Here is a 135070-nt window from a genome sequence, read left to right as displayed (position 1 = left end):
CTAATGTATTAGATTAATTATTTCTGTGTGGTTGAGCAGGACTATTATACTATAGTATCCTTTCTGTTCTTATAACTCCAGAAAAGCACTTGCCTGATCTATGGACTACAATAAAGATAGGGTTTACTGGGATAGTCAAATCTTGGCTAACTATGCCCAAATGCGAAAATAAGATTTGTTCCACAACATCCTATATGCAGAACATCTGTCTAGTATTTCTGTTGAATGAAGCACTAGCCAACAATAAACATAAAAATAGCAATAACAAAATGTAAATATGGAAAAGCATTCTTTATATTGGTCATGATGCTGAGTCTCTTATTCCCATGGGTAATTCTTAGAGCAATCAATGGATCATGTGATTAAGAATAACTCCTGTAATCAAGTTTTGCAGGATCATCCATTTAAGTACTCAGATGGCCCTCACCACTATATTGTCGACAGATAACACTTAAGAATTAATTTAAGCCACACAATAAGCATTTCATGTACCTCTTCCAGTTGTTTCCAGTATTTGGACTGTGTCTCTGCATGGCTCCTGACATTGTGACGCAAGCTGATTAGCCTTCTGTTTTAGTTGTGAAATCTTGATAGTGTTTGACGTCAACATATCTGTCAGTTGTCTAGAGATAAAAACATAAAAATTACACGTTATGCCAGTTTTTCTTAATGAGAACAATATATATTTCACTGAAATATGCCTTACATATCTAATGTACTAATCTAAAACGTGTTGCTTTATTTAATGCGACAGTGTAAATCATTTTGGGCTACAGTGTGGTATTTAGCCACAGTCCTACACTGTGGGGCAGTACAGAGCTGCCCAATCTCCATACAAGTATTTGGGCATTCTGCCTTATAGAGCTAACCATTTGCACTGGGAGGACAATAATTTGCTACAATCAGAGTCTGGCTGGTGCACAAGAAAGTGGAGCCAAGATTCTGCCTACTCCTCTTCTCTATCTGCCCCTTTTATTACAAGTTGCTTTTGAGTGGGAGCAACTTGGTAGCAGTTTTTGCACTCTTCTGAGAGCAAATACTACTGTTCTGAGTAGCCCATAAGAAGGCTGTACAAGGTGGGTAGTCTCCCTCTGCACTCTCATTTTCACTATGCTGTTGCATAAGGGCCAGCCACATTCCAGCCCTTTGTAAATACCTATTATGGCTTCCATATATATACATGTTTTCTAGAATTTTGGCTTTGATGCAATGTTTATTACATGTATCCAGATCTGAAACTGAATTTACGTGACCATTTCAGGTCTTATCCCTTCACCACCTCCCTGTTGTTTGAATGTCTTTTGCCTTGTCAATCCTCCAACAAACTGAGCACGCTGGCTCTAATCAAAGTGCTTACATGCATGCTCAGTTTTGAGCAGGCCCATTGCCTGATTCAGGAAAGCACTGAAGCACATGTTTCACTTGCATCCGATGAAGTGGGTATTCACCCACGAAAGCTCATGCTCCAATATATTTGTTACTCTATAAGATGCCACAGAACTCTTTGATGCTTAACTGGGGCATGCTTTACTTGGACCAGTATCTCTTTACCCAGTAAAGCCCATTCCTGCAGTCAGTGCATGGACAAAGCTCTACGGGATTTTTTCTTTTGTGAGATTTGCAGGTCTGGGTTCTGGAGGTAAAGTATATAGCACGGGTCGGCAACCTTTCAGAAGTGGAGTGCCAAGTCTTCATTTATTCACTCTAATTTAAGGTCTTGTGTGCCAGTAATACATTTCAATGTTTTTAGAAGGTCTCTTTCTATAAGTCTATAATATATAACTAAACTATTATTGTATGTAAAGCAAATAAGGTTTTAAAAATGTTTAAGAAGCTTCATTTAAAATTAAATTAAAATGCAGAGCCCTCCGGACTGGTGGCCAGCACCCAGGCAGTGTGAGTGCCACTGAAAATCAGCTCACGTGCTGCCTTCGGCACACATGCCATAGGTTGCCTAACCCGGTATATAGTAAAGTACAAGAAAGGACAATAGAAACCTGATTTCTATGAAGGTGTAGAGGACTTTTGAAACTTTCATAAAACTGGGCATTCATAAAATTATGGGAACTTGAAATAACATGAAAAAATAACAAGAGTCTGCATCCATGGCCCTACATATTATGAAAATTAACTATTGCATATTTCTGTTTTTAAAAGAGTGAATACATTTGAGAGCAATTCATTCTAATATTACATAGAGCATATTAATTTTAAAAAAATAAAAACCTAAATCTACTATGAAAATTAAAATCTTTCATCAGTGGGTGGTTAAATAAAAAATGCTCTCAGATCAGGTGATGCGAAGGTATTTAAGATAAAATATAGTTATATTAATTCTAAATGTCAAAAACTCAGAATTACTGTATTTTAACCAATTATGAGTGATTCCTGGCATAATGTTATCACAGAGTGACTTTGGCATTTAAAGTTAAATAGTACAATTACAATTTATAAATAATAATTCATTATTAAAATTTAGATAAGTTAAATATGTTTTCAAATATATAGAACAGTATAGACTTCAGATGGACACCTTTGAGTTTAATAGTTATTCTGGATACACTCCAATGAAACAGAGAGCAGAATTTGGTTCATGATGTGCGTTCAGCAAAACCAATAAAAAAGTTTCAACTGGCTAAACAAATCTTTGGTAAGATCCACGTTACAGTTTCATGTTACTAAAATTTCTGAAGTCTAAGAATAACTAATGGAAAAATTTTGAACAATTACTTAAACAAAAATACTGATTGAAGAAAAAAAAAAGAATGGCCAAACTTTGCCATGTTCTCACAGCCTGATCCTGTATTCCAGTGGGAGATGTGAGTATTCAAGAAATGCAGGATCAGATCCTAATTATGCAGTTATGAGTGAAAAGACACCAAAATGGTCTTTATATGCAGAAATGAAGTGCTGTGAAAAAACTTCAGTTGTAGCTGGTAAAATAAAATAAAGGAACAGATCTGCATAGTAAGACAATATCAAAAGTGAAAAATACCTACTGTATAGTATTTCATGTTCCGTAATACTGTTTCATATCTGATAATTTCATCAATTATTTTCCTGTTTTTTGAGTAAAACCGTCAATCACATCTGTAGAACAGGTACAATATATTAATGAAATTACATGTAAAGTAGAAGACTAAATTAATGTGTATTTTTCTCAGGTTTTGTAATAGTCTTTATGTTCTCACTTGGCAGAGTCTGTTTCTCTGGGGGGCTGAGGATTCGGATTTGGCGAATCACTGTTCTGTTACAATGGAAGAGTTAGTGATCTGCTGCAAGAGATTTTCAAGGACTTGCAGCTCCTTATCCACATCAGGGTGGTATTATTCAAGAAGTCTGCAATGCCGCATGTAGTTGGGCAATAGCTACCCTAAAGGGAAAAGAATAATTAAACATAATACAACTAATAAATAATAATATAATAATAATAATGGACCAGTCCAGGTTCTACAGCGAAGCAAAAGAGATGGTCACTCAGGGCAGGAAAATATTAAGGGCAGACCAACATTCAATTAGGATTTATGCAGTAACTGTGGACAGGTAGGACTTGGCATTTGCTACTGTGCTGTAGAGACAGTCCTGGTAATGCATATTGTTATTAAATATTAAAAATAATAATGTATGTTATTGATAATAGTATACTTTAGAATATACATGGTACTATAATGGAATTTACAGTACATATTAGAACAATGAATGCTGTTATTAAGAGTGAACCGTAAAGCATAATATTACATTTAATAACAGTAGATATTGAAAATAACAATGCATGTTAAAACAAATTAATAATGAATGATAATTATAAGTGGAACAATATTTTATTCGGCTCCTTAATTTAGAAGAAAGAAATTACACATCTACTTACAATCGTTCTCTAAGATGCAGCAGTGTTTCTCTGGTAGCAATATACTGAAAGGGGGAAAACACATTATTTTTTAATTAGTGTTCTCTTTATGGTATGTTGGGGGCATTGCAATTTTTACTAGTCCATTTGTACAGTTCACTTACTGCCATGCAAGCTGAAAAGAGTAAGGACAGGAGATGTGCAGTAGCCCAGCTGTGTAACTTTGGCACCATGATGTCTACACGAAAGGATGCTTCCAGCTAGTGTCTGAGAGATTCAGCTGTACGGGCTGCTGGAATCTGCCCTGACTCCCCTGCACTTCACCGCACCAGTTTAAGGGAGCTGGCTGAACCTGGGGGCGGGCACTGTGATGCAATGTGTAGGGGTGGGACAGTGGTGGAGGAACAACTTCTCAGTGCCTTTGTCCTGGATTCCCAGAATTTGCACTGAAGCTCCTGCTCCTCCCATTTTTAGTAGCAGTTTCCCACTCGCCCACACTATGTCCTTTGCAGCCAGGGCAGTGTTAGGATCTGGAGAAATCTAAGGGAGGCATGGAGCAATCGCTTCAGTAACACTGGAGTAATAAACTAACATATGATTCTGAACAATGTTGGAATGGTGCCTGAGATGAGCCTCAGCTGTTTAGTTCAAGGAGAAGCCCCAGTTACTCTCCAGGACAAAATGTAAGAGGCACAGGTTATTCAATAAGGACAGGCTGCTATTTTTCAAGCAGCCACAGATTCCATTCTGGGGAATTGTGTGTGTCAGCTGTAGACCAAAGTGTTTTCCTTTCAAGTCACCACTGGTTCAGAACCCATGCTTTGAAAAGCACATTGCTCCTGTAAGCAAGATTGCACACTCTTAGTGGCAAGGACTGTCTTGTATGTTACGTTTGTTACTGTCCCTTGCCCAATAGGGCTAGAGAAAGGACAGTCTTGTGGTTCAGCTATTGAACAAGGATCTAGGCTCCATTCCCAGCTCTGCTACAGATTTCAGGCTAGGTCCACAAAGCACTTAGGTGTTCCAATCCTCAGCACTGCAGGGCCTCCTTTTTAGGTTCCCTGCCCCCCTAGTGGAATTCAGAGCCCCAGACTAGGTATCCAGAATCCCTATACAGTGCATGGGGAAAGACTGGTGCTTACAGAAGGAATCCTCAAAAGACTGCAATTTAGCAGGGTGCCACCTAAGCTAACCAGTGGGCAATGCCAGTGGAAGGTAGTTAGTGCTCAACTCCGAGCCAAAGGGAATTGCCCATCTGTGCTTGGGATTCACAGGCTTGTGCCCTCTCCTGGAGTTAGGTCAGCCCTTTCTCATGAAAAACCACAGAAAGAATGAACCTCTTAATGGCCAATAGCTGACTGGTTCAGGCACTCACCTAGGAGACCTGTTTTCAATATTCATAGGAGTAAGGACATGACCTTGGTCTCCCACATCCCAGGTGAGTGCCCTAGCTCTTGGGTAGTCTGGGACACACACTCACACCAGGCAGCCCCAAAAATTCGCAGTCAGGTTGCCCTCAGCTGTCTTTTGTGAGAGGCCTGTTTGGGCCCCACAGATGAGATAGGCAGGGGAACGTCTAATTTAAGACTCTTGCCGGGGCTTAGGTGTGAGCTAACGCATGGAGTGGCTTGGGGGTGTTGGTGGTTTTGTACATGCCCAGCAGAAACTTAGATGCCCATGGGGTCTTTACTGGTGGAACTTCAGGCACCTACAGAGTTTAGGCACTTTCAGGTTGTGGTGGCATCTGAGCAGGGATTTTGAACTCTTGATGTTGCTTAAATGTTAGACCTAGGCACCTAACATGGCAGAGAGGTTCCTAAGTCCTTTGTTGATCTATCCCTTCCTGTATAACCAGCGGCAAGTGATTTTACTGCTCTGTGCCTCAGTTTTCTGTCTGTAAAATAGGGATAATAATATAGCTATCTCACATTCTTTGCTTATCTCTTCTATTAGGATTGTAAATCTTATGTTAGAAGGACTGTCTCTCACTATGTTTTTGTACAATGCTTAGCATTCTGGTGCCTCTAGGTGCAATTAGTAATTGATTAGTTGATGAGAGGCAATGTGGCCCATTCAGCTGGCACTTAGGAGTCCTGGGTTCTATATCTAGCTCTGCTACTGGCCTACTGTGTGACCTTGGGCAACTCACTTCACCTGTCTGCACCTCAGTAAAATGGGGATAATGACACTTACCTTCTTTGAGACATGCTTTGAGATCTATAGACAAATTGTGCTAGACAGTGACAAGAGTAAGGGAGGTGTTATTTATTCTGTGCAGAACTTTCAGGGTTCAGAAAAAATGTTGAGTCTAGACTGGTGATGATAACTACTAGCACCCTTTGGGGTAAAGGTATTATTTCCATAATATATAGCTTGAAAATGGTTTTGAGGGTAATGCAATAATTCTTAATGAAGTAATTATCCTCTGCTATCCTTACTAAGGAACCATCCACTGGTAAGAGTTTGACTTTCATAGATAATTGGCAAGTTGGGGTCTGCACATGATATTACAAGAACTAGCACAGAATATTTGGGAACCAAATGTATGGTGTGTTGCTTGTATTACACAACAGAGATATTATTAAGTCTATAGAGTTAAAGTGTATGGAGAGAATAACTGGCCCATCTGTATAATGATTGTCAGGTATCTGTTTCATTTTTAAATGTTGCCATTTTTTATTCCCAACTAGCACCTAGTTTACTTCTCAACAGGAGCTGCAGGTTTTACACCTCATGAAACATACATTCTTCCTGTGCTTCGCAACTGTTTATGTGTCAAGTATCAGAGGGGTAGCCGTGTTAGTCTGGATCTGTAAAAGCAGCAAAGAATCCTGTGGCACCTTATAGACTAACAGACGTGTTGAAGCATGAGCTTTCGTGGGTGAATACCCACTTCATCAGATGCATGTAGTGGAATTTTCCAGGGGCAGGTATATATATGCAAGCAAGAGATAACGAGGTTAGTTCAATCAGGGAGGATCCGTTTGCATTTGGAAAGGAAGATGATATCTGTCTGTATTTGTGCAAGTTTCTTCTTGAGGTTGATGGATTTCCACTCCATATGGCTAAATGCAGTGCCTTGCATGGTGTCAAGTATCAGAGGGGTAGCCATGTTAATCTGGATCTGTAAAAGCAGCAAAGAATCCTGTGGTTTATTTACTTGCACAAATACAGACAGATATCATCTTCCTTTCCAAATGCAAACGGAGGGACATCATACCAAATGGACTAAAGGTAAAAAATCCACTGCTATCTACATACCCTGCTATGTACATTGGCCACACTGGACAGTCTCTACAGAAAAGGATAAATGGACACAAATCAGATATTAGGAATGGCAATATACAAAAACCTGTAGGAGAACACTTCAACCTCCCTGGCCAAACTATAGCAGATCTTAAGGTGGCCATCCTGCAGCAAAAAAACTTCAGGACCAAACTTCAAAGAGAAACTGCTGAGCTTCAGTTCATCTGCGAATTTGACACCATCAGCTCAGGATTAAACAAAGACTGTGAGCGGCTTGCCAACTACAAAACCAGTTTCTCCTCCCTTGGTTTCCACACCTCAACTTCTAGAACAGGGCCTCATCCTCCCTGATTGAACCAACCTCGTTATCTCTAGCTTGCTTGCATATATATAGCTGCCCCTGGAAATTTCCACTACATGCATCTGATGAAGTGGGTATTCACCCATGAAAGCTCATGCTCCAAAACGTCTGTTGGTCTATAAGGTGCCACAGGATTTTTTGCAATTGTTTTTGTGGTCATGATCTGGCCGAATGGGAGTTTAGTGCCTAAATATGGTTGAGGATCTGGATCTAATCTATTGTATCTCCACTTCCTACACTCTCCTTCTGAGCTTTCACTTGGCATAAACCTGGAAATTATTTATTCCTGGCTTTCTGCTGGCTCCAAACCTGAAAATGAGATGTGTGCTTAGCATAAAGGATGTATGGTGTTTTATTACCTCCCTAAAGTGACACTTTCTTTGTGTTACTTATGCCCCAGCAGAGTTAATCGATTTATAAATTGAATGTTCTCTTAGAGAATGGATTATTCATGTTTTTTGGAGATCTATTTGTGCTCTACTATGTGTCCAATTTAACTTGCCTATATTGATTTTTGAGCAATTTTACCTTTCCTGTGGTTTATTTACTGATTTGCCAAGAAATGATGAATGATTAATGTAATGCAGGCAGAAGGAAGATTTCTTAAATTCAGTTTGTCTTTCCATGGAGTTTATTTTTTGAGCAGATAGCAAAGGTGAATCACTATTTAGTTAAAAGGGGATTGCTAATCTAGTTCAAAAGCTGAGTAGAATACTTATTAATCAGATAAGGTGATGGAATTTGGGTACATTTGTTATGCAAACACAGCTTTAATTCATTCGTGCGGCTTTTTTTGTGTGAGTGTTTTGTCAAAGGATCACTGGAAAACTATCCAACACTTTCCTGTTACTGATGACAAATCCTTACGTTCAGAAAAACAAAATAAAATCATGAAATGTGTCTGTGATTGTGAAATAGTTGCTTATATCTAGGACATTATTTTAATTTCTTTTGTGAAAAATTAAACTAGCTTCTACTTATCTATCTCTCTTAGATTTTTTACATAGCATTTATTGCTGTGGTATCTAATCATTGCTGCACTGATCACATTGCCTATTGTTGTAGCATCCTACCAAAACATGAAAGCAAATGCATTTAAGTGGGCACACAATGTGCAGAAGCAGTATTATTTTATAACAACATTTTGGGGTAGATTCTGATCTCACTGATACTCATGTAAATCCAGACTAAGTGCACTCAGATTAAATCAATGAAGTTATTTCAGAGTTACATTGCTGTAATGGATACCAGAATCTGGCCCTTTGATTGGCAAACCTTGCCTCTGACCCCACAACCACTCACCAACATATATGATTCCTGCTTGAAGCACAAATCATCTGTACTAGTAAGGGTGCATAATTCCCAAGTCAAAGATACTACATGAGAAAACTGGATACCTGTATGGATTGGAAATAGGGACAAGAAATAAAGATGATTTTAAAAATTAATTGACTGTCATTTTAAATACTGCATAATAGCAAAGCTGAGACAGTGTACTACAGACCTATTTATTTGAACTAAAAAAAAGTTTCCTGAGTCACTTCACCAATGTACACTTTCTGTTTCAATATGTAAATCAGGGGAAAGCAGTAAAAAGGAACATTTCCTTGCCAATTCAATAGTCCAGTCCCTGCCTGCTGCCACATGCTTCCTGAAATAAAATATGTGAAATATTTGTGAATCGGCAAATAATTGTTAGCATGGCTTCATGGGTGATATCAAATATTACTCTTTCTCACTAATAAGAAACTGTTCCCTCCCTTTATGTTAAAAATAGACATTGACTGCATGGCATGTGTGCCCTTCCATTCAAACTCAGATTCGAAATTTATGTCTGAAATAAAAATTTTAAAAGTGTGAAATTTCTTAGCTTAATGCCATTGGACAGCTTCTGTTTGGTCAATTTTTAAAGAGTTTAGAATATAGTTAGCTGCATATACCTGTTATAAAAATTACCAGTTACAGATATTTTCAAATATTTTAAGACTGTGTAATATACATACACACACACACACACACTGAAATCAAGGACCAGAGCATAAGGATTGTAACACCATCTGTGGAAGCAAATCTCAGTGCCATTAACAGGAATTCCATCATGAGCTAATCATAAATATATCACACTCTTCAAGATCCATGGGTTCTACGCATGTTTATCACATGTGGTATACCTCCTCCAGTACTGTAAGTGTCTCAATAACAACTATGTGGGCGAAGCCAGACAATCACCACTTAATTGAATGCGCTCTCGCAGAAAAGTTATAAAAGACAAAAACACCATATAACATGTGGGAACACTTCACAAAATGATCATGCCATATTTGACCTCAGTGCTCATTCTTAAAGAAACGTGAATAACACCTTCACAATACAACCCTGGGAGCTTAAAACTCATAACTTTGCTAGACACTTACAATCATGGTCTTAATAAAGACACTGGATTTATTGGTTTATTACAACAATCTATAACTCACTAAATCACCTATTTTTGTCCCATAACTGCAGAGGTGTTAACAGACCACACTTCACTTGAATGGTCCCTTACAACAGGGGGTCTTAACCTTTTTCTTTCTGAGCCCCCCGGAACATGCTATAAAAACTCCACAGCCCACCTGTGTCAAAATAACTGGTTTTCTGCATGTAAAAGTCAGGGCTGGCATTAGGGGGTAGCAAGCAGGGCAATTGCCTGGGGCCAGGGGCAGCTCTAGACATTTCACTGCCCCAAGCTGGGTGGCACGCCGCGGGATGCACTCTGCCAGTTGCCAGGAGGGTGGCAGGTGGCTCCGGTGGACCTCCCACAGGTGTGCCTGCAGAGGGTCTGCTGGTCCCGCGGCTTTGGTGGACCACTGGAGTCACGGGACCAGCGGACCCTCTGCAGGCGTGCCTGTGGGAGGTCCACCAGAGCAGCGGGACCAGTGGACCCTCCGCAAGCACGCCTGCGGGAGGTCCACTGGAGCCGCCTGCCGCCCTCTCGGAGACTGGCAGAGCATCCCCCGCGGCATGCCGCCCCAAGTACTCACTTGGCGTGCTGGGGCCTAGAGCCACCCCTGCCTGGGGCATCATGCCACAGGAGCCCCTGCAAAGCTGCATTGCTCAGGCTTCAGCTTCAGCCTTGGGTGGGGGAGCTCAGGGCCCAGGCTTCAATCCCATGCAGCAGGGCTTTGGCTTTCTGGCCTGGGCCTCACCAAGTCTAATTCTGGCCCTGCTTGGCGGTCCTCCAGCAGACCTTGGGCCCCTGGTTGAGAACCACTGCCTTAAAATATGTGTTAACTACTTATGGTAAACAATCTGTCCCAGTTTGTATTTAGTTGTGACACTGAGTATGTTTCCCAGACATGAAGAAAAGTTCCCTGTAAGCTTGAAAGCTTGTCTCTCTCACGGACAGATGTTGGTTCAATAAAAGATAGTGCCCTATACACCTTGTCCATCATGAACTAAGGACAGTACAGGCACGGGTTGTTTTAATTTTTGTTTGAGAAGAGCAAACAAATAGAAAGTGTAGGTGTATCTCTGCCCTAGGACAGCACAGCTTACTCAGCAACGCACTGCCAGCTTAGACAATTCTGTGTATGTGGATCCGCTTGTGGGCCGTGTTCCCGTATCCGTTCTCTGATAAATACATGTACAGTTTAAACAAGGCAGAGTCTGTCTCCAATCCATATATTTATTTCAGTGTCTATTTATATCTAAAAAAATGATAATCTTTTCATTTAGAGTGCTGCAGCAGTAACACTAAGCTGTTGCCTGTCTGAGATAGCTTCTGCATCTTCTCCCTGGGGGAAGAGGATGGAAGGATCCATGCAGCAGCTCCTATGACCCTGAGCCCCTTCTAGTCTCTGCTCTCATATTCAACCACTGCATATTGACACACAGAAAACCACCATGGGACTGAGCTCCATGATGTGCATGGGTGTGCCCCTGAGTGTTCACCCCCCCAAACATTGCCCCCCTTTGGCAGTGCAACCACATCAATTATGTTATCAAGGATGGAATCCTCTGCAGCCAGAAAGGTAGGAGCAGTTTGCTCCTAACTCAGTTTCACCTGTGCAATGCCCCCTGAAGTCAACTAAAGTCAATGAAGTTGCCCTGGTGTAAGTCAGGTCAGAATTTCTATTTCTGGACTCACTTGCTTTTTCCTGCATTCTACAGAACTACAGTTTCTCTGCAGAGTGTTTTGAACATTATACAGAGTTACATAACAGGCCCTTAGAGAGTACCTACACTTTTTTGAAAGAAGATTATAAAGATTTCTACATGTCCAGTCCTGTACTCCTTCAATGACCAATACTCCTTTTGACATTAAAAGTATTAAAAGTACAATTTTCAGAAGCAACTAATGATTTAGGAGCCTGAAAAATCAATGGGGCTTAAGCTCCTAAATTACTTAAGTGCTTTTGAAAATTTTATCTAAAGGCACAAAAGAACTTAGGAACAGGGTTTTAATAACATGATGATTTGAAGGAATTACCAATCTTTTGAAAAGTCTCCTCATATTCATTTTTAACCATCTACACATTTACATGATAAAAAACACTAGAGATTTTTTTTAAGTACCATTCAAATCCCAAGCAATTAAGAGAGGAGATAGCTTTAATAACAATAGAAATGTGATACAAGGCAACAAGAGTAATACAGTTTGTGCTTACAAAAGACTGTATGTTATTACTTTGCTCTGTTGTAGCTGGGGTTTGTCCGGGCCACAGAGCATGTGACAACATTAAATCTGAATATGCTAAAATTCCTAAATGCAACAGGATTTGCTGGGAACAACCTGATCATTAGCATTGAATTATGATGCTTTTGGGAGTTTGTGACACAATATTTTTCTATGAAATGCTGCATTGCAAATTTCAGCTTTTTACTGATTTAAAAAGAACAGTTTAGACGTTGGTTCATTTAGAAAAGGTTAATTTTTAGAGTACCTTCAAAAGAGAGATTACAATGTGTACTTTACCTTGAGTAGAAGAGTAGTGAACTCTATTTGTTAAACAAAAATATGCACTAATTTGTAATGATAAGATAAGAATCAATTCAAATATTTGCTGAATATTTTGTAATTAGTTGAAGTCTTGGTGTACAATAAACTGAACTAAATGTTGGTAGTTATTGATATAGTGCTTTCAGAAAGGAACAGACAGATAATAAAACAAATGGCAACGTAGCAAAATTTGTTACTGAATAAGAGAGTTTGGCTTGTGGAACATTGTGTTCCAACATTTTAGCAAGTGTGATTTTTAATTGCATGCTAAACAAAAAAAAACAGCAAAACACGTTGAAAAGATATTTTCTAATACTTTCTTCAGAAATAAGGAAAACTCACTATCCTATGCCTTTCAATATCAATACAGGCTCCTCTAGCTTATGCCTGGGGACCAGTCATAAACACAGCTGCTTCAGGATAATGGGAATGCCAAAGTAAGCTTTGTGCTACCTTTGCTCACTCTCTGACTTGCACTGTGTACTCCTCAGTTGTAGCTGAGGATCTGGCTAAGAATTTTGTCCTGAGCTTTACTATCCTCCATTGCAGCATTATCATCTCTGTAATTAGCTGTTGTCCTGATATAACCCAAGTATAATTTAAACTGATAGTAACATGCTCCTTTCTTGCTCTGTATTTTTTTCTGGTTAGAAACAAGAGTTATTGAGGATAAACAAGCTATCAGAAAGCTACTAAGCATTAATCTTTTTTGACAGTTTCCAGGAACAGCAGAGACCTGTATCATGAGGCTTAAGGGAACAATTACAACATTTATGAATAAGAAATTTGAAAATTAAAACTGAATTTTTTTTTGAGGAAGAGACAATTTAGCTTATAAAATTCTCATGACTTACCTCTTGAGGGTTCTTTTCTAGCAAATAAGGACAAAAGAGATTCTAATCTCTGTAGTGGCTACCCAATAGCTTCTAAATCCTGCAGCAGTTTCTCTGGAATTTATAAACTCTATAATATTCCTTGCGAGCTGCCCTTGTAGACTGTGGAAATGTTTCAGCAAATTGTATGACATAGCTTACAGTACCTGCAGGCAGGATCTGTGGGAAATGAAATATAGTAGAACCTCAGAGTTATGAACATATAGAGAATGGAGGTTGTTTGTAACTCTGAAATGTTCATAGCTGAATAAAATGTTATGGTTGTTCTTTTGAACGTTTACAACTGACAATTGATTTAATACAGCTTTGAAACTTTACTATGCAAAAGAAAAATGCTGCTTTTAACCATCTTAATTTAATTAAACAAGCTCAGAAACAGTTTCTTTACCCTTGTCAAATCTTTTTAAATTTTCCTTTTTTTTAGTAGTTTACCTTTAAGACAGTACTGTACTGTATTAGCTTTTTTTTTTTTTTCCGGTCTATGCAGCTGCCCGATTGTGTACTTCTAGTTCCAAATGAAGTGTGTGGTTGTCTAGTTAGTTGATAACTCTGGTGTTTGTAACTCTGAGGTTCTAACTGTTGCTAGTAATGAGCTTTTATTGTTTATCACTGACTTCAGTGTGGCTTTGGGATAATGTTGGGGTCTGTCTGTATGAAGCTCATTACAGAACTGGGTCTAAAACTCTAAAAAGAAAACAATAATTTGTGTGGGATAAGTGTTAGGGGGAACACATCTACAAAACAATTTTGAAGTTTTTGGGTCAACCTGTTTTTGAGTTATAGAGAGAGAATTTAGAATAATTTTCTCACACACACACACACACACACACTCACACACACACACACACACACACACACACACACACACACACATTTTCTTTTATGTTCCCTACCTTGAAACAATGACTTTTCCCTCAAAGTATTCTCTGACATAAGCATTAGGCTAGCAAAATTTCAGGCCAAAAGGCATTTTTTTCCCTCTCAAAATTTAGGGGAAAGGGGAGGAGGTTCAAAATCAGGCTCAGAACAGTAAGTGTTTTATAAACTGTCAGAGGCAGTGGTGATCGGCCCCTGCCAGAGAACAGGTTATCACCCTTTGTAGTGCTGACCCTCATGTGACTATGGCTTGGAAATAAAGATATTTCTATCTATATCTTACCAGCAACCCTAAGAATCTGACCATTACTACATAAACTTAACTATACAGTCTCGACTGGACTTCAGTAATAACCAGATAGTGCCATCTAATGTCCTGTATGTGCAATTTTACTTTTTCAAATCTGTATTAGGTGATTCACATTAAAAACACAAACTACAAAATTGAAACTTACAACACTGCAACATTTCCCAAACCCAGCATGAAAATGGCCTGTAAGTAGCTCATTTATACTTTCACTAAGGCATAAAGAAGTATGTTAATACTGTTGCAGTTGACAGTTAAGTGGTTCTTGTAGTTCAGTCCCAACTGCTACCCAACCAAGTCTTTCAGAGACACAGTAGGTACTTTCTGCAGGGTATGATTCATCAAAATGAGCTCTTTATGCAGGGCTACTATCTAGTGAATAGGCACTGAATTGGGAATCAGGACACCAGTATTTTATTTCTAGCCTTGCCACAGATATTGTGTGTGGCCTTAAGCAAGTCACTTCATCTCTCTATACCTCTGTTTCCCCTCCTGCTGTCTTCATTGGTGTATTTTGATTGTAAGCTCTCCAGGAAAGCATTTGTTATTATGAGTTTATACTCAGATACTACAGTAATGGGCAGCAGTATAAAACTCAAAGATAGATGGATCTAGCACAGTGGGACCCAGATCTTAGCTAAGGCTTTAGGTGTTATTGGAATACAAATATCTCATCAATAAATAAATAATAATAATACTAATAGTAAGGACTGGCTCTAGTTCCGCAGCTCTAAGCAAACTGGCAAACAACTGCACTTAATATCCCACATGCTCTGACTCTTTTGTTGCCCCTATCATCCAGGTATCCTATGTCACCACTTTTTCTGCCTGTAAAAAAGAGCCTGTCCTTTGTAAATGTATACACCATTTTTAACTCAAATTTAACTATTGTAAATCCAAAAAAAATTCAGCCCTCCACTTAAGTTAAATGAAGTTGATCAGTGGTTTCCAAACTTTAATAACCTGTGAACCCCTTTCACTAAAATGTCAAGCCTCACGCAACCCCCTCCTAAAAATGAATGTTTCCAGGGATTTTCTCCTTTACCTGAGTCTAAATTATAAAAGCAGTCATCTTGGAAATACCAAATTTGTTTTTATGACAATCTTATTACACACTATTTATTAATTATCATCATTACAGTATTTTTATTACATTATGAAAACAGCAAAACTCTTCCAAGATCTCATTTTCGTAGCTTGTGTCACTTTGAATAAGCCTGTTATAAGACAAGTCTCCTATGTTTCATCAAGGAATATCAGATGTGAAACAGCATGAAGGTATTTAAGAAGCCAACTCAAAGAGTTCCTCCTACACAAGCATTCAGGTCTTGAGGAGTCCAGGCAAACAACGCACATTACAACAAAGCTTAAACTTGTTCTTCATAATAATTTTAAAAACAAGACTAGCTGCCTATTTAATATTAAAAACAGCAAAAATATCCACCTCCCTTTCCATTTCTTATAAGGAGTCTTGAAGTTTAAATCTCCTCAGTGTGAGAGAGATGCTTGCTTTGATCTGCTTAGTTCTTGGAAGTCCAGGGCCTCCGTGCTGCTTGCCCTGTGCTGCCCAGGGTCCTTAGGGACAGCTCTGTCTGCCACTAGGGAATTTTTCCCAAGACCCTTCTGTAACATTTCGCAAACCCCAGTTTGAGAACCATTGAAGTAGATGAATGCATAGACTACTGTAAGGGATTAAGTGCTTGGTTTATCTTCAGCATATGCAGACTTATACGTGGCCCACCCAATCAGAAAAGATCTGTGGACAATTGCTGTCAAAATCTATGGCATGATAGTATTTGAAGGAAGTTACAAGAATAAGTGAGGCATCCCCTGTCTCTCTGCGATCCAAGTGAATCCCCTATACAGAACATCAAATTAAGTTAATTCATGTTTATGCTTAACTCTGCCAAGCAATACATACATTTGCTTGACAATATACCAGCTATATCACAAATTACAATTGGTGTTGACTGGAACAACTGACATTTATTGGCATGATGAAGCCACTTCTTTTTGTGACCAGATAATTATTTTGCAGTGTTAGGCCACGATCATGGATGTAATAGGCAGTGCAACACAGCCATCTACTGGCAATCCTAATAAAATTATTTTTTCTATTAACACCATCAGTTTGTGTAGGAAACAATAATAATCTTTCTTGATGTGAAATCCTGGGCTCACTGAGGTCAAGGGGAGTTTTGCCATTTATTTCATTGGAGCCAGGATTTCATCTTGGTACTTCCATAGTATACAAATATATATAGTTTTATACTAGTGACTGAGATTTCTTTGGATATTTCTCAACCACATACATGAATAAGGTTGCAGTGGAGGAACACTATTAGATCCTCAGCTGATTATGATTATTCTATGCATGATTATGATTATCCTCAGCTAATTATGATTTTTGTTGCTTTTCTCCAATTTCTCCAACTTGTCCACATCTTTCCTGAAATGAGGCACCAGAACTGGACACAATACTCCACCTGAGGCCTAATCACCGTGGTATCAAGTGACTCAGACAGGTCTAGCAGAATGAGTACTATTTACAAGTGCTGTTGATGGATATTGCCATAGCCTGAAACCTGACTGACAAGGATCCAGGACACTGGCAGTCAATACATGGCACTGGAGATTTTTTTGTTGTTGTTGTTGCTAGCTTCTCCATTAGCTTACATACAAAAGTGTGTGTGGGGAAGGGGGGGAAATCAATAAACGGTCAGTTTCAGACCTGATGTAAGCAGGAGCAAATCCACTAACTGAATTAGGCTTGTACCCAATTACATGAGGTGTGAATTTGGCCTGAAATGTTTTATGAAGTGAAGCCAGAGGTTTTTTTACTTAAATTGATATTTTTTAATGTTATTTACACTATAAGTTTTTCTTTTAAAAAAATTAAAACAATTTAAACAAAATTAAAAATCTGATTTAAATTAAAGAAGTTACTCCCCATTTAAATCATTTCATTGAAAATATGAAATATGTTTTGATAAGTTTATGTATCAGAAACATTTAAGGTTGCTTTGTTAAATAAAAATTAAATGTTATATGCTGTTCTGTGTGTTTAATTAAATTCCAGTTGCCATCCTAATGCAACTTTATACAAATATTGAGCAAAAAGTTTATTATCTAGTAAATAAGCAATAGACTATTCACCATTTTCTAACATACTAAACATATATAATTAAATAAGAATATGAAAATATTAAGCTATATAATTGCTTAAATAAATATATATAGTTATAGTGTATCTCCTAGGAAGCAAAAAGATGTACAAAAGGTAGGATAAAGGCTCTATTGCGTTGTAAACCAACATGTTTTTATAATTATATCAACCAATGAGAATGTACCTTTCTTAGAAAATAACTGACCTACAAATGGAAGCGCTGATAAAAATTGATGATTTAAATAGAGGCTTTCCACCTAGTGATTTAAATCAGTCCACCCTGAGTGCAGCCAACATTCTGAATCAATTAGGACAGAATGTGAGTTACATTAGCTCCTGGTTTAAAGAAACACTTTGAAATAGTTTAGGATCAAAATGTAAGTTTTAAGGATGGTCTTGTGGTTAATATGCTAGACTAAGGCCTTGGCTACACTACAGAGTTGCAGCGCTGGTGAGGGGGTTACAGCACTGCAACTTAGGATGTGTACACACTTGCACAGCACGGCCAGCGCTGCAACTCCCTGGTTGCAGCGCTGGCTGTACACCCGGTCGAGCCTCGGGTGTAGAGGATCCAGTGCTGGTCAGCAAGTGTAGACACCCACCAGCATTTTTATTGACCTCCGTGGCATAAGTAGGTATCCCAGCATACCTTAGAAGCCTCTCTGGTAATCATGCAAACTCCACTGTCCTGGGCTCACCTGACCCCTCCTTTAAATGCCCCGGGAATTTTAAAAATCCCCTTCCTGTTTGCTCAGCCAGGTGTGGAGTGCAATTACTCAATCAATCAATCAGCGACCATGCCTCCACGCACCAAACGAGCCCCAGCATGGACCAATGCAGAGCTGCAGGACGTCATAAGTGTTTGGGGAGAGGAGGCTGTGCAAGCACAGCTGCGCTCCAGAAGGAGAAATTATGATACCTATGGGCAGATATCGCAGTCCTTGATGAGAAGCGGCCATGAACGGGACGCGTTGCAGTGCAGGGTCAAAATAAAAGAGCTGAGGAGTGCTTACTGCAAAGCTCGTGAGGGAAATCGCTGCTCAGGAGCTGCCCCCACAACCTGCCATTTTTACCAGGAGCTGGATGCCATACTTGGGTGTGACCCCACTGCCAATCCGAGGACCACGATGGAGAGTTCAGAGCAGGGAGAAGTGGGGGAGAGTGTAGAGGAAGGCGACAGTGAGGCTACTGGCGTGGAGGGAGACACCCCGGAGTCCCAGTACACATGCAGCCAGGAGCTCTTCTCAAGCCAGGAGGAGGCTAGCCAGTCGCAGCAGCAGGAAGTTGATGGTGAGGAAGAAACTGAGGATCGTGCTCGGGGTAAGCAGATTTTTATGTTTTGGGAGAGGAAGGTTTGGGTTATGGCTGCCTGCATGCATGCCTAAACGTGGAATAGCCCATTGATTTGCTCTATCACGTCTCTGTAATATGCCTCGGTAATCTCTTGAAAAGTTGCAGCCAGAGCGTTTGCAATTTGCTTTCTCAAGTTGATCGGGAGAGCCACCGTGGTCCTTGTCCCGGTCAGGCTAACTCGTCCGATCCACTGTGCAGCAAGGGGTGGGGGGACCATGGCTGCACACAGGCAAGCTGCATAGGGGCCAGGGCGGTATCCACATTGCTGTAGAAGACCCTCCCTCTCTTCCCAGGTAACACGCAGCAGTGATATGTCTGGCAGTAGGAAACCCTGTTGAGAATTTAGGGATACTTGAGTGCAGGGCACCAGGTTCGCGTTTCCCCAGCCCATTGCGCTCCGGTGTTCCCCACCCCCCTCCCAGCACGTAGCTAGCCCCGCGGTGCGCTCCAGTGTTATGCACCCCCCTCCCAGCACGTAGCTATCCCCGCGGTGCGCTCCGGTGTTATGCACCCCCCTCCCAGCACGTAGCTATCCCCGCGGTGCGCTCCGGTGTTATGCACCCCCCTCCCAGCACGTAGCTATCCCCACGGTGTGCTCCGGTGTTATGCACCCCCCTCCCAGCACGTAGCTATCCCCACGGTGTGCTCCGGTGTTATGCACTCCCCTCCAAGCAGGCATCCAGCACCGCGGTGCATTCCCCCCCCCTCACCAGCAGGACGGCGTGAACGCGTACCAAAGCCCAACCCCCCCCCCCCAGCAGCTCGCCACCTTCCTGTTCACTACTGTCCCCTGTTCAGGACACCAGCTACCTCCTGTACCCATTGCAGATAAACCCCAGTGACCAATTCCCACTCCCAAGGGGAACTCGGGGGAAAACCACTCACCCATTGTTCGCCATGACTTTAGCTTCCCTGCCCTCTCTGTGTTATGTGAGGTATGTGAGAAGGATGCCACCAAAAGTCTAAAAAGTCCTTCACTGTGTGATAATAAACAATCTAGCCTCTGTGTATTACATGGTTCTCTCTCTCTTTTTTCTAGTGACCTTGACTAATGCAGCCGGATCACCGGCCTCACATAGATTGCAGAACTTGAGACAAAATCCCAGAAAATCAAAAGAGGAATTGATCAAATCAGTTATGAGTCACTACAACAGAGAAAGTAGGAAGACACAGGAATGGAGAGAGAAAATGTATGAATGGAGAAAGAGTGTACATGAATGGATGCAAACAGAAAGCAGGAGAAAGGAATTGTCCGCCAATAAAACCACAAAGCAGATGATAAGCCTCCTGGCTCGCCAAACTGAGTCTTTCGAGTCTCTCGTAGCCATGCAGACAAATATGTACCGTTGTAACCCACAGCCCTCCCAAAGCCCACTTTCTTGTTCCCCAGTATTTCCACAAAACAACTTTCTCCAGCAGCCAGTTTCTTATTACCCCCAGCTGCCCCCAACACCTGTACGATCACCTACCAGCCCTGATAACTATAATTCTTACCCTGTTCACTCCACCCCCATTACCCTGCAGCATAGTAATCCTGAAGTGCAGCAGACATTGAATAGTGATCAAAATAGGACATATTAAAACCTGTGAATGTACAGTCCACCACCCCAACCCCCTTGCCTTTTATGTACTGTATGTTGAATACAGGATTTTTTTTTCTTTTTCACTACGTTATATTATTGCTGGAAGTGGTAAATATTGTACCCCAAGGTACAGCAAAGCACATCAAATGCACCAAACATTACTGTTGGCTCTCAGCATCAAATTGCTCCCTTAAAGCATCCCTAATCCTTGAAGCCCTTTCCTGGGCCTCCCTATTAGCCCTGCTCTCTGGCTGAGCAAACTCAGCCTCTAGGTGTCGAACCTCGGGGGTCCATTCCTCACTGAATCTTTCACCCTTCCCTTCACAAATATTATGGAGGGTACAGCATGCGGATATAACAGCGGAGATGCTGCTTTCCCCCAAATCTAGCTTCCCATAAAGACACCTCCAGCGGGCTTTCAAATGGCCAAAAGCACACTCCACAGTCATTCTGCACCGGCTCAGCCTGTAGTTGAACCAGTCCTTGCTCCTGTCAAGCTTCCCTGTATACGGTTTCATGAGCCATGGCATTAAGGGGTAAACGGGGTCTCCAAGGATCACAGTGGGCATTTCGACGTCCCCTACTGTGATCTTGCGGTCTGGGAAAAAAGTCCCGGCCCTCAGCCTCCTGAACAGGGAACTGTTCCGAAAGATGCGTGCATCGTGCACCTTTCCAGGCCATCCTGAGTAAATGTCAGTGAAACGCCCACGGTGATCCACAAGCGCTTCCAGAACCACGGAGAAATACCCCTTGCGATTAATGTACTCTGATGCCAGGTGGGGTGGTGACAGAATAGGAATATGCATCCCATCTATTGCCCCTCCACAGTTAGGGAAACCCATTTCTGCAAAGCCATCCACAATGTCCTGCACGTTCCCAAGAGTCACAGTTCTTCTTAGCAGGGTGCGATTAATGGCTGTGCAAACTTGCATCAGCACCATTCCAACGGCAGACTTTCCCACTCCAAACTGGTTCGCCATCGATCGGAAGCAGTCTGGAGTTGCCAGCTTCCAGATTGCAATAGCCACCCGCTTCTCCACTGGCAGGGCAGCTCTCAATCTCGTGTCCCTGCACCGCAGGGTAGGGCGAGCTCAGCACACAGTGCCATGAAAGTGGCTTTTCTCATCCGAAAGTTCTGCAGCCACTGCTCATCATCCCAAGATTGCAGGACGATGTGATCCCACCACTGAGTGCTGGTTTCCCGAGCCCAAAGGCGCCATTCCACGGTGCTGAGCACGTCTGTTGCTGCCACAAGCAATTTAGTGTCTTCACCGTCAGGCGATTCAATATCATCGTCTGACTCCTCACTGTCACTGTCACTTTGCAGCTGAAGGAATAGCTCCACTGCCATGTGTGATGTGCTGGCAACATTCATCAGCAAGCTCAGGCTCCATTTATAACAAAAACCGCAGAAATCGCGCTGCAGAATCACAATGCCACCAAACTGCTCGGAATGTGTAGCAAAGCACCACAGGGCATTGGAACAGGAAGCGGAAAGACCCGCACACTTCCTTCCCCTTCCCACAAACCACAGCGCCAAAATGGGACGAGGTGCTCTGTGGGATAGCTGCCCACAATGCACCACTCCCAACAGCGCTGCAAGTGCTGTAAATGTGGCCACACTGCAGCGCTGGTTGCTGTAAGTGTGGCCACTCTGCAGCGCTGGCCCTACACAGCTGTACGAACACAGCTGTAACTACCAGCGCTGCGGACTTGGGAGCTCCAACTGCAATTATTGTCTTTGCCACAGGCTTCTTTTGTCACCTTGGGCAAATGATTTACTCTCGCTCTGCCTCAGTCCCCCATCTGTCAAACGGGGATAACGATCTACATCATCTCTGCTTTACAGAGTGTTGTTGCCTGGACAAATTGATTTTTGTTTCTTATGTGCTCAGATATTACAGTGATATTGGATAAAAATAAAATTTTAAAGGTAAACATTCCTTTGTAATATTAAAAACTTAGCTACACTACTGTGCATGCATAAAAATTAGAAAGTAAAGTTAACTGAAGAAAAGGGGACTCTGGCTAGTTCAATTTCATTCTTCAAGGTGTGAGAAATGTTTAGCTATGTCACCAAGAAAAGTTCCAGTGATCACCTTGTGGCATCAAATGTGTTCATGTGCAGGCTTTTTAGAGGAGGACTTGGGATCATATACATTAAAATATAGACATCACGCCTTCCACTGAAAGTAACAACTCGGAGCCAATCTCTGCCCTGGTGTTCTGCTTGCACCTTGCAATTCTTTTCTCAATCATTGTCTGGCTGCTGCTTTTTTAAATTGCAAACTTCTTGGGGCTGTAGCTGTACCTTTCTATTGCTGTACAGGGCCTAGCACAATTTGGTGGCTCAATAACTAGCCTGGTTTGTCTCTTTGCCCACAGGCTACCGAGGTAGCCTGCAGCAGGAGCCAGGGTTGGGTGTTTGTTTTTCGCACATGGGGGAAGAGGCCGGGTTGGTGACACTTTTCAGTGGAAGGAGGCAGGCAGGGCTAATTTGTCACTACTTCTCGCGGGGCCCTTAGTGCTGCCAGCCCAGGCAGGACTGGCTCCCCTGGGCCTTGGTGGTGGGGACTGGGAAGCACCGACCAGGCCCGATCCAGCCGCAGGGAGGCGGCAGGAGCCGGATCGGGCCCGGGGCTGAGTCAGCGGCAGCCCAGCCCTTCGCCTCCGCCTCCCGCCCCGGCCTGGCGCGCCCGGAGCCACCATGAGCTGCGCCGCCGCGCTCCTGGGACTGAGGGGCGCCGCTGCCCCCCGGCTTCTTCGAGCAACAAGCAGCCGCCGCCGCTGGAGCAACCTGGGCGGCGGCTCCTGCGAGCCCCAGGCGGGCACGGCCGTGCGGGTGGGCTGCGCTGCGGGCTTCTGGGGAGACACGGCGGCTTCAGGTACCGGGCTCGGGGAGATGCAGCAGCTCCCCCCCACCCCCCAGCGCGCACTGCACGGCCTCCCGCTGGGGCGGGGTGCTAAGCCCAGCAAAACAACCCGCTCGTCACCGGAAGCGGACGGGGCGGGCGGCGCGCGAAGAGAGAGCCGGAGTCGGAGTCTCGCCCCCCTCCGCTCGAGCCCGGGCACGGGCGCAAAGCTGAGGCAGTGCCGCGGGGATGGGGCTGACCCAGCCCCAGGAGAGGGGGGTTGTAGAGCCGTCCTCCGTCAGCGCCAAGCACCCCCAGCAAGGGCTACCTACGCTCGGAAAATTGTCCTCCCCCCTTGACTGGCATGAGCATCTCTAGTGGTGTTGGCAAAGCCAGCAGGGGGCGTCATTTCCCCCACCCCGCCCTATGTTGTAGGTGTAGTTCTAGAGATAGGTACGGTGTTTTGTGTTTGGGCTGTTTGGTTTTTTAAAACAGTTCCCCCTTCCTCTCCAATACATAAATAAAACAGTGATCCCAGCACAACACTAAGCATCAGCCCCCAAACAACAAAATATTTAGTGTCCAGTATTACAGACACCTATGTGAGTGATTTGCTCACACATTGACTTTAAGGGAATTGGTTAAGTGAGTAAAATACCTCGCATGCATGTTTGCAGGATTGGGCCCAAAATCTTAAAAGTGATATTTCTATCGTTAATATATTGTCTCATGCTTTGCAGTAATGTATGTTTTTCTGATTTTGTTTTTTGAAAATGAAGTGGCTTTTACTACAAAATACAACTTTCAACTAAGAGTTACTTAATATCTTTTTGATTAGTTCCTCAGCTTCTCTATGGAGGAAAACTGGATTTTCTGGTTTTTGATTATCTTTCTGAAATTACAATGTCTCTGTTGACAGCTGCAAAAGCCAAATCACCGGTAAGGAAAGAATGATTTTAAGTTTGAAATAATAATTCAAGCAATTTCACATGAGAAAGGAATCACAAGAATTGTATAACTGATGATTTGATTTCATTAACTAAGTTTTACAGTTTGAGCTATTTGAAATATTCAGATATCACAAAGTGATCAATGTTTCAAAAGTGCTTCAAATCTTTGCAGTTGCTGAGTGATGCAGAACGGTTGGCTGGAAAGCATCATCAAAGGAACATTAAGATTTTAAAATAAATCAGGCCCAGTCCAGCCAACGGTCCTGGGCCTACTTGCATGAATAAGAATCTGCAAGAGTAAGCTTAGTATTTACATAGGAGAATATTAATAGTCTTACAGTGCAAACATTTAGTCTTGATTATTTTAATTTGCAATGACAGATGGCAGATCTGATTTGATTGACTAACATAAAATCTTACTAATAAGAAATAGCAGCAATATAGCTCTATTAGAAAGACACTGTTAAATGCAATACAAACATATTGGAAGATCAGAGTGTTATTTACTCTTGGAGGAATTCTGCACCACTATGCATGCACAGAATTTATATCCCCTGCAGATTTCTTTGCTTCCCTGCAGGAAAATGACTTTCTGATGGGAAAGCAAAGGGAAGCCACAAGAGCGGTCATGTGACCCTCCCCAGCAGTATCTTTCAGATGCCCAGGGCAGCCAGCAGAGAGGTAGATCACTGTGGGACAGGAGGCAGGATTGGGGAAGATCTGGCTGGCGGCTCCTACCTTGTGCCAGGTTTAGCTGCTAGTCATGGCTAGCCTGCAGAGGATGGGACTTCCTCTTCCCCTGCACGACTTCTGAGACTGGGTCAGACCATCACCAGATTTCTACTCCAGCTACAGGAAGCTCTGCAAATTCCCACCCCCTTCCAGTACCCCTTGCTCCTCACCTGCAGGGGGAGAGATCCCTATATAGGAAGCGGCTCCCCCATCCACCCTTCCCCTGTGCATCCAGGCCCCCTCATACCCAGTCCCTCCTGCTGAGCCTCACCCCCACCTGCACTCAGAACCCTCCTGATGAGCTCCACTCCCCCGAACGTATATCAGACCACCAAGCCACCTGGATCCCCACCCCACCAAGCCTTACCCAGCTGCACCTGGATCCCCACCCCACTGAGCCTCATTCCCCCAGCATCTGGACTCCCCACTGAGCCCCCCTCCCAACTCGCCTCACTTAGCCCCAATCACCTTCACCTGGATCCCCCTGCAGAGTCCCATTACCATTGCAAATGAACCCCTCAACAAGCCCCTGTGCATCCAGATCCCCCCTGCACCCAGATCCCCCCCTGAGCTATCCATACCCGGATTGCCCCACACAGACCCCTCTGAACCCATGCCTGGATCCCCCCACACTAAGCCCCTCCACACTTGGATCCTGCATTGCTGAGCCTGCCTGCCCACAAATGGTTCACCTGGCATGGAGGGGCAGGGCCCTGGGGTGTTTCTGGGACAGGCCTGGGTTGGGTGCAGCCTCATCGCTGAGTCTGTGTCCTGGGGGGGTGGGGAGTTGCACAGTGATATCCCACTTCTGTGCAGCCAGTGGCATGTGCTCCCCAATGCCATGCTGGAGCCTCCACATTTATTTGTCAAATAAAATTTGCAGAATTTTGCAGAATTTTAAAATACTGTGCACATAATTTTTATTTTTTTGGTGCAGAGTGCCCTCAGGAGTAGTCATTGTAGTTTCCATTATTCATTCTTATTCTGTAAATTATAGTCATGTCTGAATATAAGATGCACTTTAATATAAACATAGCTTCATAGGTTTAATAAACATATTAATTTGAGATTCAAATATTTGATCTTGGCTGCTCCAGAGATCGCTGCATTTCAGTAGAGGAGGAAATTATCCCTCACCATTCATATATCAATTTTAGGGTGGAATCTTGAGTGGTACTAAACATCATTAGCCTTTATTATTTAAGCAGTTGGTCAGTCCCTCATAAGGTCAGGCCTAGTAAGGAGGGCTTTAAACTAGGTTCGACGGGGACAGGTGAGCCAAGCCCACAGGTAAATGGGGAACAAGACCTGGGAGATGGGTTGGAAACAGGAGGGAGCACGGGCTATAATGGCAGAGAGGAAGGAGGGTCAGGGCAAAGCTGGGAGGCAAGATCAAACCAGTATCTTAGATGCCTTTATACAAATGCAAGAAGTATGGGTAATAAGCAGGAAGAACTGGAAGTGCTAATAAATAAATACAACTATGACATTATTGGCATTACTGAAACTTGGTGGGATAATACACACGACTGGAATGTTGGTGTGGATGGGTATAGTTTGCTCAGGAAGGATAGACAGGGGAAAAAGGGAGGAGGTGTTGCCTTATATATTAAAAATGTACACACTTGGACTGAGGTGGAGATGGACATAGGAGACGGAAGGGTGGAGAGTCTCTGGGTTAGGCTAAAAGGGGTAAAAAACACAGGTGATGTCGTGCTGGGAGTCTACTACAGGCCACCTAATCAGGCGGAAGAGGTGGATGAGGCTTTTTTCAAACAACTAACAAAATCATCCAAAGCCCAAGATTTGGTGGTGATGGGGGACTTCAACTATCCAGATATATGTTGGGAAAATAACACCGCGGGGCACAGACTATCCAATAAGTTCCTGGACTGCATTGCAGACTTTTTATTTCAGAAAGTTGAAAAAGCTACTGGGGGGAAGCTGTTCTAGACTTGATTTTAACCAGTAGGGAGGAACTTGTTGAGAATTTGAAAGTAGAAGGAAGTTTGGGTGAAAGTGATCATGAAATCATAGAATTTGCAATTCTAAGGAAAGGTAGAAGGGAGTACAGCAGAATAGAGACAATGGATTTCAGGAAGGCGGATTTTGGTAAGCTCAGAGAGCTGATAGGCAAGGTCCCATGGGAATTAAGACTGAGGGGGAAAAACAACTGAGGAAAGTTGGCAGTTTTTCAAAGGGACGCTATTAAGGGCCCAAAAGCAAGTTATTCCGATGGTTAGGAAAGATAGAAAATGTGGCAAAAGACCACCTTGGCTTACCCTTGAGATCTTGCGTGACCTACAAAATAAAAAGGCGTCATATAAAAAATGGAAACTAGGTCAGATCACGAAGGATGAATATAGGCAAATAACACAGGAATGCAGAGGCAAGATTAGAAAAGCAAAGGCACAAAATGAACTCAAACTAGCTATGGGAATAAAGGGAAACAAGAAGACTTTTTATCAATACATTAGAAGCAAGAGGAAGACTAAGGACAGGGTAGGCCCACTGCTCAATGAGGAGGGGGTAACAGTAACGGGAGACTTGGAAATGGCAGAGATGCTTAATGACTTCTTTGTTTCGGTCTTCACTGAGAAGTCTGAAGGAATGTCTAGTATAGTGAATGCTTACGGGAAGAGGGTAGGTTTAGAAGAGAAAATAAGGAAAGAGCAAGTAAAAAATCACTTAGAAAAGTTAGATGCCTGCAAGTCACCAGGGCCTGATGAAATGCATCCTAGAATACTCAAGGAGTTAATAGAGGAGGTATCTGAGCCTCTAGCTATTATCTTTGGGAAATCATGGGAGACGGGGGAGATTCCAGAAGACTGGAAGGGGGCAAATATAGTGCCCATCTATAAAAAGGGAAATAAAAACAACCCAGGAAACTACAGACCAGTTAGTTTAACTTCTGTGCCAGGGAAGATAATGGAGCAGGTAATCAAAGAAATCATCTGCAAACACTTGGAAGGTGGTAAGGTGATAGGGAATAGCCAGCATGGATTTGTAAAGAACAAATCGTGTCAAACTAATCTGATAGCGTTCTTTGATAGGATAACGAGCCTTGTGGATAAGGGAGAAGCGGTGGATGTGATATACCTAGACTTTAGTAAGGCATTTGATACAGTCTCGCATGATATTCTTATAGATAAGCTAGGAAAGTACAATTTAGATGGGGCTACTATAAGGTGGGTGCATAACTGGCTGGATAACCGTACTCAGAGAGTAGTTGTTAATGGCTCCCAATTCTGCTGGAAAGGTATAACAAGTGGGGTTCCGCAGGGGTCTGTTTTGGGACCGGTTCTGTTCAATATCTTCATCAACGATTTAGATGTTGGCATAGAAAGTACGCATATTAAGTTTGCGGACGATACCAAACTGGGAGGGATTGCAACTGCTTTGGAGGACAGGGTCAAAATTCAAAATGATCTGGACAAGTTGGAGAAATGGTCTGAGGTAAACAGGATGAAGTTCAATAAAGATAAATGCAAAGTGCTCCACTTAGGAAGGAACAATCAGTTTCACACATACAGAATGGGAAGAGACTGTCTAGGAAGGAGTATGGCAGAAAGAGATCTGGGGGTCATAGTGGACCACAAGCTTAATATGAGTCAACAGTGTGATACTGTTGCAAAAAAAGCAAACATGATTCTGGGATGCATTAACAGGTGTGTTGTAAACAAGACACGAGAAGTCATTCTTCCGCTTTACTCTGCGCTGGTTAGGCCTCAACTGGAGTATTGTGTCCAGTTCTGGGCACCGCATTTCAAGAAAGATGTGGAGAAATTGGAGAGGGTCCAGAGAAGAGCAACAAGAATGATTAAAGGTCTTGAGAACATGACCTATGAAGGAAGGCTGAAGGAATTGGGTTTGTTTAGTTTGGAAAAGAGAAGACTGAGAGGGGACATGATAGCAGTTTTCAGGTATCTAAAAGGGTGTCATCAGGAGGAGGGAGAAAACTTGTTCACCTTAGCCTCCAATGATAGAACAAGAAGCAATGGGCTTAAACTGCAGCAAGGGAGATTTAGGTTGGACATTAGGAAAAAGTTCCTAACTGTCAGGGTAGTTAAACACTGGAATAGATTGCCTAGGGAAGTTGTGGAATCGCCATTGCTGGAGATATTTAAGAGTAGGTTAGATAGATGTCTATCAGGGATGGTCTAGACAGTATTTGGTCCTGCCATGAGGGCAGGGGACTGGACTCGATGACCTCTCGAGGTCCCTTCCAGTCCTAGAGTCTATGAGTCTATTAAATTCAAAAGGAGTTTTCCCATTATCTTCAGTGAGAGCTGGGTTGAGTCCTTAGGCCTTAATCCTGCAAAGATTTAGGCATATGAATAATTTTAGTCACATGAGTAGTCCCATTAGCTTGTGGATGAATTCAATTCAATGTTAAAAACAATAGGCCAAATATCTGCTAATGAAACTGGCAGAACTTCATTGCCTTTAAAGGAGTTCTGTCAGTTTACGCCAGCAGAGAGTTAGGCACATATGGCTTGAAATTTGAATGCATTGTCTCAATTCATATGGCTTCAATAAAACTTCTCCTGGAATGGAATAGTTGTGAAGTGTTTTGTTGTATGTTGTCAATATTTTGTATTTTACTTTATAAATGGAATTGATTGGATCATTTGTTCCCTGTAGGCTAATTAAAAATAGTGGTATTTGAAATATATAATTAGACACCTGTGAAAATATACTGATGTCCATTTGTGTTGTGTTTATTTTAACATATATATTGCTAAGTTAAGGATTTTTTTATTTTAAAGAAATGTTTTCCAGGTTTCCTTTAGAAAAGGAAATCCATCATTTTAAATTATAGAATTAAGAAAATGAGTATAGGCTGTTTTTCAATCTTTTCTGCAGTCTGAAAGCTGATAAAGAGAAGGAGTTGATTTACCCATGACAAAGATTTGGCAAGTACATTATATAACTTTTTATTATTTCAGGATTTGGGTTACACTCCTGATTTTGTGTTTACTGCAATGGGTCCCTATATTAAGGACATTCACAGGAAAGGTATGTTATAGAATAATATGGGTTGGATAACTTTAATAATTTATAGCTTGATCTTTGAAGTGCTCATCACTCATAACTACTATTGTCTTCAGTATTAGTTGGAGTGCTCAGAACCTCACAGTGTTCATATCTTCATTGTTTACTTTGTTACTTCAAAGCTGACTGTTTTTTTCTATGGTTTGAATGAAAACATTCAACAAAGGGAATTCTCATTTTCCCCATACCTAATACACTATATATTACGTCTGTATAAATTGAGCTATGTGTTTATTTTAAAAGGGAACCTGTATTTTTCTTGTCTCCTTTGAGATGTACTTTTATCCAGTTTCATGTTAACTGTTTAATGAGTGAGGTGGGAAATGGTTTTCCCATTCCAGAGAATTTTCAGAATTTGGAAAAAAAAAATCCAAAACGTTCCCTATCCTGAATTGGGGCAAGTATCTTGAAAACTTTAGTGAACAGAAAATCCGGGGAAAAAAATTGATTGGGTCAAATGAAATGTTTCACTTTTATAATTCTGAAACATTTTGTTTTGATTTCAACCTTTTTATTTTTTACTATAAATTACATTTCAAAATGAAAAGTCATTTCAAACTGAAAAACAACCTTTTCATTTAGAAAGTGTCAAAACAGGATGTTTAGACACTTTTAAACTTTTGTTTCAAAATTTTGTCTAAAACCAAAAATCTATCAAAACAAACCCTTTCCTGTGAATAGTTTCAGTTCTGATAGATCAGCATTTTCCAATGAAAGAACATGTCATTAAAAATTCCTGACCATCTCTATCTTTTTATATTAATAAAGAGACAAAGTGGGTGATGTAATATCTTTTACTGGACCAACTTCTGTTTGTGGAAGAGACATACTGATTTATACTAATAAAAGGTTTATACTAATAGTATTCAGCCAAAGCAATTTTCTTCACAACTCCTTAGAAGTCAGATTTGTGGGTAAAAGGTAGTACTAATGTCCCTAAAATCCTCTCACAAGTCAGATTATGCCTGCAATGTTAGAATAGCTGTGTGTTTCTGCCCAAGAGTCTTCAGTGAAGTAGTGAACAGTGTAGACTTTTAAATTATTATTAGGTTTCAGAGTTGCACCAATCACAACTCTGTTTATCTGTAGACTTGATAAGAAAGCACAACATTTGGTTTATTGTTCTGATTGATCATGTGCTTGACAACATTCAACAGTGCTTTCTGGGGCTCAGGGTGTTAAGCCTTTTTTGTAGTATAACTAGTGGTTTTAACACTGAACTTTTTGTTCTGTTGAGGTGTTCGTGTCATTAGTAATGCTGGTGGAATGAGTCCACTTGTGTGTGCTGCTGGTCTTCAAGAAGTGGCAAAGAGAGCTGACGTTGATTTGAAAATAGCTGTTGTTGCTGGAGATGATCTGATGGGCGAGGTATTTTATTGATGTTTTATGGCTCAGTAGAAGTGTGGGAAGTTTGATTAATTCTTTAATACAGCACAGAGATGACATTTAAAATATGTGTCATTGAGTGCTTCACTTTTGTTTAATTATTATACATTGCATCATTATTTGAGAAAATAACCTCTGTCCTTGGTCTGTTTTATATATGGCGTGCACAAAGTTAAATGTATATTACTCAAATCAGATTTAATTTAAACAAGCTAGATTGATTGCAGACGCAGCTGATTCCATAATCACTACTAGGGATCATGTTTTTTATTTGTTAAACTCAGAAGGCATGAGTTATCTGATCTGAGGGACTGCAAGAGTCTAAAGAGGCTCTGGTGTTTCAGTTCTTAGTGGTTTATTCACAAAACTGACATGTTTAGTATAGATGAATAGTAACTTGAGTGTACCTAGGAGCTAATGAATTCTCCTCTTTGAGCTGACATTGTAAGACTAGTTTTGGATTCTAATGTACTAATAGCAGGCCCTCTGTTATTCTACCTTGTCTTTTTGTCTGTGGTTCAACAAAATTCTAATCATGCTAGTGTTTCTAGTGGATCATGTTACAAAAGCAGATATTTATTTGTGGGGGCAAGATGAAAATGTTTAGTAATCAGACAGGACATTAGAATTTCTAGTATGTTTAACATTGAGAAAAATGTCCAGTTTTCCCTAGCTATTCATGAATGATGCTATATAAATTGTGTATTAGAAAAATAACTCATTTTAAAGGGAATGATTTGTGTGCTTCAGATCCATTTAAAATAAAAGTTAATAATAAAGTCCAAGGGTAAAACCTGGCCCTATTGTTGCCGGCAGATAACTGCCTGTGGCCAAGCAACAGCGGTGGGGTCCGTTGCCTGGTGTGCCGCGCCAATAAACACACCAGGGTGGAGAAGCAAACAGCCAAGTTTATTTGAGCTCAAATAAGGTGCAAGGGAGAAATAACAATCTCAAATCCTGCACCCCTAAAACAAGCAGTTTCTTCCTTTTATATCCCAGTTGTTTACTACAAAACTTTCTTGCTGACTAGCTGATTTCTCACTCCCCCCTCCTTTCCCATCCAGCTGCAGTATCTTTTCTCATTCAATCTTTTGTCTTCCCCCTTCCTCCCCCCCTCCGCTGCTGAGACATGTATACAGTATCTTAAAACGGCCTTGAGCGTGCTTTAGCCTAGCTTTAATGTATTACAGCAGAGAACTGGCTGTTACAACTGAAAACTAACTGCCAACACTACATTTTACAGCTCTTAACATATTAGGTTACACTAGGTTACACAAAGTGTTTAACATGGAGGAACATTGGTTCATTGAGGCCTACAGCAGGAGGGCTTCATTGACACTTGTGGTTTACCACCCTCCCGAGTTACCTAGATTTATGCCTAGTGACACCAACACTATGAAAATCAGTGGGAGTTCTGCCATTGACTTCAGGGGGCCCAGAATTTCACCCCAAATCTGCTCCAACTCCCCTTGTGTCGAGTCTGAGTAGTCACTTTGCTTTTGGCTGTGGAGAGACTGTAGAGTTGCTCAATTACTTTTGCCTGGAGGATACCTTTAATGGCAGATACCCTGACGTGCCTCAAACACTGTAGTACCTAGACTTGGCAGTCTGCAGAAGATGTAACCCCTCATGAATCAGGTCTGCAAGTCCTTGTCCACTTTGCACAGAAGCTCAGCTACTGTACATAAGGCTCTCTGAGTGCAGAGAAGGCAGGATTTAGCCCTAAGCTATTTTTTATTTCTAGTTGCCATATAGACTAAATAATAATGAATCTTTGATCTCTTAAACTGAACATTTCATAGTTTGCACAGACTCAAAGCTTCATGTCTGTTGACTGCTTCCAATACAGTAGAACCTCAGAGTTACGAACACCATAGTTATGAACTGACCAGTTAACCACACACCTAATTTGGAACTGGAAATACACAATCAGGCCGCAGCCGAGAGAGAGAAAAAAATAAAATAAAAGCAAATACAGGACAGTACTGTGTTAAATGTAAACTACTAAAAAGTAAAGGGAACGCAGCATTTTTCTTCTGCATAGTAAAGTTTCAAAACTGTATTAAGTCAGTGTTCAGTTGTAAAGTTCGGAAAGAACAACCATAACATTTTGTTCAGAGTTATAAACATTTCAGAGTTACGAACAGCCACCATTCCCAAGGTGTTCGTAACTCAGAGGTTCTACTGTAGCTTATAAAGTACAAGCTGGTTTCTTTAGTAGGTAACTTATTGTAATTAAATCTAAGGTAGTTCATGGTTGGTATGTTTGCCGTTTGGGTGCCTTAAGATGTTTGAAATCTAGGTAACATTGTGCTAAGAGGCTGCATTTTTCCTCTATATGCACACCACCTATGCAAAAACAAAGAGAAATAGAATAAAAAATGCTGTGTTTCATATAGTATTTTTTGTAGATGTGATTATTTTCCCTTTAACTCAGGAAGTCTAGCAGAAAACTGATAGATATTTCAGTATATTGTATGTTACACTTGATGGGAAAACTGCTATAACTTAAGACAGAGATGGCCACTTGTTCAAATGTACTTCAGGTGTCACAGATTGGCCTGCACCCTCTCAAACTATTAATACAGGGGCATGCCATCAGACACAGGGGCATGCCAGCAGACACTACAGTTCCTAGCATGCCATTAAATGCGAAGAAAGCTGGAATCTGCTCCATTGTTTACAAATTAGGTGCAACCCTTTGACTTCTGGGGTGAAATCCTCACCCTACTGAAGTCAGTGGGGATTTTGTCATTGATTCTAATGGAGCCAGGAATTCACCTTTGGTATGTTGCTGTTTTGATCATCCCAGGACCACAGTTTAGACATTCCTGATCTGCAGTCAGCATTTAGATTCTCTAATTTGTTAGTCCAGTAATCAAATGAGTGACACATAGTTATGTAGATGATAATTAGAGCTCTGTGCAGATTCAAAATTTATATCCGCATCCGATCCACAATTCACGAACATGGTCCTCAGATATAAAGCAGATATCTGCAGATTTTTAGGGCTCTAACGATAATAATATGTATTGTTGATACCAAACATTTTAAATTGATCGATGCAGTGTGATAAAACTTTAGTGTGTGTAAAGTTCCAATCTTACACTTAATAAAAAGAAATGTTGCAGAAGTGAAGATTTTTGTCAAATGCTAAGTTGCTAATCAATTAGAGTAGTCTCTATCTTTATTAGCTTTGGTAGTAAGAAATAGGGATGGACTGAAGAGAAAAGGTCAAAGATCAAGCCACTAAAATCCAGTTTATTAACTGGGTCAATGCAGAAGGCCTGCTGGCACCTGTAATGTTGACAGCTGTCTAGAATTAGAAGTTCGGTCCTCAGAAAGGTTTAGATAGGTAATCCAGATCCAAATATTTCATGTGATTCCAGAGAAGTTCTTCCACAATTAATGAACAGTCAGCTATCCACTGTGAGACTGAACTGATATTGTGCTACTGAAACCAGTGAGGTGAGGCCTGAGCCTTAACACTAGCTTCATTTTCTGACCTTGCAACTACTGCCATTACAGCAGATATTTCTGTGGAAAGGGTTTGATTATGTTCAATTTTAAATGTTTTAAGGGCATCTGAAGAAATTGTAACTTACAATGAGTTGATAAATTGTGTAGGTTTACTGTCTTCGAAGTTGAAGACTTTGTTTCCTCCGACTTCACGAATGCTCTGATGAAAAAAGATTAACTCAGCCTCTTATTGGACAGTGTTAGTTAAAGTGATTTACTTTTTGTTAGATATTTTAACATTACCATTTTGCCTAGAGCTACTAAAAGATGGATATTTACTGTTGTCTGATATTTAGTACTGTAAAATATTTATAGACCTGGATGTTTTAACAGAAAGACAGCCTAAAAGGAGATGGTATCACAGATACGGAGAATGGGAAGCCATTTCCAGAGAATATTCACAGCATGAACGCATATCTTGGGTGAGATAGTTTAAGAAGTTGCATGTTTTGTATGTTGTTTTAAAAATGTTGATGTCATAAACATTCTGTTGATTGCATCAAGATAGTTTGTTTTGGTTTGCAAGTAAAATAATAATAATGTAGTGAATTAATGGTGTTGGGCAGCCTGCAAAGTCAGATTTATTTACTTTCTGTCTCATAAATATTTAGCACTGAGATTTTCCTGTTGTAGCTCTTTGGCATCACTCACCATTCGTCCTCATCTTTTATTTCATGGCAAAAAAATTTAGTTCAGTTTAATTTTAAACAATTCCAACAATCCCTTGAGATCCACGTGCAGAGGCTGCTCTCCTTGCATGGAACAGGATAGTGGGACAGGGGGCAGTTGCTCTGAAGCCATCATCCCTAAACAAAAGCATTGGAATCTGTGAAAAAAGTAATGTAATCTTAGGTTGCATTAGCTTTTCTGTGGTACCTCTCCCTGCTGTGAAACTCCTGATGGAGCTGGGCTGTCCAGAAGTCTCTGCATAGGTGGTCCTGCCCTCCAGAACCTTTATGGATCTGCAGATTCTCGGAACCAAACTTCCTGTCTGTTCCATGGGGAGCATAACTGTTCTTTCCTCCTGGGGGAAAGGTTCAGATAAAACGTCAGAAGAAGAACTTTCAAGAGTTTTCTTCCATTTGTCCCACTTCTGCAGGCTTTTTTGTGGAAAGGAGTGAGCTGGCCCATCATTCCTATTCTATATCACTATTCACTATAGACTGTTCAGAATTTTTTAAAAGCTGTCCAGTTATAAGTATACACACATGCCTGGTTTACTTGAAGACAATGAATGTGTTGGCATATGATTCTAAAAGACTAAATGTCTTTAGTTCTCTTTTCTTTTTCAAAATACTACTCTTGTAACTCTTCTCTCTTTGATTTTTGGCAGTCTAAAGTCTTTTGTTTGCAGAGAACATAAGATATGTTTTAGCTCAACCATAAGTTATGGGCTTGATGCAGGGATCATCGGGAGAAATTGTGTGGCCTATTTTATGCAGGAGGTCAAACTAGATCGGGGTGGGCAAAATACAGCCTGCAGGCCGGATCCGGCCCATCTAAATTTTCTGTCCAGCCTGCCTTGACTAACATTTCTGTCCGGCCTCCTCTGCCCCCTCGCAATCTTCGAGTCCGGGCCACTAAAAGTCCCGTGGTGCAGCGGGGCGTGGTCCCAGAAGTGGCCGGCTGCTGCTGGCACGTCTCTGCATGCCCCTGGCAGGGCGGGAGGGAAAGGCAGCCCTGCGTGCTGCCCCTGCTCCCAGCACCATCCTCACAGCTCTCATTGGCTGGAAACTGACCAATGGGATCTGTGGGCGTGGTGCTTGCAGGCATGGGCAGCACATGGAGACCCGCTGCTCCTCCCCTACAAGGGGCACGCAAAGACGTGCCAGCAGCAGCCAGCCGCAGCCACTTCTGGGAGCAGCGTGGGGCTATGGCAGGCAGGCTACCTGCCTGAGCCCTGTTGCACCACCAGCCAGGAGCCACCTCTGGTAAGTGCCTCCCAGCTAGAGCCTGCACCTTGCACCCCCTCCTGTACCCCAAACCCCTGCCCCAGCCCGGAGCCCCCTCTTGCACCAAACTCCCTCCCAGAGCCCACACCCTTCACCCTCTCCTGCACCCCAACACTCCTTCATGCACTCAAACTCCCTCCCAGACCCCACATCCCCTCCATTAATATAGTAGCAATGTGCGGCCCATGGCAACTTATCAAAATGTGCCCCCCCGCTTGCAAAAATTATTGCTCACCCTTGGTCTAGATGATCATAATGGTCACTTCTGGCCTGAAAATATATGATTCTATGTAGCACAATCAGATAAGAATACAAACATATTGTAAGATTTTTGTTGTAAATTTACTGCTGATGAAAGCTGCCAGAGTTCTAGTCCTTAGTACGTATAGTGATCTCCTAACATACCAGGTACAACATAAGCAGTTCAGTATTCCCCACATAGCCCCACTATTTTGCTTTCACCCTGTTCCGTAGGGACAGCTTCTGTGGACAGGAATAGTATTCATCTCACTCATCCTCTTTGCTGTGACTTCCCAAAGGGCTGCCCAGTGTTATGGTAATTTTTAAAAATAGCCACTTGCCCACAGTGAAGTGCACAGGGAGTCCTCCCATTTCTTTCACATAGGCCACCAAAAGTCATTACGTGGGTTTTTTTTGTTTTTTTTTTTTAATGCCTAAACAAAAATAGCTAATTTGTTCAACTTCTCAAACATTTTCTTACTGCAAAAATCCACATTCCTGCTGTGTGAAAATGGAGTTTTTCTTTTGGTCCCTTTAAATAAATGGTTTCCACAGATTTGTATGCAGACTACATGACTGCACAGCTTACTGTCTAGGAAAATTTTCAAGTATTCAAGGAAAGATAGGTAAGTATTTAATGCAGCATACATATTTTTTCTAGATGGAACAAAAATGTTGAAAGAGAGCTCTCTTAGTTTCAGAGGGGTAGCTGTATTAGTCTGGATCTGTAAAAGCAGCAATGAGTCCTGTGGCACCTTAGAGACTAACAGATGTATTGGAGCATGAGCTTTCGTGGGTGAATACCCACTTCGTCGAATGCATCCGACAAAGTGGGTATATATCCAATGAAGTGGATAGTCACCCACGAAAGCTCATGCTCCAATACATCTGTTAGTCTATAAGGTGCCACAGGACTCTTTGCTGCTCTTAGTTTGTCAGTCAATATTTTCTTTTGAAATTTCTCTTGGCTTGTTTACTTATTGACCCTCAATATATAAAAAAAGCAAAAGTCACAATGAGCTATACACGAGGCAGTAGAACATAACATAACATCTAGCCCAGTATCCTGTCTTCTGACAGTGGCCAGTGCCAGATGCTTCAGAGGGAATGAGCATCACAAGGCAATTTATTGAGTGATCTATCCCGTCATCCAGTCCCAGATTCTGGCAGTCGGAGGTTTAGGGTGACCTAGTGCATGGAATTATCTGATCATCTTGGCTAATAGGCATTAATGGACCTTTCCTCCATGAACTTATCTAATTTTTTTTTAACCCAGTTATACTTTTGGCCTTCACAACATCCCCTGGTAATGAGTTCTTCAGGTGAGCTGTACATTGTGTGGAGAAGTACTTCTTTGTGTTTGTTTTAAACCTACTGTCTTTTAATTCAGTGATCACTATTTTTTGTGTTATATGAAAGGGTAAACAACATTTCCCTGTTCACTTTCTCAACACCATTCATGATTTTATGGATCTCTACCATATCCCCCTTTAGTCATCTCTTTTCTAAACTGAACAGTCCTAGCTTTTTAAATCTCTCCTCATACGGAAGCTGTTCCGTAACCTTAATCATTTTTCCCTTTTGTTGCCATTTGCAGTTTTCCCCTCTGTGAAATAATACTTGCCCTTCTCTGTAAAACACTTTGAAATCTAAAGATCAGAGTGCTAAATATTATTGTTGTTAATAAAAAAAATGGAACCTCCAGAAAACACATACCTCTTAGTGTGTGTGAAGACAACTTTGTCTGCATAATTTAGGTGGCTAGCTTTATTAGTTTGCCCTGTGTTTCTAATGAATGATCCTTTATATAATGAACATATTCAGATCCTTTATATAATGAACATAATGAACATATTCAGATATTTAGAATGGGTGTTTTTAAGTTAATATCATAAAGGATGTGTGTATGATGTAATATGATACCACTGGCATAAATTTAATTTTTAAAAGAAATTTTAAAAATAGTTATTTTAAAAGTGTGAATTAAATACTCAAAAAATGTTGTTTTTGTTATATTAGAGCAAGACCAATAAGCAGGGCTCTTGACCTTGGAGCTGATATTGTTGTGACTGGTAGATGTGTTGACAGTGGCATTGTATTAGGACCACTCATTCATTCTGTAAGTATAAATCAGTTTTTCATAACGAGGGCTTAATCCTCTTTTCATAGTATTGTGAATACATATGAGTGAACAGTTAGTAATCATTGTCAGGTACTTTTCTTTTTAATTTAGTATCTACATTTTAATAAAAATAATGAGGTCATGTAGCTTTTGGCCTTTTCTTTGTCGTTTGACATTCATATTAATTTGCCATAAGGCACATGACATCTTTTCAGTTTCATTTAATACATATGTTAAAATGGTCCCCTTAGGCCCCCCCTTAAGGCCTGGAAAGCATGGGGCTAGTCAACGCTGATTACTAAAAAGGCACACCTGAGTTGGATCAGGTCCCTATAAAGGGCGGCAGATGGTTGCAATGAAATTAGAAGCTCAGGTAATTGTAAAGTGACTTTAGGAAGTGAGAAAGGCTTCTCCTATAGGAAGGACCCTAATACCAGCAGAATGTAGTAGCCTGAGCCAGGAAGCTGAACTCCAGCCAGGTAAAGCCTGGTAGTGAATGTGAATTAGGACCCAGCTTTGTGAAGGAAGGTTTGGAACTCAACTCCCTACCTAAGTAGTGCAGGGGGGGAGATTGAATCAGCGTTGGGCCTTGGAGGGCCAAATTCCTACTGGGTGGGGGAAGAGAGAATTGGGACCCAGATCTGGAAAGAAGGGCTGGAGACACCGTACCTAAGGGTACGTCTACACTGCCCGCCAGATTGGCAGGTAGTGATCGATCTATCGGGGATCGATTTTATCGCGTCTGGTGTAGACACGGATAAATTGATCCCCGATTGCTCTGCCGTTGACTTTGGAACTCCACCATGGCGGAAGCGAAGTCAACGGAGGAGCGGCGGCCGTCGTTCCCACGCTGCGAGGATGCCAAGTAAGTGATTCTAAGTCGATCTAAGATACATCGATTTCAGCTGTGCTATTCTTGTAGCTGAAGTTGCGTCTCTTAGATCGATTTCTCCCCCCCCCCCAGTGTAGACGAGGCCTAAGAGGGGAGAGACAATGAATTGAGATTGGGGTCTGAAGGACCAGTGTGTGTTGAGAGGACTAAAGAAATTGTTCTCCCAGAAGAGGAGTGACTTGCTGAACTTCGGACTGAGTGAATTATTGAGGGGACCGGAAGAGAGGGAAATACAGGCAGGGTGCCAGAGAATGATCTCCGGCCATAGGGGGCATTCAAGAGGCATCTGGTCATGGCAAGCTCTCTTGTTCCATGTGGGATTTATTGTTCAAATAATGTTTTATCTGAAGTACAAAAAAATAGAGACACTGGGTGAAATCATGGCCCCATTAAAGTCAGTGTGAGTTTTGGTGTTGATTTCAATGAGGACAGGATTTCACCCTTAATCTTTTCTACTTTCAAATTATAATGCATAAGATTGTGAGATGGAAAATGGCCTTTGCCACAAGGTGGCGCAAGTGCTTTTTTGTTTTGTTTCTAAAATGCTGGTGAGCAGTTTTTTCTTCTTGTGCTGGTGTTTTCTAGGGTTAAACAATTTTTTTTTAAGTTGAATTTTAATGTGACGTTTCTCAGATTAATTTAGCTACAGAAATAACACAAGGCAGGATATATGGTGTTTTTTGAGCACTTGTATATACATAATACCTTTATGACCACATACCTTGGAATGTTGACATCTTTTTTTTTTCCTTTTTGATACATATTAAAATATTACTAGGTGTGTGTATGAATATAAGATTAATAAGTCATTTAAAAACCTTATACTTCTTTGACTGCATGCTTAGAATGTCTAACTAAACTTTTGCTTTTTTAGTTCAGATCATTAGTAGTAGTTCTATGCATAACTTACTTAAATATGTGAGATAAAAATTATTTAGTTTCTCTCATGAAAAGTTGCCATTACTAACCACAGAGTGGCCTTTATGTGGTTTTTCATATATGGCTTGTCTTCTCTGTTAAAATAAAAAAATGAGTAATGCTGAATATTTCATTACTTGTATTGTGTTAATTTTAATTTATTAATGCACTTTACAATTAAAACTAACAAAAATCCCTTCAGATTTTCAAGGAAGATTGGGCTGCTACCAATGCTTTATTACTCAGAGCATCCACTTAATTTTATTATCTCTTGAAGCCTGTGTGTGTGTGTACATAATGTATATGTATTTTTTTTTTAGTTTGGCTGGAACAGGGATGAGTTTGACTTACTAGCAGCTGGAAGGTAAATGATATAACTATTAAAAATGTTATAAAATTGTCTTGATTTTTAAAATAAAATTAAGTAAGCTATTAAAGAGCTTCAATGCACACAATACGTGGGTGGCCATTTTGTTGAATACACTTGTTTGGGTGCTACAGTTTATTAAATGAGCTCTTTAAAAAAGTAAACATTCTGTGAAACTTTGGAACCTAAATTTTAATAAAAGAATAAGAAAAATTAAAAATATGCTTTAGAAACTATATAGATGGTTTGTGTCCATTTTAAGAAAAGGAGTGAAACCTTATCTTATAGACAATAAGGTAACGGGGCTGGATGCAGGTATTACTGGGTAAAGTTCTATGGCCTGTGGTAGACAAGAGGTCAGACTAAACCAGGGGTCTCAAAGTCCCGACCTGTGGGTCATCTGCGGCCCGAGAACCTCCCTAATGTGGCCTGCCGGGCTCCAGAAATTTTGGGGCTGGGTCTCTTCCTTGGCCCCATCTGCTGCCTCCGGGCGCTCCCCCTCACCCCTGCGTCTCCCCACCCAACTCCCTCCCAGAGCCTTAGGCAGGTGGGGGGTGGAGTTTGGGGGGATGAGTTCTGGGTGGCATGAGTGACATTATTGGCCTGCTGGGAGGATTTGAGGACTGGCACTGACCGTAAGGTAGATTGAGTTTGAGTTTGAGACCCCTGGACTAGACAATCAGACTGGTCCCTCTTTTGGCTTTGAAATGTATGAAAGAGTGATATTCAGCTAATCCCAATGGACTCATCAACAGATCTGTTCAAAACTCAGAATGTCTGTTCTGCAGAAAATTCTGACACTTTGAAAAAGTTTTTAACCTAATTTGGTATGAAAACTTGAAATGTTAGAATTTCCCACAGAAGAGACATTCTGAAGAGCTTTTGTTTTGGAAAAATTGAAACATTTTTGGTTTGACTATTCCAAACAAAATAGGCCAGCCAGCTGCCCAACTCCTGGAAAGTCACCAGTGGATTCCCTGTCATGGAGCAGGGTCCCTAGATATCCTGGGAGCTCTGGTTTTAGCTGGGGGTTTCCAGGTCAGCCAGGCTCCCAGCTGTGCAGCAGGAAGCCTCAGAGCCCCAAGCTGGGCACTCCAAATCACTAGTCATTTTTTAAAATCTTGGCCTTGATATATAAAACTGCATCAAATAGCTATGAAGGAGGTGTCCAGCATGTTCCCTTCAGTCTTATTTAACCATGGTTATACTGTACTGCTATATTTGTGAATAAGTGTCAGCAGGACCGGCGCTAGGGGTTTTAGCGCCCTAGGTGCACGGCAATTTCGCCGCCCCACGCTCTGGTCCCGCGGCTCCGGTGGAGCTGCCGCAGTCGTGCCTGCGGGAGGTCCACCGGAGCCACGCGAGCAGCTGACCGTCCGCAGCCACGACTGCGGCAGCTCCAACAGAGCCGCGGGAACAGCCGACCATCCGCAGCCACGACTGCGGCAGCTCCACCAGAGCCGCTTGCCGCCCCCTCTGCCAAAACGCTGCCCACCAATAATCCTGGTGCCCTAGGCGATTGCCTAGGCCGCCTAAATGCAAGCGCCGGCCCTGAGTGTCAGCTTGTTTTTCAATATAGTTACTCATTGGAGTGTTCTTTGTTTTCCAGTCTTGCGGGCCATCTCATTGAATGTGGTGCTCAGTGTACAGGTGGAATATTCACAGACTGGCATACTATTCCAGACTGGTAGGGAACTGTAATACTGATATAAAAGTCTTTGTGTGTAGCCATTAGGCCCATTTTTTTACTCTGTGCTTTTTCCTGAGTATTTTGTCGTATTTCCTCTTTAAGATACACAACCTCCGTATTTCTATTATCTTTCCTGACTACATAGGGCCTGTCATACTCCAAATGGAGTCTTGTCATTAATTTTGATAAATGCAGCTGTGGGACATATATTTGCATGTTTGTTGTCCTTGGCATTGTTTTCTGTAAAATATATTTTTATTTTCTACTTTTTATAATGATCTGGTATTATTCTTGGTTCTTTACTGTCTGTTGTCTTCTCACTGTGTTCTTTGATAATGGCAATTGTATACTTCATAACTGCTATGTCAGTCCTTCAGTTGGATCACCCAGGCTGCTATGCTTTTTCTGTGTTTCTTAGTCTGGGTTTGATCCTGCAAGGTGCTAAACCCCTTCTGTGAATTACATAATGCCTCCAACTCCCATTCAGGAGAGAGCATTCAGTACCTCAGGAGTTAGCACCTCGCAGGGTCAGATACTCTTTTTTCAGACCTTTGTTCATTAATGGATAGTGTTCTCCTACACATAATAATCCTAATGATTGTACAGTTTAGCTTGAAAATCAAGTGAGAGTTAGTGTTTGTGGTAACAAAATGTTCTGTTCAGCTTACAACATTATAAAACTAATCGTACTTACTGGCATATCCCCTTGTATCCTGCAGTACCATGAAACTGCTTAAAAATCCTATGTAACTGGATTCCAAAAGAGCTTTGTTATCTAAAGTGAGCCAAAGAATATGCTGTTTCCTGTAAAAATGCTAGTAGATCTTTGTTTCTGGGAGTTTTTAATGCAAAATAACAGAGGTGCGTGATTTTAATAAAAAAGGAAAAGATGTTTCAAATATATAAAACTCCATGACATGTACATGTATACACATGTATATGTATATAGGTATAGTTAACTTACCTCGGTGTGTGTATGTATACACACACATTATGTATGAGTATATGTATCTGTGAATATTTATGTACCTATATATGGCTATCTAAAATCATGGTATTTCTATGACACTACTGCTGACTGTTGGTAGCATGGAATTAGTGCTTAATAGTAGACTGGGATCAGGTACCTGGGTGGCAGAGACTTGGATTTTGGATCAGGGGGCAGAGATGGGGATTGGCTGGGCAAGGAGCCTGGAACTGGAAATCTGTGAGGAGGGAATTGAGACAGATTTGATAAGCTTGGATGCAGGGGAAGAACTGGGACTGGGCAAAGACACGGGGATGAGAAGTGGAAGGAGGTGAGGGCAGTGAGGTTGAATGAGAAGCCTGGGGAGGGAGACTGGGAGGAGATGGGCATGCAGAATATGGGTGGGGGAGAGAGAGACAGATCAGCAAATGGTGGAGGGAACTGGGACTGGAGGGACTGACCAGGCTAGAACAGTGGGTGTGGGAGAGACTGGGATAAGGAGTCTGGAAGGGTTGAGGTTAGGATTTATTGGGCATGGACACTGGGACTGGGATCAGAAGCCTGAGTGGAGACTGTGGTTGACTAGGTGGGGAAAATGGGACTGGGACAAGGAGCCAGTGATGAGGTAGAGACAGGACTGAGACAGGGACAGGTTAGAGGGGAAAGGGTAGAGGGGAACACACTTGTGGGGAATACGAAGAAGTCTGTTCCCATCAGAGCAAACTCCCATCTAGAACCTGAAATGGAACCCAAGATTCCTGAATCTCAGCATTCCCCTGCTGCCAGCAAGTATCATCTGTGAAATCCACTGACAAAGTGTCTCATTCCTCCCTAGTGCTGACTAGAGGACAGCAACTTCTAGGGCTTTTTATTTTTGGTTTTAACCAATAAAATAGCCTTGAATAAAAAAGAAATTAGCATTTATTCAGTTAATATTGGAAAAACATTGGAAATGGTTACTTATATGGAAGGGCTTGTCCACACAGAGCCGTAATGCCAACTATGGGCATGTGATTTCTAAAGCCCACTGACCTGTTACGTATTTATTGGTTCATGTAGACCCTGCTGGTGCCAACTAAAGGTTCCCTAGTCTGCTTTAATGTAGTGCTGTGTGAAACAGTAATACATTAAAATTCTATAGGGAGCATTACAAAGAGAGTACTCATGCTTATATACACTACTGTAATGAATAATGTACATTACTCATTACAGCATATACAAAGAGAGAACTCTGAAAAACCCAGCCCCAGATTTTTGGATATCTACATGAAGCTCAAAAATTGATAAAAATAAACCCTGAAAATGAAATTAATAAACTGAAAAACAGAAGCCCTACAACTTACTGCTTTGATCAGTTATTGCTTTAGTTCAAGTGGCTGAGTTTGGTACTGTGGATGAACTATGTGGCTCTTAACATGATGCCACATAATGAATTTCTGTTTCCTTTTTTAAAAACTGAGGAAATTACATTGAAACCACTCTTAAAACATTAAAAGGACATTATTAAGGGTTGCAAAGTCAAGCAATCAAAAGTTAGGAAATGCCGGAATTAAGGTTTTCTGTGTAACCTTAATTCAACCCCTTTGTGCCTATGCATATGTGATACAGTCTTTTATTACATGATCACGTATTGTTTTCCCACAGGGCCCATTTTATTCAGTGTACAGATTGGATGATGCTCACTTAATGAGCAACTATTCAATATTTTGTTTTCTTTTCAATATGTGAACGCCTTATTTAATGACACTATTCAAACATGGCTCTGAAGACAGAATTATTAATTTCCTTTATAAGCTTTCCTCTGGTGCTCATCATTATAGTATCTGAGTGCTCTCCTGGGAAATGAATGGGCATTATCTCCATTATATCTTTGGTGAATTGAGGCATAGAGAGATTAAATTCAAAAGTTTCCACTAATTTTGGGTGTCCAATTTGATTTTTCAGAGTACTTTTCGTTATATAACACTTAGTATGTTCAAAGCACATTCAGTTGCAGCTATACAAGTGCTTAGCAGTTCTGCAAATCAGACCCCACGGTCTCAAGTCAGGACCTATAAAAAGAAGAACACACAATTAGTGACCACACGTGAAAAGTGAGATGTTTACAGGTGGACCCACATCTGGGAGTGAATCATCTCAGAAAATTGGTGCAAAGTAAATTAAAATCAACTGACACTATCAATGCAACCTTCTTAGATGGTGAAGGGTACAACAGTCCATGTTCTACACATTGGAATCCTTGAACCAGTTCTGTGGAGAGACACTTTTTTTGAAGGAGACAAGACTTTGTGGTACAAAGGAAGACAATGGCAGGTAGTCCATTTTGGATCTTGGCTCTCTTCACAAGAAGATCAATATTCTTTGTGGAAATACTGAAATGTATCATGTCCTTATCTTTCCAAAACTTCAGAATATGAAAAACAAACCTCCCGGAGATTACTGAAGATATAATCAAGGAGAGTCACCAAGGGATACTTTAGCTTCTGCCCCAACAAGCATTTTCAATACACAGTGCTCCACTTTTGGATGTGTAACTTCTACATAGATATTCACAAAAGTTATATCATCCCTCCATTGAAGCAAAAGGGATACATGTCTAACCTTGTCTGACAACCTTCTCATGTTAAACAGGGTCCAGGCTAAAAGCCTTCAAAAACATGACTTTGAGTGAACAAGTGGAAGGGCCATTTACAGCCCTCACAAAACTTTTTCCCTTTGTCTTATGTTTTGAAGAGCTTGAATGGTAATAATTGCTATTAGATTGCCTGACATTTTTCATTGTAATGCTGTTTTTAGTTGTGTGACTTTGTCAGATGTTTAATCTTGTGAGTGAAACTTTCAGTGCTTTGTCTCTGCCTCAGGGTGGGTTTTTTATGGTTTTTGTTTTTTGCAAGTTTGAGCAAAAATGGTTCAGCAGTTTTTCAGAATGAAGTTTGTAGGGGAAAGATGCTATTTGTTCAATGTTAATTTTTTGAAAACTTTTTTCTTTTTGACAAGCTTCAATGTCTCAGTGGTTTAGAGCGGAAAGTTGAATTTCATCAGCAATACAGTCCTGGGGTTGAAGAGTTGCCTTTAATGTTCATCTGAAATTGGCCAGATTAGGCTGAAGTATGGGAAGATCACTATTTCCATGTGTATAGTAGGGCCCATAGTTAATTGGTGCTGTGGTGGTAGGGTGGTTGAAGCTGGGATGTTCCAGTTCCTCCTTGCCCTGCTCCTGCTAATCTTGTGGCTGTGTCTGGCTAGGTTAGTAGGAGATCTCAGAGGAAATGAAAACTTCCATTCTGCAGAATTAGGATTTGCCTGGGTGCCTCAAGAAGGCTGGATCCAAGCCACAGGCAAGATGTTTGCATTACTGTTTTAAGCTATTGGTTCTGTTCAGCACATAGAGGCAGCATGGTCCAGTGAAGTAAGCATGGAGCAGGAGCCAAGAGCTCCTGTGTTCTAGTTCTGATTTTGCTACTCACTTGCTGTGTAGCCTTAGACAAGTCACTTTGTCATCCTTTGTGTCTGTTTCCCCTACTTGCAGTTTGAGATAATTACATGTGGTAGTGCACAGCCTCACAGCAATGTTGTGAGGTTAATATTTGTGTTTTTTACAGTACATTATAAAGTGCTAGCTAAGTGTTAAAGGTTATTTAATTTCCATTTCCATTATTTTCTGATCTAAGACCATATCAAATAACTTCTCAATATCTCAGTGCACCATGTTCATTGAATTTCCCTTATCTTTTATGGCTAAAATAGCTTCAAAGACCAGATTAATTAAGTATTACCTTTTCTGTTTGAATTCATGGTAGGCTTTTCTAAGTTTCCTCCGGCACTATGAACAATCTTTGCTGGTCTATAGTCACAGAACTTGTCTCTTAATCCTTTATTTAAATAATGGAATTATGTTTGCAGATTCCCCATGCTAAGGAATCTCTCCAAACTCCTGTGAACTTTTACAAATGTCAATTAAGAGTTCACTGGTTTCTTTGCTTACTTCCCTTAAAACTTCATGTATATCTGTTCTCCAGACTTCATGCATCTAACTTTTCTGTAACCAATTTTGTTATGTGGCGCACACTGCCTATATTAGAACAAGAACATAATTAGTTAGGAGGACTGTTCCAAAGGCAAACAATTTTAAGTATGCATTTAGAGCTTGATGATCACTGATTTCAATGAGAATTGTGATGCTGAGCCTCTATCAAAAGCAAGCCCCAAGAGAGAAGCTTTGGGGGACTATATAGCTCCTTAGCGCCTCTTATGTCACCATTTGTTCTTCTCTTCTCTCTGGAAAATTTTACTTCGACAGATCTCCACCTTCTTATGAGAGGAGTTGAGCCAAGTGGCCTCTTTAGAAGCTATAACATTTTGGTTTTGTTTCAAGTGTCTTTTTTGATCATTGCTTCTACTCAGAGAAGTTCTTTGAAACAGAAAGATAAGCCTTTAAAACTGGGAAAGCAACTGCAGTAGAACCTCAGAGTTAAGAACACCAGAGTTACAAACTGACTGGTCAACTACACACCTCATTTGGAACTGGAAGTATTCAGTCAGGCAGCAACAGAGACCCCCCCCGCCCCAAAAAAGGAGCAAATAAAGTACAGTACTGTGAATAACCATAATGTTTTGTTCAGAGTTTCAAATATATCAGAGTTACAAACAACATCCATTCCCCAGGTGTTCATAACTCTGAGATTCTACTGTATTCAAGAGTTTGTCCAGATGCCCATGAAAAGTCAACCACATTTTAGCAGTGTTGGAACTGTATTTATTACTGCTTTATCATTTTCCCAGTATTTTCCCTGTGCAATTACGTTGTTTTTTATGAAAACCTTCTGTTTCTCTCTTTGTCGTACTGCTTTTCTCCTTATTTTGCCTCACTGTTTTCTCTTACCCATCTGGGTTTTACTATTTTACTGCACTGAATTATGATTTATGTGTTTCTTTAAATACTTTCCCTTTTCTGATTTTCCATTTATTATTTATTACAAAGGCAACAAAGATATCTTCAAAAGATGTAATTAATCCTATCTCCCTACGTCCCTTTGCCTCCAAGATCCTTGAACCTAGTCTGCTTCTGTTGTTTTGACTGCTCCTCTAGTACACTCCTAAGTGCTCTGTTTTCTCCTCCCTCCATTCCACTTTACCCACCCTAATAAATCGCCAGTGACCTCATGGCCAAGTTGTAGGGCCGGTTTTCCATTCTGATTTCCTGTATCTGCCTGTCTACTTTCAGAACGGTTGGTCACAACCGTCCTTCTGTGTTCTATCTCTTCCTTGGGTTTTCATGAGTCTTTACTCCTCTGATTCTCTTCCCACCTCTTCAACCACTGCCGTAGTCTATGGCGTAGTCTAGTTTAGTGTCGTAGTCTATGGCGACTCCTTCACCTCTCTTTTAGTCATTGTTGGGGTCTTTGGGGGTTCTTTCTATGATTACTTCTACATTTTATTACTGGGCAACTTAATTTATGTAAGTGTGTGGTCTTACCTGTCTTATCGCAGGTAACACAGTTAGTTGATTGTCTTGACAGTTTATTGAGTATTTTCTTGAGTTTGTGTCTACGAAGGCTCTGTGCTGTATCTTATTGGCTAATATTTAATTTAGTTGCTTCTATAAAAATGTTGGTATGTGTTAGTTATTTATGAAGTAATTAATATTTTTCTTTTATTCTGAACTCTTAACATTTTTAATGTTTTTCATTCTTTAGGCATAACATGGGGTTTCCCATAGTAGAATGTTCTTCTGATGGATGCTTTACTCTATCCAAACCACCTGACACAGGAGGCCTAATCTCTTTTGGCACGGTGGCTGAACAGTTGGTGTATGAAATTGGCAATCCTGAGTGTTATCTCTTACCAGATGTCACATGTGACTTTTCTCAAGTTTCCATTACTGAAATTCCAGGTTAGTGGCTGTTGCAGGCAGAGGACCCTTATATTGAGGAAATCTATTCAGTAAGTTATGTTGGCAGACTAAAGTGGTTATTGTAGTTTCCATTTTTTCCATAAAAGCAGCAAAGAATCCTGTGGCATCTTATAGACTAACAGACGTTTTGGAACATGAGCTTTCGTGGGTGAATACTCACTTTGTCAGATGCATGTAGTGGAAATTTCCAGGGGCAGGTATATATATGCAAGCAAGCTAGAGATAATGAGGTTAGTTCAATCAGGGAGGATGAGGCCCTGTTCTAGCCGTTGGGGTGTGAAAACCAAGGGAGGAGAAACTGGTTTTGTAGTTGGCAAGCCATTCACAGTCTTTGTTTAATCCTGAGCTGATGGTGTCAAATTTGCAGATGAACTGAAGCTCAGCAGTTTCTCTTTGAAGTCTGGTCCTGAAGTTTTTTTGCTGCAGGATGGCCACCTTCAACCTCCCTGACCACACTATAGCAGACCTTAAGGTGGCCATCCTGCAGCAAAAAAACTTCAGGACCAGACTTCAAAGAGAAAGTGCTGAGCTTCAGTTCATCTGCAAATTTGACACCATCAGCTCAGGATTAAACAAAGACTGTGAATGGCTTGCCAACTACAAAACCAGTTTCTCCTCCCTTGGTTTTCACACCCCAACGGCTAGAACAGGGCCTCATCCTCTCTGATTGAACTAACCTCATTATCTCTAGCTTGCTTGCATATATATACCTGCCCCTGGAAATTTCCACTACATGCATCTGACAAAGTGGGTATTCACCCACGAAAGCTCATGTTCCAAAACGTCTGTTAGTCTATAAGGTACCACAGGATTCTTTGCTGCTTTTACAGATCCAGACTAACACGGCTACCCCTCTGATACTTCATTTTTTCCATGTAACTTTACTTTTTAAGTCTGTTCTTTTGAAGCCTGATATTAAAATTGGCTGTCTCATAAGGATATCCAGATTGCTTTGCTTTGTGCCATTTTTTGGAAATTTAGATTAGCTGTGACCAATTCAGCAGATTTTTGAGTAACCTTTTTTTTCTTTATTAAAATACATATGTAATAATTACCCAGTTTAATAAATCATGTATTTCTGTAGCACTTAAAATATTTTTGCTGTGACTTTCAGGAAGTGCTCCCCCTATCCATTAGACTTCACTACATTTTAATCCATCTCACCCTCCTTTTGTTACTAGTTACTGATGCAGTCCCCCCACCCCCGCTGCCACACACACACAGTCTCTCTCTCTCTCTAGTGGAAATGGGTAGCCACCACTCTGCTTAAGACAACACATGATAAACATTGGTTTTTTAGCCTCTTGACTGTGTCATCTTTAAAAGGGTAAAATTTCTCAGCTAGAGAACAGCTGTTACAGAAATCCCACTGCTCTACCCTCCAAAATACTTTAATATCAGGCCCAAATTTGAGTACTAGACTTCAAGATCAGAAGTTTGGACAAGCCACCTTGCTAAACTGCTCATTTAGAGCATCTCTTAGTTCTTAGTCCCCATGTTTTATAGACAAACCAGTGTGAAAAGGATTTGCTTTTTATGGATCTTATCCAATATGGGAATCTAGCCCCCTTATAAAACCCAAAACAATTAAAACTCAAACTAAAAACTCATTAGGATAAAATCCTAAACTTCATATATGCCTTATTTTTAAGCAAAACATTTCTATCTTAAAATTGTACAGTGAACCTTCTGCTCATGCAACATAATCAAATGACAAATAGTCTGATAAGGCCAGCTTGTTGCTTTTAGCCACTAGTCTTTTTAAAAAATAGAACCTTAACCTTCCAATGAACTTTTAGCTTGTAAATGACCTGATATGACACGTTTGAACTTAAAATGAACTTTCACATGAACTTTCAGTTAGTCCTCCTCTTAGAAATATAACAGATGGAAGATAGGCAGATTTCTTAAATACTTTTAGTTTTAAGTGTTTTGACACGTACACCAGAAAGAACAGGGCAGGCTATCTATTTTTGATGTTCACATTGCTGATTTTGTTGTACTACAGGATTAGTTACAATACACGCTTGAACTATAAGATTTTCTTTCTGTTTTTCTTTTTGTTGATGGATATCATGCATTTCTTTTTCACCTCATGTAAAAATCCTACAAATCTTCCATCTGATTGTAGAGATATTCTAAAATAACAGAGGGGCAATTTAAATTAACACTAAATGAACCTTGCTGTTGTAGTTTTGACAGTGACATTTAAGATTATTGTAAATTTTCATTCTTCAGAAAATATCTGAAATTCTCTTTTATTTTTGGTCTTTACAAAGTTCAGAGTATTTGTATGATGGCTTTCATATTTAGCTAAATACTCACAGGCATAGATTTGTTAGAGATAAATTGCATCTTATTTAGATGTAGGTGGGTTTATACAACTATATTTAAGTAAGACTCTGATCGTGCATTACTGAAGTCAATGGGAACAATGCTGTTGACTTCAGTGGGTACAGGATCAAGCCCTAAGACTAGACAGGCAGTGCTTTGACTGATTCCTCGCTTGTGTTATGATGTGCATTGTCAAGTACGTTTTTTTGCCCTGAAATGTTCTCTAGATTATCTTGTTACTGTTATCAACAAAAAGATTAAGGCTACATAGGGCCTACATCTATACAACTTTTGCCATCGAGCTCCAGCCAGGACACATTTTCTTACCATGTTTCTCCAGACAGACTCTGGTCTTTCTCCTAACGTTAATTCCTTAATCTTCCCAAGTGAGGCAGCCCAACCCACTCTAGCCAACTGCAGTCAGTGGTGTGGTACATTGCCACCTGCTGCTCTCTTCCCAACACCCTTTCTCTGAAGGCCTCCTCAGTCAGGGGAAGGGATCGAATCACAATCCCAAAGATCCAAGAATTTCACCTTAATATGCTGCTGAGTGTCAAAAGCTTATGATTTTTTTTTTTTTAAAAAGCTTCAATCCTTGAATTTGCTGAGAATTGTAGATAGACTCATAGACTCATAGGTCAGAAGGGACCAATCTGATCATCTAGTCTGACCTCCTGCACAAGGCAGGCCACAGAACCCACCCATCCAATTTTATAACAACCCCTATCCCAGGACCGAGTTATTGAAATCCTCAAAATTGTTTTGAAGACCTCAAGCTGCAGAGAAACCACCAGCAAGCGACCCGTGCCCCACGCTGCAGGGGAAGGCGAAAAACCTCCAGGGCCCCTGCCAATCCGCCCTGGAGGAAAATTCCTTCCCGACCCCAAATATGGCGATCAGCTAAACCCTGAGCATGTGGGCAAGACTCACCAGCCAGCACCCAAGAAGGGATTCTCTGCAGTAACTCAGTTCCCATTCCATCCAACATCTCCCCGCAGACCATTGAGCAGACCTATCTGGTGGTAATCCAAGATCAATTGCCCAAATTAACAATCCTATCATAACATCCCCTCCATATACTTATCAAGCTTTGTCTTAAAGCCAGGAAAGTCTTTTGCCCTCACTACTTCCCTCGGAAGGCTGTTCCAGAACTTCACTCCCCTAATGGTTAGAAACCTTCGTCTAATTTCAAGTCTAAACTTCCTAATATCCAGTTTATACCCATTCGTCCTCGTGCCTACATTAGTACTAAACTTAAATAATTCCTCTCCCTCCCTAACGTTAACCCCCCTGATATATTTATATAGAGCAAGCATATCCCCCCGCAGCCTTCTTTTGGCCAGGCTAAACAAGCCAAGCTCTTTGAGTCTCCTTTCATAAGGCAGTTTTTCCATTCCTCGGATCATCCTTATAGCCCGTCCCTGAACCTGTTCCAGTTTGAATTCATCCTTCTTGAACATGGGACACCAGAACTGCACACAGTATTCCAGATGGGGTCTCACCAACGCCTTGTATAACGGTACTAACACCTCCTTATCCTTGCAGGAAATACCCCGCCTGATGCATCCCAAAATCGCATTTGCTTTTTTAACAGCCGTATCACACTGGCGACTCATAGTCATCCTGCTATCAACCAGTACCCCAAGGTCCTTCTCCTCCTCCGTCGCTTCCAACTGATGCGCCCCCAACGTATATCCAAAATTCTTATTATTAATTCCTAAATGCATAACCTTGCACTTTTCACTATTGTATTTCATCCTATTTCTATTACTCCAGTTTACAAGGTGGTTCAGATCTTCCTGAATAGTATCCCTGTCCTTCTCCGTGTTAGCAATACCCCCCACCTTTGTGTTATCCGCAAACTTTATTAGCACATTCCCGCTCTTTGTGCCAAGGTCAGTAATAAAAAGGTTAAATAAGATCGGTCCCAAAACCGATCCTTGAGGGACTCCACTAGTGACCTCCTTCCAGCCTGACAGTTCACCTTTCAGTACGACTCTCTGGAGTCTTCCCTTTAACCAGTTCCTTATCCAACTTACAACTTTCATATTCATTCCATCTTTTCCAATTTGACTAACAGTTCCCCGTGCGGAACCGTGTCGAACGCCTTACTGAAATCTAGGTAAATTATATCTACCGCATTTCCTTTATCTAAGTAATCCATCATCTTCTCAAAGAAAGAGATCAGATTGGTTTGACACGATCTACCTTTACTAAATCCGTGTTGCAATTCGTCCCAATTACCATTGACCTCTATGTCCTTAACTACTTTCTCCCTTAAAATTTTTTCCAAGACCTTGCATACTACAGACGTCAAGCTAACAGGCCTATAATTACCCGGATCACTTTTATTCCCTTTCTTAAAAATAGGAACTACATTAGCAATCCTCCAGTCATACGGCACAACCCCCGAGTTTATCGATTGCTTAAAAATTCTCGCTAACGGGCTCGCAATTTCACGCGCCAGTTCCTTTAATATCCTCGGATGGAGATTGTCTGGGCCCTCCGACTTCGTCCCATCGAGCTGTTCAAGTACGGCCTCTACCTCAGTTGCGGTAATATCCACTTCCATATCCACATTCCCGTTTATCATCCCTCCATCATCGCAAGGTTCCTCACTAGTCTTATTAAAAACTGAAGCAAAGTACTTGTTTAGATGTTGGGCCATGCCTAGGTTATCCTTAACCTCCATTCCATCCTCAGTGTATAGCGGCCCCACTTCTTCTTTCTTTGGTTTCTTCTTATTTATGTGGCTGTATGTGTGTCATCACTTGCATTTGAGCAGAAGACAACAGTTGAGTCCTAAGGCCGTGTCATGTGTTACATATTCAAATATTCTGTGTGTAAATATTTCAACAGTTATGTTAAAAGGCAAATTGAAGATAGTCCTTGGAATTATACTCCATAGATTTGATGCTTGAGTTGCTAATGCAGATGTGGCTGTTCAATAGAAGACTTCCTCTTTTGCATGGATCTTGATGATAGGAGTATCAGTAACATTTTTGTTTTGTATTGTCACATAAGGTGAATTGATAGTACTTTCTCAGAAATTATACTGAAGTAATTAAAATAGATGTTTTTCAACCATTGTAGGTATTGAAGGTGGGGCAGTGAAAATTCATGGAGCAAAAGGATCATCTCCTTCAACGTTTTATAAGGTTCTTTTCTTATTCCTTTGATAATTATATAGAATGAAATGTTCTTGATTTCTGAAATGTTGGTATTTTGGAGAAAAAGGCAATACTACTACCAGATGAAACCCTTATTTTTCCACACCTAGTATATTAACACATATAAGTGAAATTGCTATATACAAAATTGAGGTTATGTTATAAGTTTTGGGGGAAGCCCAGAGTACACCATAGTAATTAAGATTGAGATGGTTCTTTATTATAAAATTCTGCTTTCTGTCACAAAATCATATTTTAATTATAGTTGTCATTTTTTGTCTTGCTTCAATGTGAAACATATTGAGCACATGATTCTCAAAGACAAAATGCTGCATGATCGCTTATATCAAGATAATTCTTTACAGTTTGATAAGGGTGCTGTGAAAGTTTAATGAATTAATTTTTGTAAAATCTTTTGATATCCCCCTATTGGAAGATGCTACATAAGTGCAAAGCTTTTTTTTATTATGTGTTGTTATAGTCTTTACTCCCTGCAATTTAGGCAACTGCATCAAAGTACAAATAGGGCAAAGCTAATCCCATTTAACCCAATAGCGAAACTTCAACTGACTTTCCGTGGGAACAAGATTGGATCCATAAATTAAAACTGCTCTTAATAGTGAGATAGCAAAGCAGAGTTGATTTGACTGGATCCATTTAAAACTTTTAAATTCTTTTTTAGGGAAGATTTATAAATATGCAGACACTATTGTTTGTGTGATAAACTATAGCTCAGATATATCTTTTTAAAAGTCCAGTGATTACATTTAAAATATTTCTACCAGTTTGAAAGTTTGTTTTTAAATTTTTTTAAATATAATAAAAATATCTAAAGGTAGTGTTTAAGTGACCACTTTATGACGTTTATTTAAGATTTAAAAAATAAGCAGTATTGTTTTCAAAGAAGATGGAGGTATGATTTTGGACATAGGTGACCTCAGTGCAGAAGCCAAAGTAATCTCTAAAGTCATTGGGTTGGAATATATTTACTAACTCTTTTCCAGATAAATGAATAGCTTCTATTTCATTTTTCTCCGGTGCACAAACAATCCTTAAGTTTTCCACTCATGCATTATTTTTCTAATAATCATCTTTTTGTCTGCTTTATAAAGGAATATATTTTGTCCTTAATTATCACAGTGTTAACTACATACTCTATAACTGGATTCACCATAACATTCACCTAATTAACGATGTCTTCGGTTTTGATAAACATAGTTTCCACCTTCTGTCTGCCTTGTATATTTTTTCAGTCTTTTGGGTATTAGATCAAGATTTCTAATTACATAATGTTAAAATAAAAAAAAACTTGTTCTGTGTGGTCTGTGCCTGGGAGCAAACTTTTTCCTTAGGTTTTGGGGGAAAAATGTTTCAGTTGTTCAGGAACTTTAATAATACCTTCAAAAATAAATAATTGTTCACTGGTAGAACTCAGATTGCTTTGTTTTCCAGAATCAGATTTCAGTAGCTAGTATTCTTCATTGTGGATTAATCATTGCCTATTTTGATTTAAAAATATATTGTTTTTAAAAGAATAAATATATTCTAAAAATGACACTGGATAAACAAATTATTCCATTTCATATAAGGATAGTGTCAGAATCATTTAATTCCACATTTGAATGAACCAGCAAATAATTTAGATACAAAATATTTTAATAAAGAAAATTTGATTAAAATATGCACTCTCTTTTTCATGTATTACAGGATATTAAAATAATACTAAAATAATTGTAAATAAGTCAATAGGTCATTTAAAATGTACTTGTTTAGAGACATTTTAGAATATATACTATAATTAAATGATAAATATCATTTAAAATGAGAGGCCTTACTTAATGTTCTGAAAATTCAATATGACATTAGTAAGACTTGTTTATATATTTATGTATTAGTTTTGAAGAACGTTTTGTTTATTCAGAATCTCAGATACCATTATAATGGATGGACAGACGTCTTGCTTACATACTCTTCCCCCCCTCACTCCCCACGAAAACCCAAAACAAAAACTTAGGCTTTATTATGTGACCTCTGAGGAAAGATCTAAATATGTATAGCTTTGATGAGTGGAGGGGCATGCTAATCGACTAGAAGTGTTTGAAGGGTGGAGGAAAATGCAGGAAAAAATATCTAGTGAAAAAAAATCTTTTACAGTAAACTATGAGAAATTCCTCAATTCATTTATGACCCTTAATTACTAGGTAAATGCCACTTACCTGGATGGTTTTAGAGCTACAGCTGTCTGCCCAGTGATAGGGCCAAAGGCAGTGGAAAAGGGAAGACAAACTGCGGAAAGCATTCTGAAAAGGTGAGTATTACAGATATAATTTATTTTGCCTTTTAAATTTAAAATCAAAATGTAATGGGAAACTGTACTACTAAGATGGCAGCCATATCAACTGGGAGATATCCTTGAAGATAGTATTATTTTATGTGGAAGGACATTTCAAGATATAAATGGTAGAAAAAGGTTCTATAATTTACTTCTCCATAAAATTATTATATAGCTACAAAATACTAGTGACATGATTTATCAGCAAATAGATTGTTTAGCCAGTTTTGGTCCTAGACCTTGGTGACCCAGTGAACTGAATAGCTTGCTAACTTTTGACCATGGGCCAGTTTCTGTCCTAGGGCACCCTGAGGACCTTATTAGTCATTTTGGAACCTGAGTACATTTTACTTATTTTATTGATTTCTTCAAACTTTAAAAACTATAGGTGTCCATCCAGGGCTCTGAGCACGTATCCTCCTGTACATTTAAAAATTGTAACATAAAGGACTGCTTATAAAACATATCCACTTCCATCTGAACAAAAGGGGATTAAATAGATGGCCAGAAGTTTAATGCATCTGAGTTCTGAAGGACCAAGGGTTGAGAAGAGAGTTCTACAGTAAATGACCCCTATCAGAGAATACTCTGCCAACAGCCCCCTTTTGTGTATATTGAGGGAGCTTCTGCTGATTTTGGTTCTGCCAGAAGTAGACTGGGAGAGATGCAGTCTCTCAGGTAAATAGGGGCTTGGCTATACAGGGATAAAGCCCACTGTACCTAGTGTGCACTCGTTACTCCACACTAACTCCCACTATGGATATTTTTGCTATGCACTAAGAGTTCCATTGTGGACTTTAGCTTAATGCACGATGAACAAAATATGCTAAGTTAAACCTCTGGAGGAAATTCTTAGTGCTCAGTAATTCGGAGTAGCTAGTACACTTCAAATTCACACCCTAGTTTATTGCTCACTAACTTCCCTGTGTGCACAAGCCAGAGGTCTCAAACTCTTTGGGATTTATAGATTAAAACCAACATCTTGAATTCTATCCAGAAATGTATTGGAATCCGGTGCAGATCCCAGAGTACTGGGCTAACATGCTTTTAATGCGCAACTCCACTTAGGGCAGTTCTACATTACTGCTTAAGTTGATGTAACTTAGGTTGCTCAGGGGTGTGAAAAAGACATCCCCTTGAGTGATGCAAGTTACAGTGACCTAAGCGCAGCCCACACAGATTGCTATGTGAGCAGGAGATGCTCTCCCACTGGCATAGCTTCTGCCTGTTGGGGAGTTGGAGTAATTTTGCCAAGGGAGAACACTCTCCCATTGGCATAGAGCATCTTCAGCAGACAGGCTACAGCAGTCTTCTAGTGTAGACTGCCATTAGAATCCTGCAGACTGCTTACCCACTAGCTTCAGCTAGTGACAAATGTTATCTCTGTCTCCTTCATTCTTCCCTTCCTTTCTCTCCACTGTTCAAAATGAATAATTTGCAGCAGCTTTATGAGTGGTTTTGAGTGTCCCTCCTTGGGATTTTGTGTGTGTGTACATTCTAGTGCATTGCAAAGGCACATAAAGTGCTCTTCAAAATTATCATTGTGTTGCCAGTAGGTTATCCCAGGTAAGTACATCCCAGGTAATATCCAGATGGAGGGAATTTCCTTACTTTGAATGAAATTCATTCTCTTATTTCTACTTTAATCCATCCATCCATGTTTGAGTTAAAGTGCCTGCCAAGTCAGGACTGAGCTGGCCTCTGCAGGAAACCCAGCCAAGAGACAAAGTCATCATGATGCTTTGGATAGGCACTTTGTAGAACAGCAGTGCTATTAGTGCTGCAGTAGAATGACTGCAAATCCCACAATAAGGGTTGGGTCAAAGCTATGTACTGAAAGCTGTCTACGGAAAATATTTCAAACTTAAGCACCTAAACTTTATATGTATCTGTTTACAGTAACTCCTTGCTTAACGTTGTAGTTATGTTCCTGAAAAATGCAATTTTAGGCGAAACGATGGTAAGCAAATCCAATTTCCCTATAAGAGTTAATGTAAATGGGGGGGTTAGGTTCCAGGGTAATTTTTTTTCACCAGACAAAAGACTATATTATACATACACACACTACATTTTAAACAAACGATTTCATACTGTACACAGCAATGATGATTTGTGAAGCTTAGTTGAGGTGGAGGAGTCAGAGGGTGGGATATTTCCCAGGGAATGCCTTACTGCTAAATGATGAACTAGTACTTGGCTGAGCCCTCAAGGGTTAACACGTTGTTAATGTAGTTTCACACTCTACAAGGCAGCACAAATGGAGGGAGGGGAGACAGCATGGCAGTCAGAGACACACACCCTGTGTGTGAGAGATGCAGAGAGAGAGAGAGAGAGATGCTGACCCCACTCTAAGTACATTGCTTTTTTAAGTTGATCAGCAAGTTGAGAAAACAACTGCTGCCAACAAGCTCCCTCTGTCCTGACCCTGTCCTGTCCCTGCCCCGCTCTATGGAGATAGGTTAAGCAGGGCGCAGGAGCAGGAGGGAAGGGGACACCTTTACATTATCCCCCTTCTCCCTCCCACCCCGCACAGCAAGCAGGAGGCTCCTGGGAGCAGCTCCAAGGCAGAGGGCAGGAACAGCACATGCAGTGGGTGGAGGGACAGCTGAACTACCTGGCAGTTCATAGCCTGCTATGCAGCTGTTGCACAGGGAACTTAGGGGAGCGAGTAGTTGATTGGGGGCTGCCAGTCCACCCTGGTTCCAAGCCCCCCACCAGCTAGCTCCAATCAGGGGCAGCTCTAGGGATTTTGCCGCCCCAAACACGGCAGGCAGGCTGCCTCCGGCGATTTGCCTGCGGAGGGTCTGCTGGTCCTGTGGCTTTGGCGGACCTCCCGCGAGCGTGCCTGTGAGAGGTCCTCCGAAGCCACGGGACCAGCGGACCCTCCGCAGGCAAGCCGCCGAAGGGAGCCTGCCTACTGCCCTTGCGGCGTCAGGAGACTGCCCCCCGCGGCTTGCTGCCCCAAGCACGTGCTTGGCGTGCTCGGGCCTGGAGCCGCCCCTGCCGCTCTTTCTGCAAGCAGTGGACAAAGCAGGCAGCTGCCAAACAACATTATAAAAGACCATTGTGCAATTTTAAACTAGCATGTTATCTAATTGATCAGCAACGTAACAACGTTAACCAGGACGACTTTATGTCAGGAGTTACTGTGCTTTATTGGGTGCAGGGTTGCTCAGTGCATCAAAAAATCTTGGCCACTTGTATTTTGATATTGTAAATATGAATTTAGGTGCCTGATTTTAGGCACCCAGCTTTGCAAATTTTTACCATAATGAGTAACTCGGGAATATCATATCTTATGAATCACTTTTAATTAATCTTAACTACATTGGTCAATTTACTGCTGTTCTCATGTGTAATATTGACAATTCAATGAGCATATACAATAGATGTATTTAAATCTTCCACTGGTGTGAAAGATTCTGTCAGTTTTAACGTAATTCCCTTTTTGAACCTATAAAATCTCTTAATTGGTGCAACTATGTAAGGGTGCCAGATATATGGGTTGCCTCATATACTTGGTATGGTTAAGGAAGCACTGACACTGGTAAAGGGAAGCAGAAAGGCATTTTACATTGTGTTTTGGTTTTTTAATATATACTGCCCTCCTATTAACTGCCTTCCAAAGTTGAACTTTCTGTCTGTACTAATTTTGAACTTTTGTCATCTTTTTTTATATATTGATATTTTCTTGTAGTTTCAATGGAGTGGAATTACTATGACAAGTTTTAGTTGGTTGTCCCGGTTTTGTAACTGCAAAATTGAAGAGATCTAGTTCTGTGAATGGGGTAAAATACGTCACCTCTAACTAGTGAATGGCTTTGCAGAAACTAAGAATTATGGATTCTCTTACAGCAATCACTGTGAAAGCTCTGAAAGCTTGTTTCTAGTGTGTATTTTCCCATATCACTAGATGACTCTACAGAGGTGTTTTGCTACTTGTGAGATGAGAAAACAACCTCTGGCAACAGTTTGAGGTTTTTGCATTGAGAGGTTATATTAGTGTCTCTGATTTGAGGCTGAGGAAGAATTTGGAGGAGTTAGACACAGACCATTCAAACTGTAAGTGCCACTGGGGTTTTCCCAGCTCTTTGTGGAAGGAAGAGAGAGTTTTGCCCCATGTTCCAAGGATACCACCCAGACTGTTCAAATTCGGAGGATCATTAGAGGCATATAGCCATATGTGCAAGTTGTTCGGAGTCTCTCTCCTGAATCAATGCAATCCACTAGCCATCTGGCTTCTCCTCCATAATCTCTAATCAGAGCAGCATACTTTGGGGCTGTGCTGACTGGCTGCAGGCTTTCTAGAAGAGTGAAAAATTTCTACCACTGTGGTTTAGGGTAGGAGAAGTGTCTTCAAAGCCCCCAGGCTCCAGCTTGAGCCAACATCTACACTGCAATTTTTAGGCCCTGCAGCCGAAGCCCTGCAAACCTGAGTTGGTTCACCCAAGCTTTGAGACTCAGTGCTCAGGTCTTTCATTGCAGTGTAGGCATACCCACAGTGAGTCAATTGCTGAGTTCATAGTAGGACTCAAGAGTTCCTGATTCTTACTCTAGACCATGTTGTATGGAATCTGAATGGTGTAACTTCTTTATTTTTTTCTCACTTCCCGTTGTTTTGACATCTGGTAACGTTCCCGTTTTAACTTTTATGGCAAGTTTACTTTTAATTAATAAAAGTAATGTAATACCATCTCAAAATTAAATTCCTAAATCTAGCAAATATAGATTAACCTACCCATATCTGTGAATATAATCCGCAATCGGAAAACATTGTGGTCCTGGTCTCCTTTTTTTTATGCCGTATGAAGAAAGCCAGGAAAGTGTTTTTCCTGTTTTTCCCCCCTCCTCCCTCCTGCTCATTGTTAACTATAGCCACATTAGGCATTGTCAAGTCTTGTCTTTCTGGGGTTTCGTGGAATTTCCCACTGGAAGGCCCCAGCAACAATGTATCTTGCGAGCTTCTCAGCTCTTAACTGAAGAGCTGGGGGTGGTAAAAATTCAACAAATAACTTTTCTTCCAACTGTTTTTATGCATTTAATTCACATAGGGAGTAACACACAAAAAGGAATTTTTAAGTCTGAATAAAAATTCCTCCTGAACTCAGTTAAGTACCAAGGAAGTGAAATCTACTTGTGATATCATTCATATATTTCTTAATTATTCATAGTGTCTTCCAGGAAGAGCAAATCTAGGACCTGAATTTCTAATGTAAAAGCAAGCAGAATATATTAATTTTAATAACATTTTCTGCTTTCTTCATTCCTCAGAATGAAGCAAGTAAAAAGTACAAGCTCATTTATTTTTTCCTTTGCAGGCCGTCTTTAAGATAACTTAAATAAATAGAAATTTAGAATCAAGAGGTCAGGATGTATTTTGAGTATGACTAACTTGATATTGTCACTATGATATAGCAGTAAATTTGCCCAGATAAGAAGTATTCAAATCCAAATTTAACTAGCACTTAGAACTAAAACTAATGGCCTGAACTGTTACTGCGTATAATATTTTTGAAGCAGTTTGCTAATAACAAATAATCTGTTGCAGGACTCGCCTTATTTTCAGTCAGCTTGGGTATGAAGATTACTCTGCAGTTAACATACAGATTTTAGGTTCTGAAGATACATATGGACCCCATGCTAAAAAGAAAATAGATGATGTAAGTACAAACAGAAGAATATGAAGCCTTTTCTGACCCATTTTAATTCCCCCATGTTATCTTTATGTAACTTTTTAAAGAGATTACTTACTGGGGGAACTGAGCTAACAACATCTTGCAAATACTTTTGCATATGCCTAACTTTAGGTTCGTGTGTAGACCCGTGAACATCAATGTGAATACTCAAAAGTTAAGTAATGAATAAATATTTGTAGGATTGAGACCTTGCTGTGCAACAAATGCATTGTTATGAAATCTAAAGAAACACTTTTTAACTTATGTGTGTGTGTGTAAATAAATATCTGCTCAAGAGCAAACTTCATAATAGTAGAAGTTCTTTTGATGTGATCACATATTACACATATATAAATTATATTAAAATACTTTAAAAGAATGTTAATGTTACACAGTTAAGCATTCAGAATTTAGGAGATACCAGAATTAAGGTTGCCTTAATTACGCCCCCTTGTGTATATGCATTATGATAGTCTTTAATTACATGATAATGTGTTGTGTTTTATTACTTGTTAAATTCATATGTATGGATTTGAATGGTAGCCATAGTGGGTGCAACTACCATGCATCTGCTGCAACTAAATCCATACATATGAAGGTCTGTAAAAGACAGCAATAAATCTTGAGTTAAGTCATACACTTAAATATTTAGGTTGTGTGGCTTGTTCCAAAACAGTAGCATCTAATTCTTCTTTGTCAGTTGCAAAGTCTTGCAAAATTCCAAGATACATGTTTGGCAAAGCTCAGTCTATGAATCTGATGTGAGGAATGTGTCAGTATTTCAAAATTGCTGAATATATATGTTTATAGGAGACAAGAACATGTGTTATGTAGAAAGTTAAACTGTTTATGAAGAGTCAATTTCTACAATAGAACTAGGTAACTTATCAGTATAAATGTTTATTTTAATGTTTATAATTAACTTCATTCTGCAGTGCAGCAAAACTCCCTCTGCTAAATCAGAGTGTAATACTTATGTGGTGGACCTACGTCTTCCCTTTCCAGGATCATCTGCTCTGATTCTCTGTTTTAAAGACACACAACGTATTAAATAATATTACTAAGGTCAGCCTCTCAGAAATTAGGAAATGTCAGAATTAATGTTGCCTGTGCATTATGGTGCTGTCTTTAATTACATGATATAATACTCTTTTTTTCCCCCCTCAGGACTCATGTTCTCAGTTATTTAGTACACAGAATGGAGAGTGCTCACTTAATTAGCAGCTATTCAGTATTTTTCTTTTCTCCTCCTTGCTCCATCTGTAGCCCCCACTTTAGTTACAGCAAAACATTCAAACCCTGCTCTAAAGACAGTATTTTAATTTCTTCATGAGCTTTTCTATGGCACTCATCACTATAATATCCGAGTGCTTCATAAACATTCATTTATTTTTGCAACACCGCTATGAGATGAGCGGCTATTATAATCCCCATTTTACAGATACAGAACTGACACACGGAGAATATAAGATCATCAAACCCCTTGGTCTCAACTCAAGTAGTCAAAAAAATGAGGAACCCATGATTAGCAACTATCTGTCAAAAGGTTAGCTTAAGTGATTTGCTTAGCATCACATAGAAAGTTTTTGGTAGAGACTAGGATAGAATCTAGTTCTCCAGAACAACATTCAGCTGCTTCAAGCACAGACCATCCTTTCTCGTCCTGCAATCCCCTACCTCAGTCACTACACATCTTCCAAGTTCTGGAACGATTTATGTAGTTGTCCTACAGAGAGTTTCCTTCACTACTTATTCATCCTCAGAGCAGGTCAGTACTATGCACTGAATGAGGGAGAGAGCCTATGGAAAAAATATGTGATTGTGTAACTAGAGATGCTGTCATAATGTATATATCCAGGGGGACTGAACTGAGTTTGCACAGGCAGCTTTAATTTTGGCATTTCCATATTTTTGAATGCTTGACTTTAGCATGCAACCTTAATGTTCTTTTAAAGCAAATTGCAAAAAAAGAAAAAAAATCATGTGGCACCATATTGATACCTACCTGGTTCATCAACAGGGTTGGAACCCTTAGATCTACCCCATAGACCTCTGGCACTTAAGCTAACAAAATAACTGATAGCCATAGTAGATTATCATCCTTTAAGGAAACCAGCACTACAATGGAATGAGAAACTTTACCAATATGTTTCACAGATATTTGCTGACAACAGAGGAATGGTGAAACTGTGCAATGTTGAGTTCCATTTCAGGCTCTGGAGGGAAGAATGCTCTAGAGGGCATAGACTCTTCTGCCTATTTCCCACAGGGGTAACTCCTTCTTCACTTTCTATTCCAACCTGTCCTTGGCTCAGTCTTGGCTCTTCTTCATTGGCTCCTTGGCTCAGTCCCATTCTCCTCACCTAATTAATTAATTCCAGTCTCCCTTCTTCATGTTTCTCATCTCAGCCTCAGTCTTCTCCTCTGTTTTTCCTCACCACCAGATCGTTGTCCCCAGTTTCCTTGTGCAGCCAATCCCAGGCCTCCCACTTCTGGCTCCTCTTTTTCAAAGCCTTATAACGTGGCCAAACTTTGGCAGATTTTCATGGGGATGTCAAAAACACATCACTGACACAGGCCATTCCCCAACCAAATTTCAAATCCCTGCTCCAAAGCACGGGGGCACTAGAACGTCTCAAAGAAAAGGTCATCAGAATTTTTAAGCGTGGATGAAACATCATCTTTTTCCCTAGCTTTGTTTTTGGAAATAACTCAATCATTTTGGCTGAAATTTAAAAAAAACACACACACACACACATACACACACAATTTGAGGCACACACCTGGCATGGAAAACATCAGCCCAAATAGTTAGTTTGGCTAAGATATAAACAGCTGAAAACAGGGTCTAGTAATTGGAAATAGGCAACCTTAATAATGGTCAGTGCTACTAGCCCTGCACATATCGGCATTAGTTAGGTGGCGGAGAATGATGTCAAGGGAAATATTAAACACGCAGTGGCATTGACATGAGTGGCATGGCTTGAACACTGCTGGTAGTTTCTAGCCAGGGAGTTTGGATGGAGCCTATTAGGCCATAGATTTTGTGGGTGGCATATGCAGAGCTGCTTGGGATGGGAATGAAAATATAAAAGCAGACATTTGCAGATATTCACCCGCTTTGGCCTCCCACTAAGGCCACGTAGGTTACTGTAGCTCCTGTAAAGCTCCTGAGTGGAAGTGGATAGCACCAGTAGGGAGATTGCTCTTCTTTAAAGGGGGGTGGAAGGGCAAAATTTCATTAAGGATGGTAGAAATTTCAGGGGATGTCTTTCCTGCCCCTACCTTATGATTACCAGGAGTATTAAAGTGAAAGGGCCAAGAACTCATTTGTACTCCTTTGTTGACAATTCAGTTTCTGAGCTGTTACCTATAGACAGTGCTCTGTCTTCCCAGGTGTGAAGTTGGACAGAGAGTAATATACCTCCCTATTGGGAAGGTGGTGGTGGTGGTTGTGGTGTTTTTGTTTGTTTGTATTGCAGTAGTGTCCAAAGCCTCATTGCAGATCTTACAATCTAAATTTAAGATGAGAGACAAGATGTGTGTATGATAGACATGATAATAGTGAGACAGTTATGTATAGTATAATTAACACAGTCACAGCACACACCCCTGGATAACTATTAGCCTACTTTCCATAAATGTCTGCTGAGGTGGGTGGAGTGAGGAGAGAGGGGTTTGGCTGCATGAGCACAGCATGGTTATGGTGCCTTTCTTCAGTTTTCAGGTTAGCCTCTGTAGTTTTCAAGCCAAGGCATAATGCAGATTTTAGTAAGGCCCAATATCTGTAGTTAAAGTTTTGCATACTTCCTACAATATCTGTTCTGAAACTGTTTCTTTTAGGCCAAGCATTGTAGCATCAACTAGTCTATAATTTAGACATATCAACCACACTTTACATTAAGAGTACATATATAAATAGTTTTATTAAGAAGTAATAAATGATTAAATAGATATTATAAGCATGTTATAGATATGAATATTATGTTATAGATGGTTATAAGCAACCGTTGAACTCAATAACAATTGATTAATCATTTACTGAAACATCTGTTAATTGTTTATTAATGCTCCACATACTGTTTATATACATATCCTTACTATAGAATATGACTGAAATATTTAACTTTGTCTAGCTAGCACTTTTTGCTAAATAAGTGTCCACTAGATTTTTAAACATGACCATGTAAATCTGGATGTATTAATGACTATGCAGATATCCTATACATCTGCAGTTCCCAACATTGGATTCAGGCTCCACACCTAAAATCACCCAACCATAAACTTTCATAATAAAATTATAATAATTTGACTTTCTTTTTTTGCCTTTTATTCAAGCCTGAACTAATTAACTACCGGTTTATAAAGTTGGGACATTTTAACCCTCTCCTATTCTAAGAGCATGTCTACACTGGTACAGTCAGGAAAGTGAAGCCAAATGAACTAAAGTTGTGAATTCAAAGTGTGTTAGTTAAATCACATTAAACCCCGGTGTTGACACTTTCATTTAGAAGTAAAGTGTCCTTAATTCACTTTAGCTTAGTGTACTAGCTAAAGCTCTGATGTAGTCCCATAACTACGTTAATATGAACTGAGTATCTTTTAGTTCGCACCAACAGGGTCCACATGGGGCAGTTACAGTGCAACACTTCAGAGCACTCTACAATTCACACCCCTGCAGTCCACATTGTGGCACTATGTAGACAAGCTCTTAGACCACTTTACTTCTGAACGAAAGCACCCATACAAGGGGTTTTAATGCACCAATAGTTAATTTGGCACCAATGGTTAATTTGGCTTAACTTCCCAGGTAGACAAGTCCTACTAAGAGTTATCAAAACAGAACTGAAATTACAAAGTCAATTTTTCATAGCTCCCATCACATGTGATAGTGTGCCACGAGGACAAACTTTAAGGATATATTTTATAAAGTGTACAAACAGCCAGTGCTCTGATCACATTTATACAACTGAAAAAAATCAAACAAAGCAGCAATCTTCAGGCATCTTCTTAAGAACTGTTAGGACACAGAACAGGAGGAAGCTTTCCAGCTCAAATTTAACAAGGATGTATTTTTTCACATCCACAGCTTCAAGACTTAGGGACTAAATTAGTGCAATTAAGTCGTCTGGTAATTAAGTAGGAACAGGTCTATAACAAAATAAAACATTTATGATTTACATCTCTTTCCGGACTATACTCAGGCCTTCAATATTCCTTTTATATTTCCATTTGGCCTTATGCTTACTTCCTAGCTTTCAGATAAGGATGCTGCAGTGATCTAAAAAATAAAAAACACAAGGTAAATTGTTTGTTAGTTCTAAAAATATTATCTGTGTGTGTAAACCCTGCATCTAGCAGTAGGGAAAACTAACATACTGTAGCTAATCAACTGTTACCTGAAATGAGCCACAGTGGTGCATATTTCAAGTACTGTTATCTTGAGAGGTCTGGGCTGTGTATCAGCTATGTGATTTGAAGCACTTGGGAAGTTCCATAGTCGGTATATTAATACAACGCAAGAGTATCTATTTGTTAGTCTCAGGGGGTGACTGTGTTAGTCTGTATCCACAAAAACACCAAGGAGTCTGGTGGCACCTCCTTAAAGACTAACAGATTTATTTGGGCATCTGCTTTCGTGGGTTAAAAAGCCCACTTCTTCAGATGCATGGATGCAAATTTACAGATGCAGGCATTGTTATACTGACACGTGAAGCGAAGGGAGTTACCTCAACAAATGAGAACACTAGTGTTGACAGGGCCAGTACAACAGGGTGGATGTAATTCACTCCCAATAATTGATGAGGAGGTGTCAATTCCAGGAGGATGGAAAGTTGCTTCTGCAATGAGCCAGCCCTCCCAGTCCCTATTCAAGCCCAAATAATGTGTTAAATTTGCAAATGAATTTTAGTTCTACAGTTTCTCTTTGAAGTCTGTTTCTGAAGTTTTTTTGTTCAAGTAGGGCTACTCTAAATCTGTTATAGAATGTCCAGGAAGATTGAAGGGTTCTCCTATTGGCTTTTGTATGTTACCATTCCTGATGTCCGATTTGTGTCAATTATTCTTTTCCGTAGAGACTGTCCAGTTGGCCAATGTACATGCGTAGGGCATTGCTGGCATATGATGGCTATACCGCAATTAGTAGATGTGCAGGTGAATGGTCCCTGATGGTGTGGCTGATGTGGTTGGGTCCTCTGATGGTGTCACTAGAGTAGATATGGGGACAGAGTTGGCAACAAGGGTTGTTACACGTGTTTGGTTCCTGGGTTAGTGTTTCTGTGGAGTGGTGGTAGTTGTTGCTAATGCCAGTAGGTATCTAGTCCTTCCTGCTTCACAGGGAGCTTTTGTATTATAAATGATAGGACTGATGATGGTTTTTTTACTAAATAACATGAGTTATTCAGCTTTCACACGTAGAGCTATCCAGGCCTGATCTTTGATGTTTACGAGGATTGTAGTGGGGGACTCCCTATTTTGGGGAGAGGAAGAATCTCTGACCTCTTTGTGGCTGTGAAGGAGCCATCTCGGTTTCCACTGACAGCATTAGGATCATTGTATCCTCCCTCCCAGCCACTGGCTTGCTACTTGCAACTGAGCCAGCTCCTCCTGTGAGTTACTAGTGCAGCCTGTAGCTATCAAGGGGGAAAAGCTCAGTGAAGGAGCTGATACAGTGGTAGGCTGCTGGACTATGGATGGGCAGAGGAAACGGGAACATGGTCTCCCCAATTACCCACAGCAGTTCCCTGTGAGGAGGTCAGAAGGTAATAGTAGACTGGCAGAAGAAGTGTACGACCCAGTACCTGTTGGGGAGGAGGAAGTTAAAAGAAGGGTAGACCCTAGTGAGCAGAGATGATGCCTTCTCTCTAGGGTCCTGCAGGGGTGATTCTAATGGGAAACTGAAATAAAATATGGAAGAGACAGCTTAATGAAGTAGAAAACGAAAAGGGCATTGAACAAACAGAGAATGAGGATAATCTCTGACTGGTTTGGCTCCACTTTGTTGGATTCTACCTTTTTGGTTGCTTTACTTCTTTTCTCTGCCCATTTTTTGCTAGAATATATAATGAGTCTAATATTCTTTATGCACAGCATTCCAGAAGCAAAGTCTAAAGCAGTATGGGTTTTGTAGAAACTAATAATATATTTAATATTGAATGTTGGCGTGTTTTCATAGAACATCTCCTTTCCCTGTGAAAATTTCTTTATAGCAAAAGGGCTGAAGAAAACGGAAATGAGGAAAAAAAGCCTCCTCATATTGAGAGGCCAAATCCTGCTCCTGTTTGAATAAATGAGAGTTTTTCCATTGTGTTAAATGGGATCAGGATTTCATGTGAACTTATCAAATAAACTTTTAGATTTTTTCTCCATGTTCACTAACAAACAGAGTAAATCTCTTAGCAAAACTAGGTTTGAGACACAAAGTCTGCAGTGAAGAAATTAAAGTTTGTATTAAGTCTAACATGACCTTGGATAGACCTAGAGGGGTTGCAAGAAGAACTTAGCATGAACTGTAAATTGTATAATATAGCTGACTGTCAGGAAGAGGAAATATTTCACAACACTTTATAATTCCATGTGAGAAAAATCTGATCTGTAGGGTTATAACTCTATGCAATCCCATTTCATATAAAAAATAGAAACATTTATTATTGTTCCTAGGGAACTGAGGATGGTATATTAGATTTGTATTCCAAATAACTGATATAGGGCTTATTATTGGAACTTTGATCAAAAGGGTAGAATCAAAGCTGATGCAAGCATTTACCTTACTGAAGAATGTAAATTCTCACTTGAGAAAACACAGGTATGGTTGGTTGCTTGTGGTAAAAAAAGAAACTTAAAGCTGACAGAGGCTGTCACTGAAATGAGATTAAAAGCAGAAAAAGATTAGAGGAAACTGCAGGAGGAATCTTATCCCAGCTGCAAAAAAGGAGAGTATTTAGAAATGCCGTATTTAGGCAGATACGATTAGGGATTACATCTGCACAAGACAAGCAAAAATTTCTTAAGTATAAAGAGAAAAACCTACAATAGAGAGGTTTTGTTTTGTTTTGTTTTGTTTTGTTTTGTTTTAAAAAGGTGAAATCCTGGCACCGTTGAAGTCAATGGGAGGTTTGCCATTGACTTCATGGGAGACAAGGTTTCATCCTAAAGCTTTCACCAGAGTGTAGACCCCAATAGAGGATCCTCCAGTGGCAGAAAGTCCATTCCAAGGCAGACTTTGCAGAATGAAAATCAAAGTGAGAAGTGGGTATGGTTGGCCTGGGAAGTGGAGTACGGCTAGAGAGCTAGAAAAAGGTATGGGAGGGTGGAGGTAGTGCGTTGACTTAATGCATCCCCACAGCAGTTTCTGCTAGCAACATAAGAATAACCATACTGGGCCAGACCAAAGATCCATCTAGCCCAGTATCCTGTTTTCCAACGGTGGCCAATGCCAGGTGCCCCAGAGGAAATAAACAGAAGAGGTAATCATCAAGTGATCCATCCCCTGTCCCCTATTCCCAGCTTCTGGCAAACAGAGGCTAGGGACACCATCCCTGCCCATCCTGGCTAATAGCCATTGATGGACCTATCTTCCATGAATTTATCTAGTTCTGTTTTGAACCCTGTTATAGTCTTGGCCTTCACAACATCCTCTGGCAAGGAGTTCCACACGTTGACTGTGCGTTGTGTGAAAAAATACTTCCTTTTGTTTCTTTTAAAACTGCTGCCTATTAATTTCATTTGGTGGCCCCTAGTTCTTGTGTCATGAGAAGGAGTAAATAACACGTCCTTATTTACTTTCTCCACACCAGTCATGATTTATAGACCTCCCTATCATATCCCCCCTTAGTATCTTTTTTTTCAAGCTGAAAAGTCCCAGTCTTATTAATCTTCCTCATACAGCAGTCGTTCCATTCCCCCCTAATCATTTTTGCTTGCCCTTTTCTGAACCTTTCCAATTCCAATATATCTCTTTTTTGAGATGGGGTGACCAAATCTGCACTCAGTAATCAAGATTGTGGGCATTACCCTGGATTTATAAGAGAACAATGTGATTATTTTTTGTCTTATTATCTGTTTCTTTCTTAATGACTCCCCAACATTCTGTTTGCTTTTTGACTGCTGCTGCACATTGAGTGGATGTTTTCACAGAACTATCTACAATGACCTCAAGATCTCTTTTTTGGTGGTAACAGCTAATTTACACCCCATGTTTTTATATGTATAGTTGGGATTATGTTTTCCAATGTGCATTACTTCGCGTTATCAACACTGAATTTCGTCTACCATTTTGTTGCCCATTCACTCAGTTTTGAGAGGTCCTTTTGTTGCTTTTCACAGTCTGCCTGGGGCTTAACTATCTTGTGTAGTTTTGTATCATCTGCCAATTTTGCCACTTCACTGTTTACCCCTTTTTCCAGATCATTTATGAATATGTTAAATAGGACTAGTTCCAGTACAGACCTCTGGGGGACACCACTATTTACCTCTCTCCATTCTGAAAATTGTCATTATTCCTACCCTCTGTTCCTAGTCTTTTAACCAGTTACCAATCCATGAGAGAACTTCCCTCTTATCCATGACAGCTTACTTTTTCTTAAGAGCCTTTGGTGAGGGACCTTGTCAAAGGCTTTCTGAAATCGAAATACACTATAACCACTGGATCCCCATTGTCCACATGCTTGTTGAACCCCCCTCCCCAAGAATTCTAGTAGATGGTGAGACATGATTTCCCTTTACAAAAACCATGTTGACTATTCCCAAACAAATTATGTTCATCTGTATGTCTGACAATTTTGTTCTTTACTATAGTTTCAGCTAATTTGTCCAATACTGAAGTTAGGCTTACCGGCCTGTAATTGCTGGTGTCACCTCTAGAGCCCTTTTAAAAAATTGGCATCACATTATTTATCCTCCAGTCATTTGATACAGAATCTGATTTAAATTATAGGTTTCAGACTACATTTAGTAATCTGCAATTTCACATTTGAGTTCCTTCAAATCTTTTTTGTGACTACCATTTGGTCCTAGTGACTTACTGCTGTTCAATTTATCAGTTTGTCCCAGATTGAGGTATCTGATGATCCCTCAATCTGGGACAGTTCCTCAGATCCGTCACCTAAAAAGAATGGCTCAGTTTTGGCAATTTCCCTCATATCCTCAGCCGTGAAGACGGATGCAATTAATTCATTTAGTTTTGCTGCAATGGCCTTATCGTCCTTGAGTGCTCCTTTAGCACTTCTATCGTCCAGTGGCCCCACTGGTTGTTTGGCAGGCTTCCTGCTTCTGATGTACTTAAAAACAAATTTGCTAATTTTTTTTGAGTCTTTGGCTAACCGTTCCTCAAATTCTATTTTGGCCTTCTTCCTAATTGTATTTTTACACTTCTTTGCCAGTGTTTATGCTCCTTTCTATTCTCCTCACTAGGATTTAACTTCCACTTTTGAAAGGATGCCTTTTTGCCTCTCTCTGCTTCTTTTACTTCATTGTTTAGCCATGGTGGCTCTTTTTTGGTTCTCTTACTATGTTTTTTTATTTGGGGTATACATTTAAGTTGAGCCTCTATTATACTGTCTTTTTAAAAAAAATTCCATTCAGCTTGCGGGCATTTTACTTTTGGTGCTATATCTTTTAATTTCTGTTTAACTAACCTCATTTTTCTGTAGTTCCACTTTCTGAAATTAAATGCTACAGTGTTGGGCTACTGTGGTGTTTTCCCCGCCACAGGGATGTTAAATTTAATTATATTATGGTCACTATTACCAAGTGGTCCGGCTGTCTTCACCTCTTGAACTTGATTCTATGCTCCGCGTAGGACTAAATGAAGGATTGCCTTTCCTCTGGTGCGTTTCAGGACTATCTGCTTCAAAAAACAGTAATGTAAGGTGTCAAGGAACTTTATCTCTGCATTCTGTCCTGAGGTCACATGTACCCAGTCAATACGGGGATAGTTGAAATCCCCCATTATTATTATTGAAGTTTTTATTTCAATAGCCTCTCTAATTTCCCTGAGCATTTCACAGTCACTATCACCATCCTGGTCAGGTGGTCGGTACTATATCCTTACTGCTATATTCTTATTACTGAAGCATGGAATTACTATCTATAGAGATTCTGTGGGGCACTTTGGTTCATTTAAGATTTTTACTTCATTTGATTCTACACTTTCTTTCACAATTAATGCCACTCCCCCACTAACGCGACCTGGTCTGTCCTTCCAATATATTTTGTACCTTGGTATTACTGTGTTCCATTGATTATCCTCATTCCACCAAATTTCTGTGATGCCTATTATATCACTATCCTCATTTAATACAAGGCATTGTAGTTCACCCATCCTATCATTTAGACTTCTAGCACTGGTATATAAGTACTTTAAAAACTTGTCACTTTTTAGCTGTAATTGAATGAGACTTTTTGTCATATGACTGGTTCTCATCAGAGCCTACCTGTATTTTATCTTCCATACTCTTCTCCTTAGTAGAACATAGAGAATCTCCATTAGTAGCTCCTCCTCTAAGGGATGTCTCTGTCCAAACCATGTTCCACTCTGCACCCATTGTCTTTCCCCAAGCCTGATGGATATTTAAAAGTGCCTTCCTCTTATGAAACTAATGAGGAAAGAGGGCACAGTGTTTTCATTTCCCTCTTCTTCATGAGTGAATCCCTCGGGGAACAGCAGGCTCTCCTCATTTAGGGTTTGAGCCTGACCCATTAGCTTTGACCCCACAATGTTTTCAATAGGTTCAAAATGAGACAAAAATGGGTTTGCCCACCCCAATTTGAAAGTGAAGCAAGTGTTTCTTTTACTTAAATATTGGTTGAGATCAAATTAAATTCAAAAGTTCTCTAAGATATATTAGAATGCAACCCCAGACTTGATTTTCATTGGATGCACATAGTTATAGTGCTTAGTAATATTGTATAGTGATTGGCTTTTTGCAGTGTCTCAACTGCAGTAGTGGTAGTTCAGTTTTGTATAATTCTACATGTTTAAATTTACTAGAACTCTGTATGTAAGTTAACCTTTGCTTATCATTCTTGAACCCCATTACTCCTAATATTTGGAAATAGGGTCCACGGGAAGCTGTTATCTGGCTTGCTGTACACCATAAGCAGAAAAAGGCTGTGGAAATCTTCTCCAGAGAGATTGCCCAGCTGGAACTGGAATGGGTAATATTCACTACTTTCTCTTAGTATCTGCCACTTACTTTTTTGTTATTAATATGTGATAGAATAATTAATATTGTGATAGATTTGGGGGATTGGTCCCCTGCTTTGAGCAGGGGGTTGACTAGATGACCTCCGGAGGTCCTGCCAACCCTGATATTCTGTGAACACAAAAGACCCAGTTCAGGTTTCCCGTAGAGCTATGTGCTGTAGGAGTACAAACTTGACATATAGGTTTGCTGAAATGGGGCCTAAGATATAAGAAACTTTTCATTTGTTGATTTTGTTTGAAGACTCGCTTTTACTCCTCCAGTGTTTCTCAGCATTGCTGCTGCTGCTACCTTTAAAAAAAAACAACTTTTTATTAAGGCAAAGTTGCTATAAATGTTAACATACTACACTCGTACATTATTTATTCAGGATTAGGTTAGTAGTCAAAGAATCTGGCTAAAGATTCTAGTGTGGTGGATTTGGTTTAAATCAATTTGATTTAAGGAAGACTGGATTTAATCATGGATTTCTCCATAAAAGTGCATTCTTGTTGGTTGTTATAACCTTAATACGTATTCTTCAAAACTCCGAGATCGATGTAGGTTTCATTTTTAGAAGGTACAACGCTATACATTTTAAAGTGATTTATTTTGAAAACTTTTCAGATTCGTTTTACAGTGATATCAGAAAATGAATAATTGAAACTATAGGAATGATGGTGCTCTTGAAGGTGCATAGTCTTCAGAATCCTGTATGTTGAGGATGGAGTCTCATAAACAAAATAAGTCAATGCAGGTTATTTAATTATTACCACCATACTGGTCATTTAGTATTAATCATTGCATTCCCTGACACTCAGTACTACTTTAAAGGTAAAAAGAACAGGAGTACTTGGGGCACCTTAGAGGACTAACAAATTTATTAGAGCATAAGCTTTCATGGGCTACAGCCCACTTCTTCGGATGCTGTAGCCCACGAAAATCTTATGCCTCTAATAAATTTGTTTGTCTCTAAGGTGCCACAAGTACTCGTGTTCTTTTTGCAGATACAGACTAACATGGCTGCTACTCTGAAACCTACTTTAAAGATGAAATTGTAAAAGAATGTCTGCTTATTTCAGTGATCTATTTTCATCAGAAGTGCATCTACCATAGAGTAACAAACTATATTTTTTGCTCAAACATGACAATTCCAAGAATAGTCCAGTAGGAAGACATGCAGTCCTTAAGAAAGAAGTATGAAATAAAAAAGTTTATCAACCTGAAGATCCTGCATGTTCAGACATGTTCCTTTCATCATCTTCAACGCAGCTTCCTCCTGAGAAGGAACATTTTTCATGATACTGTTTCATTCAGGAATCAGGCCTTGCATTTCTTTGTTGCACTGTTTGCATTTTGCACGCATGCCTGTCTTACCCGCAGGCAGGAGCAGCGCGAGGGTTTTTGGCGCCCTAGGCACAGGGCCGGCTTGCAGGACCCGCGGCTCCGATGGACCTCCCGCAGGCATTCCTGCGGACGGTCCGCTGGTCCTGTGGCTCCAGTGGACCTGCCGCAGGCGTGCCTGCCGATGCTCCACCGGAGCTGTGAGAACAGCGGACCGTCCACAGGCACACCTGCGGTAGGTCCACCGGAGCCGCCTGCCTCCTTCCCAAATCCTGGTGCCCTAGGCGACTGCCTTGGTTGCCTAAATGGAAGCGCCAGCCCTGCCCACAGGTAGAGGAACTTCATTAAAATATTCCCCAACTGGGTCTCTTTTACAGCCTGCTGCCATTTTCCCTTCTAGTGAGAGAATGATGTGGTAGATCTCAAATCAATGAAGGCTACACTCAGAAAGACCTCAAGCCTTCTGGAATATGCTGCTCAAACAGTTTCACTTTTGTTTCTGCTGCCTGCCCCTCCCTTCTCACATTTATTTCCAGATTTCTTCTCCTTGTCCAGATCTATTCTGCCCCCACCAATCTTCTATTCGATGAACTTTCTGAAACTTTGCACTTTTAGAGAGAGGTAAGGGACTGACTCTGTGCACACAAATTTGCAGAGGGACAATAGGGTTGAGGTCTGTTATTTTTCACCTCTATTTATTTGTTTGTTTAAAGCATTTTTTCTGTTAACAAGCATGTTACCTCTGGAAATACAAATCCACAGATTGACAACTGCAAAACTAAGCATCTCTGATGGTATCTTCTAGACTTAGCACTGAGTTTCATTGGATAGGGTTTCATTAGGGACCCAATCCTATGAGGTTCCAGGGGCTTCTGTATAGATTATTTAGGTTAATCTATATAGAAGCCCATGGAACTCCATAGGATTGGTTCCCTAATCCATGAACTAAGTTGAACTCATTTACAAAACTTTTCATAACATTACATGAATATATTCTCAAGCTATAGAATTAGAATGTATGATCCCTATTCTGTGATGAATTATCTTTGAGCTATAATGTATCTTAATTAAAACTATCTTTAGATAGATTTTTCCCTCAAAAAATCCGATTTAAATAAAATCCAACTTTAAAAAAAAATTATTATTTTTTTAAATCATTTGATTTTTATCCACCCTGGATTCTAGGTTGCTGGCTGGGGAGCCCTCCTCATCTGGGTATTCATGCTTTTTCTTCCCCCTCCACTTTTTATTGCCTTTCCACATACTTGTACGGCTGTATCTTTATTCTATTACACCACATCCTTAGAAAACTCACAAATACCACTTTCACTAGAGGAAAGCTATTTTTCTAGCAGAATTGGATTAAATACTGCCATTTTGCTAGTGAAATAACATTTGTATCAGGAGATGAGTAACTCCTAGAGCAGAGGTCGGCAACCTGCGGCACGCATGCCAAAGGCTACACGCGGCTGATTTTTAGTGGCATGCTGCTGCCAGCTGGGTCCCAGCTGCCAGCCCCACTCAGCCTGCTCCTGGCCTGGATTACGGAACCCCAGACCAGCAGTGGGATAAGGTGCTCAGCCCGCTGCCAGTCTGGGGTCCCGTTCACTAGCCCCTTGCCAGCCGGGGTCCCAGCTGCCGCCCATCCTCAGCCCACTGCTGGCCTGGATGGGTGGAACCCGGGCTGGCAGCGGGCTGAGCGGGGCCGGCGGCCAGGACCTCAGACCGGTTGCAGGATGAGCCACTCAGCCGACTGCCGGTCTGGGGTCCCAGCCGCTGGCCCCTTGCAGTGAATCCAACACCCCAAACCCCACTCACTCCCCGCAGCTTGTCTTCTATCAGACCTTGACTGTGCAGTCTGCATATGGGTCACAGGGGTGGTACAGAATTCCTTGAGGCTGCTACTAAATAAGAATTGTGAATATAGAAAACCTATGCTGTTTTATATTTTTATATATATACACACACGCACATGCACCCGTAGCTGTGTGCTTTGCATACCAACACTCTCTATACATGAGTTGCCACTGACACCAGCCAACCCCAAAGTTCTGCTTTTGAAAAGCAGCTCAAGTGATCCCTATAATCGTTACTTTTTTTGTAAATGCTGGAGAGACTCCTAGCTTTAAAGTGATGCACTCTTTTACATAGGGCTTTATTTACTGAAAATCTACCCTCCCTTTCTCACTTGAATTTAAAAGTCCGGTATTTCAGATTCCATTATGTAGTAACAGCAGGTGTACGTGGATTTTTTCCTTTAATATTGATTCTGTCTATTTAGGCTGCTAACTAGTCTTATTTTTGTTTTAATCAGGCAGGTCATATAGTTAAAGTATGGAGAGCCTGTTTCACTAATTAATTTAGGATTTTTTTGTTTGGTTGATTTACCTGTAAGAAGTAGAGCTTATCCAAAACATCCAGTTACTTCCAGGTAACTTGCAATAGATCAAATTTACAGAATACATGGATTTTTAAACTTTAATTACATGAGCTGAACCTAAAGCATTTCTATTTTCATGACAACTTTGGAATATTGATCAAGGTTTTTGGTGTTTTTTTACTTTGCAACTGAATGATTAATACAACCCTAGTTTTTCGTGCATTCAAAATTAGATATTTGTCCATGTGAATATACTGTACAATTTCTTGTTGCCTTTGCAGTGGTGTCAAGATATGGATAATGCAGTGTTTGTTGATATTAAAGTTGTGTTTACAGAGGCAGGGTCAGTGTGTGGTCACTGTCTGCAAATAATATATTTTTCTGCCAGTTAGAACACAGTGCAGGACTCATAAGGAAATATTCCTGTATATGATATAAAAGGTTTTGCAAGTATTAGGGATAATTAATAGTTTGCAGATGTAATTTGCTTCCAGAAAAAAAAATATAGAGAAATAAAGTAACCTTTTATCGTTTGGGAAAAAATATTGTATTTACTTACTTTATTAATAAAGTCTTAAAACATACAATTTTGTAAACAAGGAATTCAGACATAAATGACATGAATTCACCCTTTAGTTCCATTATTTCAAATGTTTAAATGTTTCCATTGTTTAATGGAATAAAAAACTAATAAATATCACCTCCAGCAATGTAACACAGCTGATAGACTATGTACATTGTCTCCTTAATACCTTTCTCTGTCTTTTATTCATTGAATGAAGAAAGGCTGATTGCATTTTAAAATAATTTAATGTTTATAAGACCTGAAGTTCATGCACTTATATTTGTCTTTCCAAATTCTTAATCTGAGTCTCTTATCATCTAAGACAACTTTTGTCTAAGAAAACCCTGTTTGCAGGCCGCAATCTTTGAGTTTTATAATGTTGCAGTTTCTTCTTTCAAATAATTCTCCAAAGAATAAAAAAGGCCAGAATGCTGAGTTACTCAGGATACTGAAGTAAGGATAGAATGTGTATATTATCAAAATCCTTGAGATTAACAGTGAGCTATGATTGTCAGAGTGATCCAGGGTGATTGGCGGACCTTCTAACAGCTTTCATTACCAGAGCTTCTGGAAAAGAAATAGGCAAAGATATTGGATGGAAGCTTAAGCAGTGTGAGTTGGACCATCCGATTGTTGTTGTTTTTCCTTTATAAAAGAAACATTTGACCCTTTACAGCATCCTGGAGCATGTACATATACAGGAAATATGTTGTCTTACCTGCAGAACAGCTGCTAAACCATATTTAAGAACAATGCAAATTCAGAATATTTTGGGGCTATAAACAAATTTTCTTCTTTCCTCTTGCCAGGCAGGAAGTGTATAATTTTTGACCTCCTACCTTAAACCCCTGTTTGCTGTGAGTTTTTTTAGTATAGCAGAGGCTGTTTACAGACTATGCAGTTCATACCCCTAATACCACAGCAGTTCATTGCTTGAGAAGGGCATTCCCAAATGTTAGTTTAAGTATGCTTTATGCATATGACATCTGTGAACACTTCTTTCCTGAAATGAACACAGTAATGTGTTTCATTTACCATTATAAAGTGTGTACATTCTGGGGTGGATTTTCAAGTTATTGCATGTTGCTTGTGTATGTAAAATAAAATGTAATATAAATGTTTATTAAAATGACCCATTGAGCCCCGTGTATGTAAAGAATGGGTTAGAATGAGTTGCTTGGTTGATCTTGAATGCTTTATGGTGCCTATAGGACTAGGGGTATCCACTGCTAAACTGTCTTAAGGCAGCAGAAACTGCTTTAGAGACTACTTAAGGCTCTATCTCTAACAAGATTACACAAGTGTCCTCTTTCCATCCCACAGACCACAAACTTCTCTCTACTGCTCTGGGGAGCAAAGTAAATCTTGCTAGTGTCTTATGCAGTCAAAAAAAGATAGAGAAGTCCGCTCTGGTGACCAATTGCTCCTCTTCCCCACCACTCCACCCGTCCCCCCAAAAAGAAAGGGAAAATATAGGCTTTTGGCCTACACAGTGGTGATTAAGCCAGGGACCTTCAGAGCTAAAATTATAAGCTGCTACAGCTTGAGCTAGAGTGCCAATGCTTTATAGTTGGGTGTTATAACAATTCAGATCCTCTGGCACAGAGGAAGACTTGTAGCACATTCACCAATGGGTTACATACTTCCTAACATTTACGGAACCAGGCAGGAGAGGTTGAATTGCAATAACCTGACCTGTTCAAGATATGAACCTGCGTAGAAGTTGCTATAGACTCTTCCAGGAAAAGCTGCCAGGGAACAGATGCATAATCAGGGATTGTGTGTGATGCTGGAGTTAAAAATAAATCAGATTGTAGTCCTCAGTGCTATAGAAAAAGAGAAGCAAACTGAATCAATTAAAATTGAGACAATTCTGAAACAGTATGCTGAAAAATTAAAATGATATCGTTTCACGAAAGCATGGAGGAAATTAATTTTTTTTTTAATAATTGAAAAAATGGTCACCCACACACCAGAACAAAACTGGGTTTTGAAAAAGACTTTGACAGCTCCCTGCAAAAGGAATAGGTTAAGCCCGAGTTTTGTCTGAGCAGTCAAATTGAAAGTGGGATTCAAAAGAGGGACACTGAGTTAGAGATAATGGAAGCTGTAATCAGACCAGTTTGTCCAGGTCTCAGCCTCAGAAACTTCTTAGAGGGAAAACTGATCTGAGCCTATCAAAACTGAGTTGGATCTTAAGGTTCTATTAAGACTAATTTACTATGAGTAGCCTACATTTGGCATCTAATACCTAGGCAGCAAAAGAGAGTAGGTAATTTATTTGGAAAGAGATCTAAGGTGTGGCATTTCCTCAATAAAGTAAAACTCAAGCCTTATGAGATACTGAGGCACAGGCATGCTTAGTCTCGAGTCAGTGAGTAAGATGATAATCTCCCATGAACACACCTTAGAAAGCTTGATGTTATTGGAAATGGAAGATGGGCTTGATTTTAAAGCAGCCAATAGAATCAAATCCCGTACAAAGAGTGGATTGAAGTCCAGTTTTAATTAAGCATAAATTATGACATCTAGACTGTTCCTGTGCCGGTCAGTCCACACAAATTAGAGAACGTAATTGCTGGCTATGGTGTTATTAAGCAGATAGTCAAACATGATTGCTGCAATTCACCTTATGAGGCATCTAGCCTTATTAACAATGTGCAATGTGTATTTCCTCATGTTGGTATGTCAAAAGTGGAAGCTCTTGTGAACATCAGAAACAACAATTCAGACATATTGTGCATGGTTAAAATGGGGAGAAAGGATGTCATTATACCTGAAGGAAAAGCCACTAATATAACATGTTGGGCTCCTGCAGGCCTGGGTACTGAAAATTTAACAGAAGTGTTTGAGCCAGATGCTGCTGCTCAGTGGTCTGAGGATTTGGACGTGTGAGAGACACTAGTCAAAATACCAAAGGACCATCTTGCTAGTTAAAATATCCTTGTGAATTACCACTTAAAATATGACATTATTTTGAAGGGATGAACTGTCCTGGGAAGTTTACATCAGATTACATCTGAAATTCCAATGGATACTCAACAAATAAAACCCTTACAGGGGGCATTAGTGCCAAAAGAGAGAAATGGAAGGACAAGGATCAACAAAGAGAAGTGCCTCTAAGCAGAGTGGATGATCAAGGTCTGTTTGAAACAGCAATGAACCTGAGCCATTTATCAGAGATGCAAAGAGAAATGGCCCGGCAGATGCTGAAAGAGGAGTACCATGCCTTCTCTAGAGCTGATGGAGACATGGGATGGATATTCTTCAAACAGCCAGTTGGTACATGGACTGAGCAACATCAAAGAGTTTTAAACCAGCTGATTGACTGTCTGATACAGCCACTAATAGTGTCCTATCCCAGTTTTGGCTTGCCTTTTATCCTACATGTTGATGCTTCCAATAAAGAACTAGATGTCTTCTTATAACAATGTCAAGAAGTTAAACTGAGAATCATTTGTTATGGATCAAGAACAGTAACTGCAGATGAGAAGAATTTCACCTTCATTCAAAAAAGGTAGAGTTTCTATTTTGGAAATGGGCTGTAGCTGACAAATTTCATGACTACCTCTACTATGCACAGTCCTTCAGGGTTTATAGTCATAACAACCCCTTAACATATGTTTTCATTCTGAAAGGCTGACCTTTCTGACCACTGTGCTGCAGAACTAGCTTTAACTTCAAAGTTAAATATCATTCAAGGAAACCTAATATGGAGGCAGATACTTTATTCAGAATGTCCCTTGATATGGAAAAATGACAGAATGCACCAAAGAGGCAAAGTATGGAGGTGAAACCTTCCTGAGGTGATTGCATGGACTTTTTTTCAATATATGGATTACTGAAGATGTACCATAAGACTTCAAATATACCACCATTTTCACCATATACAGGAGGAAAGGTAAAAAGTCCAACTGTGGCAATTACCATGGTATCTCGTTATTCTGGATTGCTGGAAAGATTCTGGCCAGAGTATTTCTTTGATTGTCTGTTATGCAACATCGCTAACCATGTGCTATCAGAATCACAATATAATTTCAGGCCAGCAAGAGGAATGGCAGACATGATATTGGGATGTTGTGAGATGCAGGAAAAATGCAGAGAATAGCAACAGGACCTTTACACTGTCTTCAGCAGACCTGGAATTTTGTAACCATTACATAAGTTTGGTTGTCCTGAAAAATGTACCAACCTTTTGAGGCTATTTTATGACAGAATGCTCAAGACAAGTCTGTGTAGATGGTGTTCTGTCTGACCCATTCCCTATCACTAATGGTATTAAGCAGGGCTGCATAATGGTTCCAACCATGTTCAGTCTCTTCTATGCAGCAGTGTTTGATGATGCTACAAAAGACCTGAATGCCAGTTTCAGGATACATTTCTGATCCTCTGGAAAATTATTCAACCTGAACAGGCTGTGATCTTTTATGAAGATCTTTGAGATCTTTTGTTCATGAGCTGCCATGTGCCACTGACTGTGCTCTAGAGGCACATATTCAAGAAGAGATGCAATTGATTACGGAAAGATTTATAGTCTGGATAAAGGTACAGGCTGACAATCAGTCTGAGAAAGATAGAAGTTATTTATCAACCTGCTCCATGGAAACCCTACAGAAAACCAAATGTCACCATCAGCCGCACAGCAGAAGTCTGCAACAGTGTTGAGCTATCTTAGTAGCACATAGTCGAATGATACTACTATAGACAAGAAGCTGACAGGTTGCATCAAGAGAACCAGTTCATCATTTGGCAGACTGGTAGCAATACGGTATAAAGCTTCAAATAAAGCTGAAAGGTTTATAAAACAGTTCTATTGTCTGATTTCTTGGATGGGTGCAAGACTTGGACCTGCTACAGGCATCACATCAAGCTTCTAGATAAAGTCAATTTCTGACATCTGCATGCCATACTCATCATCAAATGGTGGGATAAAGTTACCAGTAATGAGGCTCTGAAACAGTCATTTTACAGGGACTGAAGCCGTCTCAATGACATTGAGCTGGTCATGTGTTGAGGATGGATGACACCAGAATGCCAAATCAATTGCCGTACAGTGAGCTGAAAATAGATAACTGCATAGAAGATGGCCAGAAGAAATGCTTCAAGGACACATTGAAGCGTAACTTGAAGCAGTGCTACATTGATGCCCGCTGCTGGGAATTGTTAGCAACATATAGATCACACTGATGAGCAGCAGTCAATGATGGGGTTACTCAGTTCGAAATTAATCACCGTATGGATCTTGAGGCACTGAGGCTGAACTGTAAACAGTAGCGGATTCAGCAGGCACAGACTGATCCTTTCTTTGTATCAAGCTACATACACAGTCAGTGTGGGAAAGGACTTACGCATTGGCCTTTTCAGCCACGATTGTACTCACAAGACATGATGCTTGTCATCAGCATCTTTTGATGAAGGACAACAACTGCTACCAACACTTTGGCAATGGAAAATGTCTCCATGGGCGTTTAAGCCACTATAAAGCTATTCCACAAGAAGACATTTTGGCAGCTCAAAAGGAAGATTCAGATATTGCTAAAATTCTCCATTTTAAGTCCTTGGGGCACACATCTAATAACCAAAAGAAAAAAGGAGAATGTGGTAAGATCTCCACTTGATGTGTGAATGGTATTGAGTTCATTTGGATAAAGTAGGAATGTATTTTATTTAGGGCTCTCTATTAATCACAGTTAACGCCTGCAATTAACTGAAAACAAAATTAACAAAGGCTCACTCAGATGAAGGGAATTATGTAAAAATAATAATAATTCTACATTTGTAAGTTAGACTTTCATGATAGACATTGCACTATAGTGCTTGTATGAGATGAATTGAAATACTATTTGTTTCTTTTTACAGTGCAATATTTGTAATAAAAATAATGTAAAGTGAGCATTGTACACTTTGCATTCTGTTGTAATTGAAATCAATATATTTGAAAATATAGGAAACATCCAAAAATATTTAAATAGTATTCTCTTATTAACAATGTGATTAAAACTGTGATTAAGTGTGATTAATTTTTTTTAATAGCTTGACAGCCCTATTTTTATATCCTGACCTTATCGCCTTCCTAGTATGTTATTCCCACTTGGCACATCTAAACTTAGTCTGCAAGCTCTCTGGGGCAGGGACCATGTCTTTCTGTTTCTACTGTGAATAGCCTAAAACCTTTGGATGCTGTAAAGATAATAATTAATTATTAGTTTTGCATCTATTTTCTGATTGATTTATTTTTAATCTAATGGAAGGTTTTACTATTTAGAGTTTCTACTGTGGTTTGGGTTTGCTTAGTGGTCATCAGTATGTGTACAGTAGTGACATCTATTTGGAAGTAGATGAAAGCTTTTTCATATTTCTTTGTGTATATTTGTGTAAAGACTATTGCTTGGGCAAGGCACATCTTCAGAATTATCACTTCCAGATTTGATTTATTTAAGATGTGCTCTATATTTCTGTTGTTGTTTTTGTTAATGGTGCATTATGACCATCTGGTAAGACTGCAAAGCAATTAATTGTTTAACTGCAGTGAAAAACAAGACTTGTTAGAAAAAGACTTGCTTTAGGGCATGTGTTAATATTCATGACTAGGGCTCATAGGCATTATAGTAATACAAATAATATACTCCATACTATGCTAGTTTAGGCAATCCAATATGATTTGGGGTCTTTTTTAAATGTTTGCAACACTGGAATAAATGGCTGAAAAAATCTTTTCAATGCAAAATATTTTTGAAGATGATGACACTCTATTAAATTTATATAGGGATGTTCAAGTTGGTAGAGGATTTTAATTTCTGTCTTTTGATTTGCAATTGGTTACATAATTGTATATGATTTGTGCCTTTAAAAGGCAGGTGTGCTGGGCATTGGGTAGACCTAAGTGGCAATTAGTATAGCTGTTATTGTTTACTTGAGAGGCTTCTGGTCCTAGGCATTGTAATTCACTTACAAAGAGGCTCAGACTCCAGAATCCAAGAGTTTGGTTACGAAGATAGGGCCATTTGCAAAATTTGAATCTATATGCAGATTTGAAACATTTTCAAAATCTGGCTGTGTTTCGATCCACAGTTTTGGCTTGATGCCACTTTCAAATTAACTATTCCTTGATGAGGATGTACATTTATATTTCACTCTCCTGTGTAGATACTATGTTCTTGAAAACACTCTGATTTTAAGTTTTTAGATACCTAAGGGAGAGCTGTTATCTTAGGGCTTAGACCTTAGATTTCCAATCATTCACCTGCCTAACTCCAGTTGTTTGTTGCTGATAACCATTTCAATCAAATAGAATTCTAGTAAATAAATGTTTTATTTAATGATTTTTAAAATGTTATAATTTATGATGCCTGCACAGCTTTGCAGGGAAAAATAGAGGGTGTTTCAGCCCAATTTAGTAGATTGGAAAAATGATTAGTCTCAAAATACAAAAACTCTAAAGCAGGGGTAGGCAATCTATGGCATGGGTGCTGAAGGCGGCACGCGAGCTGATTTTCAGTGGCACTCACACTGCCTGGGTCCTGGGCACTGGTCCAGGGGGCTCTGCATTTTATTTAATTTTAAATGAAGCTGCTTAAACATTTTAAAAACCTTATTTACTTTACATATAAGAATAGTTTAGTTATATATTATAGACTTATAGAAAGAGACCTTCTAAAAACGTTAAAATGTATTACTGGCACGCGAAACCTTAAATTAGAGTGAATGAATGAAGACTCAGCACACCACTGCTGAAAGGTTGCTGACCCCTGCTCTAAAGCATCAACCATATTCAAGGGGCTGTTTTAGAATAGCTGGGTGGAAAAAAAGAGACAGGAAGAATTTTGAGTGTCATATTCATAGAGGTAATGTTGGAATCTTAGGAGTGCTTGAAAATAAAGCAAAGAGGTGATATTTCAGCCTTCACAGGAAAAATCTCTTACCTTCACTCTACTGAACTTTGATATCAAAAGAGAACCGGTACCTGAAGAGGGACAGGTCTTTATTCCTTTAAGTAGCAGAGACAAGCAATGGGTTATTGTGCTATCCAGTCTGCGGAACCAGGGCAACAATTTTTAAATGCAGCATGTGATAAGAAACAAATAAAGATTTAAAGTCCATTAGTGAAATCCTGGTCCCATTGAAGTCAATGTGAGTTTTGTCATTGACTCCAATGGAGGAAAGGATTTCCCCCTGTTTTAACCTTAATCCCAGATCTGGACCTTAGCGTCCAAAATATGGGGGTTAGCATGAAAACCTCCAAGCTTAGTTACCAGCTTGGACCTGGTACTTGCTGCCACCACCCAAAAAATTAGAGTGTTTTGGGGCACTCTGGTCCCTCTGAAAAACCTTCCCTGGGGACCCCAAGACCCAAATCCCTTGAGTCTCACAACAAAGGGAAATAATCCTTTTTCCCTTCCCCCCTCCAGGTGCTCCTGGAGAGATACACAGACACAAGCTCTGTGAAACTACACAGAGAGACTCCCCCTCTCTGTTCCCAATCCTGAAAACAGGAATGCAAAGTCAGGCTAGCAATCCAACACACAGATCTCCCCTTGATTTCTTCCTCCCACCAATTCCCTGGTGAGTACAGACTCAATTTCCCTGAAGTAAAGAAAAACACCAACAGGTCTTAAAAGAAAGCTTTATATAAAAAGAAAGAAAAAATACAAATGTTCTCTCTGTATTAAGATGATACAACACAGGGTCAATTGCTTAAAAGAATATTGAATAAACAGCCTTATTCAAAAAGAATACAAATCAAAGCACTCCAGCACTTATATTCATGCAAATACCAAAGAAAAGAAACCATAGAACTTACTATCTGATCTCTTTGTCCTTACACTTAGAAACAGAAGACTAGAAAATAGAACTACTTCTCCAAAGCTCAGAGGAAGCAGGCAGGCAGACAAAAGACTCAGACACACAATTCCCTCCACCCAAAGTTGAAAAAAATCCAGTTTCCTGATTGGTTCGCTGGTCAGGTGTTTCAGGTGAAAGAGACATTAACCCTTAGCTATCTGTTTATGACATGCCCCCCAAATTGCAGACAGTGGGGAAGCTCACTGGCGGCAATTTCCTTTTAGAACTTGAAAATAAACAGATTAATACAACACATGCACCTTTACATATACTACTAAGTATATAACTAACAGACTTTTACATTTTAAGAACACTTTTTAGCTACTGGATTCTGGGAAACTCTCACGGGAGAGAGCATCAGCAACTTTGTTAGAAGCTCCTGTGATGTGTTGAATTTCAAAATCAAAATCTTGGAGAGCTAAACTCCAACGAAGAAGTTTCTTGTTGTTCCCCTTGGCAGTATGAAGCCACTTTAGTGCAGCATGGTCAGTTTGTAGTTTGAACCGCCGTCCCCAAACATATGGGCGTAGCTTTTCCAGGGCGTACACAATGGCATAGCATTCCTTTTCACTGACTGACCAGTGACTTTCCCTCTCAGACAGTTTCTTGCTGAGAAACACGACAGGATGGAAGTTGTGATCTGTTGCTTCCTGCATGAGTACTGCTCCTATACCACGCTCAGATGCATCCGTGGTTACTAGGAATGGCTTGTCAAAGTCCGGGGCCCTGAGCACAGGGTCCGACATGAGCGTTGCCTTAAGCTGGGTAAAGGCTTTTTGACACTCATCAGTCCACTTAACGGCATTTGGCTGGGTCTTTTTGGTAAGGTCGGTCAATGGGGCAGCGATTTGGCTGTAGTGTGGTACAAATCGCCTGTAGTATCCGGCCAAGCCTAAGAAGGATTGGACCTGTTTCTTTGACCTTGGGACAGGCCACTTTTGGATAGCATCCACTTTGGCCTGTAGGGGGTTTATGGTTCCTCGACCCACCTGGTGCCCCAGGTAAGTCACTCTGTTTTGGCCTATTTGACACTTTTTGGCCTTAACAGTTAGTCCTGCCTGCCTGATGCGCTCAAAGACCTTTTCCAGGTGTAGTAGGTGTTCGGGCCAGGAGTCTGAAAAAATGGCCACATCATCGAGGTAGGCAACTGCAAATTCTCCCAGTCCAGCTAGTAGACCGTCTACCAGCCTCTGGAAGGTGGCGGGTGCATTTCGAAGGCCGAAAGGAAGGACATTGAATTCATACACCCCCGCATGGGTGACGAATGCTGACCTCTCCTTGGCAGGTTCATCTAGCGGTACTTGCCAGTACCCCTTGGTTAAGTCTATTGTAGAGATGAACTGGGCACGTCCCAACTTTTCCAATAGCTCATCAGTGCGTGGCATTGGATAGTTGTCCGGACGAGTTACCGCATTTAGCTTACGGTAGTCCACGCAAAAGCGTATTTCCCCATCTGGTTTGGGTACCAGAACCACTGGAGATGCCCATGCACTGGTAGATGGGCGGATTATACCCATCTGTAGCATGTTCTGGATCTCCCGTTCTATAGCAGCTTGGGCATGAGGAGACACCCGGTAGGGTGGGGTTCTGATTGGGTGAGCATTACCTGTATCAATGGAGTGGTATGCCCGTTCAGTCCGTCCTGGGGTGGCTGAGAACAATGGGGCGAAGCTAGTGCACAGCTCCTTGATTTGTTGCCGCTGCAGACGTTCCAGGGTGATTGAGAGGTTCACCTCTTCCACGCCACCGTCTTTTTTCCCGTCGTAGTAGACACCGTCAGGCCACTCAGCATCATCTCCCTGGACTGTAAACTGACAAACCTGTAAGTCTCTGGAATAGAAAGGCTTGAGAGAATTAACATGGTACACTTTAGGCTTTAGTGAGGAATTGGGAAATGCTATGAGGTAGTTTACAGCTCCCAGGCGCTCTTGGACCGTGAATGGCCCTTCCCATGATGCTTCCATCTTATGGGCCTGTTGTGCCTTCAAGACCATAACCTGGTCTCCTACCTTGAAGGAACGTTCTCTGGCATGTCTGTCATACCAGGCCTTTTGCTCTTCTTGAGCATCCTTTAGGTTCTCTCTAGCAAGGGCTAAAGAGTGTCGGAGGGTGCTTTGTAGGTTGCTTACAAAGTCCAGAATGTTAGTTCCTGGAGAAGGCGTAAACCCCTCCCATTGCTGCTTCACCAACTGTAATGGCCCCTTAACCTCGTGACCATACACAAGTTCAAATGGTGAAAACCCTAAACTGGGATGTGGTACAGCCCTGTAGGCAAACAGCAACTGCTGCAACACTAGGTCCCAATTATTGGAGAATTCGTTGATGAATTTTCGTATCATGGCCCCCAAAGTTCCATTGAACCTTTCCACCAGGCCATTGGTTTGATGGTGGTACGGGGTGGCAACCAAGTGATTCACCCCATGAGTTTCCCACAGTTTTTCCATGGTCCCTGCCAGGAAATTAGACCCTGAATCTGTAAGGATGTCAGAGGGCCAACCTACCCTGGCAAAGATGTCTGTTAGGGCCAGGCACACAGTGGTAGCCCTGATGTTGCCTAGAGCTACTGCTTCTGGCCATCGGGTAGCAAAGTCCACTAAAGTCAGTACATACTGCTTTCCTCTGGGCGTCTTTTTTGGGAAAGGGCCCAGAATATCCACAGCTACTCGCTGAAATGGGACCTCAATTATGGGGAGTGGCTGGAGAGGGGCCTTGACCTGGTCTTGAGGCTTACCCACTCTTTGGCATACCTCACAAGACCGGACATACTTGGCAACATCCTTGCCCATCCCCTCCCAGTGGAAGGACTTCCCCAACCGGTCCTTGGTTCTGTTCACCCCAGCATGGCCACTGGGATGATCATGGGCTAAGCTTAAGAGCTTCTCCCGGTACTTAGTTGGAACCACCAACTGTTTTTGCGGCTGCCATTCTTCCCGGTGTCCACCAGAAAGAATTTCCTTGTATAAAAGTCCTTGGTCTATAACAAACCGGGATCGATTAGAAGAGCTGAGAGGCGGTGGGGTGCTCCGTGCCGCCGCCCACGCTTTCTGAAGGCTGTCATCTGCTTCCTGCTCAGCCTGGAACTGTTCCCTTGAGGCTGGGGTTACCAGTTCTTCCTCAGACTGTGGACTTGGGCTTGGTCCCTCTGGAAGCGATGTAGGTGATGGGGTTGTTTCCGTTGCTGGTGAACCGCTCTCCGCTGGTGCACCTGAGGGTATTTTAGGCTCTGGCTGAGCCTTTTGGGTATGGCTGTCTTTGGCTTCTGCCAGTTCTGGCTTGCTGGCGCCCTCTGGCGTTGAGTTTGAAGATGTGGTTGCACTTGCTGGTGCTGGTTGCTGTTCCAGTTCCGGGCCTGTGACTGGAGATGCTATGGCTGTTTCAGTGGTAGGCATGGAATCCGGGTCCACTGCCTCTGTCTGGGTCTCTGGTAACACAGACGGGGCCTCTGTGGACGGCTCAGGAACAGGAATGGGTCTGGAAGCTTGCCTGGTTTGGCTATGTGTAACCATTCCCACTCTCTTGGCCCGCCTCACCTGGTTGGCCAAGTCTTCCCCTAGTAGCATGGGGATAGGATAATTGTCATAGACTGCAAAAGTCCACATTCCTGACCAGCCTTTGTACTGGACAGGCAGTTCAGCTGTAGGCAAGTCTACAGCTTGTGACATGAAGGGGTAAATTGTAACTTTGGCCTTTGGGTTGATGAATTTGGGGTCAACGAAGGATTGGTGGATAGCTGACACTTGTGCCCCCGTGTCTCTCCACGCAGTAACCTTCTTTCCGCCCACTCTCAAATTTTCCCTTCGCTCTAAGGGTATTTGAGAGGCATCTGGGCCTGGGGATCTTTGGTGTGATGGAGGTGTAATGAATTGCACTCGCATGGTGTTCTTGGGACAGTTGGCCTTGATATGTCCCAGTTCATTACACTTAAAGCATCTTCCATCTGATGGGTCACTGGGCCGAGGTGAGTTACTGGAGACTGGTGAGGTTGAAGGGTAGGGTATCTGTGGCTTTACTTGGGTGGTATGTGGGGTCTTTGGCTGTCCTCGGGTGTAGGGTTTATGGTCTGTGTGCCCCCTGGGGTAATCGTTCCCCTTGACAGTAGCTTTCTTGCTTTCTGCCAGTTCCATCCATTTGGCTCCAATCTCCCCCGCCTCAGTGATATTTTTGGGATTTCTATCTTGTATGTACCGTGTGATGTCTTCAGGAACACCGTCCAAGAACTGCTCCATTTGTATGAGGAGGTTCAGTTCTTCCAAGGTTTGAATGTTGTTTCCTGTTAGCCAGGCCTCATAGTTTTTTGCAATGTAGTAGGCGTGTTTGGGAAATGACACCTCTGGTTTCCACTTTTGGGTTCTGAAGCGCCGACGGGCATGATCTGGGGTTATCCCCATCCTGTATCTGGCCTTGGTTTGAAAAAGTTTATAGTCATTCATTTGTGGCTTGGGCATTTCAGCTGCCACCTCTGCTAAAGGTCCACTGAGTTGTGGCCTTAATTCCACCATGTACTGATCTTCGGGGATGCTGTACCCAAGACAGGCTCTTTCAAAATTTTCCAAGAAGGCCTCGGTGTCATCACCTGCCTTGTAGGTGGGAAATTTCCTGTGCTGTGGAGCAATAATGGGCGATGGGTTGTTAGGATTGGCTGGAGTCTGTTGCTTAGCCTTTTCTAATTCCATGGCCTGTTGGTGGGCTTCCCTCTGGAGTTCTATCTGTCTTCTGTGGGCTGCCTCTTCTTCTTCGTGCTTTCTTCTGTGGGCCAACTCATCTTCTGCTTGTTTCCTTCGGTAGGCCACCTCTTCTTCTTCTAGTTTTCTTTTGTGTGCTGCTTCTTGGGCTGCCTGTTTGATGCTTTCTTCCTTTTCTTTCAGCTCCATCTCTTTTTGTTTTATTTCTAGTTGTCGCCTGTGTTCAGCTTCTTTGATTTGGTCTTCGGCCTCCATTTTTGCCTTAGAAGTCATGGTTCCTGTTTTCTTGTGTTGGGGTGCCCTCCGGTGTTTATCTTCTGCACTGCAGGCTCTGTTCCCTCCTGGAGTCTGCCTAGCAACAGTGCTTTTTTCCTTTTCTCTCTCTAGCTAATGTTCAATTAAGGGAAACCAGAAAAACCACTTTATTTGCATGCATATAAGTGCTGGTACTTGCCTCCTAATGGGAGGGCTATTGCATGACAAAAGACCCTTAACAGTTTCTTGCTTAACATGCAAGGCACACACTGCCAGAGAGAGCAGAAAAAAAAATTCTCTCTGGTTCCCTTTTAAAACCAAACTGTTTCTCTCTGCTAAAAAGCCCTTAGCAGAGAAAAGAAAAATATAATATTCCTACTGGCTTCTGGATTCCGTCTATATCCCGCCGCTGCCACTCATGTTTTAACCTTAATCCCAGATCTGGACCTTAGCGTCCAAAATATGGGGGTTAGCATGAAAACCTCCAAGCTTAGTTACCAGCTTGGACCTGGTACTTGCTGCCACCACCCAAAAAATTAGAGTGTTTTGGGGCACTCTGGTCCCTCTGAAAAACCTTCCCTGGGGACCCCAAGACCCAAATCCCTTGAGTCTCACAACAAAGGGAAATAATCCTTTTTCCCTTCCCCCCTCCAGGTGCTCCTGGAGAGATACACAGACACAAGCTCTGTGAAACTACACAGAGAGACTCCCCCTCTCTGTTCCCAATCCTGAAAACAGGAATGCAAAGTCAGGCTAGCAATCCAACACACAGATCTCCCCTTGATTTCTTCCTCCCACCAATTCCCTGGTGAGTACAGACTCAATTTCCCTGAAGTAAAGAAAAACTCCAACAGGTCTTAAAAGAAAGCTTTATATAAAAAGAAAGAAAAAATACAAATGTTCTCTCTGTATTAAGATGATACAACACAGGGTCAATTGCTTAAAAGAATATTGAATAAACAGCCTTATTCAAAAAGAATACAAATCAAAGCACTCCAGCACTTATATTCATGCAAATACCAAAGAAAAGAAACCATAGAACTTACTATCTGATCTCTTTGTCCTTACACTTAGAAACAGAAGACTAGAAAATAGAACTACTTCTCCAAAGCTCAGAGGAAGCAGGCAGGCAGACAAAAGACTCAGACACACAATTCCCTCCACCCAAAGTTGAAAAAAATCCAGTTTCCTGATTGGTTCGCTGGTCAGGTGTTTCAGGTGAAAGAGACATTAACCCTTAGCTATCTGTTTATGACACCCCCCATATATTAAACCCAGACTAGAATCCTGTGATATAAACCAAGTGAAGGAAACTTAGTCTTATATGACAAGAGGAGGAATAGTGGTTACAGTAATACTGCCAAACAAATGATATATTTTCTAGATGACAGGTCTACAGAAAGATTACTGTAAAAGGTAACAAATAAGAATGCTTTGGCGCCAAAAAGAATAAAAGGTTATATTATTAAACTCAAAGGTGATTTGGTCTGAATTGAAGCGTTTCTTCCTGTTTTTCACATTTGGAGACTAAGCTTTTATAGGAGACAGAGAGAGAGTGTACTGATTTACTCTGTACCAGATGTTCAAAAGGAATAGTAATTGGAAAAGTGTTTTTTTTTTCTTATTATTTCCAACTGCTTAGCAGGTTGACATTACATTATATTGTGTGTGTGCACACGCACTTGTGTGCCTGATTAATACTTTTTACTTATAGAACCTTTCATCACAAATGCTTAGTTGCAAACAAACTAAGCATTGCAATATCTGATGAGACAGGAAAGTGTTATTTCGGCGTATAGATGGTTTTCTCAGCTAATACAGAGAATCAGTGCTAGAATGAGGAATAGAAATCAGAATTATAGATTCCCATTCCTCTTTCCTAACACTAGTCTGATTGTGCTTCTTATTCGAGATAACACGGTGATGAGAGTAGTATAAATTCTAGGCAGTGCAGCCTAGTTAATGTTGCCCAACACTTTTAATTTAGGACTCTCTTCAATTTTTTTATAAATTTGTCAAACGTGTAAACCACTCAGGTCAAAATTTTCAAAGATGGGTATTTGCCTATGGCTGAGTTTTTGGGGGAAGTTTCTGAGGTCAAGATTAGGGGAAAATTCATTGCATTATCTGTTTTTAAAAATTCTTACAACAGGTTTGTTGAGATGCTCCAAAGCCTTCATGTTCTGGAGCACGGACTTAGAATTTGGCAGTGGGATCTCCCTAGTGTCAGCAATGTGCTTTTTGCTGCCTGTGAAAATTTCACTCTGTTTAGTTCTGCTGTTTCCTAATTTTTGAGTGCTTGATTTTGCTACCTTCACATTCTTGCAGTATTTTTGGATGTAGTACATAGCTACACATTGACTTAGGGGGACAATAAAAATATGGATAGTCATAATACAGAGAACCACTGTACTTTCCAATCAGTAAGTGATTATTGAAATAAACTTTTTCTTCTCTGGTGGTTTACGTTGTTTGTTTGAAAATCAGTATAGAGAGACTTTAAAATAAGACAAGTGTGCCATAAGTAGTTATGCTGATTTGGAACGGAGACTGGAATTCCATAGCAAAAACCAGTGTCTGAGAAGAAGCTATAGGAATGTTGCCTGTGTGTTGGAATTTGCTTGTGTGTGTGTTCCTATGCTTTATAATCAATAAAAGGTGTTAGATCTGTCAAAGATAATGTTGGGAGAGCAGCACCTTTTAAAAATGTATACCTCCATAATGAAAAGCGAGTGAGTTAAAATCCACAGAGCTAATTCCTAACATATTCTTCCTAATCTTTATTTTTAAAGCCTAATGTTTCTTTAAAGAGAGTGTTTGCAGATGCAAACACCTTTATCAGTAATGCTACCTAAATACAAATTGTCATTGTCAAAATTAAATTTGAGATTCTTTCTGAGTTTACTGAAAAGTTTGAAATTATAATCTGTGGATAAGTGATATATTGAAGAAGTTAGACACTGGTTTGTTACTCCTTTTTCTCTGTTGAAAAGGAAACTTCTTTATTGCACTCTTCAGTTGAGCATTAGTTTAGTTTGCCAGTTTATACACTGGCTCAAATTTGATTTGAATGAGGCTGATCTTATTGAGATTAAAAGGTTGCCGTCAAATAAAATGTGGTTTATAAAGGCAAAACCAATGCCCTTATCTACATATGACAATTAACACCCGAGATTATTAAACCTGAAAGAATTTTTTTTAAACCCTGCCTTTTTACCATGTGTTCTTTGGTTATTCCTTTTTTTCCTCTGCTTTTTAAATTAAAAGAGACCAGTAAATTTCATTTTTTAAAATAATTTCTATCAACTTCACTTACTTGTCTTCATGTATTTAAATATAGTATTGTAATACTTGGGTTACAAAAAAGGCAGGGGGATGTTAAAAAACAAAGAAAATGTTTTCACTAAATATTTTACATTTCATCTAAATATTTCTAGTATTAGTTTCTTTTTACAAAAAAAGATGTTTTTGAATTTCAAAACTATATCGTGTTTAGTCCCAGTAGAAAGCCCCTGCTAAGACTGCAATGGGAATTAAGCATGTACTTAAAGTTAAGCTAAACTTAAGCACATGCTTATGCTCTCTTCCTGAACAGGGATTCTTTTCTGAATTGAGATCTTAAGTAGCTTCTTAGTGATTCTTCCAGTGTTAGTTGAATTCCTGGGTGGCCTAGGGGCATACTGTTTTAAGATGAAACTATCAAAGCCAAAAATTTAAATACAGCCACAGATTTTTCAATCTAACAGATATTTTGCACGTGCAAAAATGTGTAATTTGATCGCCGTCCAGCAGTAGCAAAAATATGCAGTTTGCAAGTACATATCAGAGTTTTGATGCACATGGAAATTTAGTGATGACACTATTAGAGGCTAGGATCATAGATTCATAAATTTTAAAGCCTGAATGGCTAATGGCCCTCTGGCCTGATCTGCAAAACACAGGCCATAGAAATTCACCCAGTAATTATGGAACTAAGAACAACAGCTTTATTTGAGACCTCTGAAAATCTGGTTAAAAGGAAAAAGACAGGTTTTTAGCATTAATTGAAAATGTCAGCATAGTGATTTTAAGTCAGACCATTAACAGTTAAATAATTGTTGTAGTTGATTTGGGTTTTATTTGTTTTGTTTTTTAGTCTGAATTGTTTTCTTGTTCATGTACTAGCACTAACAAAATGGCACTATAGAGTTCTTAAGAGTGTCAGTAAGGCACATTGTTGTGTGCAGTGTTGTGGTAGCTGTGTTGGTCCCAGGATATTAGCAAGACAAGGTGGGTGAGGGAATATCTTTTATTGTACCAACTTCTATTGGTGAGAGCAACAATTTTTCACACTTATACAGGCTCTTCTTAAGGTTTTATGATTTAATAAGATTTCAGTAGCTAAGAAATATTTTACTAATAGCAAAAAATCAAGTGCTGACCCTTATTTCACATTAAAGTGACCGGAGTTTGACACCAAGATGACAGCTGGTTAATACAGCTTGAGATTTCAAAGTGCTTGAGTATATGTAAATATTATGACTGATCTCATAAGTGTGTTGGAAGACACTTCAAGAAATGTCCTAGTTGTAAGTTTACTCCAGTCCCCATGTTGGTTAGAGGATAATATCCCACAGGATGTTTTATCTGCTGAATGTAGAGGAAATGAATAGAATAATTAAGAACATATAATTGATCTCAGTAAACAAAGATTATACTTATGTGCTGTACAGTATTATTATAACATAAGTGCTGTTCACTGCAGAACACAGGATTTCAGATTCCTGTAGCTTGATATTTTAAAAAGATATGCATCAAAACCAGTTTGTTACAAAGGAATGTCAGTCCCCAAAATATGCTGCAAGTTCATTGGTAACATTTGGTTCAGCCTCTTCGCTTCCAAGGGAAATATGAAGGAGGAGGAATGTCAGATCAAAAAAAGGTAAATCAACATGGCAAGAGTCATAGCTACATTGTGAGACTCTTTGAAGTTTCAGTCTGCTATGAAATATTAACTGTTCAAAGCATTGTTTCTGTATATAACTATTTTTAGCCTTAAAGCATTTTACAAAATAATCTAACACCTGCCATTTAAGTATTGCAAAATACCTTATTCTGTTGCAAAATACAGATTTGCACAAAATATAAATTGATATTTGTGTAGTCATTAATAACCAAGGCTTATATACTGACAAAGTAAATTAAAGAGGGTAGAAACTAAAGGCAATAAGCCAAAATCAGACAGATGAGATGTTGCTTTTTAGGTACGGCTGGAATAGATTAAGATGTTGAGACAGAGTTCGTTGAGGGGTTGTTATCTGGAAAAGGGACAATATTGGCTTCAGTTTCCATCAATAAGTGGAAAGATGGATGAGGAAATTGAAAGTAGGCTAGAGGGAGTGATGAAGCCAGTGGATAAGGTGAGATTGTGTAAGGAATTGAATAAACATAAGCAAATAAAGAACTATATTGTTTAGAGAGTATGAAATTCCATGAAGGTCAAAATGGACCGAAGGTCAACAATTTCAAATCTGGATGCCTAAAGTTAGGTGCCTAAATCAATACTGAGGCACTTAAATATAAGTAGTCTGATAGTCAAAGCTGCTGTATACCTGCAGCTCCTAATAACTTCAGTGGGATTTGTGGATGCGTGACATTTCTGAAAACATGCAATTTATAGATTAATAAATATAGATTTAGGAGCCTAACTTGTCTGAAACTTATGGCCAAAGTGAACTGATCTCAGTGGGTTTTCAAGACAACGTTGTTAATTATTTTCTAGGTATGCTGGAGTTTGGTTCAAAGAAATTTAGGGAAGCTAACAAATAGAGAATTGCAGTAATTGAGATGGGCAGGAATGTGGACACGGGAAAGTATATCAGCTAATGTAAAGATAAGGTCAGGTATGGACATTATTGCATACATTGATATGGTGGGAAGAAGTCAAGAAGGACATTGAGTTTCTCTATCATTTGGCAAGTAAGAAATTGGAATTAGTGAAGTGGGTTATGGAGAGGAAGAGCACTCTACTTTTGTCTCTGATCTTTTCTCCTCTCCTTCCCCACACAGAGGAAAGGGCTTTCCCTATCACCTTATTCCCTAGACTTGGGCCTGAGTAGGTGACCCCCATCTCCAGGATATAAAGCCCTAAGGGCTTCCCTTCCCCCCAGCCACATGGTCTCTGGAAAGAAAAACTGGACTACCAGGACACTCACAGTCCTGAGAGTGAAGGACACTGTCCCCCAAAGTAGAGCATAAGGCCCAGATGGGGCCATACCTTTAATATCTTCAGAACCCCTTGGATTACAAGTGGTGTTGGCAACAGACTCAGCTTTTGTCAGTTTGAACTTTGGACATACTGTTCTGACTAGTTCTTTGCTATGAGCCCTTCTCATTTCTGTTGCTCTCCAAATTTCCTTCCTCCTCTGCCCCTTGCCTACTTGCACTTCCCTCCTTTCCCCCAAAAAACCTTTTCCTTCCTACCTTTCCCCCTGCTGACACACTCCCTTGCTACTGCTTCTACAATATGGGAGGGAGTACATTACATTTGCTAACTATCTCTCGGCTTCTCTGTTGTATCTAGAGTTGGGTAAAGAACAGTCATTCCATTTGAAATTTGGTTTTGTACTGAATTAGAACAAAAAGCAATTTTTTTTGAAATTCTCCAAGAAATGGAATTAACTGTTCTGTGCTCAGTTGAGCTGGGAACCCTGGCTCTGGGTCAGTCTGCCAGTGGCCTGCCAGGGAGCCTGAAACAACTGAGCAACTGGGAAGCTCTGACTGGCTCTTTCTGTATCCTTTTTCTAGATGTCTTTTTTTTTTTTTTTAAGATAAGGTCTTTGGAAGAGGACAGACTGTTCCCATGTGTTTAAGTGGTCACTCAATGAGATCTTAATCCTGATTGCAGTGGGTGCTGCTGCAATTCAAATAATGAATCATTAGTCATAAACCATTATCTGCTTAGGCTTCTCACCCTAATAGTTATAATCTAATCGTTTATTTAAATATTGGTTTGTATGTAAAGTAAATTATAATTAAATTCTTCCAGGTAAATACTCATTAATGTTAGTATAAATAATGGCTATGGAGAACCCAGGATTAAAATAAATAAATCTTTAAAATCTGGATTTGTAGATTTGCTCTGCAGTTGTATTCTACAATGTCTACTGACACAGGCCTGGTGATTGAGAAGGATGTAGGGTGTGGGTTGAACCTTGTAAAACCAGTGTAGCAAACAGCTTTGGAATAGCAGGAGCTCTTAGCTCCAAAGTGTGAGCATACTTTGTTGCTCTTTGGTCAGTTATTCTCTTGATAATGGTTAGAGAACTGCTTGGTTATAGGAAGCCAAATGAAATTGTGTGAGAGCATGCTAGTGAAAAGTTTTCTTTGTAGGCTTTTCAGGAAGTTAACATTGATTTCGGAGCAAAATTTGGTATCCTTAATTAAAAATTATCCTTCCAGGAAGTTGTCCATATGACAATCCACAGATAGGTTGATGAAGTTAGTTAATTTAAACTGTGCATTGTGTAGAGATTATTAAATGCAGATAGCTCTCAAACACAAGTGATATTCTTGCCATCTTGAAAAAGCCTTAACCAAGTGTTGTGCAGTAACATAACTGTCCTTCTTCTATATTGTAAGCGTGATTACAATAGCCAGTCACTGCTTTTGGCAGAGCATACGACAAATATATGTACAGAACTGTATCTAAATTGGATCTTCCATACAAGCTTGAATATAATATAAGTAAGAAACTGCTTCACGTGCTGTCTGATAATTTTACTTCTGTGTGCAATATAGTTTAAATTCATTTCAGAGACGTAGCTGTGTTAATCTGTATCAGCAAAAACAATGAGTCCTTGTGGCACCTTAGAGATTAACAAATTTATTTGGGCATAAACTTTTGTGGCTAGAACCCACTTCATCTGAGGCATGGAGTGAAAAATGCAGTAGGCAGGTATAAATATACAGCACATGAAAAGATGGGAGTTGCCTTACCCAAGTGGAGGGTCAGTGCTAACAAGGCCAAGTCAGTTAGGGTGGATGTGGCCCATTCCCAACAGTTGACAAGAAGGGGTGAATATCAACAGAGTTGAATTGGCCTCGTTAGCACTGATAACTCCCCCCATATATATTTTTAAATTCATTTTTTAGTGAAGATATAATACATATTTTTAATAAAACTAAAACCAGTGCTGAGCACCTCCCCCTAGCCTTTCCAGTTATTTATGCATGCTGCCCCCAAAGGTCCACCTCACCATGGGCTCTGTAGTTTATAGTTAATTTGGAGATATACCTATCTCACGGAACTGGAAGGGACCTCAAAAGGTCATTGAGTCCAGCCTCCTGCCTTCACTAACAGGACCAAGTACTGATTTGTGACCCCCTCAAGGACTGAACCCACAACCCTGGGTTTAGCAGGCCAATGCTCAAACCACTGAACTATCCCTCCCCCTAGTTGAGGACTGCATGGCAGGTAAAGTAGGGAACACAAGTTTCATACACAAGTTTCTTCAGCACAGTACATTTTACCTTTAAAGCATACAAATCTTTAAGAAAAGCTACAAAAGCCTAAATGCTCCGTCTCCTATGTTTATGTTCACTTCTTGTGAGTCTTAGACCAGTCAGTGTGTCAGGCAAGTAGGGCTTCCTGCCTCCTGCAGTTCTTCTGTTGGCAGATGATGGTCAGACAGTGAAAGAGAGAGTCTAGAGCAAATCCTGCCTTTAAATAAGGATTCTGTCCCCTTTGCCATGTGACCAACTGATCAACTGCAGCTAGTTAGCCAGGAGGTCCAAGCTTCCATCGAATCTGAACTGCAAAAACCCCTTTCATCCAGCCCAGCTCTTCTCTGGCAAAACCAGGGGTGAGCCTCTTGACTGGGAAACAATTACAGTTGATGACTCCTGTGTTAGCCCTTCAGAGAGGTGTCAGGAATTTTAAGCTGTCCCTTTGGTTGGTTTTTTGTAGCACTAGGCAGCTAGTTATATACTCAAAATGTAGGTCACATTCTTCAAAATGGCAGTTGCATTGTCATTTGCAGATTACAATTTAATATAGACATATATCCATCTGCTACAACATGCTCCTTAGCTATCTAATATAAATAAATAGGAAATAGAATCTTCGAAGAAATACACGAAAGATAATGCATTTGAGTCAAAATTAAAATATTCAGATTAGTTTTATTCAAGTACACCAAATTTGAAGTTTGTGTAAAACAAATGAGTGGCTACTGCTGAGCTGCTTTTAGTCAAATTTCTGCAACAGGTTTTGCAGGTTGAAATGCACTACGCATCACACGATGACTCTTTAGTATTATGAATAGGTAAAGAGATTGATTCCTTGCCTCTTCCTTGAATTATCTGTAAGTCAGGGGAGAGGCGCTTCTTAAAAAATCAGTTTTACTGGATTAATCAAGTGCTGATCAGACTGTGTATTACATACAATGTAGTTACAACAAAGACTTTATCACTGAGAACCATCAAACTGCCATCCTTTGAACAGACTTTTGTGAAACAGATGAATTCAATTCTGAACTGAGCTGTGTTTATTGCAAATAAGGGTTCATGATTTCATGAAGTGATTGTAAAACTGTAGAAAATATCTTTCCTATCTCCACAGGAAATACGTGCATCCTCCCTCTGTGCTGAGAGGGAGGGGCTGGGATTGGTGCCAGCAGCATGAGCACTTGAATGGCAGCCATTTTACTCCAGCTCAAGCACATTATCTGGACACACCAAGGAAGCACAGAGGGCAGCTTCTCAGCACTCGGAGCTGCCAGCTGCACCTTGAGCCTGTTTTACTTGGCATTTCCCCCACACCAACATATACACCTCTATCCTGATATAACACGATCCAATATAACATGAATTCAGATATAATGCGGTAAAGCAGCACTTCGGTGGGGCGGGGCTGTTCACTCCGGTGGATCAAAGCAAGTTCGATATAACACAGTTTCACCTATAATGCGGTAAGATTTTTTGGCTCTTAAGGACAGTGTTATAGCGAGGTAGAGGTGTATCTGGAAACATGGCTACTGAACATGTTAATGGGAATGGTACTAAAGAGCCCATGGATACTTCTGCTACATTTACCCATTCTAAGCGTTTCCAGATTTTGCTTGATGCTGGTTTACAACTGCAAGTTGCTGAAAAACTAGATGGGGTTACCTTGTGGGACTAGTTGCACACAGTGATCTAGTCAAGACCTATTGACGTTGTAAAGGAATTTAATAAAGAAGGTCTGTTGGCAGCGCATCAGCACTTAAAGACCCTAACGTCTCACATGTTCAGAACAATAGTGCTTTTTTATGTCAAGACGGACACATGCAGAGATAAAAAGGGGACCAAGGTGGCAGAGTAGTATAGAGCAAGGTGAAGAAAAAGTTAAGGTACTCTTGAAAGGAACAGGTACACATTGATGTAACTAGTGGACAGAGGAAGCATGGTGGTCTCTCCTCCAGAACGTGTGTATTCGGGACAATATTCTTTTGTCAGTACAGAGATTTTTGTCCAGCAATATTCCAGGAGATTTACTTGAGGATGAGCTTGTTCCATATTTGAGAAAGCTGATCCTGTCTGGGATCAGCACTTCATGATGGGTCAGTTAATGGATCTAAATATAGGATATATTTTTGTCACTACGTGCTAAAGAGGCAGCGCAGGAGGCTGCTAAATCAAACTGTATTTGTAACGGAATCATCAGGTGTGTTTCTGTTGGGGTCCTACAGGAATTGGTTCTTGGTCCCCAGCTATTTAACATTTTTATCAATGACCCTGGAAAAAAACCAGAATCATCACTGATAAAGGTTGCAGATGACTCAGTTCGGCAAGCTGGTAGAAGCAAACAATATGCATTTTACAGTGGCCAAATGTAAAAGCTATGCATCTAGGAAAAAATAACTTAGGCCATCCTTATAGGATAGGGGAGTCTACCTTGGGAAGCAATGACTGCGAAAAAGACTTGAGGGTCCTTGTGGATAATCAGCTGAACATGAGGTCCCAGTGCTATGCTGTGGCCGAAAGGGTTAGTGTGATCCTTGCATGTATAAACTGGGGAATCCTGAGTAGAAGTGAGGAGGCAGTGTTACCTGTGTATGTGGCACTGGTGCGACTGCTGCTGGAATACTGTGTTTAGTTCTCGTATGCACAGTTCTAAATGGCTATTGATAAATGGAGAGAGTTCAGAGAAAAGCCACAAGAATAACTAGCAGATAGGAAAACTTGCCTTATAGTGATAAACTCCAGGAGCTCAATCTGTTAGTCTAACCAAGAGAAGGATAAGGAGCAATTTGATCAGTCTGTAAGTACCTACACGGGGAGCAAAACTGATAATGGGTTGTTCAATGTAGCAGACAAAAATATAACAAATCCAACGGCTGGAAGTTGAAGCTAGACACATTGACCAGAAATAAGGCACAATTTTTAACAGGAATGGTTACCAAGACTTGTGGTGGATTCTCCATCACTAGCAATTTTTAAATTTAAGTTTGGATGTTTTCCTGAAACACTGTAATTCAAACATGAATTCATGGATGTCCTGTGGCCAGTATTATATAGGATATCAGGTTAGATGATTGTTGTGCTCCTTTCTAGCATAGTAATCTTGGAATCCATGAATTCTTACTAGTAAATGTAATTGAGGGATGCCATTAGGGATGGCATTGTCACAGGCCTCCTAAATCATAACCACATAGAAATCAACTTCAGCTAATGTGCTAGAAGTAAGTGAAGTTCCAAACTGAAAGCTTAGCTGTCTAAAAATGGTGTACCAGCTTTCTTTTGGAAGCAGCTAGAGATTTGAAAGATGCTCAGATTTCTCTACTGTTCTTCAGAGGATGCTGTTATATAAAGACTATGTTGAAATATACTGCTGCATGCCTTTGAAATTAATCTACCAAAGTACATGTTGCTTTTCATAGTTCTTTAAAGGTATGTCTACGCTGCAGCTGGGAGCAAGCCTATGAGCCCAGGTAGGCAGATTTGTGCTAGTAGGGCTTGCACTAGCGCACTAAAAGTAATAGTGTGGACACTGGGATATAGATGGAGGATCAGGCTAGACACCCAAGCTCGGACCCACCCTACCCCCTGCACCTAATATCTACCCTGCTATATTTAGCATTTAGCATGAGTCTGGGCTGGGAAGCTTGCTCCCAGCTGCAGTGCAGACATACCTTAAGGACTCTACATACTAATGCTTTACTGATTGATTTCTAGGTAAAAACTAACCAGTAAAGCATTTCCCTGTGGCATATGACTATAATTTACCAGTGCTATGTATGCACGATGTCAGTCATTCAAAAAATAAATAGTAAAAGTTATTCACAATTCTATAATCATTTTCATAAAAAGGATAACAATTATTTGCATTAAACAAACTACAGTTTGGTTCAAATTGTCTGTCTTTTTAACAAATAATTTGTTCCTTTTCTATCAAATTTATATAAGTTTTTGTTTTTGAAATAAATTCATATTTTATGATTAGGGACTTTCATGAATGTTTGTAAACCATTTCAGATGTTTTGTGAAAATGTAATTTCTTTCATCAATTTCATAAAAACATTTTTGTTTTGTATGTCTCTGGTGTAACACACATTTCAGTCATTATATTTCTAGGGAGTTATTACACACAATCTCCCTAGCATTTTGTAAGAGGAAATCCTAGGAAGGGTTCAGGGTGTAATAATATCTGAATTACAGTTGTTTGGGGAAAAATCTGTTAAGAAATTAACCTGTTTATTTTGTTTCCATTTTTTAGCACCTGGTCTTACTGCAGTTGTTGGAGGACGTCCAAGAGTGTAAGTTCACTTCTGATCTTCCCTTGTTTTACTGTGTGCATATAGTATCCTTTTTTTAAAAAAAAGTCCAGTTGTGTCTTGTGTTATGTCTACTACTGGTCACAAGATGACAGTCATATTGCAAAATTCTTGTTAAATTAGCAGACTTCTCTATGTGGTTGTTGGTCACACCATGTTTACCTCAGGTGAGACTCTATCCAGGGTCTTAGTGGCAACATCTCTACTAGGTGAGCCATAAGGAAAACTGTGCTAACTTTGTTTCAGCTGGAATTGGCTCTTTAACCAGCTAAGAACTGCACTTAGATCATTTATGCTTACAAAACCGTCCCCTTTTGCAATCATAAGTTGAAAGCTATGAAGTAGATTAGCTTTAGAGTAATTGAGAGCATCCCTGTAAACTGGTTTTGGGTCAGTATTTTTTTCATATTTAAAACTCTGTTGATGACTTAAATCTTTGTTTTAAATGTTCAAACTCACACTTCTGCTCTCACTCATGAGAACAGTTACTTCTAACTGTGAACAGTCACAGTAGAAACACCTCAGAATGGTCAGGGTACTCTGATTGGGTACTATCTTTAACTATCATAAACATACTCTGAGCATATATTTGTGTCAGTTTTGTCTAACCACCTGCAAAATACAATACCATATTGGACAGATATTCAGAAGGTAAATGAATTTTGATTGGTCATCCTTGGTTTTATAAGCATATTAATGATACCATTTAAAGCTGCCTTGCCCCTTTTCCTTCCCTTTTTTATTTCACTTTCTTAATAAGAAATAAGGCATTTCAGTCATTATATTTCTAGGGAGTTACTACACTTTTCAGATACACCAAAATAGCTCAGAAAAGCATTTCTGATCATGATTTTTAATGCCTATACTGTGGATTTTCAAATGCTGAATGATCTTAAAGATGAATAAACTGACATTGCATTTGTTTATATTTATATTCATTATATCTGTTGCTTTGTATGTCCAGGTCTCCAGTTCTGAAACCATTTTTCTTCCTTTATCCCAAAAGAAATGTCAAGGTAAGAGCCTTAAGGGTGTAATCCTGTTCTTGTTGAAGTTGATGGAAGGATAATATTGATTGCACTGGGAACAGAATCAGGCCTTAAAGCTGCAAAATCTATTAGTGAGTTTTATGAAAATTATATTTTTCTTGCAGATTGTTGTGCCACAAAAAGTGTTATAGCCATCTATCATAGATTACTTTTAAAATACTTCCTCTCTAGTGATTACTGAAACACTAGATTACTCCCAATAGGTTTCTAGGACTCCTGTCTTTGCATATACACTTTAATGTAAAGAGAGTTTATGAGAGAGACAATTAAAGATATTACCTCATTTACCTTGTGTGTCTCATATCCTGGGACCAACATGGCTACAACAACACTGCAAACATTATAGTTTATAAATACTACAATATATTAACTTAAATTAGTGGTCTTGTGAAGGCAGTGAACTGGGAATCAGGAGATCTGGATTCTAATCCTCTGTGACCTTGGGTAAATCTTTTAATCTCCTTAGGTCTGATTCTACCTTTATAATACTGGTGCAAGTCAGGAGTGACTGCTGAAATCAATAGAGCTACACTGGTGTAAAACTTGTGTAAGTGAGAGAAGAATCAGGTCCTTTGTGTTTCAGTTCCTCATCTGTAAAAATGGGAATTGTAATTCCCTACCTCATAGGGGCATTGTAAGACTAAAATAATGAATGTGAGAAACTCACTACTGTAGTATCTGAGTGGAGGAGTTCCATAGAAATGTCTATGAATAAAGATCAAACTATGTCTTATAGGTCAAGTTTAGTTCACAATAAGAGTTTTCTTCAGCCTGCCTGTGGAGTTCATGTTCAGGTGACTGGACAGCATGATCTGAAGAATTACAGCGGGGATGGGTATGTCTACACTAGAGGTAGACATACTTGCACTAGAGGTAGACATACTTGCACTAATTTCTCATCGTAGGTAAATATACTTGCACTAACTTCAGTCAAGCTAGAATACTAAAAGTAGAAGTGTACCCATTGTAGTGCAAGCAGTGAAAGAGGCTAGTTGACCAATTACATACTTAGGATTTCAGACAGGATTGTACTTGGGGTGGGTGGCTAGTCAATCCCACCTGTAATGTCACCATGGCTATACTTCTGTTTTTAGTGCTCTAACTCAGAGTTAGCACAAGTATGTCTAAACAAGCTGGAAATTACCCCTTTAGCTCATGTGTTGACATACTTGATGTGATGTAGCTCCACATCTTTTTTGTTATGCTTGCACTTCCATGCAGTAGATTCAGGTCTTTGTGAGAGCAGCTGGAACAGGAGATTAGTCTTTTTGTGACTATAGTGTACTTATTCTTCTGAGAAAGTGTGGGTGTCATTGCTCTTCAGATTGGAACTAGTTCCTTTACCCTGTGGAGACTGAAGACCAAACTGCATATATACCCTTCCTCCTCCTGATCATTTATTTGACTTGCTCCTTACATTTTGGCTGTTACTTAAATTTCATAATAAGGCATCCTAAGTGAAATTGCAGCTGATACAAAAGCTTCTTGGCCTATCCAATATCATGAGGTAGACCAACATGTATTGACCTTTGGCTAGAGTTTAAGATCCATAGTGATGGTCTTGTGAATGGTGTGAAAATGGGAAAGCTAGAGGAGATGGGCAAAGGCGGGAAATGAAGGAAGTAAAAGCAAACTAGAAATTGTGAAAGACATTACACCTTTAGCAGAACAATTGAATTAATATTTTTACAGGATTTGCTGAAAGCTTAAAAAAAAAATCTTGCCATGGTAAAAATATTTTTCTTTAATAGAAGAAAAATGCCTTTTTCTAAATGGTTACAAGGCAAATCTAACACTGCAAAGATGACAACAAAGTGTCAGGTTCGCTGTCCTGATCCAGGTGTAACTGAGAAGACTGTTATGTGCAAATAATCTGAAAGAATGTAAGCAACTTGAGACAAGGACTGCATCTGTGAGTTTATACAGTGCTTTGCACAATAGGGCCCAAATTCTGATTGGGGTTTAGGGGAGTATTGCTGCAATGTAAAATTAATAGTAATTAAAATACTATAAGCAATTTTTGAACTGCAGTAACAGAAAAAGGAGCAAGTTGTTTGTCACATTTGTTTACTATATGAATTATGATGTTTTCTGATAAACAGTAGTTCAGTACAATACATGCCTCTGCTAGAGATTAAATTTTAAATGACTATCTATACAGCCTAAGGTATTTTATCAAATATCTTGTCATTGCCAAATCTGATGTACAATAGACCTTAGCCTATTACTGTTTAAATTGATCAGATTAAACCTAAAATAGTTAATTATTTTCCAGGCTTGGTAAAATGCCTATTGAGATTAAATAGTAACCTAATCTAAGTCTACACATGGCATATAAAGTGGAAAAAGTCCCTTTTTTGCGCAAAACCTATGGGAGCGTCTACACTTGCCAATGACTTTTTGCAGTGAAACTTAGATGTTTCACCGCAAAAAGAAAACCACCTCCCTGAGAGGTGTACAGCTCCTACCGGTGATGCTGTTGCGGTGTTGTGCAAGCAAAAAACACGTTCTTCCTGTTTACACAGCTTTTGATTTCCAGAGGATATCCCACGGTGCCTAGGTGACCACTCTAGCCAGCAGCTCTGCTGCTCTTTTTCCAGGTAAATAGACATCCACCCCTCCCCCTGTAACGCCCCGGGAACTTTGAAACTCACCTTCCTGTTTTCTTGGAAAGTGCTCACTTATCTGGCCAGGTAATAATGCCTGCTTCAGGGAGCAAACAATCCCCTGCTTGGAGCAATGGTGAGCTACTGGAGCTGATCAGTGTTTGGGGAGAGGAGTCTGTGCAGGGACCCAGGATGCCCCTCGGTCACCTCCCCCCCCCGACCCATCATCAGACTGGAGAGAGCTGCACTGTGGGATAGCTGCCCTAGAGCGCTGCTCTCATCAGTGATGGAAGTGCTGCTAATGTAAACAGTCTCTGACACCTGAGGAATTAAGTGAGTAAACAAACCAGCGCTTTACTTTCACCGGTTACAGCACAAAAACTCTGCAGGTATAGACATAGCCTAGCAGAGAAGGAAAAGCAATAGCTTTCTACTTCCTCTTCCCTCAAACAGAACACCTCAAAAACCTTACTCATTCAGCCTCATCTCGTGTACGTTCTCTATTTGATACATTGATAGGTTTAATCAACAATTAAATTGTATGTGACCTACCATCATTAGAGGGCGTCATTACATAAATACTGTAAATTCTTTGATTAAGAATCTGGAGCCATGCATCAACAGTAATGGTCTACATGTAGACTGTAGTGCAGGTATGGGATGGATTGACTGCTTATAATGTAGGAGTTCACTTAGGGAGAGTCTGACTCCCATTCAAATAAACATACTTCACCATTTGCCCTAAAAAGAAAAGTATTACTTAAGGAGATTTTTGAATGTTTTAATGTTGCTACAATAAATTCTCTTGCTTTGTGCTCAGTAAATTAGTTTTTGCTTCCTTTTTGGTGAAAAATAAGGATTGTTGTTTTGTTTATTTCTCTGCTCATATACAGTTGTTCCAACTGAGCAGACAGCATTTATGGCTTTATAGCTGAAAAAGTTATTTAACTTTTGTTAAAAGGTGGCCTTATTTGAATACATTAATTTAAAAAAAACCTGAAAGCATTTGTCAACCTAACTTTAAAAAGAACTCACCAAAATCCCAGCAAAAATATCTAAGGCAAGAATAATTTTTCCAGAATATTTTATTACTTATAGTCTCTTCACATAAGCTTTAGAGATCTTGTTAAAAGTTCACAAGTTGTGTATGCTGCTCCAAACTGACTACTAATTATCAGGCAATACTTTCATGCTCTTCAGACGAACATGAGGATTTCTTTTGTGACCTATTTCAACAAGAGAAATGGATAACGTTACTGGTGTGCCCTAGCAAACTTTTGTCAGCCTGAATGTGGTTAGTCTCCAACTAGACCAGCGTTTCCCAAACTTTTTTGGCCACAGAACACTTTTTAGCCTATTATGGAACATTTATAATATTATTTTGTAGTCATTTGGTTTTCAAATAAAAAAATTGCATTATTTATGCTCAAATATATATTATTTTATAAAACAAAGCAAAAATACAAATTTAAAATAACTTGAACTAACGGTTTCTAACTGGAAAGTGCATATAAAGTAGTACAAAAATCAAGTGCAAGAGTCAAAAATAAAAAGTGTTCTGCTTAAAACCTTTTTTTATATATACACAAAACCAAACAAATTGGATTTTTACTAGGAAAATCTATTTTTAGAAACAGAAATACAAATTTGGATTTAATGGGATTGGTGTTTCTGCATTTTTCTATCACAAATTCGCTTAATATTAGGAATAATACTGGAAAGTTGAATCGTAATGTCAGGCGCAGCATCAAGTCTGTTCCTATGGTTTTTGTTTCAGTATAATACGAAAATCCCATCTCACACAAATAAGTTGTAGCAAAAGGAAGGAGCACTCGAACTGCACGTTTAGCCACATTAAAGTACTCTTTTATTAGGCTGCTCAAAAAATTATTCAGTGGAAGATCCTTAAACTTTTGTTTCAAATCAGAGTCAGAAATTAAGTTAATTAGGCTTTCATAATCGTGTGCAGTAAAGCTGACTGGTTTGGCTGTAATTACAAACGGATTTTGAACCCAAGCATTATCATCAGTAGTTGTAGGAAAATATTCTAATAAAGAGGCCTGCAAGTCACGTAAGTGCTGTAAAATGGTGCTGGAAACTTCTTCATGGACTGTAGAATTTATTTCAGTCAGAAATTCATGTACTGTAGGGAAGCAGTCGAAGTTATTCTGTTCTACAGAAAATGCCCAGAATTCCAGTTTCTTTTTTAATAACAAAATTTTATCCATTGTAGTAAAAATGGTCACATCCTTTCCTTGCAGTGACAGATTAATTTCATTTAATTTTGCAAAAATATCTGCAAGATACACAAGTCTCATTAGCCATGAGGAATTTGTCAGACAATCATTAAATTTTTGTCCTGAATTATCTGAAGTGAAGAATACCAGTAGTTCACTATGAAGCTCAAAAAGTCTCACAAGCACTTTTCCTCTGGATAGCCACCTTACTTCCATATGTAAAAGAAGCACTTTGTGCTGACTACCCATTTCCTCACACAAAATTTTAAATAACCTGGATTGAAGTGGTCAAGATTTGACAAAATTCATAACTTGTACTGCTTCATCGAGCACAATTTGCAGATATGCTGGTTTTTTTTTTTAACTGCAAGTGCTTGTCTGTGTAGAACACAATGGCTCTTAGTGTTTTCTGGTGCCACACTTATGATTCGCATTACAGCTCCCGATCATCGCCTGAGCACTGTCAGTACATACATCAATACATTTTCCCCAACTAATTTCATGCTTTCTGATAAAATTGTTGATGCAGTTGAATATTTCTTCTCCAGTTGTGTTGGTGTGCAGAGATTCACATAAGAGCAGGTCCTCTTCAATAATATTATTAAATCTATATCAGATTTACTAATACTAGTACTAGTAGCACAGCAAGTCCTGAAACGTCAGTGGACTCATTTAGCTGCAATGAATAGTCATGGCAAATTTTCAGTCGGCAAACTAGCTCTTTTTCTATGTCATTGGCAAGATCTTTAATACGGCGTGCAATGGTATTATTTGACAACTGTACAGCGTCAATTTTTTTACTAGACTGCTCGCTCAACATGCACGTTACAGTATCTTTCACACAAAGCTTGATAAGCGTTTCTCCAATAGTGTGAGCTTCTCCAGCAAGCGCTATACGGTAACTTACTCGATAAGATGCCTCTGTTGCACTTTCGTTGTCTGTTTTAGCAATTTTAATCATCGGAAGTTTACAATTTCCAAGTGAGTCATGCTTCCTCTTGAAAAAAATTATATCTTTGTCTTTATATTCAGCATGCTTGGTTTCCAAATGCCTACAAAGTTTAGCAGTAGCCAATGAACTGTTTGCTAGTATTTTGCGGCACGCGACACACTGCACATCAGGAACATCTTTATTTCCAACACACGACAAATAATTTTCATCATACTTTTGTTTCGGTCTTTTAACACCTGCTTCTTCTTGTTTTTTGATATACTTCAGTGGAAATTCTTTCACCTTGGATAACTCACTAGTACTAACAGATTTTTCAGCAACAAAAGACTGCGATTGTTCATCCTCACTTTGAAGTGTCTCAATATTTTGCTTGTTTATTTCGGCCACATTTGGGAGTACCAGAAGAACTCGCTTTTCGATCCAAAGTTCCTTCTTTTAGCCACAATTCCATGGTAATTAGGTTTAGTAACAGTATTTAGAAATACTAATTTTTGTCAAATTTTGTTTGTAACAAATATTTATATTGTTTTGAGCAAAGCTAGTTTAGTTGTGCTTACCGCACATATGGTAAAGTGAATATGTTATATTCAACATGGTGTAAAGAGAATGGTATGTGCATACCACTGCAGTTCACGCAGCCTCTAGCGGAAGAGGTACAACGTCACTAACTGAAATGTGACCGAAAGAAGTAGGTGTCAACATGCTTGTGTACCATATTCTCTTTACACTATAATATTTAATATGAGATTTATCAATAACCTAGAAAAAGTTTTATGTTAATTATAGTCACTCAAAAAAAGTTGTAAACGATGCTTAAAATATGCCAAATTTAAAATTAAAAAAAATTTAAAGACCCTTTCTAGAGAGTGTCCTTCTAGAGAGTAGGAAGCCATCCATGTGCCGAGCCTACTTAGTGAAGTGTCCAGGTTCTCTAGGTGGGCGGACGAGCAGGGTACTTCCCCAATGGCTGCCCCACTCCAACTTATCCTTGAGTATCTCCTTCACCTTAGAACTCAGGGCCTGGTGCCTTCCTCCATCAGGGTGCACCTGGCTGCTATTTCAGCGTTCCATCCGCCGGTCCAGGTTTCTCCCATGCCATGACCGGGCGTTTCCTCAAGGGGCTAGACCAGTCCTTTCTGTATGTTAGAACCCTGTTCCTCAGTGGGATCTAAACTTGGTGTTATCCTGCCTCACGGGGCCCCCGTTCGAACCCCTGGCCACATGCTCGTGGTCTCACCTTTCATGGAAGGTAGCCTTCCTCGTGGCTATCACGTCAGCCCGGCGGATATCGGAGCTCAGAGCCCTGACCTGCGACCCCCCCCCCACACACAGTCTTTCACAAGGACAAGGTATTCCATGCATTCCTCCCTAAGGTGGTCTCCGCCTTTCACATGAGCCAGGACATCCTTCTACCTGTCCTCTGCCCCAAACTTCATGTCTCTAACGAGGAACGCTGCCTCCATATGCTCAATGTGCGCAGGACACTGCCTTTGTATCTAGATCAGACTAAGCCATTCCATAGGTCCTTGCAACTCTTTGTTGCTTCAGCTGAGCGCATGAAAGGTCAACCAGTTTCCACCCAGATGCTTTCCTGATGGATTACATTGTGCATCCACACATGCTACGACCTAGCAGGGGTTCCCTCACCACCTATCATGAAGGTGCACTCGACAAGGGCTCAGGCCTTGTCAGCTGTCTTTGTGGCCCTTGTCCCTATCCAGGACATCTGTAGAGCCACTACCTGGTCCTCAGTACCCACGTTCATGTCGCACTATGCGATTGTCTCCCATGCCAGGGATGACGCTTGTTTCGGTAGAGCTGTGCTTCAGTCAGGGAATCTATAAACTCCTACCCACCTCCATCAGACATAGCTTGCAATCACCTACTGTGGAATACACATGAGCAAGCACTCGAAGAAGAAAGGACAGATACCTGTTCCGTAACTTGCATTCTTCGAGATGTGTTGCTCATGTCTATTCCATATCCTGCCCTCCTTCCCCTCTGTCGGAGTTGGTCCAACAAGAAGGAACTGAGGGTGGGGGGAGTGTATAGCTCCCCTTATAGCACGCTATGGAGGTGCCACTCCAGGGGTCACAGCAGCACTCCCCCTATGGGTACTGCTAAGGGAAAAACTTCCGGCACCAGTGTACGTGGCGATCACGCACACCTACTGTGGAATAGACATGAGCAGCACATCTCAAAGAATGCCAGTTACAGAACAGCTACTTGTCCTTTCCAGGAAGAAATCGATTACTGTATTATATTGCAGAATATGGAGGAAGTTCAGTACATGGTGGGTACGGAGCTAAAAAGCACCCAATATTGCCCAAATAAAATATTTCCCTTAAAATGGACTTTCCCTGGGACTGAAGGTAAACATACTATGCAACATGCTTCAACTCTTTTCATCATTCTAGCAGTAAACAAGCCAAGGCTCATCCTGTCAAAAGGTTCCTAAGAACTACAATACTTTTTTTAACCCACAAGAAAGATATTGAGTTGCTCCTTGGTGATTGAATTTAGTTCTAGATGCTCTCACCAAAACATCATTTGGATATCTCTACATTTAGATTTCTTGTACTGTCTTTCTGTTTAAAGTGGCATTTGTAGTGGCAATCATCTCAGCCTGGTACATTTCCAAACTAAAGAGACTATCGGTGGAACCTCAGTACTTCATTTTTAATGCAAAATAGTGCTTCATCCGGATCAGTCTTCATCCCTAACATAGACACAATTTTCCATCATGCTTAAGAAGTGTAGTTTATCCTTCCTTTTATCCTAAGATCATTCATCCTAATGGAAAAAAAATATAAGTGCTGTCCTAATTTATCTAAAAAGGACTAAAGCCTTCAGAAATTTATTTCCAATTCATCTTCTGTCAGCCTGCAGTTAAAACTTTGAAATCTACAATTTCTTGATGTCTAAAACTATACATGCTGAAGTTTACAAAACAACAAATGCACATTAGACCAGAATTGTGTCAATGGGTAGAGAAATCATTTGTATTTTATGAGATCTGCAAAGATAGGTATTTGATCCTCTGTGCACACCTTTCCTAAACATATTAAAATTGAATGCACAGGCCTGTGCAGATGCTGCTTTTGGAAGTTTTGAACTGCATGCTAAAAGACCTACTTGCTTCTCACTTACATTTATTAAACTTCTTGTAAGTAGTTTAGGTATTAATTTGGTTTCCACTGATAAACACATACATACATACACAGAGATTTACTGCTGTTATCATAATAGTGAACTTGGCCATGAATGATGAAAGACTTCCAGTAGAACTGAAAGGCAACACATTGAAAACTAATAAAAGGCATTTCCTTTTATATTGCACAAAAATTAATATGTGAAACTGACTACCATAAAATATCATTGAGTGCTAGAGCTTAAGATTCAAAAAGAGGTTTGTCATAAGAATGGCCCTGCTGGGTCAGACCAAAGGTCCATCTAGCCCAGTATACTGTCTTCAGACAGTGGCCAGTGCCAGGTGCCCCAGAGGGAATGAAAGAACAGGTAATCATCAAGTGATCCATCCCCTGTCTGCTCATTCCCAGCTTCTGGCAAAGATTAGGGACACCATTCCTGCCCATCCTGGCTTACAGCCATTGATGGACCTATCCTCCATGAATTTATCTAGTTCTTCTTTGAACCCTGTTATGGTCTTGGCCTTCACAATATCCTCTATCAAGGAATTCCATAGGTTGTGTGTAGTGTGAAGAGATACTTCCTTTTATTTGTTTTAACCTGCTGCCTATTCATTTCATTTGCTGACTCCTAGTTGTTGTGTTATGAGAAGTAGTAAACAACACTTCCTTATCTGCTGTCTCTACGCCAGTCATGATTTTATAGACCTCAATCATATGTCCCCTTAGCCGACTCTTTTCCAAACTGGAAAGTTCCATTCTTATTACTCTCTTCTCATATGGAATCATTTTTGTTGCCCTTTTCTGAACCTTTTCCAATTCCGGTATATCTTTTTTGAGATGGAGTGACCACATCTGCACACAGTATTCAAGATGTGGGCATACCATGGATTTATATAGAGGCAACATGATATTTTCTGTTCTGTTGTTTATCCCTTTCTTAATTATTCCCAGCATTCTATTCGCTTTTTGATTGCTGCTGCACATTGAGTGGATGTTGTCAGAGAACTATCCACAATGACTCCAAGATCTCTTTCTTGAGTGGTAACAGCTAATTTACACCCCATCATTTTATATGTATAGCTGGGATTGTGTTTTCCAACATGCATTACTTTGCTGTTATCAACACTAAATTTAATCTGCCATTTTGTTACCAAGTCACCCAGTTTTGAGTGATCTTTTATAGCTCTTCACAGTCTGCCTGGGTCTTAACTATCTTTAGTAATTTTGTATCATCTTCAAATTATGCCACCTCACTGTTTACCCCTTTTTCCAGATCATTTATGAATATGTTGAATAAGACTAGTCCCAGAATAGACCCCTGGGGACACCACTATTTACCTCTCTCCATTCTGAAAACTGACCATTTATTCCTACCCTTTGTTTCCTATCTTTTAACTAGTTATCAGTCCGTGAGAGCACCTTCCCTTTTATCCCGTGGCAGCTTACTTTGCGTAAGAGCCTTTTGTGAGGGAGGCTTTCTGAAAATGTAAGTACACTATACCCACTGGATCCCCTAGGTCCACATGCTTGTTGACCCCTTCAAGAAATTCTAGTAGATTAGTGAGGCATGATTTCCCTTTACTAAAACTATGTTGACTCTTCCTCAACAAATTATGTTCATTTGTATGTCTGACAATATTGTTCTTTATTATAGTTTCAACCAGTTTGCTCGGTACTGAAGTCAGGTTTACAGGCCTGTAATTGCCGGGATCACCTCTGGAGACCTTTTTAAAAATTGACGTCATGATAGCTATCCTCCAGTCATCTGGTACAGAATCTGATTTAAATGATAGGTTACAGACTACAGTTAGTAGTTCTGCAATTTCATATTTGAGTTCCTTCAGATCTCTTGAGTGAATACCATTTGGTCCTGGTGACTTATTGCTGTTTAATTTATCAATTTATTCCAAAACCTACCTCAATCTGCGACAGTTCCTCAGATTTGTCACCTAAAAAGAACGGCTCAAGTTTGGGAATCTCCCTCATATCCTCAGCCATGAAGACCGATGCAAAAAATTCATTTAGTTTCTCTGCAATGGCCTTATCGTCCTTGAGTGCTCCCTCAGCACCTCGATCGTCCAGTGGCCCCACTGGTTGTTTAGGCTTGCTGCTTCTGATGTACTTAGAAACAAATTTGCTATTACTTGTTGAGTCTTTGGCTGACTGTTCCTCAAATTCTTTTTTGGCCTTCCTAATTGTATTTTTACACTTCATTTGCCAGTGTTTATGCTCCTTTCTATTTTCCTCACTAGGATTTAAATTCCACTTTTTAAAGGATGCCTTTTTGCCTCTCACTGCTTCTTTTACTTTGTTGTTTAGTCACAGTGGCTCTTTTTTGGTTCTCTTACTATGTTTTTTTTAATTTGAGGTATACATTTAGGGTTGAGCCTCTTTTAAAAGTTCCCACATAGCTTGCAGAGATTTTGCTTTAATTTCTGTTTAACTAACCTCCTCATTTTTGTGTAGTTCCCATTTCTGAAATTAAATGCTACAGTGTTGGGCCACTGTGGTGTTTTTCCAGCCACAGGGATATTACATTTAATTATATTATGGCTACTATTACCAAGTGGTCCAACTATAGTCACTTCTTGGACCAGATCCTGTGCTCCACTTAGGACTAAATCAAGAAGTGCCTCTCCTCTAGTGGGTTCCAGGACCAGCTGCTCCAAGAAGCAGTCATTTAAGATGTCAAGAAATTTTATCTCTGCATTCTGTCCTGAGGTGACATGTACTCAGTCAATATGGGGATGGTTGAAATCCCGCATTATTATTATTGAGTTTTTTATTTTAATAGCCTCTCTAATCTCCCTGAGCATTTCACAGTCACTATCACCATCCTGGTCAGGTGGTCAGTAATATATCCCTACTGCTATATTCTTATTAGAGCATGGAATTTCTATTCAGAAAGATTCTATGGTACAGTTTGATTCAGTTACGATTTTTACTTCACTTGGTTCTATGCTTTCTTTCACATTTAGTGCCACTCTCCCACCAGCATGACCTGTTCTGTCCTTCAGTTATATTTGTACCCTGGTATTACTGTATCCTATTGATTATCCTCATTCCACCAAGTTTGTGATGCCTATTATATCAATATCTTCATTTAATATGAGGCACTCTGGTTTACCCATTTTATTATTTAGACTTCTAGCATTGGTATATAAGCACTTTAAAAACTTTAAAATCTTTTTAACTGTAATTGAATAAGACTTTTTTTTTCATTTGACTGTTTCTGATCAGACCCTGCCTGTATTTTATCATTTTCCATCCTCTCGTCCTCACTAAGACATAGATATTCTCTATTAATAGATCCTCCCCTAAAGGATGTCTGAACCATGTGCTCTTCCACACCTGTCAGCTTTCCCCCAGCCTTTAACATTGAAAAGGTCATAGAGCAGATTTTAAACTAAGTGACAGCAATCCGGTTCCATTTTGGTTTAGGTGAAGGCCATCCTTCCTGTATAGACTCCCCCTTCCCCAAAAGTTTCCCCAATTCCTAATAAATCTAAACTCTCCTCCCTATCCCATCGTCTCATCCACACATTGAGACTCTGGAGTTCTGCCTGTCTAACTGGCCCTGTGCGTGGAACTGGGAGCATCTCAGAGAATGCTACCATGGAGGTCCTGGACATCAGTCTCTTACCTAGCAGCCTAAATTTGGCCTCCAGGACCTTTTGCCTATCCTTCTATATGTCACTGGTACCTACATGTATCACAACCACCGGCTCCTCCCCAGCACTACACATAAGTCTATCTAGAAGTCTCGAGAGATCCACAACCTTCACGCTAGGCAGGCAAGTTATCGTGCAGTTCTCCCACATATGACTATGGATAATAAGAACATTCACAGTTACAAAACATATTATCTACAATTTTAAAGGCTATAAACTTTCAGACTTCAAAGCATAAGCCAACCATTAACTTCATGGGACTAGAAGAATGTGTCCTTTATAGTATTGTAATTGTCTATTATGGCATTTCTTTCCTTTGAAGCATAAGGTACTAGCCAGTGTCAGAGATAGGATACCCAACTAGATGGAGCCCTTGTTTGACCTGGTAAGGCAACTTCTATGTTCCGATGTTAAAATAAGCCATACGGTACATCACTCTTTCCACCATATTTGAAGATGGGGTTTAGGAATAGAGAATTATAAAGCAGAAAGTTTAATAAAATTCACATGCATTGCACTAAATTTCTCTTTGTGTAATACAGTAGTTTAAAAATGGGTATTTTTTCAGATCAACATCTTTTTGAATGGACAACATGTTGAAACATTTCAGGAAGATCTTACATTTACGTCAGATGTAGTTGTTTCACTTGATTCACCAAAGACTGATGATGAGTTAAGAGGTACGTTTGTCTTTAAGATCACTGACTTTTCTCTCTAACTGTTATTTATACTTTTTACTAGGTATTCATCTTTGTCTCTGTATAAACCTCAGTGTCATGAGAAACACTAGCATAAAGTTTTGATATGTGTGGCACATAGCACTATCCACATGTTAGACGCAGGGACAAGAACAGAGTTTTTCCAGTGGCAACAGAGAGTGGAAAGCACTGCACTGGAAGCATCTCCTGCTTGAAACAGGAGTGTGACACCTACATGTAGTGAAAGAAGGGGGGAGAAAAATGGGGGAAATGATAGTGCAGAGCAGGCAAAAAGCCATGTGGCTAACCATTTAAATTGACTCTGTAAGGGTCCCCAGCCTTTGAGACTTGAGTCCCCTGGGTTTGTCTACGCCACAGAGGTGTGCTTGCAGCATGGATGTACTTAAGCTACCTTTGATCTAGCTGGCTTGAGTAATAATACAGTGGAGTCAGGTAGTACAGACTTCAGCATAGGCTAGCTACTCGAGCATGAGTACACTTGAAGGCCTGTGCTGCTGCAGCTTCATTGCTGTAATCACTTGAGCTAGTTAGATCAAAGCTAGCTAGGTCTTCAGCTACCTGGGCTTCAGTCACACCTGTTGATTGCAGTGTAGACATACGCTTTGTTATATGTCTCTGGTCACAGGTTACAGAACAAAATACACTCCTGGCTTATCTACCGAGATCCTCTTTTTCAAAAAGTAGCCAAACAGGATGGAAAACAAAACAAATGTGTATATATATATATATCATTAATTGATCATTTATAATTTGACCTGAGGATATATATTGGAAAAAGAATGGTTATTTACTTTCCTTTTGTTCTTCCAAACTTCTTGTACTCATAATAATACCTAGCTCTTATATGGCATTTTTCATCTGTAGATCTCAAAGCACTGCTAAGATTACTCTAGTCTGCTTTGTAAATTTAATTACGTTTACTAAGTTGAAATATTGTCTACACATAGAAATTTTACCCGGACAATAGTAATTGCAGTAAATCAACAGCAACAGCATGGTATTCCCAAAATACCCTGTGCTCCTTTTGTTTCACTGCTGAGCAGTGTGCATTCAGGAATTTTTCTTGCTGTGCACTGTGGGATGCATAGCCAAAGCCAAGCTAGTTCTGATTTTTTTTTAATCTGAGGCACAGCTGATGGAGGGGGGCCTGCTGGCTTGGTATGCAAATTGGAGGACATTCTTACAACTACCGAAATGACTAACTTCTACCAACAACATATCTTTCCGTGTCCAGAAAACTGGGAAGTTCAATGGCGACAAACTGCTGAAGCAAAACTACCTGTGCGCTGTGATCCGTCATCCCCTTGCAGAATACTGAATTGAACAACTTCTGAAAACCAGGAATTCAGCATTGTTTGCCAGTGTAACCATAACTCTGCCCTCTCTCAACAATCCAATACACCCTGTTAACACTCACACCTTTACTCTGCCAGTCCCACAGTTGTTGAAACGTACAAGCTCTTCCTCCTCTTACAACCCATTTTCTCACCCACAGAATTCCATTTACCACTACAGAAAGATAATGAGGAACAAAAAAATGCTTACGTCACCTTTCCTCTGGAAAGAGTAGCAAGATTCTCTGGCTGAGCCGTAGAGCCAGATCAGGATGGTGGAAGCAGAAGGCAATCAGGGAATCACCAGCAAAGTTCCCCAGACCACAGAGCCATGACCAGAAGGAACAGCCAGAGAGGGCTGAAGATTGGGGAATGATGGAGAGCAGTGGCAGATTAACAAATTTGCTGCCCCTAGGCCCGAGTGTGCCACAACTCCCCTATTTCCCCCACACATACCAGTCACCTCTGCTCCACCGTGGCATGCCTGGGACGGAGCGGGCAGAAGGGGAGTTCTGTCACACTCGGGGGATGGCGGAGGTGGAGTGATGGTGAGCTGGGGCAGGGAGTGGTTCCCTTCCCCCCCCGAAGAGTTACTCTCGATGCCCACCGGCCCAGGTCACCTCCGCTATCCCCCAAGCGCACCACTACTTGCTTCTCCTTCCCTCCCAGTGTTTTCGCATGGCAAGCCTGGGAAGGAGGGGGGAGAAGGGGAGTTGTGGTGCTCAGGGGATGGCAGCGGTGGAGCGGAGGTGAGCTAGGGTGGGGAGCGATTCCCAGCCCTCCCTGGGTTACTCCTTGTGCCCGCGGGCCCCAGCTCACCTCTGCTCCACCTCCTCCGAGTGCCGCTACTCGGTTCTCCCTCCCTCCCAGCACTTTTGCGCAGCAAGCCTGAGAGATACGTGGAAGGAAGGAAGCACGGTGCGCCTGGGGGAGGAGGTGGGCCGGGGATTTGGTGAAGAGGCGGAGTTGGGGAGGGGGCATGAGCAAATTTGCCGCCCTAGGCCTAGGCCTTGTTGGCTCAGGCGATAATACACTGCTGATGGAGAGGTGAACTAATTGATGTCTCCAGGAGAAAGTTAGAACCAGACCTGAGAATTAAACAAGGATGAGAAGCACCCCACCTAGAGGGGCTAGGGTTAGGGATGGTGAGAGATGCCAAAGCCGTACTTGAGAGGTGAGACAGTAAGTGATGCCAGAACCATGCCTGAGAGTTTACACAGAGCGAGAGATGCTGGAGCTGTACTGGAGAGCTGGAATATGATGAGAGACACCAGACACCTACTGGATGTGTCAATGGACTATTGGGACTTGAAAGACTTAATGTACTCTTTGGATTGTGCTGGGGAATTCTGAATTATGGTTGTGGGAATTTTGTAATAAATTACCCCACAGAGCTCGTTATACTCAAAAAGCTTGCATGGAATTACTGCGGACTCAGGAGCAAAGGAGAAACTGAGGCAGGCTTATCTGTTGTACTGCAGCTTGCTCCAGGAGAAATGTGGGCATGCGATCGGCCTCTGGGAAGAGGGATACTCCCAGTGTCTGGAATTCGGAAAGGGCCACTATGAGGCCACCCCTATGTCAGACAAACATGGAGTTCACAGGAAACCAATTCCTATGTTCCTGTCAAACTTAGCTAAACAGATTATTTGAGGGAGTGCCAAAGGAATTCAAGGAGGGCAAAGCAGTGGCTAAGCCTGACCCCTCTCTCATGAAGACAAAACTTTCCATAAAAATAAATCTATTTAGAGAATTTGAGATTCAGAGCTAAAACTGATGGGAGCGTATGGTACTAAAAGTCATAGTGTTGGGCTGCTAGTGATCCTGAAAGTAACAATTAGATGGAAGTTGAACCCACCAGAGAAATGTGAGATGTTCTATCAGGCTCTTGAACTCTATGTTGTCAGACAGTCTCAACCTCTAGATTTCATGTTAGAATTGTTTTTCGTAAGGTATATAATTCTTCGTAACAGTTTAAAGGAAAATACCAAAGTACAGATCTGCCAAGATGTTTGATGTATCTTGGGTACCAGGTCTAAGTCAGCTGATGCAGTATTCCCAAAACTGGCCAACATGTTCTGTGGTATTGGAGCAGGTATACAACAGTTGATTCTGAGGAGCACACCACTGGGGATGACCATAACTGAGTAAAGATGGCAGGATTGAAAGTCAGTCAGAGATCAGTGTCTAATTGCCATTTGTGCCTTCAAAAATATCTCCCTGTATTTACAATCTTATTAATAAGCATCTATTTCAAAGGATATGTGATTATTTATAACTAACATAGAACCAATTTATACCCTTGGAACTCTCATTTAAATCAGGTGTAAATGCTAGTCTGGGGGCAGAATTTGATCTATACTAGGGGTGTCATAAACAGATAGCTAAGGGTTAATGTCTCTTTCACCTGAAGCACCTGACCAGAGGACCAATCAGGAAACCGGATTTTTTCAACTTTTTTCTGTCTGCCTGCTTTCTCTGAGCTTTGGAGAAGTAGTTCTGTTTTCTAATCTTCTGTTTCTAAGTGTAAGGACAAAGAGATCAGATAGTAAGTTATATGGTTTCTTTTCTTTGTGATCTTAGTGGAACTACTAGAGACAGTACGCAAAACACAAACTTCAAAGACACCTATTCCATCAAAATGTACAATTTATTTATTTATTTATTTTGTATTTTACACAGATCTGCCATGTGGTCCACATACATATCGTTTAGAAGATCTTGCTTATACTAGAAGTGGAGACAAAGGCAACTCTGCAAATATAGGTATTTTTCTATTCTAATGTTGTAATGTAGAGAAGATTTTCAAAGGCACAAATGGCAACTTAGATGCCTAATTCTTATTGACTGTCAGTAATAGGTGCTGAAGTGTCATTTGTGCCTTTGAAAATCTCCCCCATAATCTGATTCCTTACTTATTACCTGGATGCTGAAAAGGAAATCTACCCTGTAACATCAGTACTAGTACTCTCTTAATGAAAAATATTTACTTCTCTGTAGTTTATTTTAAATATCCATGAGCGTGTGTTAACTGTTTAGTTAACTGACGTTTATCCAGTATGTGTTTAAATATAAAGTAAATATAAAATATTTGTATATTGTATTGCATACAATACCTCTCTCTCGCACTCGCACACACACACACTTTGTTAAAAGAATGTTATTGTTGCGAAGTCAAGAACGCAAAAATTAGGAAATGCCAGAATTAAAGTTGTCTGTGCAACCTTATTTCTATTTTCTTGTGCATATGCACTTAAATTATTGATTAATTACATGGTCACATACTGTTTTTTCTTCATGTAAATCATATAACGTGTGTGTGTGTGTGTGTATGTGTATATATATAAATTTAAAAAACAGTGTTTGGAAATTTAAAATCTCTATTTACATGTAAGTAATTGTTTTTTAATTACATTTTGACACCAAGAAGTATTGTATGCCTGTGCTGCAAACTCATTATATTGATTAGATGCCTTCTTGCATTTAAAAAAAAATTCTTCTGTTCCTTACTTCTGCAAGCATCAAATGGCTCTCTTACTTGTTGGAAGATGAGAATGTGTGATGTTCAAAGCTCATTATGAATTAAAGGTGCGTTTGGGATTTGATTTGCTAAAAGGTGTCCCGCTGTGACTGATAAAGTAGATTCATTAATTTATTTGTAAAGAGATCAACATTCTTCTCCCTGTGTGTACAATTGTTTCCTGTACAATAGTGATGGAATTTGATGATTTCTGTTGTATAACTTCACACAGTGGCTTCATAGCATTGCGAAACAAGGAATGAAAGACATAATTCATAGACTTCCTTGAAATACTCAGAGAAAATATTTCTTCAATGAAATTTAAAATAGCAGTCCTTGTTCTACAGAGCTAAAGTAACGTCAAGGTCTGCCAACCCCAAAGTCGGTATAGGCAGCCGAATTAGTATGAGACGCTAACATCCAGCTTGACTGACCCACTGGAAACCCTCAGCTTTCCTGTAGAGTTAAACCAGCTTTTTGGGAATCTGCTCTACCTTAAGAACAATGAAGCTATGTCCGCCCCGATAACAGATCTCATGCATGGAGAGGGCAAAACCATAGATACATCTTCTACCTCCATGACTGATCCTGTCATGTTCTGAGGGCTAATCATAATGCATTCTCCAAACTTCATGAGTTACTCCTGGGGGAAGAACCACACACCCTTTACCTGCCCTTTGTCCTTTATCCTTCCTGAATTGGCAAGGACTGTTCTCAACTAAAAAAAAGTTGCAAAACAACACACAGCTTGGCAGCATTCCTACATGTCATGCACCTACTTAGACCTCCACTCCACTGCAGGGCATTAATCTGTTGTTCTAGCTATTTTTGTGTAGCTGTTGATTAACAGGGACCCATATGCACAGTTTTAAATGACAGGTGATCTCAGTTAGTTTTGAAAAATAAAAATATAACTAGATTAAATTGGTTGTATTCTAACTAACTGTGTCACATGTAACAGGTGTGATAGCACGACATCCCCTCTATTATCCATACCTAAAGAAAACTTTAACTGCTCAGGCTCTGGAGAATTATTTCCAGCATCTTTTAGAGAGAGAACAACCTGAAGAGAAGTTAGTCACAAGGTATGTATCTTTCTGACTTGTCCACATTAGCACATCCAGGCATTGTGGCAGGAGAGAAATAATTTTCAGTTATTTTAATGTAAAGATGCATAAATTCAGGTTTGCGATCTTTTATTTTTATGCATACATCGTTTGCATGGCATAATTAAATGTACAGCCTGGGCAATTTCCACCTTAAAAAACTCCAGTATAGAGCTGGATAGAGAATGGTAATTCTATTTGTGAATTTGATTTTGTTCCAATTGAAACCAAAACCCAAAAATGTCTGCATTCTCTGCAAAACAGAAATCTGAAACAGTTTTGTGTCAGAAACAGCAAAATAACATTTAGTTTCCAAGGCTTCCCGAGTTGTCCAGAGCCCCAGCAGCCTGCCAGGCCAGGGGCTGGGACCTTGCAAGCCCTGGGTTTGAGAAAGTTCACATAGCGGGCTGACCTGGAGCTTGGCAGTCCATCTCATGGACTGCCCTGGAACTGGGGATCCTGAGAGCCCTGGGGACCTGTTAGTGCTGGGACCCGAGACTTCCAGGCTTTCAGCCTACCAAACAAGTTACTGGGGAGCCAGGCAGCCAAACTGGCAGGAAACCAGGCAGCCTTTGATACCTAATGAAACCTTGCATGGTTTGCATTGGAATGTCTAAATGAAACCTGGAGATTCCAATGAATTTGCGTTTGTTTTTTTTAAAAAGTTGTTGACATTTTTTTCAACCAGCTCTGCTCCGGTATAAATGGTCACACCCTTGCAAAAGACTACATACTTGAATTTGACATTTAAAGGAAAGAGCACAGATTGGTTCCTTTCCTGGATTAAAAAATAAACTGAACACTTTACATGGCTTTCATCCACAATAGGGCATCCTCTGCCAGAGAGCAGAGTACATTGTGGTGGTGGTTTTCCTGCTTTCTATCAGGCCCCCATTGTGTTTGATGGTTGAAGAATTTGTCACAACATCAACCCCTTGCCTCAGAACTGTATTCTAGAATGTAAGCTAAGAAAGTAAAATGTTAACCCTTATGATGGTGAAAAAGCCACATTATCTCATATTGTGGGGCCTCTAACGTGTCAGTCTGCAATAACTGTCTTAGGAATCCATTTCTATATAAGAGGGTTGTTCTGTAGCCATGTGCAAAGACTACAGTCCTCAAAATAATTATATATTTCTATCTAAATTCCACCAAGGGCCTTTCTAGTTCCTGGAGCAACTCAGGATTGGGGGAGGTTTAAAGTCCACCTTAGTGACACCCCCACTCCCCCTCCTGCCAGGCTATGAGTTCTATGCTGCTCATTAGAGAGACAGCACAGAATCTCACCTGCTATTTATTAAGTGCTACCAAATGAATTTACTGATAAACATTTTGTGTTAAATTTTAAAATGGTTTAATAACTCAGAGGGAAACAAAAATGAGAAAATGCTACACATTTAACAGATCTGCTATAAGAATTGCTCATATGTCAAACAACTCACACTGGCATTGTCCCTTCTGCTTAGTTAATGGAGGTTTGCTTGTTTCTTGGTGCTGTTTATGTTCACAGACAGAGGCTAAAGTTTCCCTCTGTTCTGGATAGCAACCGTTTATTTTGATTAATTAGATCATCTCTGGTTTGGGCTTCTTTTAAAGATGTGATAATGGGACTCTGTGAGTAGCGTGAAAAGCTACTGGAGAAAATAATGGATCCTTTTATAGAGTTTTTTTTTAAGATTATAAGGATTATGCTCACATGTTTCAGATCTGAAAGTTTCTTTTTAGACTACAACACATTTATATGAACGTGAAAACTAGAAATAAACCAAGCAATCTTGCTGTTTAAACAGACAGTGTTAGAAATATGAAAATGCAAATGACTTTTTGAAAATTATAATTTGAAAACCAAAATATTTTTGTACTTTTTAAAAAAAAAAAAGTGTTCTAGCCACAGCTCTACTTCATTGCAGATCAGAGGTTAACAGCATTTTGCCTTTCATGGCATTTCTTTAAGGCTAGTAAGATAACTAGGCATACGGCCTGGAAGGAAATTATTTTTGTTAGATTATACCTGTAATTGCACACATTCTCAAGCTTTCAGGGTTTCAGGTAACATATAACAACAAAGGTATTATTTCTTGCAATATGGAGAATTTGCTTTTTTCCTTATAAAACAAATTTGTCTTGAATTAATTGCACTTTTTGCCTTCTCTATGTGATACACAACCTCCAAATGGAATAGGCAGACAAATTTGGATATAATTCCTGACAGCAAGGAAGATATAACATTCACACACAGAAACTAGCTCTAACTCTAGAAAAGGATGCCAGTCTCTGGAACCCTGCAAAAAGACAGGTCTGAGCAATGCTGCTGTTGAAAGCAGTGTGAATTTGTTAGCAAGGCACGTAGTACATATAGAATCATAGAACTTAAGAGATGTAAAAGATTTGCTAGTCAATTCACTCACACACACACACACACACACACACACACACACACACACACACACACACACACACACACACACACCTGCCAGTGGAGGGTTATTTGTGAATCACTACATTTTTCAGTGTTTTTTTACACAACACAGTGCACATTCATATTCATATTTATTTAAAGAAAGATATTAGAAATACAGCATAAAACTGTATAAATAAACTTTGTTTTCCTCTCTTCAAAAGGAAATAATAAATTCTTTCTCAAACTAATGAAATCCTTCTCTTCTGTCTTAATTAGCTCATTATTTACCCTCTTACACTATTAATCAGATACATTCTGTGAGCCTTTTGTCAGCACTTCAGCTGCACCTAGCTTTTATCACTTTTAATTCTGCATGCTTCTAATTGTACATATATCCATAGTAAAGGAAAATATCAGAAACATACACACAAACTGTTCTATTCAGAATTATGGCTCAATTTAGGAAACAAGATTAAAAATAGTTACAGTTGTGAGGTCTCTACTTTCCCGAATGAGTGAGAGTAACAACATTGCTCTGTGAGCATTTTCTGGTTTCTTTCTCTCTTTGGACCAGGGTTATCTTCTTTCCCTGTGGATATGGGTTCCCATGTTCAAAAAGATAATACGTTTACTAAACGTTACCAGTCATTTTACACAAAATTAAGCAATGAGAAAACTGTACTTATTTACATACTGAGACTCAAAATTCTCTGTAATTTCTAGCCACATATTTAATGCACAATAATCAACCTCCTATATTATTCCACCACACACCTATTACACAAACACCACTTCTCTGAAACCTATCATTTCACCTCCAGCTCACTCTTAACTAGGAAGAGTACTCTCTTTCTCTCGATGTATAAATTCACTAAGCAAAAATACATGCAAAGTATAATGTGACCAAAGTTAACTGGGAACTCACGGAAAAGTCTTATCTCTAATGAAATACCTAAGCACTGCACTTTAAAGGAAGTAATTAAGGAGGCACCCTGTTGTGTCTAGTTATGGCACAGTGAACAGTGAATTTTCTTTATTTTATTAGTTTCTGTCACAAAATGTTCTTTGACATGTTTTTGTTTTTTGGAGGGTTTCTGCTGTTTAAAAGCAGATTTTAAAAAATACTGAGTGAATTGTATAAATATGTAATCTTTTCTTAGGCTTGTTTTAGATTTTACACAATTACAGTATATATCAATGCTAGGTAAATACACTGGGTAATGTAATCTTGTTGATGTAATCCATCATTAAGGACTTTTGTGTTTGAAGCATGTTCACATTTGCACCTCCACAAATGTACTCGTAATATTTCCAGGTGCTTTTGTTTGTGCATCTGAATAGAGTAGCTTCAATTTTATGCACTGATTTGCAGAATAATAGTATGGTTATCTCATAGTATCTCAATAACTGATAGCATATGAATTCCTGATGGGATGAAAGCCATTCTTAGCCAAAGAAAGATCAAGATTTGATTAATTACGTACACATGCAAATGTTGTGTTTTGTATGCACAAATACATGGAGCTGCAGATATTGAAAATACTGCCTTTCACAGAGTTTCTGCAATTCTCATGGTAGCTAGAAATTTTGTCATAAAAAATTACTGCAAAGCCCTTGAAGTAAATAAGCCATTAACTTCTCTTTTAAGTGAATATCTGTTATCCTAAGCAAAATTATTTTACCTTATCAAAGTTCACAAATCCAAAGAATTGCAGAAGAATTAATCTACATTTTTAATTCAATAAAATTCCCTGGTTCTGGATGTCTGATTTGCAGAATCATAGTATGGCTATTTCTCAATAACTGATAACATATGAATTCCTGATTAGCTGAAAGCCATTCTTAGCCAAAGAAATATCAGAGATTTGAGTAATTACTGTACAGATACTTTTCAGTAACAGGACTCTGAAATATTCAAATCTTTCTACTCTGAACACTATAATTCCTCTGTTTGAATTGGCTCCTGCACTAAAATTTTGCAATTTGCCCATCAAACTTAGGCTACAGTTGTTATCTAATTAACAGAAAACAGCCTTAGTTTATTAAGGTTGGAACATGATATAATCAAAATTCTTGTACAGCTTAATAAGAAAAGACCAACGAAGTTCATATCCTACCTTATTACTATTAAGTTGGAATTTTAGGGTTTTTTTCTTCTGATTTGTGTGTTTGAATCAAAATGGGGGCATCATCACAGTCCTTAAAAAATTACTTTGGATCTTCAATTTCTAAATGCTGCCTTTCACTGGAAATTAATCTAAATCTACTGTAAAACAAACATAATTCTAAATCTTACCTTTACAGATATGAATTGCCAGGAATACATGGATTAAACTTTGTTCTGAAAAATTCCCTTGGTGGTGGCGGTATTGCATCCTTAAGAAGTGACCCACAGGTACGTATGCAGGCATTGATTTTGATTTTAGTTATTTTTTTATAACTATGTATTGCACAAACTCTTTTTAACCAACACTGGGATGGAGTAATAATCTGCTGTTGACTGATAACTACCTTTTAATTTCACAAAAACATAGTCTCTCGTTCATTCTTCCAAGTTTGAAAACTAAGCAATGATGCATAGCTCAGTTGGTGGAAATGATTTGGTTTTACATGTGAAACGATGGATTTGCGGGCTTTATGAAAGGTGAAGTTGCCATGCTTTGTGATGTGTCAGCTGTGTTTTTGACATACTAATGAATTTAGCTACTCAGAAAAATGTGGTCACATTTTTGGAGAGCAAGTGTTTACTAGACAACTTGGTTTTTTGAGTGTATCCTAGTATACATAGGACCAGATTCCCAACTGGTGTAACTCCATTGATTTTGATCAGATATGTAATTGGTGTAACTTGACTGACTTCTGTGGAGCCACACCGATTCACACCAACTGAGAATGTGACCAGGGTTTAATTCCGGTTAATCCTGTGTAGGTGTGCAAAGGGAAGATGGAGGCACAGGAAGTCTGTTCGGGTATGTTTCCACTGCATTTAGACGCCAGCAGCTGGCCCATGCTAGCTGATGTGGGCTTGCAGGGCTCAGGCATAAGAGATTGTTTAACTGCAGGGTAGACATTTGGGGTTGGGCAGTAGCCAGAGCTCTGGGACCCTCCCACCTCACAAAGTTCTAGAGCCTGAGCTCCAGTCAGAGTCTGAACATCTAAACCTCAGTTAAACAGCCCCATAGCCTGAGTCCTGCGAGACCAGGTCAGCTGCCCCAGACCAGCCATGGCTTTTTAACTGCAGTGTAGACATATTGCTAGTCTCCTAACCCCAGCATAATTTGCTATTGCTGTCATGTCCACTGGCACTTTCTCATCACAAGGAGTGTGGCCTATAGGTTATGGGTGTGATAAGAGTCTTGTGCCTTTGTGATCCTGAGTGGGAATGCACATTAAACTATTCTGCAGCTCTTGTAAAAAGTTCTGCTCTTTGCGTTCCTCATCTGCTTCCCCACAATCCTGTGGCCTTCTGCCTGTCTACCCCACCCCAGAGACCTTGCATAGGCTATTTGATAGGTGTGAATAAATAAAGGATGGTTTTTAGCCTGGAAAGTTCCTTCGATATCAAATTCTTGAAAAAGTGCAAAAAAAGAAAAAAAAGGGGAAAAAAAAAAAAAAAAGGAAGGAGCTTTGGACTCAACATTGACCAAGAGACTAGGATAACATTTTGACAGGAGTCAATCAAATCAACAGTTTTCACATTGTACTCCACATATACTGTTTTTCTCCAAGTACAACTCAGATAGTAGAAATGAGACCAACTTTGTATGTGCATTAGTTTCATGGTATTGGGGATGCATGAAAAAAGCAATTTCAAAACCTACATCCCAAATATTAAGTGACATTAAAGATGAGAAATACCTCCATTAACCATGCACAAAGCCCCAACAGTACACACATGGTGTTGACAGCCCAATTCTGCCATCCTTACTCATGGTGAGAAATACCTTACTTCACAAGTAGTCTCACTGAAATCATCTGGACTGTTCACAGAATAAAATACAATTCAGCATGAATATGGTGTCAGAATTGAGTCCTAAATAAAAAAAAACAAAACTATAAACCAAAGAGATCTAGCTCACTGAACTCTGGTATGCAGTAATTTAAATAAATAAATAAGTACTGGAAAAGCTTAGCTCTACTTACCAAAGTTTAAATGGTTGCAAATCTTAAGTAAAAGCTAAAAAACTTACTTACGTGAGTAGCAAAGTCAAACAAATAAAAGAAAGAAAACATGTGGATTTGCAATTCGAGGGTTGAGGAAATTACCTAAAAGCTGGTTGTAACATTATATAATTGGCTATTAGCTTAGCTGCAAAATTCAGATCCAGACTCTGAATACACCAAAGTTCAGGGATGTTATGTAATGTAGAAGTCTGATATCCTGTTTGTTTCAAACAACTTTTTAAATTTAAAATATATTTTTCCAAAGGTGGTATATTTAAATATGTAACTTAATTTTAGATACTTGGTTCATCCAATGCAATCTATTTTCTGTTTTGTTCTCTCTACAGGGCAAGGCATTTGGACAGATGTTACTGGATTTCCAGATAAAAAATGTTCCAGATTTAAAGTCCTTAATAGAATAATGATTTTGGGGTTCATCTGTTTTTAAAACTCTGAATACAAACAAACTTGCTAAACAAAAGCTAGCTTCTTGAGTCAAATTCAAGAAACTGCAAACTAAAGTGGTGGTGACAATTTTCTCTCTCTCAGGCTTAACTGTAAGGCACAGAAAAATGAATATTTTGAATATTACCAGACAAGTAGCTTTGTCTGAGACTAATAGCATTTCCTGTCTAGTTAGTACATTGGATAAAGAGTTAATTTATTTCCTGTAAAATATAATAAAGCAATAAAATAAAAAATAACAATTTTACCGTGAGATTACCACACTCCCAAAATGAAAACTACCTTTTGATCCAGTCCTCCTCTCCGTCCTTCTTTAGAACTCTTAATAATTAAGAGGAATAATATTGTTGAACTCTTAACTGCTCCAGTCCACCACCTTCAGTCTGCATTGTGATCTTGCACAGTATATCCCTTACGTATACAGAACAGTCAGATAACTTGGTGCTCGTCTATTGAAAAATCACCATTTACCAACAACTGTCAAACTGTGGTAGCTGAGGTCAGTTTTTCCCTCTAATTAGGGCAGTATATAGCTGCAGTAACTGTGTGGTGACTAATGGTGAATATTGACTTTGAATGGTGACTACTATACTTCAGGGTATTCTGCAGTCAGTGAGAGAAAGCTGAGTGTTTTCTATCCCCAACTTCTCTCATTGCCTATAACCCTTATTTGAACAGCACTGAAGTAATTACAAAATGGAGCTCTTGTCATGTGGATTATTTTGAAGAAGAAAAAATGCTAACAGCCAGATTCGATGCCTCACTCTCTCTTGTGTGGTGCTACAAAAGGGATGGAATCTGGTCTTATCACCTCTGTTGGAGATTCCCCTAGTCCACAGGAGTTCCCAGCAGGTGCTGAGTCAGTTTAGCTGTCCCTTGCACCACCCGTCTCCACAACCCTGGGGGCAGAAAAGAGGCATGTCTGATATGCACTGTATTCCGTCTATCCTCAGCTTCCCAAAAGTAAACTGACC

At 40.1% G+C, this 135070-nt stretch overlaps 2 protein-coding genes and 1 pseudogene across 2 annotated transcripts in view; 1 reads left to right on the top strand and 2 right to left on the bottom strand.

Moving 5' to 3' along the window:
* Positions 1-4017, bottom strand: part of FGG (fibrinogen gamma chain) — a 7613-nt gene extending 3596 nt beyond the window's left edge. The window contains 7 exon segments of the mRNA XM_030565069.1: positions 493-618; positions 3005-3064; positions 3067-3090; positions 3192-3242; positions 3245-3328; positions 3331-3373; positions 4012-4017. Of these exon segments, the coding sequence (XP_030420929.1) occupies positions 493-618; positions 3005-3064; positions 3067-3090; positions 3192-3242; positions 3245-3328; positions 3331-3373; positions 4012-4017 (394 nt within the window).
* A 19300-nt stretch (positions 4018-23317) lies between these two features.
* On the top strand, positions 23318-121037 carry LOC115652676. The gene is made up of 16 exons (XM_030565068.1): positions 23318-23495; positions 24301-24401; positions 30094-30163; positions 31437-31567; positions 35438-35526; positions 39316-39415; positions 41549-41592; positions 43205-43282; positions 49949-50145; positions 55594-55658; positions 57872-57978; positions 63551-63662; positions 75735-75833; positions 106663-106702; positions 107685-107736; positions 120956-121037. Exons 1-15 carry the CDS (start codon positions 23318-23320, stop codon positions 107696-107698), a joined length of 1425 nt encoding a protein of 474 aa, XP_030420928.1. The 3' UTR covers positions 107699-107736; positions 120956-121037.
* LOC115652674 lies at positions 112029-115329 on the bottom strand (annotated as a pseudogene).
* Positions 121038-135070: the final 14033 nt, after the last annotated feature.

This window comes from Gopherus evgoodei, chromosome 5, assembly GCF_007399415.2.
Source record: "Gopherus evgoodei ecotype Sinaloan lineage chromosome 5, rGopEvg1_v1.p, whole genome shotgun sequence".
NCBI lineage: Eukaryota > Metazoa > Chordata > Testudines > Testudinidae > Gopherus > Gopherus evgoodei.
This window is presented reverse-complemented; position numbering and strand designations above follow the sequence as displayed.

Coding starts and splice junctions, on each gene's coding strand:
- LOC115652676 (XM_030565068.1), top strand. CDS start 23,318: ATGAGCTGCGCCGCCGCGCTCCTGGGACTGAGGGGCGCCGCTGCCCCC. Junction 41,593..43,204: donor GACTTACTAGCAGCTGGAAG/GTAAATGATATA, acceptor TTTGTTTTCCAG/TCTTGCGGGCCATCTCATTG. Junction 63,663..75,734: donor CTAAAAAGAAAATAGATGAT/GTAAGTACAAAC, acceptor ATTTGGAAATAG/GGTCCACGGGAAGCTGTTAT.